General features: G+C 37.0%; 3 protein-coding genes, 1 long non-coding RNA gene and 5 other non-coding genes across 11 annotated transcripts; 7 read left to right on the forward strand and 2 right to left on the reverse strand.

Moving 5' to 3' along the window:
• Positions 1 to 46,840: 46,840 nt before the first annotated feature.
• LOC148861113 (uncharacterized) lies at positions 46,841 to 48,955 on the forward strand. Its single transcript, XM_088985008.1, has 5 exons — positions 46,841 to 46,867; positions 47,005 to 47,097; positions 47,171 to 47,275; positions 47,354 to 47,395; positions 48,701 to 48,955. Exons 1-5 carry the CDS (start codon positions 46,841 to 46,843, stop codon positions 48,953 to 48,955), a joined length of 522 nt encoding a protein of 173 aa, XP_088841134.1.
• An 11,225-nt stretch (positions 48,956 to 60,180) lies between these two features.
• Positions 60,181 to 60,287, reverse strand: LOC148861114 (small nucleolar RNA R71). Its single transcript, XR_016095163.1, has one exon. It is a non-coding gene; the product is annotated as a small nucleolar RNA R71 (small nucleolar RNA).
• A 17,148-nt stretch (positions 60,288 to 77,435) lies between these two features.
• LOC148861115 (uncharacterized) lies at positions 77,436 to 78,645 on the forward strand. Its single transcript, XR_016112280.1, has 2 exons — positions 77,436 to 77,846; positions 77,940 to 78,645. It is a non-coding gene; the product is annotated as an uncharacterized LOC148861115 (long non-coding RNA).
• A 7,272-nt stretch (positions 78,646 to 85,917) lies between these two features.
• Positions 85,918 to 96,899, forward strand: LOC148861116 (nuclear envelope-associated protein 2-like). 3 transcript variants are annotated; one of them, XM_088986274.1, is made up of 7 exons: positions 85,961 to 86,465; positions 87,082 to 87,493; positions 87,604 to 87,711; positions 89,154 to 89,615; positions 89,726 to 89,827; positions 93,382 to 93,542; positions 94,228 to 96,899. In XM_088986274.1, the coding sequence occupies exons 2-7, from the start codon at positions 87,305 to 87,307 to the stop codon at positions 94,352 to 94,354; spliced, it is 1,149 nt and encodes a 382-aa protein (XP_088842400.1). In that variant the 5' UTR covers positions 85,961 to 86,465; positions 87,082 to 87,304; the 3' UTR covers positions 94,355 to 96,899. The 3 variants fall into 3 exon arrangements, with proteins under 3 accessions (XP_088842403.1, XP_088842400.1, XP_088842401.1); XM_088986275.1 differs by having other exon boundaries at positions 94,106 to 94,282; XM_088986277.1 differs by lacking the exon at positions 94,228 to 96,899 and having other exon boundaries at positions 85,918 to 86,465; positions 93,382 to 93,793.
• On the reverse strand, positions 94,432 to 97,292 carry LOC148861117 (uncharacterized). Its single transcript, XM_088986273.1, has 4 exons — positions 97,027 to 97,292; positions 95,137 to 96,627; positions 94,927 to 95,017; positions 94,432 to 94,839 (listed from the first exon to the last, which is right to left on the reverse strand). The coding sequence occupies exons 1-4, from the start codon at positions 97,088 to 97,090 to the stop codon at positions 94,656 to 94,658; spliced, it is 1,830 nt and encodes a 609-aa protein (XP_088842399.1). The 5' UTR covers positions 97,091 to 97,292; the 3' UTR covers positions 94,432 to 94,655.
• Positions 97,293 to 124,792: 27,500 nt separating this feature from the next.
• TRNAT-AGU (transfer RNA threonine (anticodon AGU)) lies at positions 124,793 to 124,866 on the forward strand. The gene has a single exon. It is a non-coding gene; the product is annotated as a tRNA-Thr (tRNA).
• Positions 124,867 to 126,686: 1,820 nt separating this feature from the next.
• Positions 126,687 to 126,760, forward strand: TRNAT-AGU (transfer RNA threonine (anticodon AGU)). Its single transcript has one exon. It is a non-coding gene; the product is annotated as a tRNA-Thr (tRNA).
• An 11,272-nt stretch (positions 126,761 to 138,032) lies between these two features.
• On the forward strand, positions 138,033 to 138,106 carry TRNAT-AGU (transfer RNA threonine (anticodon AGU)). Its single transcript has one exon. It is a non-coding gene; the product is annotated as a tRNA-Thr (tRNA).
• Positions 138,107 to 140,555: 2,449 nt separating this feature from the next.
• On the forward strand, positions 140,556 to 140,630 carry TRNAT-AGU (transfer RNA threonine (anticodon AGU)). Its single transcript has one exon. It is a non-coding gene; the product is annotated as a tRNA-Thr (tRNA).
• The last annotated feature ends 3,549 nt before the right edge of the window (positions 140,631 to 144,179 follow it).

The raw sequence follows: 144,179 nt of genomic DNA on the forward strand, positions 1-144,179 counted from the left end.
TTACAATTTCAATTTTATTTTTTTTTTATTTTTATTTCTTTTCTCTTTTTTTCATCATTAATCTTCATCATTTTTTATTATTTTTATTGCTTTTGGATTTTCTTTATCTATGATTTTTCATTATTTAATTATTAATTATCTCTTTTTTTTTGTTTTTGGATTTCTAATTATTGATTAACTTGATCTAATTTTTTATTTTCTTTTTCTTTTACTTTTGAATTTATGGTTTTTATTTTTAATTTTTTAATTTTTATATTTTTTCTTGACTAAATTTTTAATTAATTTTGATTGATTTTTTGTTTTACTTATGTTATAATTAATTCTCCAGAAGATATATGGTTAATCTTTCACATTTAAATGATTTGGTTTCTTTTTCTTCATTTTTTTCTTTTTCATTATTTTTATATTTTTATTATTATTATATTTTCTTATTATTTTTTTATTTGTTATGAATTTGCACTATAGTTTTTTTTTTGTTTTGAATATTTTATTTTTCTTTTTTTATTTTTAATATATTTGTGCCATGATTAATTTTTCTTAATTATCCAAAAGAAATATACAAAAATTTTCATCCCTTATGAACAAACCCTTTATAAAACTTTATTTCATCCCTTATGAATAGACCCTTTATCTCCGAAGAGTTCAAATCGTGAATCTCTTCAAACCCGTTAATCAAAGATAACAATTAACTATTGGGCTCTTATTCAATTTGGATTCCTGTGAACATATAAACATAATAAAAGAAGAAGAAATCTAGACATATATCATCAACTAAAACAGGTCAAACTTCATACCAACACTAATCTTCAACACAGTAGATCAAAATTTGTAAAAAACTTGACTATGAAACAGAAAGAAAATAGAGGAAAAAGCGACTTAATCTTAGCAGATTTGAAGACAACACTGAAAATGGGTTCATGGCGGGGTTAGGGACATCTAATATATATTAAAGGAAGGCTTTCATGCTACAGCCCCATCATTCATACATGTAGCTTTTTCAAATTTAGACACATGGCATTTTCTGAGAAGTTGTTGCCCACTACCACCATTCAGGCAAGTTCTCTCTTAACTTTTTCCACACACGGTATAATGTCAACAAAGCCATCGTCGCCACCACTACAACCTTTGAAAGTGGTGGTCATCATTGACGGAAACCAACCGATATCACCCGATCCACCAGTGCACCAAAATTTTGTGTTGACATTGACCCAATCTACATGAACCAGAAGAGTGAATGAGTGTTGCAGACCAGAGGATGGTGGAAATGCTGCTAGTTTGGCATCTTACCAGCTCAAGCCAGAGATTCGGAGAGTCCATTATAGAGCCCTTGAAATTCAAAGAAGAAAAATAACACCGCCAACAAAACTTGGGTCAGAATATTCTAACCCCCTTCTCAACCTCCTCTATCAAGCTCCCTCTCATTGTTTACTTCCAAGGCGGTGGCTTCATCCTCCGTAGCACAACTTCCATAATATATCATGACTTCTGCTCAAACATGGCCATTCAATTTCTTGCCTTGATTATCTCCATCAAGCACTGCCTCGCTCCCAAAAGCCCCCTCCCAGCAGCTTGGGAGGATGCAATCGAAACATTGAACTGGGTTATGAAACACACCTCACATAGCATCATTGGAGGTTGAAATGCATTTCAGAATATAGAGCACACCTACAAAAATCAAAATTTTTCTATACCTGTCAAATCCATATTCACATTTTGTGTTCTTCAAACAAGAAAAAGAATATAGAGTGCCAACCTTTCTCACCTTCTTCAAGCTTGTGATACCAAACAGAGCCGGCGGCGAGCCTTAATGGAAGTCGTCAGATCAGAGCCGACGATGAACCTCAAGAAATCTCTGGTTGTTTTGTGCTCCGAGTTCAAAGTAGGTAATGGGTGAATGGGTGAATGAAAAAAATCGAGGTAGTTGGCAGTGGTAGGAGGCTTCTAACGAGGCTAGAGAATCATTGAGAGGAACTAGGTTGTCGATGCTTAATGAAAGCTGGGAAGAATTGTTCGAGTAGGGTTTTTTAGGGACTTATGGGGTTTGGAGATTTAAAGAAGAATTGACAACATCACCGCGGGATCGATGGACAAGAAGCTAGGAATTAGAGGAATCAACACTACCTAAGCTTAATGGAAGTTGTAGAGCCTCGACTTGGCACCAAGAAAAGCAGCTCTAGAAACTGACGTCGACAATCTCAACATTCCAATGCTACAACCAACACCCCTCGAAAGAAGTAATTATTGCTGAAGAGCCATCGATTTGGTTATTGGAGAATTCCGCTTATTTAGTGGCGGAGACGATTGGAGGAAGATATGGGGAAGAGAGAGAGAGGTCAGAGGAGGAAGGGGTTCTGGTCAAGAGGAAGGGGACGATGGCAACATTGGATTTTTCTTAAACATTACATGGTTACATGAGTACAATTTTGAAGAAATATTAACAGATGCTAACGGTAAAGGTAGAACTATTTAATTGTCAAAAACAATAAGGGAAGCATTAGGCAATAATCAAACAGGAAGGGTATACTTAGTCAATTAGCTAAACCATAAGGGTGGTTTAAGAAATTTACCCTAGATTAAATTGAAAACTTTAAGTTGTATTTATAGGTAGGGTTAGGGGCATCTTGATAATTCCAAAGAAATTCAAGGGATATTTTGGTAATTTTTGAAAAACTTGTTCAAATAGGGTCTAAGGGGCATTTTTTGGTCAAATATCAGAGGGATGAGATGGCCCTGACTATAGAGAGTGGTTTTGTGTATGTGGGCCAAAAAGATGGGCCAAAACAAAATCTTTTAGATAGGATAGGTAAATGAGGGTACTTTTAACTAAAATTTGGTAGGGTGAGGTTTTTCGACATTCTAAGTTGATTGGGGGGTCATATTGGGCCAAATAGACATGGATTGGACAGATCTAGAAAGGGTTTGATTCAGTCCATTTAGAATTTTGAAATGGAATCTAGGTACGATGGAGGAGTAAACAAAGGTGTTTTGGACTGAAATTTTATAGGCAGGTATTGGAGATGTCTGGGATCTGATGATGTCTGATTAGTCTTGGAGGATCAAGATTGTAGGAATTTGGGTCAATGAAATGATCTAAAATGGAATCTTGATTTGATAGAAGGGCTAATAGGGGAATTAATGAAATGATTTAAAATGAAATCTTTATTTTAATGAATTTCAATTTAATTAATTAAATTCTGCATTTCTGTAACTCTCAATTGTGTTCTCTTTCCCGGATTTAGGTAAATAACGATTTTTCCCTCGCTTCCCTATGGATACGACCCGTTCTGACCATTTACTGCGTTTGTAATTGTTTGAGAATCAGAAAAAAATTTATAAATATTAAAACTAGTTTTCCAAAGTGGTTAACGACACACTTCTGGACACACTAAGAATTCAAGCTGAACTCATCTTTGTCAATAGTGCAAAAGTCTCCAAGTAATCAATGCCATAAGTTTGAGTATACCCTTTTCTAACCAACCTCACATTGTACCTTTCTATACTTCTGTCAGCATTGTACTTCACTATATAAACCCATTTACATCCAACTATCTCCTTGCCATCAAGTAAATCTATAATCTCCCATGTCTAATTCTTAATAAATGTTTTCATTTCCTCCTGCATAGTTGTTTTCCACTCAGGTTTGAAGAGAGAGTCTCACTAACACTCCTAGGTATAAACACAGAGTCGAGGAGGGAAAGAAAGGCTCAGGAAGAAGGAGATAATTCGTTATAGGAAAGATAATGTGAAATGTAATGAGTGGTACACTTCCTCCTCCCTTTTTGGAGTGCAACAGGGAGATCTAGATCATCTACAATGGTGTTAGGAGCAAGGGTAGTGGTATCAATATGAACTTTCTCTCATACCTCAAACTACGTCAACACCATCTAATGGAACTATTGAACCAGAGAAGGTACATCATCAAAAGATCCCATCAAATATATCTAAGAGCATTGAGAATAATGATCCACAATAGAAGAAATATGATATGGCCCCTAGACATCAGTATGAATAATATCAAAAATAAAACAACATTTGTTATTGCTTGCTTTAAAAGAATATCTATAATGCTTTCAAAGTTGGAAACCCTCACACTCCAAGCTAGACAAACTGATAGACTTAAACAATTTTGGAAACAAAAAACACAAAGAAGCAAAAGACAAATGCCCTAACTGATTACTCCAAGTCATAATCTAACCAACTGACTCTAGTTCATTGTTCCCAATGACATGATGACTCTAATGACCGGGAAGTGCATCAAGAAGATAGATTCCATTCACCTCATGACCACACTTGATTCTAGATCCTAAAAAATACAATGACCAAGAGAAAAATTACAGAATAGTTCAAATTCTTTGTCTAGATACTAACAAATAAATGATTAGTGCTCAGTTTAGAAACATAAAGGACAGAGGGTAAAGTAATGGTATCGGTTATATTAGTAGATGCATTCCTAGCAATGAAAACATTTGATCCATCAGCTATGAATACTCTATCTCTTCCGGAGCAGAGGTAGTATGAAGAGTATGGTGAAAATATTGGTCATATGTTCTTAGGTTCTTGAGTCTATAATCCAAAGAGGCCCCCCTTACCTGTAGTGAAAGCATAATTTGTAGTAGCATGTGAACTACCTATATGTGCAAATGAAGTAGAAAAGCTACCTCTTAATCCACCTACACCTTCTGTCCACCTAATAATGAGTTGTAACTAGCTGTATAACTCTGATTCAGAAACTACCCATCTCTCCAATTCAGCCATCACTACAACTGCTACAACAAACTCAAGAGAAGCTATAGTAGGTGGTCCTAATAAATCACCAGTCACTGTCATATCACATTTCACTTCTTGTTTCTGATCTGGCTCAGTATAAGGTGTAGATAAAGCTTCCAACATGTATCTCTAGTATGTTTAGGTTTTTTATATTAATCACAAATCAGATCCTCTGTGTCCTCCTTCCTCGGTTCATTTCCACCCTTATCTCCACTCGGCTTAGGCTTTACTATACTAACAATAGCTAACTACCCAAGGCCTACATTCCTCATCATTACATTCCTCTTACTCTCTTCTCCTAACATAAAGGCATATGCTTAAGAGAAAGTTACACTCTCTCAGGAAAGAATATGTTGTTGTGCAATGTCATATTCAGGGTTAAGTCGTAGTAGAAACTCAAATACCCTATTCTTCTCTACCAGCTTCTAATAAGTTTTTGCATCTTTGCTACTTTCCCAAACCATAGTCTCCAAATGATATATCTCCTACCATAAGGTTTTGATGGCTGAAAAATAAATTGCAACAAACTTATCTCCGTGCCTAGTAGCAATTACCTGGATTCTCATTCTATGAATAAGTTTCTACTACTCCATACAAAATCTCCTTAGCCGTGTTATCCCATAGAGAGTTCTTATTTATATGGGGTAACATGGAATTGCATAGCTAATTCATCACCATGTTGTTTTCCTGTACCCCATTGGGAGTAGTTAGTCTCAGGTTTTTTTTCTTCACTGGTGACATACCCCAATTTTCCATGAGCTCCAATAGCCATCTTTTCAGATTGTGACCATCTTATGTAGTTTGTACCATCCAACTTGATTGTAGTGATGGTCCCAACCCCGAAGAGATCATCAACATCTCCTCTACATAGTCTCATTTCACCTGTAGATTTGTTTTCAAATCCACAACTCTCCATAACTCATAGAACAAATTAGGAAATCAATTTGAGATGAAAAAAGAGAGTTTTATCTCCTTTAGAGACCTCAAACACCTTCCTAGTATCCTATAAGCCCCTCCCTACAAACATTCCCTTCACCATAAGAACAAGAAAAGGAAGAGAAGAGGTTGTCGCTCCCTCCAAAGGCCTCCAAAAAGACTAGGACTTAAACCACCCTCTTCAGAAAACCCCAAGAAACCCTAAAACTAGAGTGCCACTTCCTAGGTCAAAATTGAAGAGTCCTACTAAATCATGGTTCTTCTCCTTTCTCCAGTTCTTCCTGATTTTGGTGCTAAACCCTAGACCAGCTATAAAGGATTGAAAATCCACCAAAAAAAAAATCCAAAAACTAGGCTTACATAAAGTTCTCGACCAACACTTTACCTCATCATGTAGTTGGTTGATATAGGGCTGATGATGGAACAACTCAAACAATCTCTAAAATTGCTCTGATACCAAGTAGAAAATTGCAAAAAAATCTGTTTTGATATAAAAACTGTGCAAGAGAGAAAGAAAGAAAAGAGAAGGTTTGTGTAGAGAAAAAAAGAGGTGAGACATTGAAGAGAATGGGAGAAGCAAAAAATTATGTCTGGCCGCCCTTTCATTATCTTATATGCTCATAAATAAAACTGAATATAAAGACAAGTATGCCCTTAGTAAGTCGGGTACTTGTAAAAACTAAGTAAACACTCTTAACTTAAACACAAACTAATGGCCCTTGGCCTAATAACTCTCTAACTATGCTTTGTAAATAAAAACAAATGTTATCGGCTCAAAACTCGATAGAATTCAATATCTAATTCTCTTGCTAGCTATTCTACTACTCTTAGCATGTGCTATAGGGTCTAAGGTATACACCTATTAGATTTTACCCATGAGATGACTACTTTTGAGTCTCCTTTAACATCAACCATTTTAAAACATAGCTGTTTAGCTAGTCTAAGAACTTGCAAAAGAGCCAACAGTTCAACCTTCAAAGAGTGTCCCTAACCAATTGGCCCTGAAAATATTGCCACAATCTTCATCTATGAGTTTCTCATGACCCCTCCTATTCCAGCCATACTTGGATTTCCGAGGGAACTCAGATTGGTATGCAAGTTTTTTTAGACATGAACCCCAACAAAAATCTTTTCCTTGTGGCCAAAATTTAGAGGAGGTAAAAAGGCTATGGTGGTGTGGAGCTACATCCAGTTTGCCATCAGTTAGGCCGGCCATTTGGAGAGAGAGAGGAACAGAATAGTATCTGAAGATAAGCATTGGAAGACTGAATCATTGAATAGATTGTGCTGGTCATTGGCAACTGTGTGGACGATTGGGTGCCTATTCTCCCTGAAGTTGTATGGTTCTACATCTCAGATCTAGGGGTTAATTTTTAGGATTTACTTCAGTTAGAAAATTTAATTTTGACAGTTTCTTTTGACTTGTTCTTTCTAGGTATTACCTTAATGCTTGAGTAGGTAAATTTTCTTTTTACTATGAAGAAAGGTAAAAATACGGTAAAAAGACCCAAATACTTGAATTAGTTAATTGAGCAGCCTGGACCACCTTTATTTTTATTTTTATTTTTATGAATAAGTGGCCTGGACCACTTAATGGACTAGAGAACGTAAGAAATAAAATTATTGGAGGAGTCAATTTCCAAAACTGTTCCTGCACCTCACTTCAAATAGTCATTGCAGCACATTTACTGTGTGGCATTGTAAACTACATTATAGGGCCCCAACAATCAAATACATTATCCTGCATTGCATTCCCATACTCTAATGTCTGTAGGCCTCATAAATCTTTAAAATCGTCAAAATCATAAAAGCATTCTTTAATTGTTGGAAGCTCAAAAGCTTAACCTAAACAGGCAAGGCTATATGTCCAATAATACCTTATGCACTTTTCTAAACAGTATGATGAGAGAGAAATGTCTTTTTATATTATATAATAGGACTAGTTGAGATGAAATGGTTCTCAAACTCTGAGATCATGGTTATCCTTGTAGAAGGACTTTGGGGAAGTTCCAAGATTTCTTCTTCTTATTTGAATCATTATTTATAAAATGCTTATGCTATAATACATGCTCTATTATTTTGATTATATTAACTCAATCTCTATACTCTACCTATTAAAAGAAAAGTAAATCTCCATTTTTTCTTTACTCAGTTTCTATCTTGTTCTTCAACGTAAACTTCATGCACTAAAAAATTAGTGTATGATAACAACCTTGATGGTACAATGCCATTGCTTCCTTGGACATATAGCCTATCATCTAACATTTTGCTCTATGCTTCTTTTGATGCTTATTGTGATTATATCTGCACAGTTGGAACTCTTGAAGTACTTCATATCTCACTTGTATTTGGTGCATAATTTAAATTTGCATTAGAGAATAAATTAGCATTTTCTTGTAGAGATAGTGGGCCGAATGGACCCTGATTTTGAACAAAATTAGCATTTTGATGCTTATTGATCAATCTCTTTAAGGTTTTTTCATTTCATGAGTTGATTCTAAATGGTTTGTTTGTGACTGATTTAGATATTGGCATTATAATCTGCTAGTAATCCCCAAAAGTATTTGTTCCTTGAGCTTGCCTCGTTACCTTGCCACAAAATGAATGTTTTTCTTTCTATTGTAATTGTTGTATATGACTTTCACCATTTTCTTCATTGGTGTTAATAGAAATCATAAGAAAAATGGTAGAAGATTACTTACATTTCCTTTCAATTTTAGACCTTCCCTTAACAAAACTTTCCTAGAAAGGCTATAATAGGTGTGAGGGATTCACTTAGAGCTGGGGTTACAATTGTAATAGAAGGGCTAAAGAAGGGTAAAGAATTGAATATCAAAGAGTTAATTGTAACAGGAGATTTCAAAATTGGTTATAGGCTGGTTGCAAAAGGAGGAAAATCCTGTGACTTATATGGAAGCTATACTGGACATAGACTACTTGAAGTGGGTAGATGCCATGAAAATTGAGATAGACTCGATGAAAACCAATGGAGTCTGGATTCTCGTAGACCCACCCCTGGGGGAAATCAATCGGTTGCAAGTGGATCTATGACAACTTTGTATTTTGATGCCTTATGGGCATCAATTCAGGGGTATTTTATACCTTAGACTAGCTAATCTGTACCATTTTTTTTTTATTAAATTCAATATTGTGACCTCTAAGGTTTCTTATGCAAATTCTGGGTAAAAACTAGGAAAATTACAAAGTTTCCTGCAGTTTTTGGGAAGCTGGTGCGAATTCGATCTGAGAGATGGGTTGTTTCTATGAAAAACTAAGCACAGGAGGGCGCCTCCTATTTGCTAAACCTAGAAAGGCGCCCCTCCTATTGTATTAGCATACTCCCCTCTTCTTATCAAACACTAAGGCGCCTCCCCACTCATTCTTTTCACCTCTAACAAACCATAGCCGCCCCTAACTGCTAAATCTTCACCTTTCACTCCTCCCTAACAACTAATCCCAACTATCCAAGCCTTAGTAGCCCCTCATACCCTTAGATCTCTCTCTAGACAACATCCTAGCCTTACACCTCACTCTTTAAACCTTAACCAATCACCTTGGGGCACCACATCGCACCAACCAATCACATTTCTCTAGCTCTAGGTGCCCAAATCTACTTCCTCCATTCTGGGCACCCAAATCTCAGCCCTACATAATATTGGGCACCCTCTCCTTCTCTTCTCAGCCTTAGGATCACCTTAGAACTATCCTAAACCTCCATTCTCAACCCTAGGGCACCCATATTTCTGTGAAAACTCAGATGCCGCCCCTCTCTTTCCCTCTAATCATAGTTTTGTCCACCATTCTCTATAAAAAGGACCCCAAGGGCCCTGGAGAAGGGGTTGGTCAATTCACCCAGTTCACACGGCTAAGGTTTCAAGAGGAGTTCAAGGGTTGTAGAAGGGAAAGATGCCTAGATCTAGCCAGGAGGGGTTCCTGCAAGCAGTCCAGCCAATCTGCAACTACCGCCACTAGATTTGACCATCCATCCCTTTCATTTTCTTTTCTGTTATTTTTATTTTGGCAATCTTTTAGATTTAATTTCTGTTTGTTTGTTTATGTTATTTTTTTGTTTGTTGGATTCTGCCCCCAGGCAAGATAGAAGGCTGTTCTTGAGAAGTTCAAGGGTAGAGGAAGAGGAGAATGCCCAGGCAAGAGGAGGAGTTCCTACTTGTAGTTCGCCTAGCCATTATTGCCACTTCTAGATCCAGATCCCAACCATTTTTCCATAGTTTTAGATTTACTTTTTACGCATATTTTTATTTTCCGTTCTTTAATTTTCATTTTTTATTTTATTTCTACAATTTACTTTTATCAAATTTAATTTTTGTCTTCATTTCTACAGATCTAAAATTTGGCCAGGTAAGACAGAAGGCCCAGCTCGAGGAGTTCGAGGGTTAAAGGTTAGATCTGGAGACTACTACCTCTGACTGAGTTATAGATTTTTTGTTTAGTTTTTTTTTTTACTTCTGCTATTTATTTATTTTTCTGCAATTTTTACTTTTAAAATTGTTGTAATTTTATTTTAATGGATACTAGATCAGTTAACTAAATTTTATGTTTCTGCAATTTCAAATCTCGTTATTTTTCCGGATTGAAGTACCTAACAAATTTTCCCTCGCTTCCCTATGGATACAACCTCTTTCTCATCACTAATTGTGTTTTGTAGTTATTTTGAGAATTGAAAATTTTATACATATTGAAACTGGTATTCCAAAGTGGTTAACGACACGCTTTTGGACACACCAAGTTTTTAGCGTCGTTGCTGGGGATGCAATGGAGAAAAAGAAATTATTTGCTTTGTTCGGATCTGTTTCATTATTATTATTATTTTTTGTTTGATTACTTGATCTGTAATCTCATTTTAATTCTTGTTTCTCTTTGATTTTGCAGGACGTAATAACAAAAGTTGGGGTACCGGAGCATTGTTAGACTACTGAAAAGAAGAGGGGGTGCCGAAGCATCGTCCCAATTTAATCCTGTCTTTTATTTTTATTTTTCAATTCTTTTTGGTAAAGTAGTGTTTTTGAATTCTTAGTTTTTTTTTTTTAATTTCTTGACAAATCCTTTTTTAGGATTATTTTTTGTTTCATTCTTAGTTTTATTTATTTCTAGTTTCAAACCTGAGTTTAAATTTCAAAATTTAAATTTCAAATTTTGAATTTCAAAAATAATAATTAATATTTTAAAATTTTTGCATTTGCATTCCAACATTTAGAGTTTGATATATTCTAGAGCATGCATCATATAGGATTATTTAATTGCTGAAATCATCTTGTTAGCTGTTAATGTGTTAAGGTTTTTCATTTTTTTAATTGCTCTCTTTGCTGAATTAATTTGTTTTATTATTTTATTGCTGAATTGCATATTAGAGACAATTGTTCATGCATTGTAATTAGTTGCATTTGTTTTGTTTATTATGTTTTTCCGTTAATCCATTTAAGGGAAATCCAATTTAAATATGATAAGGTGGGGAATTTCATTACCCTTCCTTGGCCCAAAACCCACCACCTTTTCACGTGCGGTTCACCCTAAATCTTAATTTAAAATTTGGATAGCAAGATCCTTTAGGAGGCCCCACACATTTGGTTTAAAGTGTGCTGATTTTTAGGGAAGCTTGTAATTACTTTCCATAACTGACGGTTAGTGTCCAAGGAAAGAGGTTAACCGGCTAAAGCTAAGCGGGTTTTGTGGTTACTTAATTAGGTCCTTGTGAGAGCAAGGGGAGCCTCCCACATCCCTACCTCGAACCTGGCTAACAAAAGAAAGTGGTGTGATTCCAAATGAACCTAAGATGATTCACATTGTTTGAACCACTAGTTTAGGAAACCTTAGTTCAGCCCGTAGGTCATGTGTTTGAATTGCTTGCATTTGAAAAAAAATTAAATCAAAATAAAATGAATTCAATGGCCAGAGTTTGTGAAATGAGAAATTGCTTCCAACCTAAGCCACATATAGATTGGAACCATGTGTCTCAACAACTGGAAAAGATTAATGGGATGGGCCAAAGACTTAATCAAGTCCTTTCATTTTGTCAACAAATTGGCCCATACCCAACCTTGTCATCCTACCCAACATGTTCTATATGTGCCAATCTGGCCAACCAAGTTGATGATTGTCCAACGGTGGCCTAGTTTCTACCGTTTATCCAAGACCGGGTTCAGGTAGCCCAGAGTTTCCCAAGGCCGAATAATGACCAGTTTTCAAATACTTACAACCCTAGGTGGAGAAATCACCCTAACTTTTCTTGGATGACACATTAACCTAACACACAGTCCCAGCAGTACCATCCATCTAACTCCATGGCCTAGCAATTTCAGAGGCCACAAGTGTAGAGCCAATTCCAACAGACTTACCCTAGGAACTAGCCGGTCCAACCTTATTAGGTTTACTCACAACCTCCTCGGACCAGTACAGTTGATGATAAATACATGTAGTTTCAGTAGCTAATTCTAACTCAGCAGTAGTCCATCGCTAGATTAGAAAACCAAATAGGACAACTAGCCGAAGCCAATGCAAGGAGAGAAGTAAGATAACTACCGAGTCAATCGGTTGCAAATCCTAGAAACCAGCCACTGAGATTTCCTCCACAGCAGATTTAACCACCTCCTAAGAACCCTCAGTTTGAAAATGCCAAGGCTATTACGACCTTAAGGAATGGGAGGATTTCAGAGGACCCATATAAGAAAAAGAAATTTGAAAACACTAGTAAAGAAGAAAATGAGCAAGAAGACCATAAGTTGGGGGGGAAGAAAAAGGAAAGGAAAATTTAGAAGAAGAACCTATAGTGAACTGACATTTAGTTCCCTTTCCAACCAGATTCATATCCGAGTTGTTGCAAAAGACGAAACAGACTCACAATGAGGAGATCAGAGAGTAATTCAAGCAAGTCCATATTAACACCCCTCTCCTCGATGCGATCCAACATGTCTCGACCTACACCAAGTTCTTAAAAGAGCTACGTACTCAAAAGAGGAAGCCACGATCCGCCCCACAAAAAGTGATGCTCTCGGCAGATGTTAGTGCGGTTCTCCTAAACCAACTCTCCCGAAAAATGAAAGACCTTGGTGCTCCTCTAATAAGTTGTATCATCTCTAGAATCACTTTCGATCGGGGCCCTATTAGATCTCGGGGCCAGTGTAAATCTGCTCCCCTCTATTATTTACGAAAGTTTTAGGATCAGCAAGTTAAAATCTACCCCAGTAATTTTGCAATTTGCTGATCTGTCAGTCAAGACTCCTCGAGGTTTTATTGAGGACGTCATTGTCAGAATAGAAGATTGTTACTTCCCAGTGGATTTTATCGTCTTAGACATGATCCCAACCAAGAAACTGAACCATAACCCAATAATCTTAGGACACCCGTTTCTAGCAACTGCCAATGCAAACATCAATTGTAACTCGGGAGAAATGGACATTTCATTTGGGAAGTAGAAAGACTGTACTTAGTGCCACTAAGTATCCAAACCTAGGGGAAGATGAGTTCAAGGTAGATTTAGTGGACGACCTTGTAGATACCCTGTCTACCCTTTGGTTAGCCCAATCTGAGCCTTGTCTGTGTAAAGAAGAAAGTGAGTCTAGAAGTGTAGTTGTGAGAAGTGAGTGAATGCGTCTGGCTGAAGACGCTAAACTTAGCGTTTGTTGAGAGGCAACCCAACGTAGTTTTCAGTTGCTTTTGTTTTTAGGATTAGAGTTTTTGTTTCTTTTCTTGATTCAAGACTAATTGGTAGACCTTGAACCCCTTGGGAAAACCCTCTTAATTTTTCCCTTTGGCCTAAGTCCCTTTGCATCATTCTACTCATGCCATTGGGGACAATGGCATTTAAGTTGGGGCGTGAGGAAAGAGAAAAAATTTTGAAAATTTGAGAGAAAAGTTTAAAAAAAAATTGAGAAGCTAAGACTTTAAAAATGCAAAACTAAAATTTTCACTAAAAATTTTAAAACTTTTTCCATTAAAAGAGATTCCCAAAAAGAAAAAGTTGAGGAAACTGGTAAAAGAATATTGAATTTTGTAAAGATTGGTAGCAAATGATAGGAGTTAAATTGGTCTTGTTTGAATGTTGTTGAAACCATTTAGAAATTGAAAATACTCTCATGTTTGCCCCTGTGAAGATATGAAGAGAAAGATTGAGAAATCAGATGAAAAAATTCTTCAAATTAATAAAGATAGTGAACTACCCTAAATAGTGCTGAATTTTACACATAACAAGAAAAAAGAGAATAAAAGGTCAATGGACACCCTAGACTTAGTAACCGAGTCTTTTCACCTAAGTTAAGTGTCGAAATTCGCATCAAACGAGAAAGGGAATGCCAAAGACACTTACCTAACATTTAGTAATCGGGTCTCTTCATCTATGTTAAGTGTCGAGATTTGTGTTAAACGGTGGAAGGTAGCAATAAAAATGTTTGTGCATATCAAGTTCAGGGGTAAAAATCAAATGTCAAAAATGATAAGAAGAATACCCGCCTGATTTTAAAAATCAATCTTAGCTTATTGAAATAGTATGCAAAAGGAAGGGTATATAAGATTTTTAAGCCAAGTTTCTGTAATGTTCAAAGGATGATTTTACCCCTTAAACCCAATATTGTTCTACACAAAGTTTAAGAAGTCTAGAATCAGGATACTTGGCTAATTTTGTCAAGGATGATCTTGCAATGGGAATGACCTGCATTGCTAAGGAACTAACAATGGTTAAGTTGAGGGTGTGATAACTCTGTATTTTGATGCCTTAAGGGCGTCATTTTAGGGGTATTTTAGACCTTAGATTAGCTAATTTGTATCATTTTTCCGGTTAAATTCAATGTTGTAACCTATAAGGGTCTTTGTGCAAATTTTGGCTAAAACCGGGAAATTTATAGAGTTTTCTATAGATTATGGGAAGCTAGTGAGAATTCCAACTGAGAGAGGTGGTGTTTTTGTGAAAAACCGAGCACAGGAGGGCGCATCCTATTTGCTAAACACAGAAAGGTGCCCCTCCTATTGTATTAGCATACTCCCTTCTCCTTACCAAACCCTAGGGCACCTCCCCACTCATTCTTTTCACCTCTAACAAATCCTAGCCACCCTAACTACTAAATCTTCACCTTCTACTACTCCCTAACATCTAATCCCAACCATCAAAGACTTAGTAGCCCCTCATACCCTTAGATCTCTTCCTAGACAGCATCGTAGCCTTACACCTCCCTCCTTAAACCTCAACCAATCAACTTAGGGCGCCACATCACACCAACCAATCACATTTCTCCATCTCTAGGCACCCAAATCTGTTCCTTCCATTTTGGGCACCCAAATCTCAGCCCTACATAATATTGGGTGATGTGTGGCTCATTGTGACACTAGCAAGTGCACTAGCCGTTCAAGTAATAAAGTAGTGAGTGAAGTATCGTTCCCACGAGGATTTAGGAAACAATTACCAATACTAAATTGAGCACTTCTTATCTGATCAACAAATGAATCAAAACTTTAATGAAAGCTAAAAAAGAATCCTAAATTAAAATCTATCTAAATCATTGGCCCAATTGCCTTCAATTCAGGTTAGAAGAGTAAGCAGTAAATGTCAATCTCAGAATTCAGCAATCTATCAATTTGGATCATTCAAATGAATCATGATTGAGCCTTGGTTTGGTGAAACCCCAAGGTCATGAACAGCCTCTCTCAAGCGCATGTTCATCCTATGCATGAGTGACGGTTCTTCTATCTCTAGCAAGAATCTAATCCCCATGCATGCATTTCGTCAAACACTTCTAAGGCATCAATTCAAATCTGAATTGATCACCAACTGAATTGTGCAAGTTATCTCTAACCTTGCACTCAATTCAGTTCTTGAATAGTAGATCTGAATTCCTAGAGTCTCTCTCAAGCACTCTAGGAATTCCAAGCTGTAGATTAATTCGCCCAATCTGAAAATTGCAGATCTGAATTCTCTTTCAAGCAATTCAGATCTTGCAATCTCAGATCTGAGAATTCAGATCTGAGTTTTGAAGGTTAGTTGGCCGAATTACTCTACAATCACACCCTTATTCAAGAAACTTCAAATACAATGCATGACCATTTGAATGAATCAAAAAGAATTAGATTGCTGAACTGAAATTTTACAAGCTGAAATACATCAAGGAAGAATGGAAACAAGGAGAAAGAAGAAAGAAAATGTAACTAAGAAACTGAATTCAAATCAAAAGAGAATGAAACTACAAATGATTTATTACAAAAGATCTTTGAATCACAAACCCTCAATTCGAACTCACCTTCTTCTTCTAGCTTGCTTGTCTTGAACTTCCTTCAGCCCTTCTTCTTCTTCTTCCTTGCGCCTAGCCTTCTTCTCTTCTCTTCTCTCAAGGTGGCCGAACCTCTAAGAGTGGGAGAGCCTTCCTCTCAAGCAATTGAACAACTTTCTCCCCTCCTAGAGGCCTCCTTATATAGTTTTTCAAGGGGGCTCTTGCCCCTTCTTGAAGCCTCTAGAATGGGGTGTATTACACCCCTCATGAACCTTCTAGAGTGCTCCCTCCTTCTCTTCAAGAAACATCTAGGAGTTGCCGCCCCTAGCTCCCTTTGGGCTGCTATTTGGGCTACAACTTAGCTTGCTTTTGAGCTCATGTGGGCTACACTCTAGGCTGTTATTTGGGCTAAAAATGGGCCTTCCTTGCTGGGCCGAATTCTCCTCATAGCTAGGCTTTATTTTCTTGGGTTTTCTCAAGGAATTCACTTACTCTTTTTGGGCCGAAGTGCTCTCTCTTGCTTCCACGACCGGGCTGGACTGAAATTGGTCTTTTTGAACCTTTTTTTCTTGCCTTTTTCCTTCCTTTTCTTGGATTGATTATCCCTGAACTTATTCTTAGCATTAAGCTAAATTAAGGCAAAAATTAATAAAACCGGCATAAAAATCCATGCTAAAGCCCTCAAAAATTATAGATAAATTGTAAGTTCATCATTGGGCACCCTCTCATTCTCTTCTAAGCCTTAGGATCACCTTAGAACAATACTAGCCCTCCATTTTCAACCCTAGGGTGCCCATATTTCTACAAAAACTCAACTGCTGCCCCTCTCTTTCTCTCTAATCCCAGTTTTGTCCACCCTTCTCTATAAAAAGGGCCCCAAGGGCCCTAGAGAAGGGGTTGTTCAATTCACCCAATTCACAAGGCTAAGGTTTCTTAAGGAGTTCAAGGATTGTAAAAGGAAAAGATGCTCAGATGTAGTCAGGAGGGGTTTCTACAAGTAGTCCATCCAATCTACATCTATCGCTACTAGATTTAACCAACCATCCCTTTCGTTTTCTTTATTTTATTTTCTTATATTTTTATTCTGGCAATCTTTTAGATTTAATTTATGTTTGTTTGTTTATGTTATTTTTTGTTTATTGGATTCTGCCCCCAAGTAAGATGGAAGGCTATTCTTGAGAAGTTCAAGGGTAGAGGAAGAGGATAACACCTAGGAAAGAGGAGGGATTCCTGCTTGCAGTCCGCCTAGCCATTACTGCCACCTTTGGGTCCGAATCCCAACCAGTTTCCCATAGTTTTAGATTTACTTTTTATGCATTTTTTTATTTTTCATTCTTTAATTTCTAGTTTTTCGTTTATTTCTGCAATATATTTTTATCAAATTTAATTTTTGTCTTCCTTTGTATAGATCTAAAAGTCGGCCAAGTAAGACAGAAGGCACAACTTGAGGAGTTCAAGAGTCAAATGATAGATCTAGAGACTGCTACCTCTGACCGAGTTGTAGATTTTTTATTTAGTATTTTTACTTATGTTATTCTTTTATTTTTCTACAATTTTTACTTTCAGCATTGTTAAAATTTTATTTAATGGATTCCAGTTAGTTAATTAAATTTTGTGTTTTTGCAATTTCAAATCTCATTATTTTGTCCAGATTGAAGTATGCAACAAATTTTCCCTCACTTCCCTATGGATGCGACTTCTTTTTCACCACTAACTGTGTTTCGTAGTTATTTTGAGAATTGAAAAATTTATAAATATTGAAACTGGTGTTCCAAAGTGGTTAACAACACGCTTCTGGACACACCACCCACAATTTCCTCTTCTCTCTTTTTGAAGCCAGCCAAAACCAGCTTAGAATCCCCTTAAATAACACCTTAGTAAGGTTAAGGCTCTTTGGGCCTCTTAGCTCCTTCCACAATAGAAAGGATTTCTACTCTAAATGAATCCTGAGCACTAATGGGAGCAAAGAAAAGAGCCACAAGTATTACTGTTGTTACTTCAGATATTAATAAAATTTACTACAACAATAAAAATCTAGTCACACAATATAGATCACTATGAGGGCCTAAAAGATAGTAAAGTCATTGAGGATATAGTTTTCAGGAAATTTAAAGCTTCAATGAGCCCTAGAAGAGACTGATTACATTCTGCTTTTGGAATGACAAGGCATGAATTGTTTTGTCCCTGATGAACTTTTCTATTGTAAACATCATACTGAAAACACCAACATTAGGTTCTTGTAACAAAATACCCAAAACTAATAAAAGTATCTTGATTTCCTTCTCTCCTATCCATCAAGAGAAGAACCACTTCCCTAGTGAAAAACCCCTAGAGTGGATGCACAGTCCCCATCAGGTCGGGGATGGAGATTGCCCTGGCGGGAGGACGGGGTAGAGATGGCAATTTTCATCTCTTCTGGACTAAATTTTATGGGGCCCAATTCCTTTATCAAGCATGGAGACAAAGAGCTTTTGGTAAGCTCTATATAACCTGCAACAAAAGAACTCTGTCATCCTACAAATACCATAGAACTAGAAAGTCTACAATGCTTAGCCCATTTATCAGAAGAAGAAATTGTCAAGAAGAGTTACTATGAAGATCCAAGCAGTTTTACCTCTTCTTTAACTAGAATTGTTCAATGGTGATGAGAATTCTGAAGATACATAATGATCAAGGAATGTTTTTCTTTCTACTATGACTTTCCTAGAAATTCTTGAATGAAATGAAGTGCAAAAGTACCCTATGGGTTGAAGCCATAATCTTTTGCTTGTGGAGGGGGTTGTATATTTGATTATTCTTGTGACCGTATTGATCATCCTTCAACTTGTTATTGTTCTTATGATGATGGTGATGATGACCATCACCCCATGCATTTGTTTCTTTTTCTTTTGTTGATTACTAACCTTACCAATGGATAACCCTTTACCATCCTTGTTTATTTCAGTTTACTCCCATCAAATGTATAAAAAGTAGATAAGCGACCAATCAAGACAAAGTGAAGAATACATTAGGGAGGCATCTAATTTTCTCAATTTTGCATTTGAGAGGTCATCTAAAGATGGGAAAATCTTGTGTCATTGTGTCAAATGCGTCAACCTACGTTGGCATAGTATGGCAAATGTTTCTAGTCACCTAATCTTTAATGACTTTCTCAAAGGTTATGTTCAATGGATTTTTCATGAAGAGAGTTCGAGTGCTTCTACTTCTACTAGTGACCTTACAAAGTAAGAGGGCAGGTTTCAACATGGCATACCTAGTTTATTACAAGATGTTTTTCAAATGATAAAGTGGATAAGGGTTGAGATGTCAATATGGAAGGAGAGAATGCACAAGAGATCATGGAAGAACAAGGTGCTCGACAACCTAGAGGGGGAGCACTACAGATAGGTTTTATGAATTATTGAAAGATGCTGAACAAAATCTCTACCCAAATTGCACAAAGTACACAAAGTTGTCATTCATTGTACATTTGTACCACATAAAATGTCTTCATGGGTAGAGTAACAAATCATTCTCTATGTTATTGGAGCTACTAAGAAATGCATTGCTAGATGGGTATACCTTACCAGAGTCATACTATGATACAAAGAAGCTCATCTCGAGGTTAGGTCTAGGATATGCAAAGATCCATGCTTGTCCTGGTGATTGCATGTTGTATTGAAAGGATAAGGCTAATGATGAATCATGTTCTGAGTGTGGGCACTCAAGATGGAAACCAACCATCGTAGGTGTAGAATCTAATTAACAGTCTACAATTAGAAAGAGAAAGAAGATACCTACAAAGACATAGGAAATCCATCACATGGATGCCCAAATCAAGAATTCGATCTCCTCTTGTACGAACAACCCATAAATCAAGAAAATCATATAGAACTATTCTAAACAATAATAAGATTTATATAAAATTAATTTCAAATTATTTGCCCATCAGTTTTGGGAACAAATTTCCCAAAACCCATATCTGCGCAAATTGGGTAGAACGCCTTCTCCTTATTTGCGCAGGTTCAGATTTGAAACAGAATGATTCAAGATTTGAACCATGACTCTGATACCACTGAAGAGATAGGAAATCCATCACATGGACACCCAAAGATTGCGGAATAAGGGGGTGAATTTCAAAAATATTTCTCTCTTTTCAACTGGGAATGTAGGTTCAATATAAGAAAGCAAAAAAGGGTGCAACGTGTTGTCCTTGACAAGAAAACATTGTTACAAGCACACCGATTTGTGCTTTTCAACTATGACACGATTACCCCATTTCGATAGTAAGTATAATTCATGATTTTTTTTCCTTTTTTATTGTTGCCTAGGGGTATAGATAATCTTTAGATTTACTTTCTTTGATGGCATTTTAAATGTAAACAACATGCTTCAGTCATTGAGAGACAAACTTGTGGACGTCACCCATCACAACATGAAATCGAGAAGATTCAAAGTCAATCTTTTCATGAGTGGTTTCGTGAGAGATTCTTGATGAAATTAGATGGTTAGCTCGTGGTCCAGCTAAAGTGGCAAGAAGATACTCTAGCTATATCATTAATGGTTTCAAGTTTCACACAAAACAACATGAGAGATTCTTGAAAAGCTAAAATAGTGGGGTTGTTGCGATTGTTATGACTATGAGTTATGCTAGTGCATGAGACAGGCAGCCTATTGAGGGTGAAATCAATTCCTATGGTGTATTAACAGACATTATCCAATTGGATTATTCTAGTAAATATAAGCTTATGCTATTTAAATGTGATAGGGTTTATATCAATAGAGGTTGCAAGAAGGATAGTTTTGGATTCACACTTGTGAATTTCGAACGTTTAAAACATATGAGAAATGATATCAGTGATGCCTTAAGGGCATCATTATAGGGCTATTTTTGGCCTTAGAATAGTCAAGATGTGCTCTTTCCCCAGTTAAATGCAATGTTGTGGCCTCCAAGGATCTTAGTCCAAATTGTGGGGAAAACTGAGAAGTTTTCATGGTTGAAATGCAGATTTGGGAAGCCGATGTGAAGTCCAACTAAGAGAGGGTGTGTTTTTGTGAAAAAATGAAAGCAGAAGAGCACCTCCTAGCTGCTAAACCTAGTCTGGCACCCCTCCTACTGTATTAGCATGCTCCCCACGCCTTAGCAAACCCTAGGGCATCTTTTAATCCATTTTTTTCACTCTTAACATACCCTAGCCGCCCCTAACTGCTAATTCCTCACCTTCCATCCCTTCTAATCTTCACCATCCATTCTAGGGCACTCTCTTTTTAGCATTATAACCTAGGAGCCACCTAACTTCTAATCTTCACAATTCAGCCTTTAGCCATTAAATCTCAGCCTTACATAATATTGGGTGCCTTCTCCTTTTCTTCTCAGCCTTAGGATCACCCTAAAACCATCCTAACCTTTCATTCTAAACCCTAGGGCACCCATATATTTGTTAAAACCCAACTGTCACCCCCTTTTTCTCTCTAATTCCAGTTATATCCACCATTTTCTATAAAAAGGACCCCAGGGCCCCTGGAGAAGGGGTTGGTCAATTCACCCAGTTAACAAGGCTAAGGTTTCTTGAGGAGTTCAAGGGTTGTAGAAGGGGAGGACGCCCAAATATTGTCAGGAGGGGTTCCTGCAAGCTATTCAACCATTCCGCAACTACCACCACTGGATCTAATCAACCATTCTTTGCTTTTCTTTATTTTCTTTTATGTTATTTTTATTTCTGCAATCTTTTAGATTTAATTCTTGTTTTTTTCTCTGTTTTGTAGATCTGAATTTGATTGGTTCAAGGCTAAGGTGTCTCGAGGGGTTCGAGGGTTGTAGAAAGGACGGACGCCCGGTTCTTGTCAGGAGGGTTTTCTGCAAGCTGTTTGGCCGATCTGCATCTACCGCCATTGGATCTGGATTCTGGATTGTTTTTCTTCTATTTCCTTTGTTGATTCCCATTTTTTATTAAATTATGATTTTTATTTATTGTCTTATTTAAATTCGAAACATTTAATTTTAACAATAATAGATTTTATTTTTGTAACTTCTACCATTCCCGATTGCATTCTCTTGTCCTGATCTAAGTATATATTAAATTTTCACTTGCTTCCCTATGGATACAACCCGTTCTCACCCATTTACTACGTTAGTATTTGTTTGAGAAATGGTAAAAATTATAAATGTTTAAACTGGTGTTCTAGAGTGTTTAATGACGCACTTCCGGACACACCAAGTTTTTGGCACCACTGCCGGGGAAGCAACGGAGAAAATTTTTTATTTACTTTGTCTGGATCTGTTTCATTATTTTTTTTCTTTTTCGTTTTATTACTTAATCCATTATCTTAATTTAATTCATGTTTTTCTTTGATTCTGCAGGATGAAATAGTGAAAGGTGGGGTACTGGAGCATTGCAGAACTGCGGGACAAAGAGAAGAGAAATTGGATTGCATTTCAAGTGTAGTCGTTCCATTTTACTTTTGATTTTTTTATTTTTATTTTTGAACTTCTTTCAGTTGAATAGTAATTTATAAATTTTTAATTACTTTTTCTATATCTGATTTATTTCTTAGTATTATTTCTCTTCCATTTTGTTTCTAGATATCTTTTTCTTTCTTTATTTTAATTTCATGTTTGAATTTCTATCTTATTAGGTTTGTGTTCTTTTATTTTAGAAAAAAAAAACAGAAAATAAAACTTAATTTATTTTATTTCATTTTATTTATTGCCACATAATTTTCTTTTGCTTATTTTATTTTTGGTTTAATTTTTAGAATAGCAATTTTCTTGTTAGAATTTATTTTGGTAGTTCTTAATCTTTTTAGCATAATTATTTCTTTTATTTTCTGTTTTTTATAATAATTTTTTGCCTTATTTAATTTCATTTTTATTAGTGCTTTAATTGAATAGTTAATTGTTAAAAAGGAAATTATTTAAAGTTTTGAATTTGAGTTTAAATTTCAAATTTGTATTTAAATTTAATTTTAATTCAAATCTGAATTTGAATTTCAAATTTCGAAATTTAAATTTAAAATTTTGAATTTCAATGAAAATTAATATATAACAAAAATAAATAAATAATAAATAATAAAATAATAAAAAAAAATTAATATTTTAAAAGTTCTGCATTTGCATTCCAACATTTAGGATTTGATATTTTAGAGCATGCATCATATAGGATTTTTCTTTTAATTTCTGAAATTATCATTGTTAGTTGTGAATGTGTTAGTTTTTCTTTTTATTATTTTAATTATTCCTTTTGCTTAATTAGTTTGCTTTATTATTTTATGTTATATTTCTGAATTGCATTTTAGAAATAATTAGTTGCATTCATTTTGTTTAACTGTTTTTGTTCCGTTAATCCATTTAAGGGCATCCAACTTAAATAAGATAAGGTGGGGATTTCATCGCCCTTCCTTAGCCTAAACATCACCACCCTTCACGTGAAATTCACCCTAACCCTAATTTCATATTTGGATATCAAGATCCTTTAGGAAAGCCTCACACTTGGTTCAAAGGTGTGCTGAATTTTAGGAAAGCATGTAATTACTTTCCATAACTGGCGGTTGGTGTCTAAGGAAAGAGGTTAAACGACTATGCCAAAGCAGGTTTTGTGGTTACTTAATTAGGTCCTTGCGAGAGAAAGGGGAGCCTCCCATATTCCCACCTATTACCTAGCTAACCAAAAGAAGTGGTGTAATTCCAAGTGAATCTAAAAGGATTCACATTGGTTGAACCACTAGTTTAGGAAACCCTAGGTTAGCCCTAGGTCGTGTGGTTGACCTGGCTAACCAAAAGAAGTGGTGTAATTCCAAGTGAATCTAAAAGGATTCACATTGGTTGAACCACTAGTTTAGGAAACCCTAGGTTAGCCCTAGGTCGTGTGGTTGATTTACTTAAAAATTCAAATTTGAATTTAAATTCTAGGAATTTAAATTTCAAAATTTGAATTTGAATTTAAATTTCAAATTTCAAAAAAAAGAGAAAATAAAAAAATAAAAAAAAACATGAAAAAAAGAAAAAAATTCAAATTTGAGTTTAAATTTCATAATTTAAATTTCAAAATCCAAATTTGAAATTAAAACTCAAATTTCAACAAAAAAAAGAGAGCTAAAATAAAATGAATTCAATGGCCAGAGTTTGTGGATTGAGAAACTACTTCCAACCTAAGCCACTAATAGATTGGAACCATGTGTCTCGACAACTGGACAATATCAATGGAATGGCCCAAAGACTTGACCAAGTCCTTGCATGTCATCAACAATTTAGCTCATTCCCAACCTTGTCATCCTACCCAACATGTTCCATTTATGCCAGCCCGGCCCATCATGTCAGTCAATGCCCTGTGGCGGGACCATATCAACTGATCATTCCAGAGCAAGTACATGCAGCTAATGGATTTCTCCTGCCCAATGCTAACCCATCTTTTAGTTCATATAACCCTAGGTGGGAAAATCAGCCCAATTTTGCTTATTGGGCCCAAGCCCAAGAAACCACCTTGCCAGATGTGCACTCTCAATGGTCTGAAGCCCATACTCACTGTGAGTATCATGATCACCTTGGGACCCAACCGGTTCAGCCTTATCAAACCGATTCATTTGATGATAGGTTTCTATAGCTCCAACATCAGATCTTAGCTCAACAACAGTCAATCCTAAAATTAGAGAGCCAAGTAATTCAGCTCATGGAAGTTAACCTATAGTGGGAAAATGATTCAATGCTTAGTCAACTGGTTGTAGACCCTAGAGATGAATCCTTAGGTCCTCCCTAATACCAAGATCTTACAACCCTTAATGTCCCATACTTAAAAAATGCTGAAGAAATCTCAGATCTTCAAAGGGTGGGAAAGTGTGAAGACCCGTATGAGTCTGGAAGTCCTTCTGCCTACCCGAGAACAAAATAGGAATTGTTGTATGACAGATGTAGAGAGAAACCTGAGAGAAACCAATCTGGTCACAGTAGATCACCTGATGGAAGAAGCTAATGCCTTAACAAAGCCTCCTCACCCATTTTAATCCTGGCTTACTATTGAACCTCTACCACAACTAAAGAATGAACCACCCATGCCTTCTCTTAAATCTCCCCCATGTTAGATAGTGTATGCCCTTAGCTCTAATCACATTGATGTACTTGATGACATTTATTGTAAATGAATAAAAGTACATTATTGATTCATGTATTTTGGTATGTTTCTGTGTAATACTCCTAAACTGGACACCTAGGAGACTTGTGTTAGTTTAGAATCTTCACAACTATTGGATATATCTGGGGAGATTTATCCTGTCAAGGCTAACACTAATGTGCCACCAAGTTGGTTGGGGTGGCTTGTCTTAACTACCAGGGTGATACCTGAGGTGCATGCAGTGTGTGTTTTCTTGAAACCCTGAACCGGACCAAAATTACAGTATTTCCCTAAACCTTGGAGATAGATGGGCAAAACTGGAATGTTCCACTTGACTCCTAGACTCGATTATGATACTACACTAGGTGTCAGATTGGGCTGTCTTTGATGTGCCAATCAGTGAGATCCTTAGAGGGGGTCAAAACTTGGGTATGTTGGGATAGTCCAGGAATTCATCTAAGTGGGTGATCATAGTGACAGGATCAGCCCCTTTGTCAAACAAAGTGAATGATCGATGATGCACTCTCTCTGATGGAAACCTAAACTACTAGCAATTGATTTCAACCATTGAAATTTGTTTTGAAAAATATATTGATATAGCGATATACATATATATATCATGGTTTCAAATTGTTTGCAAAAGGTTTTAATTCCCATGATCCATTTGAGTAGAGAGTGCAACAATGTCCATTGCAGCCAAGGGATAGGTTCTCTTGTCGGGCAATGATTGATCATTATGGGTTGAGTGGTTAAGTGTAAGACCATTGAGGGTAATACCTGATGGGCTAATCGTGCACCTCCCCACAGTCCTTGGGTTTTCAAAAGGTGGTTGGACACAAAGACCATTTAGTATAAATGTTGGGCCCATTAAGAGTCCATAGTGATGGACTCAGGGGTTCATTGTATCGTATAGTGAATTCGGCCAGGCCTTGTAACAAAGGCTATGCTAAACTCATGTGGTTAATGTGTAGATCAATGTTTGGGTCTCATGCCTTACAAAGAGAGCCAACTGGGCAGCATGTTAAGAGATTAAGTGAGCACTTAAACTTAATGGGCCTAAAGCCCAATTCGAACTAGGCTTAAGTTAGTTAATTAAAAGGAGGTAAGAAAAGATTTATAATCGGATTAGGGTTAGCTAAAGGATGAGGTAAGTTTGATCCATTCAAGAGTCCAAATCCAAATATCAGATTTGGATTAAGGAACTGTCTCCTAATTGGATTAGGAGGCTGATCCTGAGAAGGCTATAAATAAAGGGGGCGAATTCCTTAGTACAATACAACATAACAATCTGTAGAGTTCTTCCCTGTTCTTGCTGCCCCTACCCAATTCGATCTCCAATTGTGGAAGTGATCAAGAATTGTTCTTGATATTGCTTCTTGGCAGAAGAAGCAATCTAAAGTCATGCTCACCAGCCCTCTACTCTATTCTTGCTGAAGAATTTGGTTCTTGCTGAAGAACCGTCCTACTGATCTTGCTTTACTACACACTGTGTCATCTTCAGTGGAAGCGGGTTTTGGTTTTCTCCTTGGGCGTGAACACCTTCATTGAGAGTTACCGCTAGTTCATATAAGGTATATCCCTCTCCTCCTTTTTTTTTTGTTTCAGATCTGGTCCGATTTTGGTTTAAGATTGATCCTTGAAAATGCAGTTTTCTAAAATAGGGAATGCGATTCCCAGATGGAAGAGATAAATTTTTGAAATTTCGCCCAACCTTCCTGCAGGGTTCGACCATCCATATGATGGATCACTCATCCCTTCACCCCACAACTAGAACTAAAGCCCTTACCGAACTCACTTAAGTCTATGTTTTTAGGACCTAGCCAAACACTGCTGGTGATCATAACCGCAGACCTAACCCCTAGACAGGAAGAGAAACTGATCGAGGTATTAAAGAAGTATAGGGGTGCCATTGGTTGGTATGTAGCTGATCTGAAGGGGATTAGTCCATCCATTTGTATGCATCATATTTACATAGAGGAGGGTCCCAAACCTAGTAGGAAGATGCAAAGAAGTTTGAACCCAAATATGAGAGAGGTAGTCAAGCAAGAAATAGTTAAGTGGTTAGATGCGGTTATTATCTACCCGATCTCATATAGTAGTTGGGTAAGTCCTACGCAAGTGGTGCCTAGGAAAGATAGACTCACTGTGGTCACTAATGATCAAGGTGAAGTAATCTCTACCCAACTTACCACGGGATGGCGAGTGTGCATCGACTTTAGGAAACTCAATATAGTCACAAAAAATGACCACTTTCCTTTGCCCTTCATTGAAAAAATTCTGGAAAAACTTGCGGGATAAAAATATTTCTACTTCTTAGATGTGTATTCTGGGTATAACCAAGTAGCCATTTACCCTAAAGACCAAGAGAAAAATACTTTCACCTATCCATATGTCACATTTTCCTTCCGAAGAATTCCATTTGGATTATGCAATGCACCAACAACCTTCTAGAGGTGCATGATGGCAATTTTCTCGGAAATGGTTAGTGATTTTTTGGAAATATTTATGGATGATTTCTCTGTCTTCAAGGATTCCTTTAAAACTTTCTCGAGCACTTATGAAAAGTTATTTAACAATGCGCCGAGACAAACTTTGTACTTAGTTGGGAGAAGAGTCACTTCATGGTCCAAGAGGGGATTGTCTTAGGCCACATAGCTTCCAAACAAGGAATCAAGGTATATAAGGCAAAAGTTAACATAATCTCTAAACTCCCACCTCCAACCTCTGTTAAACAAATCCGCTCATTTCTCGGACATGCTAATTTCTATCATAGGTTAATTAAAGACTTCTCCCAGATTTCCAGATCATTATGCAACCTTCTAGCAAAAGATGTCTCACTCAGTTTTGATGAATCATGTCTTAAAGCTTTCGAGTACTTTAAAGGGGCACTGACCAAGGCTCCAACTCTACAACCTCCTAACTGGTCTTTGCCCTTTGAAATCATGTATCTGAGAGTAGAGGAGTTGAAACCTTTAGTCAGGGCGATCCAGTTGTGTCTGGTTGAATACGTTAAACTTAGCGCTGGTTGTGATGCAACACAACATAATTTTTAGTTTTTCTTCTTTTAGGATTTGAGCTTTTTCTTTTCTTGATTCGAAACCAGGTGGTAGACCTTGAACCCCTCAGGAAAACCTATTAATTGTTCCCTTTGGCCAAAGCCATTTTTACATAAGTCTAGTTATGCCATTAGGGACAATGGCATTTAAGTTGGGTGGTGAGGAAAGAGAGAGAAAATTAATATATATATATATATATATATATATATATATATATTGAAAAAAATTGAAAAGCTAAGCCTTTAAATATGTAGAATTAAAATTTCACTGAAATTTTTAAATTTTTCCATTAAAAGAGATTCCCAAATAGAAAAAGTTTAGGAAACTAATAAAAGAATATTGAATTTTGTAGAAATTGGTAGAAAGTGATAGGAGTCAAAATTTGTCCTATTTCAATATTGTTGAAACCGTTTAGAAATTGAAAAATACTCCCAAGTTTGTCCCTACCAAGATAAGAAGAGAAAGATGGAGAAATTAGACAAAAATTCTTCAAATTGTAAGAAATAGTGGACTACCCGGAACACAATATTGATAAAAAAATAAAGAAAAAGAAAAAGAGAATAAAAGGTCAATGGACACCCTAGACTTAGTAACCGTGTCTCTTCACCTAAGTCAAGTGTTAAGATTCATGCCAAACGAAAAAGGGAATAACAAAGACAATCACCTAACACTTAGTAACCATGTCTCTTCATCTAAGGCAAATGTCGAAATTCGCGTAAAACGGTGGAAGGTAACAAAAAATAAGTATGCATATCAATTTCAGGGGTAGAAATCCACTGTCAGTGGAAGAGTAAATAATATTTTTAAGCCAAGTTTCTGTAATATTCAAAGAAAGACAATTTTACCCCTTAAGCCCAATACTGATATATACAGAGTTTGAGAATGCTAGAATCAGGATGCTTGACTAATTCTGTCTGGAAGTTTCTTGAGATGGGAAAGATCTTTATGATCAGTGTAATTTTAAGGCTGCATGCTAAAAGACTAGCAATGTTTAAGTTGGAGGGTGTGATAACTCTGCATTTTTATGCCTTAAATGCATCAATTCAAAGGTATTTTCGGCCTTAGAATAGTCAAGATGTTCCATTTTCCCAGTTAAATGCAATGTTGTGGCCTCTAAGGGTCTCTGTCCAAATTGTGGGGAAAACTGGGAAGTTTTCATGGCTGAAATGCGGATTTTGGGAAGTTGGTGAGAAGTGCATTTGAGATAGGTTTATTTTTGTGAAAAACCGAAAGTAGAAGGGCGCCTCCTAGCTGCTAAACCCAGCCTGGCACCCCTCCTACTATGTTAGCATTGCTCCCCACGCCTTAGCAAACCCTAGGGCGCCTTTTAATCCATTCTTTTCACTCTTAACAAACCCTAGCCACCCCTAACTGCTAAGTCCTCACCTTCCATCCCTTCTAATCTCCACCATCCATTTTAGGGCACTCTCTTTTTAGCATTCTAACCTAGGAGCAACCTAACTTCTAATCTTCACCATTCAGCCTTTAGCCATTAAATCTCAGCCTTACATAATATTGGGCACCTTCTACTTTTCTTCTCAGCCTTGGGATCACCCTAGAACCATCTTAACCCTTTATTCTAAATCCTAGGGCACCCATATTTTTGTTAAAATCTAGTTGCCAACCCCCTCTTTCTCTCTAATTCCAGTTATACCCACCCTTCTATATAAAAAGGACCCTAGGAGCCCTGGAGAAGGGGTTGGTCAATTCACCCAGTTAACAAGGCTAAGGTTTCTTGAGGAGTTCAAGGGTTGTAGAAGAGGACACTCAAATCTTGTCAGGAGGGGTTCCTACAAGTTGTTCAATCATTCTGCAACTATATCCAATGGATCTGATCAACCATTCTTTTCTTTTCTTTATTTTCTTTCCTGTTATTTTTATTTCTGTAATCTTTTAGATTTAATTCTTGTTTGTTTCTCTGTTTTGCATATCTGAATTTATTCGGTTCAAGGCTAAGGTGTCTCGAGGGGTTCGAGGGTTGTAGAAAGGATGAACGCCCAATTCTTGTTAAGAGGGGTTTCTGCAAGCTGTCTGGCTGATCTACAGCTACCACCACCGGATCCGGATTTCGGATCATTTTTTTATGTATTTCTTTTATTTCCTTTGTTGATTCCCATACTTTATTAAATTCTGATTTTTATTTACTGTCTTGTTTAAATTAAAAACATTTAATTTCAGCAATAATAGATTTTATTTTTGTATTTTCTGCCATTCCCGGTTGCATTCTCTTGTCCGGATCTAAGTATTAATTATTTTTTCACTTGTTTCCCTATGGATACAACCAGTTCTCTCCCATTTACTACGTTAGTAATTGTTTGATAAATGATAAAAATTATAAATATTTAAACTAGTGTTCCAGAGTGTCTAACGACATGCTTCCAGACATACCAATAAAGTTCTGAAATCAGTGGACTGACACTTGTACCAAACCTCCAATATAAAATTAGAGTGTATCAATATGACCCAAGAAGACAACTCGAGACAAGGGATTTTCTTAGAAAATGGAAATTGAGTATCAGAGTTGAGTTGGAAGCCCATATTTATAATGAGGCTTCCATCACTCAATGGTACAAAAATGGATAAGGGGAAGACCCCTTCTTATCTGAGATTCTTTAAACCTCATAAACACTTTCTGACTTTTGGATCAAGGGACAAGTGTCCCACAAGGTAGGATTAGTTGCCCAGTTTTTTCAACTACCTTGCCAAAATTTCACCACACCAAGCAAGAGTCTTGCTAACATGGCTTTAGTTTGATTAAATGTAAATAGGCCTAGAAAGGGAGACTAGTCAAAGATATTTACCCATTGGTGTAGGGTATGCCACCATCTGTAGGATTTGTCCATACACCAAGGTTATTCTGAATCGAGGGCATCTGGCCACTCAGATCAACATCTTCCACTTGACCAAGTATGTCCAAGATCACAACTAGCACTTATGACCCATATTGTATTTATGCCTTTTGAAGTTTTTACCTATAATAGGCTTAGTAAAAGGGTCTACTAACATATCTCTAGAAGTGACATACTGAACCCAGATCTCTTTCCTTTGGTAGATATCAAATAAATACCTGTATTGAAGCTCTATATGTCTTCCCTTGGGGCCAATTTCCGCATTCTTTATGGTTTGAATGGAAGCTTCATTGTCATTGTAAATTAGAGCTGAGTTGTAGTTCAAGCCTTCCACCTTAAGTTCTTCTAGGAACCCTCTGATCCATACACCTTCAGAGGCTACATTACAGCATGCAATGAATTCCGCTTCCATTATAAATTTAGCAACATAACTTTGCTTTTTGTTGGTCCATGAAATTGCTGCTCCTCCTAAGAGAAAGACATAGCCAGTTGTTGATTTTCTATCATCAACATCTCCTGCAAAGTCAGCATCACTATACCCTACTAGTTCCAATTCACCCGAAGAGTAGGTTAGGTTAGTATTTTTAGTTCCTTAGAAATATCTAAAAATTCTTTTTATTGCATTCCAATGAGATAATCCTAGGTTACTTTGAAATCTGCTAACCAAGCTAACAACAAAACTTAAATCAAGTCAAGTACAAAGCTTGGCGTACATAAGGCTGCCTACAGCTTGAGCATAAGGCTTCTTAGACATTTCTTCCTTTTCTTGTTCATTTGATGGGTACATTTCTTTTGTTAGTTTTGTTCCCATAATTATTGGAGTGTCAACCGGTTTGAAGTCATCCATTCTAAATCTCTTAAGGATGGAGTCTATGTATCTTTCTTGTGATAGGGTCAAAATTCTTGTGTTCCTATCTCTCTCTATCTTTATTCCAAGAATAAAAGAAGCATCACCTAAACCTTTCATTTAAAATTGAGAGTTTAAGAAGCTCTTTGTCTTTTCTATTAGATACATGTCATTTCCAACAATCAAGATATCATCCACATATAAAGAGATAATAACACAATGGAACTCCCCCTATTTCGGACATAAACACAATGATCAAAAGTATTAGGAACAAAACCAAGTTTTGTGATTGCATTGTGAAAAGTATAATACGACATACGAGGAGATTGTTTTAATCCACACAAGGACCTTTTTAATTTGTATACCTTTTTCTTCTTGTCCCTTTATTACATATTCTTCTGGTTGTTGCATATAAATTTCTTCATTAAGTTCTCCATTTAAGAAGGCATTTTTTACATCCAATTGGAATAGTTCCCAATCAAAATAAGCTACTAAAGTAAGTAATATTCTAATAGAGGTGAATCTAACAACTAGAGAATATGTTTCTTCAAAGTCAACTCCCTCTTTTTGTGTGTAGCCTTTAGCTACCAATCTAGATTTGTACTTTTCTATTGAGTCATCTGATTTTAATTTCCTTTTAAGTATCCATTTACAACCTATAATTTTCCTACCCTTAGGTGATTCAACTAAATCCCACACCTGATTTTTAACCACTGAATCAAACTCTTAATCCATGGATGTTTTCCATTTTTCATGATCAGTAGAAGTCATTACTTCAGTAAAATTTAAAGGATCAGTTTCATAATCAATTATATAGTTAGTTTGGAAAGTATAAAAATCTTTGTATCTACTAGAGGGAACTCTTTCTCTTTGAATTCCAGTGAATGTACCAATTTTAGATGGTTCACTAGTATTAGGACTATCAACAGTCTTTTCTTTTTCTATTTCAAAGATGTCAACTAGTTTCTTTGGATCTTTGGGGTCAAATTTGTCTTCTAGGAATTCAGCATCTCTACTTTCAACTAGTTCAATTGATCCATCAGAATTGTGTCTCCCAAATCTATATCCCTTTGATGTTTTAGAGTATCCTATGAAAGTTGCTCTAATGATTTTGGGGTCTAACTTATTTCTAAGTTGATTTGGTACCCATACAAAAGCAAGGATCCCCAAATTTTCAAATTTGTAAGATCAGGTTTTCTTCCTGTTCAAAGTTCATAGGGCATTAGTTTATTATTTTTGTTGGGATACTCAAAAAGAGGGAATCGATTATGAGGATACCTTTTCACCTGTTACCATGCTTAAATCCATTAGGATCCTGCTAGCTATAGCAGCATACCATGACTACGAGATTTGGCAAATGGATGTCAAAACCGCGTTCCTGAATGGAGATCTTACAGAAGATTTTTAAATGCAGCAACTGCAAGGTTTTATAGCTACAGGTTAGGAACACATGGTATGTAAACTTATTCGATCCATATATTGACCTAAGCAATCTTCTAGGAGTTGGAACATCTGATTTGACTCTACCATCAAATAGTTTGACTTTGAGCAAAATCTAGATGAGCCCTATGTTTTCAAGAAGACAGTGGGAGATAAGTTACGTTCTTGGTTTTGTATGTGTTAGACAGTTGTATGCCCTTAGCTCCAATCAGATTGATGTACTTATGACATTTATTGTAAATGAATAAAGTACATATTTGATTCATTTTATAGTTGTGTGTTTCTATGTAATACCCTTAAACTGGACACTTAATGAGACTCATGTTAGTTTAGAATGTTCGTAGCCATTGGATAAGTCTAGGGAGATTTATCCTACTAAGCCTGACACTGATATGCCACCAAGTGTTGGGATGGCCTGTCTCAGCTGCCAAGGTGAGACCCGAGGTACATGTAGTGTAGGTTTACTTGAAACCCTAAACCAGACTAGATTTTTAGTATTTCCCTAGACCTTGGAGATTAGTGGGCAAAACTGGAAAATTGCACCTGACCCCTAGACTCGATTATGATACTGCACTAGGTGTCTGATTGGGTTGTCTTTGATATGCCAATTAGTGAGATCCTTAGAGGGGGTCAAAACATGGGTATGTTGGGACAATCCGAGAATTCATCTGAGTGGGTGATCATAGTGACAAGATCAGCCTCTTTGTCGGACAAAGGTAATGATCGGGGGTGCACTCTCTCTAATGGAAACCAAGACTACTGATAGCCAATTTCAATCGTTGAAATTTGTTTTGCAAAATATATTTTATATACAGATATAATATATATATATGTATATATATTTATTTATATATGTTACAGTTTCAAATTGTTTGCATAAGGTTTTAATTCTCGGGATCCATGGGAGAAGAGGGTGCAACACTGTTCCTTGCAGCTGAGGGAGAGGTCCTCTCTTGTCGGGTAGTGTTTGATCATTAAGGGCTGAGAGGTTAATGTAAGACCATTAAGGGTAATGCATGATTGGTTAATCTTGCATTTGCCCACAGTCCCTGGGTGTTACAAAGGTTGGGCCCATAGAGTCCATGTGATGGGCTCAAGGGGTTCACTGGGCTTTCTAGTGAATTTGACTAGGCCTTGTAACAAAGGTTGGGCCAAACCCTTGAACCCTTTTGGCTAATGTGTAGATCAATGCTTGGGTTCCACCCCATACAAAGAAGCCCAACTATGCAGCGGTTTGGAAGGCTAAGTGAGCACATACTCTTATTGGGCCTAAAGCCCATTTCGAACTGGGAAGATTTGATCAATTAAAGAAAGGGGAGAATCTGAGATTAGATTAGCATATAGGATAAGGTCTTACCCTATCCACTCAGAGAGTCCAAATCTGAATACAAATTTCGATTTGGAAACCTCCTGATAAGATTAGAAGAGGGCTTATCTAATCTACAGATGAGATAAGGGTCTATCCTTATCACTTAAGAGGAATTCAGATCCAAATATGATTTGGATCAGCAACTCCTAATGGGATTAGGAGTTGATCCCTTTAAGGTTATAAAAGGAGAAGGGGGCAGCAGCCTTAAGAAGATCACATTCTCAAATCCAGAGAGAGAACATAGCACCCAATGACACTGCGTTATTTTCTCCTTGCCTCCTCCTTCCTACCGCCCCCATAACTGCCAGTTCGATTTCTTCTTTCAAGTAGGAACGATCGAGATTGGATCTTGATATCAGCCTTTGGAGAAAGTCTGATCTGAAGTTGTGCTCATAGCCTCCAGTGAATTCTTGTGAAGGGTTCGGTTTGTTGGACGAACATTGCTGACTTTGCTCCATCCTACACTACGCCATCTTTAGAGGGAGCAATTTTTGGTTCCTTCCTTGGGCGTGAACACCTCCATTGGGAGATATTGCTTCTCTGTATCAGGTATATCCCTCTCCTGCTTCTGGTTTCAAATCTGGTTTGGTTTATGGTTCAAGATTGATCATTGAAAATGTAGATTTTCTAAAACAGGGAATGAGATTCCTAGATGAGGGGAGAGAAAATTTTTGAAATTTTGCCTAACCTACCTGTAGGGTTCGGCCATCCATATGATGGATCTCTAATCCCTTCAGTGGTATCAGAGCCATGGTTCAAGTCTTGAACCGAATTAATGCAGATCTGAACCTACGCGAATGGGCAGAAGGCATTCTACTCGATTTGCACGGATTAGGGTTTTTTCTGGAAAATTGTTTCCCAGATAGAGAGTGAATGGTATGAAATTAAATATTATAAATCTGAATTTTATTTAGAATTGTTCTTTAAAATTTTCTTGATTTATGGGTTGTTCATACTACTGGAGATCAAAATCTTGATTGGCGCAGAAAACTACGATTTTGCAGATTCTTGATTTATTTATTACATTTGGTCTATAAAATATATTTTTTATTTTTTAGACTGAATGTATAGAATTCGATCTGATATAATATTAATAAAAATTTTTGGGTTTCTATTTTATTATTCTTGGATCGAAGATGGCGGCGCAGGAAGGAGATATTGCAGATGGGAATATCACTTTCTGCGATTTGCAGTTTATGAAACTGCATCCTGTGATCTAACCTCTGTTTTGCAGGATGTGATGTGCAAACAACCCTCTTTGACTGATTCTTGATTTTCTTTGATCAGTATTTAATTTCTTATCATTTTCTTGGATTAAATCTTTAATTAAAGATCAAACCCTAGACCCATTCGAACCAAATTGGTCCAAACTGGTTGGACCGAATCTAGGATTCGATGGAGGCTGATCATCAGCCCTAATTTCCCACTAATGGGCCTAAGGACTAATAATTAATTAAGAATTTAATTCGGACCAACCTGTAAGGCCCAGTTTTTAATTGTTAAAACTGCTAAAAGCCCACTTTTGTAGGAAAGCTACATGGGCCGAACTGCTTAACCCCAATTCGACCCATATACCTAGATAGTGTTAATTGTTAATGTTATGGATTAAAATGGGCTTCAATTATGGGCTTTACAGATATTTAATTGATTGGATCAATTTATCCATGCATGTGATGTGTGGATGTGTGATGTGCAATGTTCATGGGCCATAAGTGCTTGGCCCATGCAGATACGACAGTGGCTCTTGCGCACACCATGACTGAATGCACATCATTGCCATGGTGTCCCTAAAGATCATTGGATGATCTCCCTCAGTGATGGGCCCCACACCTCCTGAAGAGGATATGTACGGAACCTAGTTGATTAGGGCCCATCGAAATCTGACTTTATGAAAGTCAGTGGGAGCCACTCTGGTTTGACCTAAATTAAGCTAGGGCATAATTCTTATTTCCTCCAGTAGTATGAGTGCATGTGATAGGGAGATTCATATAATGAACTCTCTACAGGCCTTCCATCACTAGCATGAAGATGGGTCCTTCAGTAATGAGGAAATGCACCAGAAAATGGGCTATCCATTTGCTATTGGATTTGTCTGAGTGTTTCATAAGATGATAGGGGCGTCATAGACCGATGTGGGAAGAGCTTCACCAGAAAATGGGAACTCTCTCACGGTACCTTGGCGTTCACGAATATGATGGGTGAGCATTCACTAGACAGAAAGGTTTAACCTAAAATGACTATGAACCTTGTCTGACAGAAGCCAAAGGGAAAGTTCATATGATGAGTGGATATAATCCTTCAGAGAAAGGTGGTGGGGTTTTGCAGCTGAAATAGTTGGCTCCATGCACCCTATGCAGTTTCCCACATTTCCAGAGACAAGTGTCGTCTTCGTCACTAAGAGAGGAGGGAAATCTCAGAGATGAACAAATGGGAATGGAACATAGATTAAAATCCATATCTATGTAATGAACATGAATCAAATTAGGTTGTGAACTGATGTTTGCTCTTTTATCAGAAAATGGCAAACGAACAATTTGCAAAGCTTCTTAACGACAATAAGCTTAAGGGCCCAAACTATGTCGACTGGTATCGTAACCTCATGCTGGTCTTAACCTCTGAGAAGTTGGATAAGGTGGCCAAGAATCCTGTCCTGTATCATCCAGAAGATAGGGCTTCTAAGGCTCGAAGAAGAGAATACCAAGAATGGGAGGAGAAAAACTCCCTGGCTCGCTACTATATCATTGCCTAATTGGATAACCCAATTCAGAGGCATTTGATCAGATCGAACTTACCAAGGACATATTGGACAGTCTCAAGACAATGTATGAAGAGCAGAACCGTTCTACTTGACAAAAGGTCTTGAAGCAGTTCATGACCGCGCAGATGTCCAAGGGCTAACAAGTTCACAACCATTGTCTTCAGATAATGGGTTTTATTAACGAACTGGAGGCTCTTGGATCTGAGTTGGATCTGGTTACCCAGATAGATGCTATTCTCAATTCTTTGCCTTTGTCCTTCAATCCATTCATCATGAGTTACAACATGAACAAGCTAAATGTCAGCTTGCAGGAACTCAGCAATATGTTGCAGGGGGCTAAAGAATTGATTAAGAAGGATGAGCCCATTGCCATGCTTGTTTAAGTAGGCAAATTGGGCAAGAAGAGGAGGGCAAAGAGAAAGCCCCAGAAGAAGGCCACCAAACCCAAGAAGCAAAGGAAAGACAAGGCATCAGATGCCTGTCACTATTGCAAGCAGACCATTCACTGGAAGAGGAATTGTCCTCAATACCTGGAATCCAAGAAAGGTAATTTCGAATCTTGTGTCATAGAAACCAATTTGTTGGTTGCTTCTGTGTCTGGGTGTATTAACTCCGGGGCTTCAACTCATGCGTATAACTCACTACAGAGGTTCAAGGTAAGCAGAAGGCTGAGTGAAGGAGAAGTAACGCTTTACATGGGGACTTCTACAAGTGTTGCAACTGAAGCCATAGGAACCGTAGAGTTAATTTTTAGAAAATGAATAATTGTACTTAAAAATTATCTTTATGTACAAAATTTAAGAAGAAATTTGATTTATGTCTCAAAACTATGTGCTGATAGTTATTCTGTCTTTTTTAGTAATACGATTACTATTAAAAGAAACTACAAATTCATCGCATACGGGGAACTAGAGAATGATCTCTATGTTTTACATCCTTCTCTGGAAACTAACATAGCAAAAACTACGTTGACTGACATCCCCAAGAAAAGAAACCGTGATACAGTAAATCCCACGTGTCTATGGCATTACCGACTTGGCCATCAGTGTTGGCCATATCACAAGGCAGGTAAAGGATAGTCCTTTGGATTTTCTAACTATAGAAGATCTTCCCACTTGTGAGCCTTGCCTTTTGGGAAAGATGACAAAATGGCCATTTAAGGTAAGCCTGAAAGATGTACAAGCACGCTTGACCTTATACATAGTGATGTATGTGGTCCCCGGAGTGTTAGGGCTCGTAACCAGTATGTGTATTTCATTACATTTACCGATGACTATTCTCGGTACGGTTACGTGTACCTAATGAGACATAAGTTTGAATCCTTTAAAAAGTTCAAAGAGTTCAGACAAGAGGTCGATAAACAGTTAGGAGAGAAATTAAGGCCCTTCGATTAGATCGAGGAGGCGAATATCTCTATGACAAATTCATGGACTACTTGAAGGTCAACAGGATAGTATCACAATTGGCTCCTCCTGCCACACCGCAGCTTAACGGTGTTTCAGAGAGGAGGAATAGGACCTTATTGGATATGGTCCAGTCACTTCTTGTACACTCAGAGTTACCCACATCCTTTTGGGGTTACACATTAGAGACTATGATATACATGCTGAATCGGGTTCCAACCAAGTCGGTTCCGAATACTCCATACCAACTTTGGACCGAAAAAAAACCAAGTGTCAGACACTTGAAATTCAAAACCAGTTGGAATCCAAAACCATTTGTTGCCTATTCATAGGCTACCCAAAAGGCTATGTGGGTTACCTATTCTATAACCCAAGTGAGCAGAAGCTGTTCTACAGCCAAAATATGCATAGTTCTTGGAGAATGATTATATCCTGGACTCACATCGTCAGGAAATAGTTCTTGATGAGGAGAGCTCAAGGTCAGTGGGAGGTATCCCACAGGTTCCAGGTATTGACCAACCTAAAAGATCTACCCGGGTGTCCAGGCCACCAGTCCGTTTTGGCTATGACCAGGATAGTTACCTAGTGGAAGCCTTGACTAATGAAGATGATCTTGTGACTTATGTGAAAGCTATGTTGGACATAAATTCCCTGAAGTAGGTAGATACCATGAGAGTTGAGATGGACTCAATGGAGACCAATGGAGTCTGGACTCTAATGGATCCGCCCCCTGGGATAAAAGCAATTGGTTAAAAATGGATTTATAAGAGGAAGAAGGGCCCCGATGGTAAGGTTGAAACCTACAAAGCTCATTTGGTGGTGAAAGGGTATACCCAGAAAGAGGGCATCGATTATGAGGAAACTTTTTCATCCGTGCCATGCTTAAATCCATTAGGATCCTGCTAGCTATAGCAGCATACCATGACTACGAGATTTGGCAAATGGATGTCAAAACTGTGTTCCTGAATGGATATCTTACTGAAAATATCTACATGCGGCAACTACAAAGTTTCATAACTATAGGTCAGGAACACATGGTATGTAAGCTAAATAGATCCATATATGGACTTAAGCAATCTTCTAGGAGTTGGAACATCCGGTTTGACTCTACCATCAAAAGGTTTGACGTTGAGCAAAATCCAGATGAGCCTTGTGTTTATAGGAAGTCCAATGGGGATAAGGTTACGTTCCTGGTTCTATATGTAGATGACATTCTACTCATTGAGAATGATGTAGGAATGTTGACTATAGTGAAAATATGGCTTTCACAGTAATTCTTCATGAAAGATCTTGGAGAAGCCTCCTTTATACTAGGTCTTCAATTCTATAGAGATAGATCGAAGCAGATAATAAGATTATCCCAATCTGCTTACATTGACAAAATCGTCAAGAGATACAGTATGGAGAACTTCAAGAAGGGAAATGTTCCTTTTAGGCATGGAGTCACTCTCTCCAAGAAGATGTCTCCCAAGACTTCTGAGGAGATTGAGGGCATAAAGGACGTTCCCTATGCCTCAGCCGTAGGGAGCATCAGGTATGCCATGTTGTGCAATCATCCTGACATTGCTCAGATAGTGAGTGTGGTAAGCAGATTCCAAGCCAACCCAGGGCAAGAGCACTGGACCGCTGTGAAAAATATAATTAAGTAACTTCGAAGGGCAAAAGAGTTTTGTCTGGTATTCAATGGTAGCTCTCTACAGATCTAGGGGTACACTAATGTCGATTTCTAGTCGGATCCAGACGATAGAAAGTCTACATCTAGGTATGTTTTCACGATAAGATCGTGTGCTATTTTGCCGAAAGTCAGCGAACAGGGGTCCTGAGTAGCAAAAATAACAGTCCACAACCCAGGCTGATCACATTGTCGTAAGTGATGCGGCCTTATGAATGAAGGTGTTCATTCTAGAATTTGGAATTCCACACATCACCCATTCCACTGTTGTGTGACAACATTGGATCTACGAGAGGTTGATGCAAAGAAGTAGCATCAACAGAGAATGTGACAGACCCATGGACTAAGCCACTGACACAAAAAGTGTTTGAGAAACACGTGGAAATTCTGGGACTCCGGCTTATACCAGATTCGTGCAAGTGGGAGCTGTTAGACAGTTGTATGCCCTTAGCTCCAATCAGGTTGATGTACTTATGACATTTATTGTAAATGAATAAAGTACATATTTGATTCATGTTATAGTGGTGTGCTTTTGTGTAATACCCTTAAACCGAACACTTAATGAGACTCGTGTTAGTTTAGAATGTTCACATCCATTGGATAAGTTTAGGGAGATTTATCCTACTAAGGCTGACACTAATGTGCCGCCAAGTGTTGGAGTGGCTTGTCTCAGTTGCCAGGGTGAGACCTGAGGTACTGAAGGGATAGGAAATCCATCACATGGACGCCCAAAGATTGCAGAATAAGGGGGCGAATTTCAATTTTTTTTTTCTCTCCCTTCAACTGGGAATCGAATTCCCCATTTAGAAAATCATATTTTCAATGATCATTCTTAAACCATAAACTGAACCAAAAGGAGTAGGGGGAGATAATACCTGATACAGAGAAATAATATCTCTCGATGGAGGTGTTCACGCCCAAGGAAGGATCCAAAATCTGCTCCCACTGAAAATGACGCAGTGTAGGGTGGAGCAAAATCAGCAGAAAGAACTTGATCCTTCTCAAGAATCACTTGGACGGCTTGTGAATACAACTCCCACCAATCTTTTCTCCAAAAGATTAGAATCAAGATCCAATCTTGATTTCTCCCAAGAACTGGAGATCGAACTGCTATAGGTAGCGGCTGCAGGAAGGAGGCAGCAAGAGAGTATTTGCAGGGAGCAGAATTCTCTCTTTTGTGATTTCAGCTCTGAAGACAAGACTATCTGTTGTTTGCTTGTGATTTGTTGATGTCTAAAGGCTGCTGCCCTCTCTTCCTTTTATAGACTTAAAGGGATCAGCTCCTAATCCCATTAGGAGTTGCTAACCCAAATCATATCTGGATTAGAAGTCCTTTTAAGATAAGGGATAACCCTTATCTTATCTGTAGATTAGATCAGCCATCTCCTAATCTAATTAAGAAGTTTCCATATCTAAATCTCATTTAGATCTTGGACTCTCTAAGTGGATAGGGTGTGGGCCCAATCCTATCAGTTGATCCATCTCAGAATTCACCCCTTAAGTGGCTAATCAAATTAGCCCAGTTCGAAATGGGCTTAAGGCCCATTTAAGGTTATGTATTCATTTAGCCTTCCAAACTGCTGCCTAGTTGGGCTTCCTTGTATGGCATGGGACCTAAACATTGATCTACACATCAGCCACATGGGTTCAGCCCAGCCTTTGTTACAAGGCCTGGCCGAATACACTGTTATGGACAGTGCACCCCTTGAAACCCATCTGATGGGCTCTATGGGCCCAACACTTACCATAAGTGGTCCCTAGGCCAAGCCACCTTGTAACACCCAGAGACTGTAGGCAGATGCAAGATTAGCCCATCAGGTATTATCCTCAATAGTCTTACACTTAACCTCTCAACCCATAATGATCATACACTGCCCAACAAGATTAGCCCATCAGGTTTCAAATTGTTTGCAAATGGTTTTAATTCTCAGGATCCATGGGAGAAGAGAGTGCAACACTATTCCTTGCAGACAAAGGAGAGGTCCTCTCTTGTCAAGCAGTGTTTAATCATTAAGGGCTGAGAGGTTAAGTGTAAGACCATTAAGGGTAATGTCTGATGGGCTAATCTTGCATCATCCCACAGTCCCTGGGTGTTACAAGGTGGCTTGGCCTAGGGACCACTTAGTGTAAGTGTTGGGCCCATAGAATCCATGTGATAGGCTCAAGGGATTCACTGGGCTTTCTAGTGAATTTGGCTAGGCCTTGTAACAAAGGCTGGGCCGAACCCTTGTGGCTAATGTGTAGATCAATGCTTGGGTCCCACACCATACAAGGAAGCTCAACTGGGCAACAATTTGGAAAGCTAAGTGAGCACATACTCTTATTGGGCCTAAAGCCCATTTCGAACTAGGCTGATTTGATCAGTTAAAGAAAGAGGAGAATCTGTTATTAGATTAGCATATAGGATAAGGTATTACCCTATCTACTCAGAGAGTCCAAGTCTGAATACAAATTCAAATCTGAAAACCTCCTGATAAGATTAGGAGAGGGCTGATCTAATCTACAAATGAGATAAGGATTTATCCTTATTACTTAAGGGGAATTCAGATCCAAATATGATTTGGATCAGCAACTCCTAATGGGATTAGGAGTTAATCCCTTTAAGGTTATAAAAGGAGAAGGGGGTGGCAGCCTTAAGAAGATCACATTCTCAAATCTAGAGAGAGAACATAGCACCAGTGAGACTGCGCTATTTTTTCCTTGCTGCCTCCTTCCTACTGCCGCCATAACTACCAATTCGATCTCCTCTTTCAAGCAAGAACGATCAAAATTGAATCTTGATATTAGCCTTTGGAGAAAGGCTGATCTGAAGTTGTGCTCATAGCCTCCAATGAATTCTTGTGAAGGGTTCAATTCGTTGGATGAACATTGTTGAATCTACTCCATCCTACACTACGCCATCTTCAATGGAAGTAGTTTTTGGTTCCTTCCTTGGGTGTGAAAACCTCCATTGGGAGATATTGCTTCTCCGTATCAGGTATATCCCTCTCCTGTTTCTGGTTTCAGATTTGGTTTGGTTTATTGTTCAACATTGATCCTTGAAAATGTAGATTTTCTAAAACAAGGAATGAGATTCCCAGATGAGGGGAGAGGAAATTTTTGAAATTTCGCCTAACCTACCTACAGGGTTTGGCCAACCATATGATGGATCTCTAATCCCTTCAATATGTAGATGACATTCTACTCATTGGGAATGATGTAGGAAAGTTAACTATGGTGAAAGTGTGGCTTTCACAGCAATTCTCCATGAAAGATCTTGGAGAAGCCTCCTATATATTGGGTCTTTGACGCTATAGAGAAGATCAAAGAGGATAATAGGATTATCCTAGTCTACTTACATTGACAAGATTGTCAAAAGATACAATATGGAGAACTCCAAGAAAGGAAATGTTCCTTTCAGACAAGGGATCACTCTCTCCAAGGGTATGTCTTCCAAGACTCCCGATGAGATTAAGGGCAAGAAAGAGATTCCCTATGCCTCATCCGTAGAGAGCATTGTGTATGCCATGCTATGCACTCATCCTGACATTTCTCAGGCAGTGAGTGTGGTAAGCAGATACCAATCTAACCCAGGCAGGAGCATTGGACCACTGTGAAAAATATACTAAAATACCTTCGAAGGACAAAAGAGTTTTGTTTGGTATTCGATGGTAGTTCACTACAGATCCAAGGGTATACTGATGCCAATTTTTAGTCGGATCCAGATGATAGAAAGTCTACATCTGGTTATATCTTCACGATAGGATCATGTCCTGTTAGTTGGAAAAGCAGTAAACAGGAGTCCATTACAGATTCCACAACCGAGGTCGAATACATTGACGCAAGTGAAGCTGCCAAGGAAGCCATTTGGATAAAGAAGTTCATTTAGGAATTAGGAGTAGTTCCATCCAACACATCACCCATTCCATTGTTGTGTGACAACACTAGAGCCATTGCTCAGGCTAAGGAGCCATGACCCACTTAAAGTCAAAGCACATCGAGAGGAAGTACTATGTACTACGGGAGATAGTTGGAAGAGGGGAAGTCCTGATTCAGAAGGTAGCACCAGCGGAAAATGTAGCAGACCCATTAACTAAGCCACTAACATAGAAAGTGTTTGAGAAACATGTGGAACGTATGAGACTCCGACTTATACCCAATTGGACCTAAGTGCAAGTGGGAGCTGTTAGACAGTGTATTCCCTTAGCTCCAATCACATTGATGTACTTGATGACATTTATTGTAAATGAATAAAAGTACATAATTGATTCATGTGTTTTGGTATGTTTCTGTGTAATACCCTTAAACTAGACACCTATGAGACTCGTGTTAGTTTAGATTCTTCATAACCATTAGATAGATTTGGGGAGATTTATCCTGCCAAGGCTGACACTAATGTGCCACCAAGTTGGTTGGGGTGGCTCGTCTCGGCTACCATGGTGAGAGGTGAGGTGCATGCAGTGTGGGTTTTCTTGAAACCTTGAATCGGACCAAAGTTCCAGTATTGCCCTGGACCTTGGAGATAGATGGGCAAAACTGAAATGTTACACCTGACCCCTAAACTCGATTATGATACTACACAAGGTGTCGGATTGGGCTAAGAGGTTAATTATGGGCTAAGAGGTTAAGTGATTGACCATTGAGGGTAATACCTGATGGGCTAATCTTGCATCTGCCCACAGTCCTTGGGTTTTCATAAAGTGGTTGGACCCAAGGACCATTTAGTGTAAATGTTAGGCCCATTAAGTGTCCATAGTGATGGACTCAGGGGTTCACTGTCTCCTACAGTGAATTCGGCCAGGCCTTGTAACAAAGGCTGGGCTGAATCCATGTGACTGATGTGTAGATCAATGTTTAGGTCCCACGCGATACAAAGAGAGCCAACTGGGCAACAGGTTAAGAGGTTAAGTGAGCACATAAATTTAATGGGCCTAAAGCCCAATTTGAACTAGGCTTAAGTTAATTAATCAAAAGGAGGTAAGATAGGATTTATAATCTGATTAGGATTAGCTGAAGGATAAGATAAGTCTTATCCATTCAAGAGTCCAAATCCAAATATCAGATTTTGATTAAGGAACTCTCTCCTAATTGGATTAGGAGGCTGATCCTGAGAAGGCTATAAATAAAGGGGGTGAATTCATAGTAAAATACAACACAACAATCTGCAGAGTTCTTGTCGCCCCTACCCAGTTCGATCTCCACTTGTGGGAGTGATCAAGAATTGTTCTTAATCTTGCTTCTTGGTAGAAGAAGCAATCTAAAGTCGTGCTCACTAGCCCTCTACTCCATTCTTGCTGAAGAATTCAGTTCTTGTTGAAGAGTTGTCCTGTTGATCATGCTTCACTACACACTGTGTCATCTTCAATGGAAGCGGGTTTTTGTTTTCTCCTTGGGCATGAACACTTTCATTGGGAGTTACTGCTATTTCGTATCAGGTATATCCCTCTCCTCCCTTTTTTGTTTTAGATCCGGTCCAGTTTTGGTTCAAGATTGATCATTGAAAATGCAGTTTTCTAAAATAGGGAATGAGATTCTCAGATGGGAGAGAGAAATTTTTGAAATTTCGCCCAACCTTCCTGTAGAGTTTGGCCATCCATATGATGGATCTCTCATCCCTTCAATTGAAGCCGCTAGAAGAAAGCTTGAAACATGAGGATTATTTATTTTTTTTTTTGGAAATCATTAACCCTTTTGCTGATTATGCTTGGTGAGAGATTAGCACCCAATGGGATGGAAGGCTGGGTCCAGCTCCATATTATAAGGGATGGCTAGAAGAAAGCTTGCTAATCCTCTTTTCTGTTGTTGAGAAATCTGCTAAAATTGGGATTGATAACTCTTCAAAAGAAGGCCCTAACAATTGATCCTATAGTAGACTTATGACCATCCAACTCTACCCCCCCCCCCCCATCCATGACAAGTTCATTCTGTGTAGTGGTGGTAGTAACTCAGCTTTTAAAGAGTAACTCATTGGTCCAGAATACATGGACAACTCAGCTTTTAACATAGATTTATGGAGATGGCTTTGCTAGCCTACTGCTCTTTTACGGTGTTTTTAATGAAATGCAGGTGATGCATTTTGGTTTAATACTTCTTGCTTTTTTTTGTTAATTATAATTATGGGTTTATTATGAATATATGGATAACAAATGTTGTTCAATGTGGGTTTTACAGGTACCAAGGTAAGAAGGGCCCAATTTACACCTATCAACTATATAAAATGGAAAGATATGCCCCAAACTTACAAAGATGATATGTGGACAACTCTAGATTATCTAAGTTAGTTATTTAAGTTTTGATCATGATGAAAAGTTTGAATTTGGTGTCATTGGTTATAGTCAAAGTTTCAATTTGTGCCTAGATGCACTGAGCAAATAAAAAAGCTACTCCTACAAACTATATCTGACAAGTGGAGGCAATGGAAGAATTAAATAAATTCAAAGGGGTATGATGAGAGTAAAACGGAAGAAGAAATGGCTTCTAATGTTCCAGATGATCGGGTAGATGGGAACGAATATCGTACACGGTTCATTATTGGTGCTCTGAGGAGATAAAGATAGAGTAATTTGTTATATTTATCATGAGTCAATTTAAGAATTAGTATTTAACTATTTTTTATTTTGTTATTCTTTTATAGAAAGTTAGCCAAATTAATAAAAGTAATCGAGCCAAGCTAGAAGACCTTCACCGCACTGGCACAAAAGGATTCCCTAGGCTCATTGAAGAGAAGGTTAGTTCTACATATTTGCAGTAATGATGATAAATTTTTTGTTCAGTATATGTATATTGTTTGATGTTGTTAGACAAAAGAGGCCCATGGGGTGGCACCTACTCGTGCACAAATTTATATAGAAAGTCGGACACGCAGTGATGGAAGCATTGTCAATGAAAAGGCAGCGGAGATTATTGTAAGTACTTTCTAGTTATGATTGGAGGATATTTGGTATTTATGTAATTCTGTCTTATGTTTTATTTTGTAATATCAGGTTATGTTGAGGGCCTATGTGACTAGTCCAACAAGCCAACTGGTAATATGGGTTGCCTGAGAAGCCATCCGATATGGGCTAATTTAAGCCATGTTGTTTCCTGATTGAGACAGGAAAGATATAGATAGTGCCATTGTGGGATGTACAGGGGTTATAGATTCCATCTAGGGATGATCATTGTCCAGTCCAGTTTGGGGTTTTATGGGGTAACAATGGCATTTAGTGCCGCCCAGGACTGAAAATATATGTCCGAGCCCGGGTCCAGACCAGCCTGGGCATCCTGGATTGCCCATATAACTTAATAAATTAAAATTACAGAATATATATGCAGGAAATATATATTACAGAAAAATATATAAAACTCTGGGCCACCGGGTCAGGCCTGCAAGAAAAATGGCTGTCTGGGCCTAGAAATTTCTAGGATGGAACAAGACAGGCCAGGCTATGCGAGACCACACCAAAATGATCAACAATGATCCGAGCCCCTAGATCTGCCTGCTTTCATCTTATTCCCATTTTATATATGAACTTTTAGCCCAACAGTCATAACCACTAAATCACTGAAGTGGGTTTCGATAATAGTTGAAGTAGGTGTGAAAGCAGAAGTCCCATAATCCGAGCCCCTAGATCCACACCAAAATCTTTCTGGTGTGGTCAAGCCAGAAGTTATCAAACAATAATGTTAGCCATTCTTTCTATGTTACAATTCTTCTTAACTCAGAAGGTTTATCTTAAACATTTGGCTAGCTAGTACTGGGGTTCTTCACAATGACCTGACTTGGAAATCCACTGCAGGAAAGAAAAATAAGTTACACTGGACTCAGCATTTCCCTTGGTTTATCAAAACGAACCATGTTAGAAAGAAAGAACAAATAATCAACCTAGTAAATAATGGGGCTTGCACATACCTGAGCAGCATTGGAAAAGGAATATAGTAAAGATTGGAAAAGGCATTGGTAGCACTGGAAATATCCCCCAACCATCGGATTGGAATTACTGCAGAGATAAAGCTGCAAATAATAATAATAATAATAATAATAATAATAATAATAAAAAGAAGATAGAAGCTAGTCCCTTCCCATCTAGTATCATGTATAGTTCAGATAGGAAAGATATGTTTTAGTCCCTATAAACTTAGGAGTTCTAGTTGCCACAAGCTTAGGAGATTCGATGGGTATAACCATGTATATTTTTGAGTTCTCAATGAAGAAGACAGAAAGAATCAGCCGGAAAAGCTCTAGTTTTACATGGTATTAGAGCCATGATGATTGCTAGTTGATCGAGTCAATTGCGCTTGCTCTCAGTCTTGGGTCTTATTCGATTCTCACCAATGGCTGAAAATTGCAGGAGAGTGAAGATATTGGTCATCAAAAGGAACCACTTGGGCACCAAAGGCTTGCCATTGTCCAAGAAGTTGTTGAGAACGGTTCCCTCTGCTTGATTGCTGAACGGCCAGTAGCCAGTGACGATCCCAACGCTGAAGAAGGTGACGATCACCACTGCTTGATTGCCCTTCACTGGAGGTGCCAGCAGGAGCGAGAGGTCCGCGTTCCAAGACCTCTGGAGATCAGTGGTGGCAGCAACGTTGTTCGGCGCCTGTAAAAGACAAACTTTGCACTCCAGATTCAATTCAACACTCTGTTTCTCGCAGAGTTCTTCAGTCCTCATCTCCTTCTACAGAAATTCTGTTCAGCCTAAACTGAACGGTTCTTCTTGTACGAGTAACAAAGAACTCGGGGATTCATTCTCGATCAGAACGTTTTGATTTCTTCTTCGGTGAGTCAACGTTCTACGGCAGGACCTCCGGAGATCGGTCCTTTGTCTTTTGTGGCGATTCTGCTACCAATTGCGGGCTTTCAGACACAATAGTCGGCATGGCTGAAATCAGAGAAAAAGAGCAGGGCGACGGTCAATTAACAAGGAACGCGATCTCACCCGACCTTCTATCAACCAATGACAATCTAGGTAGCATTACCTTCGCAGCCCATGCAAGGAAGAGGCAAAGCGAAGGTAGAGACATGAACGTGGTGTGTATTCACTGCAACAAGGCAGGCCACGATGCAGAATCTTGTTTCCAACTGATCGGCTACCCTGAATGGTGGGGTGATCGGCCAAAGAATAATGCTCGTGGAACAGGCCGAGGGCGTGGTGGACAGAAACAAGGAGCAGGGGCAGGTGGAAAAGGTCATGGCAGCCAAGTCAAGGCCAATACAGCTAAAGTCTCTACACAAGGCAATGCGTCTCAAGGAGAATCAATTGATGCAGCCAAGACTGGGTTAAATGGACTGAGTAGTGAGCAGTGGAACATGTTACTCAACCTTTTGAACACACAGAAAGAGGGGAGTCAACGACTAAGTGGTAAGCAAAAATTGTCAGAGTGGATAATAGACACAGGGGCCTCTCATCATATGACAGGAAGCCTCGCGTCGATGAGAGACATAAAGAATGCCATTCCATGCTCTGTTAGGCTACCAGATGGGAAAGCGACAATAGCAGAGAAAGAGGGCACAGTTGCACTGGACGATCATCTGAAACTGACTAGTGTTTTATATGTGCCTAGTTTGAATTGCAATTTACTTTCTGTATAGCAATTGATTAAGGAATCAAATTGTATTGTCCAGTTCACTAATAAATTTTGTGTGATACATGACCGCACTACGAGGATGCTGATTGGAGCGGCTGAGCAGCGAGAAGGACTCTATTATTTCCAGAGCATTACATAAGCAAGAGCAATGAAGACTACAAAGAGCAGGACATGTGATATTTGGCATCAAAGGTTAGGGCATCCTTCTTAAAGAATTGTTAAGTTGCTGCCTTTTATTAGTACTAAGAATAATTATGATAGTATTAAGGGTTGTGACGTATGCTTCCGAGCTAAACAATGTCGAGGAGAGTTTGTTTCTAGTAATAATAAAGCATCCGATATTTTTGAGTTAATTCATTGTGATTTGTGGGGTCCTTATAGAACCACAGCTTCTTGTGGTGCTCATTATTTCTTGACCATAGTAGACGACTTTTTTAGAGGCATTTGGATTATTCTTCTGGTTGATAAGACGGATGTGGGACGGGTTCTTCAAAATTTTTTTGCTATGCTTCAAAGGCAATTTAACAAACCTATAAAGGTGATCTGTACTGATAATGGGACTGAATTTGTCTGCTTGGCTAGTTATTTTGTTGAACATGGTATTATTCATCAAACCACTTGTGTCGGGACCTCTCAACAAAATGGGAGGGTTGAACGCAAGCACCGCCATATACTCAATTTTGCCCGAGCCTTGCGCTTTCAAGCTAGCTTGTCTATTGATTTTTGGAGGGGATGTGTCTTGACCGCATGTTATTTGATTAATCGGACACCGTCCATTCCGTTGAAGGGAAAGACTCCCTATGAAGTGTTATTTGGGCGACCTCCTTATGAAAATGTGCGAGTCTTTGGTTGCTTAGCATATGCGCACAATCATGGACATGCAGGGGATAAATTTGTCAATTGAAGCAGACGGTGTGTTTTTGTTGGGTATCCGTTTGGAAAGAAAGGATGGAGCTTGTATGATTTAGAGTCTGGCATGTTCTTTGCATTAAGAGATGTCACTTTTTTAGAGCATGAATTCTCATATGCACGCAAGGAGGATGTACAGCCAAACAAGGTACAAGGCCAATTTAATTGTGGAATAGGTGGGACGGATGAGGTGTCATCCACTTATTTACCTGGACAAGCAAATGACGAGATGGAGATTGACCAGCGAGGTGAACTTGCTAAAGAAGGAATCCATGTACAAGAAGGAACCCACGTAGACTTGAGTGCAAATGCTGGTGAACCCATGCATTCTTGTGATGCCACCACAAAAAATGCAAGTGAAGATAGTCCTGACGTAAGGGGGATGGTGATATTGAGCAACAGCAGCACTCTGAATTTCATTTGGGGCGTAGGAATCGATAGAAACAGTAGTCCACAAGGTCGAGAGATTATGTGCTTCACACCACACAGCGATTGAGTCCCTCTCCGCGTCCCTTTGCAAGCTCACTCGGCCAATCACATTCTGTAGGTAGTCCTTATCCCATAGATAACTATGTGAAATGTAACAATTTTTCTTCCCGACATCGTGCTTTCTTGGCAGCTATTACTGCAGGAGTTGAACCTACTTCTTTTGCTGAGGCCGTAAAGGATGAAAAATGGAGGGATGCAATGCAGAAAGAAATACAAGCACTTGAAAATAATCAGACATGGACTGTGGAGCTTTTGCCATCAGGAAAACGAGCCATAGGATGCAAATCAGTGTATCGAATTAAGTATAATGCTGATGGGACAGTGGAAAGATACAAGGCCCGTCTTGTGATTTTCGGGAACAAGCAGGTTGAGGGAATTGATTATAATGAAACTTTTGCCCCAGTTGCAAAAATGGTTACTGTCTGTATCTTCCTTGCAGTCGCAACAGCTAGAAATTGGGAGCTTCATCAAATGGACGCACATAACGCATTCTTGCATGGTGACCTTCATGAGGAAGTCTACATGCAAATGCCTCCTAGTTTTCAGTCAGATAAACCAGGTATGGCGTGTCGGTTGCGAAAATCTCTGTATGGCCTAAAACAAGTGCCGAGATGTTGGTTTGCTAAATTAGCCGCAGCCTTGAAGACATACGGATTTCAGCAATCATGTTCAAATTACTCCCTCTTCACCTTTCGTCAAGACAGGGTGCATGTGCTTGTCCTCGTGTATGTGGACAACATTATCGTGTCAGGTAATGATCATATGGAAATTCAAGTCTTCAAGAAATATTTGAGTGACTACTTTCAAATGAAAGACTTGGGACCATTGAAGTATTTTTTAGGCATTGAAGTTGCCCGAAACTCAACAGGAATTTTTCTGTCTCAACGTAAGTATGCTTTGGATATTATCTCTGAAGTTAGATTACTTGGTGCAAAACCTGCTCCTTTTTCTATGGAGCAGAATCACAATCTCGCATTGACAGATGGGCCTCTCTTATCTGATCCCAAGCGATACAGGCGCTTGGTGGGCAGGCTTATTTATCTCTCAGCAACTCGTCCATAGTTGTCTTATTGTGTGCATGTTCTGTCACAATTTATGCAGCAACCGCAAGAAAGATATTGGGAGGCTGCATTGCGGGTGGTGTGCTACTTGAAAGGAAATCCTGGTCAAGGAATTCTCTTGCGTTCATACTGTGACTTACAGTTATATGCATGGTGTGATTCAGACTGGGCGAGTTGTCCTTTGTCCCGACATTCTCTGTCTGGATGGTTTATTCTGCTTGGAAAATCGCCTATTTCCTGGAAAACTAAGAAACTGTGGCTCATTCTTCAGTGGAAGCAGAGTATCGTTTTATAGCCACTGCCATGTGTGAATTAAAATGGCTGAAAGGATTGTTATTGGCTCTTGGCGTTATGCATTCAAACCCAATGCGATTATATTGTGATAGTCAGGCAGCCTTGTATATTGCAGCAAACCCAGTGTTTCATGAGCGTATGAAACATATTGAAGTTGATTGCCATTTTGTGCGTGATGAGATTCAAAATGGTTGCATCCGTCCTGCTTATGTGTCGACTACTGTTCAGCTGACTAACATTTTTACAAAGGCACTGGGTCACAGAGAATTTGAATACTTTCTCCGCAAGTTGGGCATTCACAATCTGCATGCTCCAATTTGAGGGGGGGTGTTAGGATTATACGCTGAATTAGGACTCCGTTCAGTGTATATCTTCTTTGTATAATATCTTCTTATCCTTTCCTTATCATGTATAGTTCAGATAGGAAAGATATGTTTGAGTCCCTATAAACTTAGGAGTTCTAGTTGCCATAAGCTTAGGAGATTCAATGGGTATAACCATGTATATAACTATGTATATTTTTGAATTCTCAATGAAGAAGACAGAAAGAATCAGCCGGAAAAGCTCTGGTTTTACAGTGTCTTTATACAGTCAGATGCAGACTGCTATACAAGTATGAAAGGAAAAAAATAAAAAGATTCAGGAGAGCATTATGGACAGCTGCAGACTTGTCTAACAAATAGCCAAAGTTTACCCCCTTTGTTCATTAGAATAAATGCCAGAAATAATATCATGAGATCTTGAAAACAAAAATATTGATTACTGCTTGAAAGTCTTGATTCTTGAAGTGCTTTTTCAGGTCCACCTTTAAGGTACCTTAATCATGTAATGGTACCTTAATCATGCTAATTCTTCTTTCCACAACCTGTTCCCATTTGAAGCAAATGGGATGTTTAAATGCCTGTCACTGTTTCAATACGTGCATCTGGTGCTGCCAAGATTTTTGCAGTAAGTCAAAGATATGTATCCCATGTATTTGTGTAAGTGGTTGGGAAAAAAAATAACCTGTCAGCTGGAAGCAGTAGTCTTGATTAATTGGGTAAGATGAAGTAATTTAATCATCTTTTTATTGGGGAATGCTTTTAAGAAACCTGCCTTTAATGAATTAGGAAATTTGTTGCCATGAGTAGGAGTTCAATGTGCAGCCTTTATTCCAAATTTACAAAATTAAAAAAAAAAATTGCTACTACCTGTCAAGTTCCAACATTGGGCATTTGATGGGTGAAAAGTAATTGATGTACAATGGCAACAGTGTTCCTGGTGGTGGAGAGACTTCCGCCTTCTGCTTATAGTTGTTCTTGCATTCCAGACTTTGCAGTTGTTCCCTTGTGTTTTCTGTGACAGTTTGCAACAGACAAGGGGGTCTTGATATGGTTTTAGGCAACCTCTAGAACTTGCACCTTCACATTAACGCTGATGCACCATTACCTTGTCATATCTATATAGCTAGCAGCAGATTGTTGTATGAAGGAATTCTCTGTTGTATCTCATATTGGTTTTCTTCCAAATTGCTCATCAGATTGAATGCAGTCTTACCCATTTCACAGACTGTTGTTCCACTCTTCTCATGCTTCGTCCATCACAGTCAGTTGTGGACTTGCTAACTGCTATTGAATTCAGAGAGTTTAGAACGATCTGAAATTTCTGAATCAGGACATATAGTATAAAACTATAAATACATAATACAACTGGAACAAATAGCTCATAGGTGTCTGGACTCTGGACCATGTGTTCGAAAGAAGACAACAGATAAATTAATTGCAGAAGCAGAACTGTGTTATTCTGGCATCAAATTAAATAAAACTTACATGAATTGAGGAGATTTAGAGTTAACCAAGCAGTTAAACACTTACATGCTTTTCTGATTTCAAGTACAATCAGCAAATCAAATGTTGGCCGATTTACTTTGTTCTTCTCTGTAAGGGAGAGAAGGAATAGTTTTTAGACCCACTTTGGACAAGTCCAGGTACTCCTCCAAATGCCATCTTCAAATGCTGTTACATCAAAAGCATTTTTCTCAAGCACACCATAGTACCAATTGAAGTCATCTATTATCAGCAGCCTCCTCAGCTGCAAGTTCAGAAAGGATTCAAGTTATTTGTTCTAGGCCTTTAGCCATTTAATGCCTTCAACCTGTCAATTATAAAACCTTGAAATATACTTCCTGTTGATTCAAGTAATATGGGTAGCATCTCGTCATCACCTTGGGATCCGAAAGCTACTTCAAAGACCAACTTATGCTGGGTCAGAAAAGGCAGAACTCAATTGGTATACCACAAATCAACCCAAAGATCATAACCAACTTATGCTAGGCCAGAAGCAAATTCCTTCTTTTGGTCTAGATCACAAGGCTGTGAATATCCATTTCTGTTGACTCATGAACTAATGAGCTTTCCATAGGTATCCATCACCCATTCTATACATGAACCTGTCTCGATACTCAATGCCTTATTACCTGTCTTTCAAGTCTCAAAGAACCATGCTGTAGTCGCACATTTGGGATCCAGGAAAGTAACATCAGGGAAAAATTAAAATTTTCAAAAAAATAATCGGAAGAGCAATGTCACTTCACTAATAATTTTCAAAATTATAATATGAAACATTCAGCTAAGAAATATATGGTTATTAAACAAATCTGTACATTTCATTGCTAGTACAAGAAAAAATGAAGGGAACAAAAGGTATAGAGAAGTGGAGCTCAAGTAGGCAGTATGGCTGGCTAAGTTGTTGTGTATTAAGAGCCCAACAGACCATGCTATGCACCTTAATTAATGGCAGCACCTGGTTTTAATCTGGTATAATCTCAGCTTCAGTTGATTATGGAGGACATCCAAAATATACATGGATGTAAATTTTTTCTCTTGTTGATGACTATGAAGGACAAGATGGGTCTTGTAGAGAGCTCCACTGAAGTATGGCAAAGAAATTGAAGGTTTTACAAAAACTGGGAAGCTGTGTAGTAGATTGGCAGGATTACATTATCAGTTTAATTATTAGCATCCTTTTTTTACGTTTTTATTTTTTTTAAGTGCTTATTTTTATGTTGTTTTATTATTTATAAATCTTTCCACATTTTTTTGAAAGATCTCATATGGTTTGATATGCATCAAGGCTTAATCCTCGTTAGGCCAAACTCCATCACCTTTGCTATTGCCTTCTAATACATTGGTGGTTGGTGAAGGGTACTCAAATTCCACATTAGCAGTGAAAGGTGAAATTTCTATGACAAAGGGTAAGAAATCTTGGAGATCTTTTATCCAAACATCCTTGGTAAAGTTTGGGGCTTTTCTGGATATTTATATAGAATTGATTTTCAGTCATATCCTCCAGAGCAATTGATGTTGCCAATGCCTTTTCCAGAAAATCCATTTGAAATATTCTTAGTTTCTCAGGGATTTGCTGTCCATGTATATCTATGATGTTGGTAGAAGATACTCCACAAAAAGAAAAATGGAGTTCCTAATTGCATTAATGTGCTTCCAATTTTCTTCCACCCATACATCCATAAACACTTCGAACTGATGACTTCAATATTATTAGAAGTTATTACTTGTTAGTGGTCATCATATTAGCAGTAGATTTTCCCTGATTTGAGGCTGTGGATTAAGGTCATATGGCAACATACCAAGTTGTTTAGACAAGACTTCACTGATGATGATGATAATGAAGGCCGGGGTCATGATAACATCTTAATCTAGGATGCTTTTATTTTTTTTTAATTGACACGTAGATCAAGTGGCCATTATCTTTGGTCCATTGTGAAGGTCCTTTTGTCAACATGTAGAGAACATGAATCCTCCTTTTGTTGATTACATTCTCATAGTCCAGCTTTATAATCCTGAAATGGTAGGTCTCCAAATGTCTGACCTCACACAGGCCACATAACTGAGGATGGGAAGTGGAGCATATGATTCTTCATTCTTCTTATTAACTTTAGTTGAGGCTGGAAATTGATGCACTGAATGCCAAGATGGAAAGAACCTTGCTGAAATGGGCCCTATTAATAGTCTCTTTTGGATTTTTTATTTTAATAACTTTGTAAGTTGTCGGTTGATGATTTTGTTGTGTAATAACCTTATATTTTCATGATCACTGTTGTAATCGGTTGTGGAGGAAACCTCTCCCTCAATAGCCTTTGTTTTATCTTTTTTATCATTAATGAAATATTCACTTCTCAAAACAAAATTTGAAAACGGAAATCATTCCAACAATCCATTACTCTAAATGACCATTTATGCTCCACTTGTGCATAAAATTCAGGAAATTTTGAAAAAGTGCTTAAATGATGAAAGCACTTCACAGAGTTCGTAAATATTACAGCAAGGATTTTCTTCGAAGAATGATGTGTTTTCTCATGTTAAAGGACCTGATAAGAAAGGGCGTGTTCGTTGTATGGGAAAGATTCTAACTTCTAATGGTAGTGGAGTTTCATCATCTCAACAACACAATCAACATGATCAAGTTTTGCAGGAAAAAGTTCAAAACTTAGAGGGTTTGGGGAATGCTTTTATATCTATATTTCAGAGGCGATTTCCTAATGAGCAACTTAGTGATATCATGAGTCTTGTAAACAAAATCACAAATAGAGAAGTACGATATATGTATATTCAAATTTTTAAAGTGATATATAGAGTATTACTGTATTAATCAAATTTTCTCTAATTTAATAGGATCCAAATGCTGCTGCTACTTCAGATGTCTCACCAAATGGGCATCGAAACTCTTCAACTTCAAAACATCATCCTCATGGAAATCAAAGTAGTAATATTTATAAAAATTATTTTACTTTATTTGTTTTGTAGTATTTTATTTTACTTTAGGTGTTTCAAGAATAGTTGTTTGCTTTCACTATCTAAGGATTTATTCTACTCTTTTATTTGTTTTGTTTTACCTTTTTATTTCTACAGGTAGAGAAAAATCAACTTCATGAAGAGGAACTCCTACTAGATTGATGAGTGAAAGATTAAGCAAATATGTCAAAGCCATGAGTATGATTTTTACTGGCTCTAGCATACTGAAGCAAATAAGTTGGTGGTTTATCCAACTGTTGCTTGGACGATGTTAAAAATATAGTTTTTGATTTCAATGAAAATTTAGGCTTTTTTTAAGCTTTTGCATATTTAGTTTTTTTACGTAAAGTTGTTCTTTATATGTTGGTCATTTTGGTTTAACAGGAATCTAAAGAAAACATTTTTTGATGTACAGATGTTCTTTTTGTGTTGGACATCTTAGGCAAATAGGATTGATAAACCTATGTTTGTATATATTTTCATACCTCTAACTTGATGATTTTGATAATAATGTTTTTGAATTAGCATGGTATTGCATTAATTATGATGAAATCGTCTTGCAAGGTGATTTAGAGCCTAATTTTGGAAAAAAACCAATTTAATTGATCAAGATAATCATAGAGGAAGGACCATGCAGCAATAATGTTCCACGATATACCATGAAGAATAGAATCCACCGAAATCGGATTTGATATGCATGCACAAAATCAGAAATTTTCCTATTTTGATATAGTTATCATATTTTGGTAATAACTTCCTGTCTATAATTCGGATTGAGGTGATTCAAATGGCTAGTTAAAGATAAGAGAGAGGGCTACAACTCATTTATTGCACACCCTAATTCCGTATTCAACCAAGTGCAATTTGAGATACAAGTGTCAGGTCTAGCAGTTGATAGTGCAGAAATGATAGGAATTCAACTATGATAAAGACTAAGAAACCTAATTTGTGTTGAATTAGGAGTCTAGGGGGGCTGCATTATAAAAATGACCTAAAACGGACCATAGACCCAAGGAAAAGGGGCACATCCTTAGAAAGAATTCAGCAGAGAAGAGAAGAGGAAGCAGTCTCAACACATCAAAAGAGAAGAGGAAGCAATTTCAGCATGCCAGAGAAGGAGAGGAAGAATCTGAATTCAAGAGGGAGAAAGGCTTAGTTGCTGCACTTGTCTTCTACCTTCAAAGGCAAAAGTTTTCTTATTACTCTATTCATTCCTTGATGTGTTTTTGTTGTATTTCTTCTTTAATTTTTTTGAGTTTTTGAATTTAATTATGTCTAGCTAAATTCTCTTAGCTATGGTTTAGATGGATTTTGATCTTAAGATCATATAGTTACTTGGTTAATTCAATTCAAGACCTTTATTATTTGCATGAGGAATTTTTGTTGTTGTGTTTAATGCTTTAAAAGAATTGACCAATCTTTTAATGATTTGATGATTCATGCATGACTGACCAAATGATTGGTATGAATTAAATCCCTAGGCAATAAAAATCGCATGTTAGACTATTATATCAAAAGATGATTAGCTCATGTGTGGGAGTCAATGAAGCTTAGTGAGTCAAATCCCCTTCTACGATTAGAGGTTTCTAAAGAACTTAATGCTTATTTTTCCTTTTGGCAACCACTTAGAAATTTGATGATAGAATTAAATTAATAAAGGATTAATATGACTTGAGAAAGCTTATTAATCAATTTAGGAAAATCCACCATCACATGCAAATAACTTTAATATACCTTAGGGTAATTTCGGTCTTGAGTTGGATTAAATAGGTAATTATATAACTTTGATTTAATGAAATCTATATCCTATCTGCATTCATCCATTGATTTAGTTTTTATTAAGTTCTTAGATTTGCATTAATTCTTTTTGTTTGTATTCATTCAATTGATTCACGAGTTCAACTTAAGTTAGTTTAAAATTTGATTTGGTATTGTGATCTAGTTTTTGTGGGATTGACACTTTTCTCATCATTATACACACATTTGACTAAGGTATACTTGCCTGAATTAACTATACATAAATCATACAAGTTTTTGGCATCATTACTTGGGACTAATTTATTGCATATCAAAACTACCTAAATTAGCCTTAGATTGAATATCTATTTGTTTTATTTTAGGATTTAAAATTTTTGTTTCTATTTTAAATTTCTATTGGGTTCGACTTTATAAATCTTTTAGGAAATTTTTAATTTTTCTCCTTTTCTTTGTAGATTTCTAGTGCATGACACGCATTAGTGGTGGAGATTAATACCCCTTGACCAAGAAATCGAAAGGACTTTCAAAAAGCGAATGAGGGAGAGAAAGAACAAAATGGCTCAAGACCAAAATAATCCAAGGACATTGAGCTCATACGCTATACCTACTCTAAATGGTACTACATCAAGCATTACGAGGCCGAATGTGCAAGTAAACAATTTCGAGATCAAGTCTGCAATTATTCAGATGATCCAGATGAGTGTGCAATTTTCTGGCCCCAATAATGACCCTAACTCTCATATTACTAATTTTCTTGAAATATGTAATACTTTTAAGCATAATGGAGTTAGTGATGATGCCATTAGACTTAAGTTGTTTCCCTTCTCCTTAACGGATAAAGCAAAAGATTGGCTTAACTCTTTTCTTGTAGGTTCGATTACTACATGGGATGACTTAGCATAAAAGCTTTTATGTAAGTATTTTCCATCGGCTAAAATGACTAAATTAAGGAATGACATAACAACTTGTTCTCAATTTGATAATGAAGCCTTATATGAATCATGGGAGAGATTTAAAGAACTGCTTAAGAAGTGTCCTCACCATGGTTTACCTATTTGGATGCAAGTGCAAACTTTTTATAGTGGCATTAACTAATCTAATCGTTCAATGTTAGATGTAGTTGTAGGTGTTACCCTTATGAGGAAAAGAAGCATATGAACTTTTGGAGGGGATGGCGGCCAATAGATTTCAATGGGGCAATGAGAGAACAAATAAAAAAGGAGTTGGAATTTATAATGTTAATTTTATCACTACTTTATCGGCTCAACTTTTGCATTAAATAAGAAATTAGAAAATTTGGGGGTTTTAGCGATTAGTGTTTCTTCTGTTCCCTTTCCTTCGTGTGAGCTTTGTGGGCAAGGGGGACATGCTAGTGTAGACTATCAAATAAGAAATCCATTTTTTTCTTCTTTCGAATAAGCTAATTTTGTTTCTTATGGTGGCAATAGGTCCAATTTCAATCCCTACTCCAACACTTACAATCCAAGATAAAGAAGCCATCCAAATTTTTCTTGGAGTAATAACCAACAAAAAACACCTCCCAGCTTTCAATAGCAACACCAACAAAATCTACAAGAGAAGAATCCAAATTTGGAGGATATGATGGCAATATTTATCAATAGTACAAAAGCAAGAATTCAAGGGTTAGAAACTTAAATTGGATAACTTGCTCAAGCAATTTCAGCAATGCCACAAGGAGGATTGCCTAGCAATACCGAGAAGAATCCTAGGTAACAAGTAAAGGCCATCACTTTGCTAAGTGGAAAAGAATGAAAAGATGATGAGTAGGTAAAAGAGGAAGAAAGCTGAGACCTTGAAGCCAAAGAAGAAGATTGTGAGTCATCAAAGGAAAGAAAGGGAAGTTCTACTCTTAATTTAAAATCTTACAAACCCCCTCTTCCTTTCCCTAAAAGATTTCTTAAGGTTAACTTGGATAAGCAAATTGCTAAATTTTTAGAGGTGTTTCAAAAGTTGCATATTAACATTTCTCTTCTTGATGCTATTTCTCAGATGCCAAGTTATGCCAAATTCTTGAAGGAAATAATCTCAAACAAAAGAAAATTGGAGGAGTTTGAGATGGTAAAACTTAATGAGGATTGCTCGGCAATCCTACAAAATAAATTACCTCCAAAACTCAAGGATCCAGAGAGCTTCTCTATTCCATGCACCATTGGCGAAATTAATTTTGATAAGACTTTATGTGATCTTGGTATAAGCATTAATTTGATGCCCTTCTTTGTCTTCAGGAAGCTTGGGTTGAAGGAGCCAACGCCTACCATTGTTTCTCTTCAATTGACTGACAAAATTATCAAATATCCAAGGGGAGTAGTGGAAGATGTTTTGGTAAAAGTAGATAAATTTATTTTTCCTATTGACTTCATTGTTTTGGACAAGAAAGAAGATTATGATATGCCCATAATTTTAGGGAGACCTTTTCTAGCCACAGGAAGAGCTTTAATTGATATCCAACAAGGAAAACTTAGCCTTAGAATTAATGATGAGAAAGTTATTTTTAATGTATTTAAGGCTATGAAAGATTCTAATGATGAAAAAGAAGTCTTAATGATAGATTGCATTGATGATTTGGTAGATAGAAAATTTCATGCATTTAGGTTAGATGATCCCATAGAAAATTGCATTGCTAACTCTTTTGATGTAAATGAAAAAAATTTAGATGAGAAGCATAAGGAGGCTATAGGCTATTTTGGAAAAAAGCAAAAAGGATTTGTGACAAAAAGAGAAAAAATTTTGCCTTTGGATATTTCTTCATCTTCTTCAAAAGCCAAGTTATCAATTGAGAAGCCTCCTACTCTTGAACTTAAACCTCTTCCTTCACATTTAAAATATGTTTATTTGAAAAATTCATCTACTTTACCTATGAGTATTTCTTCTTACTTGACAAGTCTTGAAGAAGAAAAGTTGATAAGGGTGCTTAGGGAACACAAAAGGGCGATTGGATGGAGTATTGGCGACATACAAGGAATAAGTCCATTAGTTTGCATGCACAAAATCTTGATGGAAGAATGATTCAAGCCTATGGTGTAACACCAAAGGAGGTTAAATCCTAATATGAAAGAAGTAATAAAGAAAGAGGTGATAAAATGGCTTGATTCAGGTATTATCTTTTCTATCTCTGATTCTTCTTGGGTAAGTCCTATGCAAGTTGTATCTAAAAAAGGTGAGACCACTGTGGTAAAAAATGAAAATAATGAATTAATCCCTATAAGGACAGTAACAGATTAGAGGGTATGTATCGACTATAAGAAATTGAATGATGCTACTAGAAAAGATCACTTCCCCCTTCCTTTTATTGATCAAATGATTGAAAAAATTGTTGGTCAGGAATTTTATTGTTTTCTTGATGGTTATTCTAGTTATCACCAAATTCCCATTGCTCCCAAAGACCAAGAGAAAATTACTTTTACATGCCCTTATGGAACATTTGCATTTAGGAGAATGCCTTTTGGTTTGTGCAATGCCCATGCTACTTTTCAAAGATGCATGATGTCTCTATTTTCATATTTCATTGATGATTTTATGGAAATATTTATAGATGATTTCTCTATTTTTGGATCTTCATTCGACGCATGCTTGCATTGTCTGTCTTTGGTGCTTAAAAGATGTGAAAAATCTAACCTTGTTTTTGATTGAGAAAAATGTCATTTTATGGTTAGGGAAAGAATTCTTTTAGACCACAAAGTATATTCTAAAGGTATTGAAGTGGATAGAAATAAAATTGAATTAATTGAAAAACTTCCTCCTCCAAAATCATTGAAAGAAGTTAGAGGTTTCTTGAGACATGCAGGTTTTTATAAGAGGTTCATCAAGGACTTTTCTAAAATTGCTAGGCCTTTAACTAATCTTTTAGTGAAGGACATATATTTTGTGATTGCTAGTGCTTGCTTACATGCATTTAATTGTTTAAAAGAGAAATTGGTCCAAACCCCCATAATTTCGCCCCCATGTGGAATTTGCCTTTTAAGATCATGTGTGGTGCAAGTAATGATACTTTAAGTGTAGTTTTAGGACAAAGAATAGACAAAAAATTTCATACCATTTATTATGCAAGTAGAACCATGAATGATGCACAAAGAAATTATACAACAACTGAAAATGAACTACTTATTGTAATATTTGCTATTGAAAAATTTAGACCTTATTTGATATTGTCTAAAGTGATTGTTTATACTGACCATTATGCATTGAAATATATTCTTGTTAAAGAGGATGTAAAGGTTGTTAAGATGGATTTTATTGTTGCAAGAATTTGACTTAGAAATCAAAGACAAAAAAGGCATCGAAAACATGGTAGCTGATCACTTGTCTAGATTGGATGGAGAATATGTTGAAAGCATTGATGAACACCCTTTGCATGATGAATTTCCTGATGAGAAATTATGTTTTGTGCATGATAATAATGAACCATGGTATGTTGATTTTGCTAATTTTCTTGTAGGTGACAAGTTGCCCCCTGATATTTCTTTTCGTCAAATGAAGAAATTTTTATCTGATGTAAGGCTCTAACTTTGGGAGGAACCGTATCTATACAATATTTGTGCAGATGGCATGGTGAGAAGATGCACACCAAATGAAGATATGTGAAATATATTTGGTTTTTGTCATGACAAAGAAACAGGTGGACACCATGGACCATCCAAGACGATGGCGAAGGTTTTACAAAGTGATTTATTGGCCTACATTATTTAATAATGCTTATGCCTATGTAAATTCTTGTGATCGATGCCAACAGGCAAGTAATATATCAAGAAAAAATGAGATGCCCCTAAACAATATTCTTATTTATGATATTTTTTATGTTTGGGGCATTGATTTCATAGGTCCTTTTCCAAAATCTTTCAATAATGAGTATATACTTGTTGTGGATTATGTGAGTAAATGGGTGGAAGTAATTGCATGTCCCACTAATGATGCTAAGGTTGTAATCAAATTCTTGAAAAAGAAATATTTTTACTAGATTTGGTACACCGAGTGCTATCATTAGTGATGAAGGTAAATACTTTTGCAATAAACAGTTTGATAAACTATTAATTAAATATGATGTTACCCACAAGACTGCTACCCCTATCACCCCCAAACTAGTGGACAAGTAGAAATTTCAAATAGAGAATTGAAAGGTATTTTGGAAAAGACTATGAACTTATCTAGGAATGATTGGTCAATGAAATTGGATGATGCACTTTGGGCTTATAGGACAGCTTTCAAAACACCTATTGGGATGTCTCCTTATAAGTTGGTGTTTGGTAAGGCTTGTTACCTTCTTGTTGAATTAGAGCATAATGCATATTGGGCTATGAAATTGCTTCACTTTGATTTACAAGTTGCAGGTGAACAAAGAAAGATGCATTTGAGTGAACTTGAAGAATGGTGGTACCAAGCTTATGAGAATTCTAGAATTTATAAAGAAAGAACCAAGGCATAGAATGATACACATATTAAAAAAAAAAATCACAATTGAAGACAGGGTTCTTCTTTATAATTCTATATTGAAGCTTTTTCCCAGCAAACTAAGGTCGTGGCCCATACATAGTGACTAAAGTTTTTTCTCATTGTGCAATTGAAGTATCTAATGAAACTAAGGGGACCTTCAAAGTCAATGGGTAAAGATTGAAGCCTTACATTGATGGTGGACATAATCATTTCTTCAAGTCCACCATTCACTTGAAGGATCTATGAAAATGGAAACAGAGTCAAGCTAACGACTATAACTTAGAACTATATTTTTCATTTATGCACTTTAGGATTTCTAGTTGTTTCATGTTTCTTTATTTCCTTTTAAGTCTTGTTTTAATTTTTGCTTTCTCTTGTTACTGCTATTTTTTCTTCTCTTTTGATTAATGAAAGGTAAATTACAATTTTGAAGTCTATGGACAAGAAATCTCAACATGTGCAACCGAAACCAAGGCCAACTCAAAAGGATGTCTCTTTCCCTTCTTTGTGGTTGTTAAATTGATTAACATTAAGGACAATGTTAAATTTGAGTTTGGGGAGGAAGATTTCAATTTGTTTTGAATTTTTTTGTGAACTTAAGAGCATGGTATGATTGTGAATGAATGAAAGATCCATCATATGGGTCGAACCCTGCAGGTAGGTTGGGCAAAATTTCAAAAATTTCTCTCTCCCATGTGGGAATTACATTCCCTATTTTACAAAATTGCATTTTCAATGATCAATCTTGAACCCAAACCAAACCAAATTTGAAACCAAAAGGTAGGAGAGGGATATACCTAATACAGAGTAGTAGTAACCCCCAACGAAGTTGTTCACGCCCAAGGAGATTACCAAATACTACTCCCACTAAACATGACACAGCGTAGGGTGGAGTAGAATCAGCAGGATGGCGGCAATAACATGACTTCTTATTATCTTTTCTCCAATAGAAAATATCAAGAGCCCCTTCTTGATCGCTCCTACAGGTGGAGAACGAACTGGTGATGGCAGCAATAGCAGGAGAAGGCAAGAGCAGAAGATGGCGTCAGTCTAACTGTATGTTGTCTTCTCTTTTGAATCAGTAAACTGAAAGATGAACTAGAGGTTCACCCTTCTTCTCTATTTATAGCCTTAAATAAGGTTCGCCTAATCCTATTAGGAGTATCATAATCCAAATCTTGTATTTGGATCTGGACTCTCTTTAAGAGATAGGGATAATCCCTTATCTTATCTGCAAATAAAGATCAGCCATCCTAATCTAATTAGGAGTTTCCTCATCCAAATCTCTATTTGGATTTGGACTCTCTAAGTGGATAAGGACAATCCCTTATCCTATCTATTGATCTAAATCCTAGAACTGCTCCTCTTTAATTAATCTAATTAAGCCAGTTCGAATTGGGCTTTAGGCCCACTAAGTCTATGTGCTCACTTATCCTCCAAACTGCTGCCTAGTTGGATGTCCTTGTATGGCATGGGAACCAAACATTGATCTACACATCAGCCACATGGGTTCAGCCCAGCCTTTGTTACAAGGCTTGGCCGAATTCATAGTAGGAGACAGTGAACCCTTGAGTCCATCACCATGGGCTCTTAATGGGCCCAACATTTACACTAAATGGTCTTTGGGTCAAGCCACCTTATAAAAACCCAAAGACTATGGGTAGATGCAAGATTAGCCCATCAGGTATTACCCTCAATGGTCTTACACTTAACCCCTCAACCCATAATGATCAAACATTGCTCGACAAGAGAGGACTTCTCCCTCGGCTGCAAGGTACAGTGTTGCACTCTCTACTCACATGGATCCCGAGAATTAAAACTTTTTGCAAACATTTTAAAACCATAATATATATATATATATATATATATATATATATATATATATATATATATATATATATATATATATATATAATTTCAACGGTTGAAATCGACTACCGACAGTTTTGGTTTCCATCAGAGATAGTGCATCCCCGATCATTCACTTTGTCCGATAAAGGGGTTGATCTTGTCACTATGATCTCCCACTCAGATGAATTCTCGGGCTGTCCCAACATACCCAGGTTTTGACCCCCTCTAAGGATCTCACTGATTGGCATATCAAATACAGCCCAATCCGACACCTAGTGCAATATCATAATCGAGTCTAGGGGTCAGGTGTAACATTCCAGTTTTGCCCATCTATCTCCAAGGTCCAAGGCAATACTGGAATTCTGGTCCGGTTCCAGGGTTTCAAGAAAACCCACACTACATGTACCTCAAGTCTCACCCTAGCAGCAGAGACAAGCCACCCAAACCAACTTGGCGGCACATCAGTGTCAGACTTGGTAGGATAAATCTCCCCAGATCTATCCAACGGTTATGAAGATTCTAAACTAACATGAGTCTCATAAATGTCCAGTTTAAGGGTATTACACAAAAACACACCATAATAACATAAATCAAATATGTACTTTATTCATTTACATTAATTGTCATAACATAAATCATTCTAATTGGAGCTAAGGGCATACACTGTCTAACAGATTGCACCAAAATTTTTCGAAATATGCTTTAGCTTAAATTTGTGATTGCTGAATTTTTCTTGATGACTAAAAGCCTATGATAAATCTTGATTGAAATCGAATATGACTTAGAAAATGAAGATAAATGCTAATCCTGATGATTGATTGATTCTCATGTTAACTATATTGTATCGTGAAAGTTGAAATTCTTGAGCACATTATGCCATGATCTTGTGAATTGCGTGCAACTTGGTGAATGATTATGTGAGATATATTGAACATTATGATCATTATGTGATATTCTATAACTTGTTTGATTAGCCTTTGAGGCGAAATCCTAGACAACATATTACTTTAGAGATTATTCAAAATATCTTTGGATCATTTGAGCCTTTTAAAACCAACATTGATATATTTCAATCATTAGTTACCCTTTTGCACCTTTTCAAAATAATGGCATATGCAAAGCATATGATTAGCCACTATTCAAGTTCTTTTCTTTAACACTCATTGTACTTAACCTGTCGAACCTGAAAAACCATGATTTACCCTTCAAGAGAGCCTAGTTTTACAGAATGATGTTGATAAATGAAAGAAGGAAAAATGAAGATGAAAAAAAAGTGTTGAGAAAGAAAGAAAAAGGGCTTTAGAAATACATTATGAGCCTAAAATTATGTGTTGAAAAGTTTATTTACTACCCAAGAAAATCAAAATAAACAAGTTTGGGGGTTGTGATACATGTGAAAATAAAAAAAATAAAAAAAGAATGTGGGGATATATGGAGAATACATTTATATGTGCATATCCTTCTATACTCTCTTGCTTTGTATTTCCTTATCCTTTATTTATTAGCTCCTACCTAGGCCTCACATTACAAACTTAATAAAGACCTATTGATCTGAAGTTTTATGATTGTCTATATTAGTGGAGAAGGACTATGAAAAACAAGCCTATGGAATATCAAAAAATTTCAATGATCAAATTCAAGATCCATTGGTTTGCATAATTTGAGCTAAGAAGCGTGCATGAAACTCAAAAATAAAATTGGCAAAACACACACACACACACACACACTTCAATTTTCATGATGAGATTTTGTTAGCATAAGATCCATGATAATTCTTGGATGGTATTTTGAATGCTTTCTAAGTTATATACCTTCTACAATCTTTAAGGCATATACTTTGGAAAATAAAAAAAAAGTAAAGCATGATTAATTTATGAGCTTAAGTATGATTTTATTCATATTTTGATCGAGGATAATCAAAAGCTAAGTTTGGGGGTATTTGATAAGCCTATATTTGTACATATTTTCATACCTCTAACTTGATGATTTTGGTAATAATGTTTTTAAATTAGCATGGTATTGCACTAATTATGATGAAATTGTCTTGCAAGGGGAGCCCAATTGTGGAATTTTAAGGAGGAATTCAATTTAATTGATCAAGATAATCATAAAGGAAGGACCATGCAGCAATGATGTTTCATGACGTAACCATAAAAAATAGAATCTATTGAAATCGGATTTGATATGCATGCACAAAATCGATGGCTCAATAGGAACTGTTCCCAGCCCTAAAATTTTTTATATGGGGCAAGGGTTTGATGGATGATTGCAAGATGTAACTCGGCCCAACTCGTAAAACCTAGTATTGTTAAGTTAAAACTACATCAGCCCTAATTCAACTATATGGGTCGAACTGCTTTTTGCAGTTCTGCCCATGTACCTAGATAATATTATGGGCTCTAATGGGTTGACACTAATTTAACCTAACTATTTTACGGTTTTATAGATGATTAAATTGATTGGATCAATTGTGGTTTTATTTCATGCATATGATGTATGATGTGTGATGTGCCACGTACATGGGCCATAAGCACTTGGCCCATGTTAATTTGATAGTAGCTCTTTCGCACACCATGGCTGAATGCACATCATTGTCATGTTGTTCTTAAGATCATTGGATGATCTCCCTTCTTGATAGGCCCCACTTTAGCTTCCTCTCTGAGAAAAATCGTGTGGAGCCCATCTAAATCTGATTTTAAGAAAGCCAGTGGGAGTCACTTTGGTTTAACCTAAATAAGAACCAAGGCGTAATTATCCGCTCCCTCTAGCAAAATATAAATGCATATGATAGGGAGATTCATATGATCAACTCTTTAAAGGTCTTCCATCATTAGCATGAAGATGGATCCTTCAGTAATGAGGAGATGCACCATAAAATTGGGCTATCCATTTGTTGTTGGGTCTGTTGGATTATTTCATAAGATGATAGGGGTGTCATAGACCGATGTGGGAGGGGCCTATCCTTAAATGGAAGACTCTCTCATGGTACCTTGGCATTCACGAATATGATGGGTAAGTACTTAATGGATAGAAATGTTTAACCTAAAATAACAATGAACCTTGTCTGACAGAATCCAAAGGGAAAGCTCATAAGATGAGTGAATATGATCCTTCACAAAAACTGGTGGGGTTATGCAGTTGAAATATTTGGCTGCATGCACTGTATGTGATTTCCCACATTTCCAGAGACATACTTCACAATCTTCGTCATTGAGATAAGAGATAAATCTCAAAGATGAACAAATGAAAATGGAACATAGATTAAAAGCCATATCTATGTAGTAAACATGAATCAAGGTTGTGGACTAATAATCTGCCTTGCCTTTTATCAGAAATGGAAAACGGACAATTCGCCAAGTTGTTGGACGATAATAAGCTTAAAGGCCCAAACTATGCTGACTGATTCCATAACCTTATGTTGGATTAACGTCCGAGAAATTGGACAAGGTTGCTAAGAACCCTGCTCCAGATCGTCCGAGTGATAAGGCTTCTGAGGCATGTAGAAAAGAGTATCAAGAATGGGAAGAGAAGAACGCTCTTGCCCAATGCTACATCATAGCCACCCTCGACAATTCGATCAGATCGAAGTGTCCAAGGATATCCTAGATAGTCTGAGGACCATGTATGAAGAGTAGAATCGTTCTACTCGACAAAAGGTCTTAAAGTTGTTTATGATCGCTAAAATGATCAAGAGCCAGATGGTTCATGACCATTATTTTAAGATGATGGGTTACATTAATGAACTGGAGACACTCGGATCAAGACTAGATCATGTCACCAAAGTTGATTCCATCCTAAACTCTTTGCCTCCCTCCTTCAATCTGTTTATCATGAATTACAATATGAATAAGCTAAATGTTAGCCTTTAAGAACTTAGCAATATATTGTAGAGGGTTGAAGAACTGATAAAGAATGACAAACCAATAGCCATGCTTGTTGAAGGTGGCAATTTGAGTATGAAAAAGAGGAGGACAGGGAAAAAGCCTTAGAAAAAGTTTAGCAAGCCGAAAAGGAAAAAAAAAAAGACAAAACATCCGATGCATGTCACTTCTGAAAGCAAACCGACCATTGGAAGAGGAAGTGTCCTTAGTATCTAGAGACTAAAAGGCAAGGTAATTTTGAATATTTTATCATAGAAACTAATTTATTAGTCACTTCTGCTTCTTGGTGTATTGACTCTAGGGCTTCAACTCATGCATGTAATACAATGCAGGGGTTCAAGACAAGCAGAAGACTAAGTGATGGAGAAGTAACGCTTCACTTGAGGACTTTTGCAATAGTTGCAGCTACAACCATAGGAACTGTAGAATTAGTTTTCAGAAAATGAATAATTGCACTAAAAGATTGTCTTTATGCACCAACACTTAAAAGAAATTTGATTTTGTTTCAAAATTGTGCATTGATGGTTATTCTATTTTGTATAGTAATGTGATTACTATTAAACGGAATAACAAGCTCCTTGCACATGGAGAACTTGAGAATGGTCTCTATATTCTCCATCATTCTCTAGAAACAAACATAACCGAAACTACGTCAGAAATAATACCCAATAAGAGAACTCAGGATACAATTAATCCCACGTGCCTGTGGCATTACTGACTTGGCCACATTAATATAGATCGTAACACAATATTGGTAAAGGATGGTCATTTGGATTTTCTAACTATAGAAAATCTTCCAAACTGTGAACATTGCCTTTAGGGTAAGATGATGAAACAGTCATTTACAGGAAAGCCTGAAAGATCTACAAGCATGCTTGACCTCATACATACTGATGTATATGGTCCCATGAATGTTAGGACACGTAACCAACACATTTATTTTATAACATTCATCGATGGTTTTTCACAGTATGGTTACGTGTACCTAATGAAACAAAAGTTTGAGTCCATCAAAAAGTTCAGACAAAAGGTCAAAAACAATTGGGGAGACACATTAAGGCCCTTCAATCAAATCGATGAGGCAAATATCTCTCCGACGAATTCAATGACTACTTAAAGGAAAACGAGATGTATCACAACTGACTCCTCCTACTACACCACAATTAAACGGTGTATCGAAGAGGAGAAATCGAACTCTATTGGATATGGTCGTTTACTTCTCGTCTACTTAGAATTACCTATATCCTTTTAGGGTTACACATTAGAGACTATAATTTACATGCTGAACCGGGTTCTAACCAAATCCGTTCCTAAAACTCCATATGAGCTATGGACTGGTAAGAAACCAAGTATAAGACACTTGAAGATCTGGAGTTGTCCAACACAAGTTAAAAGAACTAGCGCTACCAAATTGGAATCCAAGACCAGTCATTACCTATTTGTGGGTTACCCTAAAGGCTCTGTAGGTTACTTATTCTATGATCCAAAAGGGAAAAAGGTGTTTTGCAATCAAAATGCCTACTTCCTAGAGGACGATTACGTCTTGGATAATCTTCATCAGGAAGTTGTCATTGATGATGAGAGCCCAGGGGTAGTGGGAGATGTCCCACAAGCTCCAGATAATAACCAACCTAAAAGGTTTACCCGGGTATCCAGGCCTCTAGTTCATCACGACTATGACCAAGAAAGTTACTTGCTGGAAGCCCCGACTAGTGAAGAGGATCCCATGGCTTATACGGAAGCTATGTTGGACAAAGATTTCTTAAAGTGGGTAGATGCCATGAGAGCTGAGATGGACTCAATGGAGACCAATGAAGTCTGGACTCTAATAGATTCACCCCTACAGTAAAAGCAATTGCTTGCAAATGGATCTATAAGAGGAAGAAGGGCCTCGATGGTAAAGTTGAGACCTACAAGGCTTGTCTTGTGGCAAAAGTGTACACTCAGAAAGAGGGAATCAACTATGAGGAAACCTTTTCGCCCGTGGCCATGCTCAAATCCATTAAGATCCTACTAGCTGTAGCAACATACCATGACTACGAGATTTGGCAAATAAATGTCAAAACTACATTCCTTAATGGAGATCTTACTAAAGATATCTACATGCAGTAACCGCAATGATTCATTGCTATAGGTCAGGAACACATGGTATGTAAACTTAATCGATTCATATATGAACTTAAGCAAGCTTCTAGGAGCTGGAACATTCGGTTTGATTCTACCATCAAACAGTTTGGCTTTGAGAAAAATTTGGATGAGCCTTGTGTTTATAGGAAGACAGTGGGAGATAAGGTTATGTTATTGGTTTTGTATGTAGATGACATCCTACTCATTGGAAATAATGTAGGGATGTTAACTACAGTGAAAATGTGGCTTTCACAGCAATTCTCCATGAAAGATCTTGGAGAGGCCTCCTACATCTTGGGTCTTTGACTCTATAGAGATAGATCGAAGAGGATAATAGGATTACCCCAGTCTACTTACATTGACAAGATTGTCAAAAGATATAGTATGGAGAACTCCAAGAAAGGAAATGTTCCTTCTAGGCACAGAGTCACTCTCTCCAATGGCATGTCTCCCAAGACACCCGGGGAGATTGAGGGCATGAGAGAGACTCCCTATGCTTCAGCCGTAGGGAGCATCATGTATGTCATGCTGTGCACTCGGCCTGACATTGCTCAAGCAGTGTGTGGTAAGTAGGTTTCAATCTAACACAAGTCAGGAGCATTGGACAGCTGTGAAACACATACTAAAATACCATCGAAGGACAAAAGAGTTTTGTCTAGTATTCGATGGTAATTCACTATAGATCCAGGGGTATACTGATGTTGATTTTCAGTCAGACCCAGATGATAAAAAGTCTACATCTGGTTACATGTTTACGATGGGGTCCTGTGCAGTTAGTTGGAAGAGTAGCAAATAGGGGTCCACATCAAATTCCATAATCGAGGCCGAGTACATTGTCGTAAGTGAAGCTGCCAAGGAAGCCATTTGGATGAAGAAGTTCATTCAAGAATTAGATGTAGTTCCATCCAGCACATTACCCATTCCACTGCTGTGTAACAGCATTGGAGTCATTGCTCAAGCTAAGGAGCCATGAGCCCACTTGAAGTCAAAGCACATCGAGAGGAAGTACCATGTACTACGGGAGATAGTTGGTAGAGGGACATCCTAATTTAGAATGTAGCATCAGTGAAAAATGTTGTAGATCCATTGGCTAAGCCATTGGCTAAGCCATTGACTCAGAAAGTGTTTGAGAAACATGTAGAAAGTATAGGACTTCAGCTTATACCCGATTGGACCTAAGTGCAAGTGGGAGCTGTTAGATAATGTATGCCCTTAGCTCTAATTAGATTGATGTACTTATTGTCATTTATTATAAATGAATAAAGTGCATAATTGATTCATATTGTTTTGGCGTGTTTCTGTGTAATACCCTTAAACTAGACACTTATAAGACTCGTGTTAGTTTAGAATTATCACAGTCCTTGGATAGATCTAGGGAGATTTATCCTGCCAAGGCTAACACTGATGTGCTGCCAAGTTGGTTGGGGTGGTTTATCTTAGCTGCCAGGGTGAGACCTAAGGTACAAGTAGTCTGGGTTTTCTTGAAACCTGATCCAGACAAAATTCCAGTATTGCCTTGGACCTTGGAGATAGATGGGCAAAACTAGAATGTTACATTTGACCCATAGACTCGATTATAGTATTACACTAGGTGTCGGATTAGGTTGTCTTTGATATACCAATCAGTGAGATCCTTTTCCGAGTCAAAACTTGGGTATGTTGGGGTAGTCCGAGAATTCACCTGAGTGGGTGATCATAGTGATAGGATCAACCCCTTTGTTGGACAAAGTGAATAATCAGGGATTGCACTCTCTCTTATGGAAACCTAAATTATCGGCAATGGATTTCAAATGTGTTTGAAATTTATTTTACAAATTATATTTATATAGAGATATACTTATATGTTATGGTTTCACAAAATGTTTGCAAAATGTTTTAATTCCTGGGATCCATGTGAGTAGAGAGTGCAGCACTGTACCTTGCAGCCGGGGGAGAGGTCTTCTCTTGTCGGGCAGCATATGATCATTAAGGGATAAGAGGTTAAGTGTAAGACCATTGAGGGTAAATGTTGGGCCCATTAAGAGCCCATGGTGATGGACTCTGGGGTTTAATGTGACCTATAGTGAATTCAGCTAGGCCTTGTAAAAAATGTTGGGTTGAACTCATGTGACTGATGTGTAGATCAATGCTAGGGTCCCATGGCCTACAAAGAGAACCAAACTAACCAACTTACAATGGGTTAAGTGAGCAATATGACTTAATGGGCCTAAAGCCCATTTCAAACTGAGCTTAAATGGTTTAATTAAAATGGGTCATTCTGGGTTTATAATCTGACTAGGATTAGCAGTTGCTTTCTGTAGTCTAAATCTAAATACAAGATTTAGATTAGGAAATTTCATTCCTAATCAGATTAAGAAGTTGATCCTGAAAGGATTATAAATAGGGGGCGAATTCCACTAAAAGAACACAATTTCTTTTTGTAGTCTTTTCTCCCCCTCAGCTCTTAGCGCCATCCCAATTCGATCTCCACCTCCTGGAGTGATCAAGAACTGTTCTTGATATTGTTTCTTGGTGAAAAAACAATTTCAAGTCGTGCTCACACTACCCTACTCGATTCTTGGTGAAGAATCCCATATTCTTGTTGATCTTGCCTCAACATATGCTATGTCATCTTCAGTGGAGGTGGACTTGGTATTCTCTTTGGGCATAAACACCTACATTGGGAGTTCCTTTTGATTCCATATCAGGTATATCCCTTTCCCTCCTTTTGGTTTCAAATATGGTCAAATTTTTTTTCAAGAACGAACATTAAAAATGAAGTTTTCTAAATCGGGGAATACGATTCCCGAATGGGAGACAAAGAAAACTTTTGAAATTTCACCCAACCCCTGCAAGGTTCAGCCATCCATATGATGGATCTTCAATCCCTTCAAAAACACCTATAAACAAGTATTGGGACCCTAAAGATACAATACAATACACCCGATATGGGGCGTATCGTATCAAAATTTTGATCCTTGATTGAACCCTAGAAATTTTCAAAACCTGAACCTATAAGCAAAGGAAGAACTTAAAATTTTGTCTAATCAACACATTTTCTTCTTCCACCTTTTCTTTTCTTCTTTCCTATAACAAAAATAGGGGTTCAGCCCCTATATTTTTTTGAATTTTCTTTACTTTGTTCTTTTTCTTCTCACAAAATGTTGATTTTCTAGACTTAAACATGAAATTTATACCTTTCTTATGAAAATTATGAATAATTATTAAGGAAAGATGGTTACGGAACCAAGGGAACTACCCTAGGATCTAGGGTTTTACTTAAAAAGAATCCATCGCCTAGGTGACTAGGCAACAAGGCGCCCCCCTATCGCCTAACCTCGCCTTGGTGCCTTGAAAGCTATGGTAAAGGACATATATGCCCTCTTTATGCCCATTGTATGTTTAGACAAGGGGGGCAGAAAACGTCCAATGAAAATTCTAGAAAGAAGGGGCATTCACTCTTTTATAGTTAGTATAGATTTGGGTCTAGTAGGACTTTTCATAGCCACAAATATTGAAAAGTGTTAAGAATTTTAAGCGTCTTAATTTATACTAAGTTAAGGATGTTAGGAAACAAATGCATGATATAATATTCCCTAGAAGTTTTGGGTAATGAATCAGTAGGAACTCCTATTGGTGGGTAGGTGGAGAAAAATGTCCTAGGATGATAGTGAGGATAAATGGTTTGGATTCCTGAAAATAACTTACTATTTATAGGGCAATAGATTATTAAAATGAATGGTCTATTAGAACTATCTTTGTAATTCATTTCCTAGAAAAGAAATACATTGTTCAAAAGATCCTAAAATTGGTTGGAAGTTGAAACCAAGATCTAAGAAAGCTAGTTGATGGGTATAATCATAAAAGTATCAAGCTTGAGGTTAAGGGATTGAAAACCTTGTATCATTTAGGATTTAGAGCTATTGCATTTAGGGTTGTATTAGAGTTATTATAAAATGGTTGATACTTGTTTTAGAATATGTGAAATAAATAGACTATTAACATGGATGTAACCTAAAGAAATATGTATAATTAATAATATAATTGAAGGTAGAAATAATAAAGAAGAGCAAATGGCAAAGAAATAACAGGGGCATATAAGAAACAAATAGAAAAAATGGGAATATTGGAGAATGAACCATTAGCATCAACTAAAAAAATATTAACTATTAATTTGTTCGGACATCAAAGCATTACAAAATGATGGTGGTCAGTTTTAATTTTATTACTTGTTAAACAAAAAAGAACACCTAGAGTTGGAGGATATTAATAGCCTATGCTAAGAAAACACAAAGTGAAATAACTCAACTAATAACTATATCTAATGAATACGACTAGCAACAATGTATTAGGCTCTATATCTATTCTCAAAAGATAAATTAGTATCCTACTTTTAAAATGGGTATGTAGAAGAAAATGGAAGAACTCATATTGAAGATTGTTAAAAAGGGTATGGTAGATAAGACTAAAAGTTAATTAATTAGTTGTACTTCTAGTAAGACTTAAGAGCCATGAACCTCAATGAGTACCATCTAATCAATTAAAGATTTGTCTTGATATGAGTAAGAGTTAAGAAAAGTGCCATGAGTTCAATCTGACACAATTGGATTGGATCGTGTGGTATTAATTTAAGTGTTAGTGTGCTGACATAGTAGAATCTTGGGTAAATTTATTAAACTACCCTTATGATTTATCTAATTGACTAAGTGTATTCTTACTGTTTGAAAATTGATTAACACTCTTTCTGACAATTGACTAACTCTACCCCTGTTGTTAACGTCCATACAATCTATGCACATGTGACCCCCACGTGACCTATACAATTTTTTAAAACCCAATATTGCCTTCCTACTTGAGCCCCCACTCTCTCTCTTCTAATACCTCCCCCTCCACCTCTATCTCTCTCTCATCTCTCTTTCCATTCTCAACCTCTCGTCTCTCTCTCCCTCCACCCCTCTGTTTTCGTTGGAAGAGGGCTCATTGCCGCCGCTGGTTCGCTATTGTGTGCAGCTATGTCTTCACTTTTCAGTATTCGAAGAGGGGTGCCGCTGATTCGCTGCTATGTGCAGCTGCCGGCCTTCATAGGGGTTGATGAAGTCAACCTTCAAATGAACTCGTCTGACCACCAACGATATTTCTTATATGTTTACGGCGGAACTGATGAAGCCTCCACTGCGACAGAAGAGAAGAAACCTGTCGTCTGTTCCAACGGTTGTGGTCGTGGTGTTCCAAGTCTCTGGTTGTGTCTAGTAGACTCGGTCGGGCAGATGATGGAAGAGCTCCAGCTCCAACTCCAATTCCAACTTCAACTTCGTCGCTTCTGTAAGTTTTCCTACTCTAAATTTTATGTGGACTACTTACCAAGTTACCATTTGAACGATATAGTAGTTGTAATAGTCGTAAAAATTCTCTCAGAAAAGTTAGAAGAAACTAGAGAGAGAGAGAACATACTGGAGCAACGTTTCCCGCTGCGCGTTCCATCCTCACAAAAGCAGAAGAGGTCCATTGTTGAATTGGAAGAGTAAGCACAATAGCCACCAGATTCCTCACACGCAACTCAATCTCCAATGTCTCCCCAATCTAACTCAAACCCCCTTCGCAAGGCCCCGGAAAACCCATTTGTCATACTGAAAACATTCTTAATCGCTTCCTCCATAACCGTGGTAACCACTTTTGCCGCGCAGTCCCTATGCCAATCCTTGTCCAAGGGAAGCTTTGGAATACCAATGATGTTACTACTACGGTACACCATTTCTTTTAGGTAAGCTAATTGGTGTTAGCTTAAAGGAGAGTTTTGGAATATTTCATGTGTAATATGTATGAGGAATGGAGGTACCTTAGGAAGAAATTACAGTTTGATGGCCGCGCAGTCTCTCTATCCGGACCATGTGGGTTTTCTCCAAACCAAATGATAGTATCCATTAGGCATTTAGTAGGTTTTTTAGGTAGGTGAGTTCCATGCAAGTTTAGGTAAAATCTCTTGTTAGAAGTGTATTTGAATGGTTTTTATTTGTAGATAGTCCATTTTTCATATTTTGTTCAATTCTCTACATCCTATCATGTATGCCTTTATATTTGTTTGCTATATTATATGATTCATACTAATCATTTTCTTTCTAAAGATGTCTAAACCCTTCCAAAATACTAAGCCTCTATAACTTCAAAAAATTTGAGTGTTCTGCAATACTTTCACAAGTATCAGATATACTTGTTTGCATTCTCAGTACCATTCATAAAAAAAGCCTTTGTAACTTCAAAAAAAAATCCTTGCATTTTAATTGAGCTAAATTTTGGTTGGATACAGCTAGTTTTATACAGGTTATTACCATGGCTTTGGTAGTACTGATAAAATGGGTATATTCAGTTATACCCACCAATATATTCAGTTATACCAAGTTACTACCATGTTACAATAGAGGCTTTCATTGCCATGAGTTCAAGCTAAAGCTAGTTTTATGCTCTTGTCCAAGTCACAATATATTCAATTCCTAATATATAATATAGTGCAAAACATCAAATGATTGCTCTTCAGATCGATTGTTCAATCCATGTTTCCTTGATCGAACAGAGGTTTTATAGATAACAATGACATTTAAAAGAACCACAGCATGATGTAAAGCATCCATAACAAGAAAGTGAGGAGTAGTTGATCGAACTAGACAACGAAGATGCACCTGGTAGTCATAGTTCAAAATGAAACTAGTGATGGATGAGGTCTATTGCAAATGAAATAGAGGTTGACCTTGCTCCTTCCTACTGTACAAAAAAAAAGAAAAGAAAAAAGAAAACATACTATGAGAAAACCATAGATAACAAATGGGAAAGGAGAAAATTGCTCATTCTAAACATTCGATGATTGACCAAATCGATCTTCAGCAATTGAGAACATAATAGTTTCACCTCTGGCAGCTAAGAATGTATAATGGAAAGGGACCTTGCAAATGGAAATATGTCATTAGGGTATAGTTTATAGGGGATATACAAATGTTATGGTGCATTTCAATGCACCATATCATTTCAAATTTAAATCATGTTAGCTGCCACATTGGTGCCACGTCATGTTATTGTTGGCAGCAATGGTTATGAAAACAAGAAAATATGAGATTCAACATTCTCTCAGACCGTGCCTTACTGATTTCCAAGGCATGGTTGTTTTCTTTGCGTATTCTAAAAAACGAAACCGAATAAGAGTGTTTCTTGGCGCACTGTTTTTTCCGTCGTTTTCTATGGCAATGGCATCAATGCCAAACACCGCCTAAGGTGCCATTTGGCAAGTCTTTTTAAGATGTATGAAAACTCTATAAATTATCCCAAGATGTATGAAAACAATCTATGCAGTGTAGATTATTCCACATTACATCTATAGAACGTCCCTATGGTGTAAACAGTTTCTGTCCACATAGTTTTGAACCCAAAACTTTACCTCTATGATTTTTTGACCCAAAACCTTATCTGTTTGAACCCTATCAAAAAAGAAAAAAAAAATGGTTGTCATAACTGCATCTTTTAACACCGCTTGAGACAGAGAAAATAATCATCGCTGGAGAAGGAATGAACGAAAATATCTGATCGGTAACGACTCTATTTTCATACCTATTTTCATATGAACAGGTGGTTTGTCAACCTCTGAAAACCCAAGAAAGTATCTCTACTTCTTGGTATTGAGATGCATAGCTTTGTTGCCGATTTGGTGGTTCACCCACCTCTAGAAATCCTAGCTTTGCCATCAGCTACTGGTAAACACATGCCTCACTACCGATTTGTCACTATCTACTGAAAACCCTATTCTATTATCTATTTTCAATTGAAAATCCTATTTTCTATTGATCTTGTGGTTTGAAACATCCTCTACACGTTACTTGGGAACAACACGCTCGGCACATAAGAAGGGAGAGGCATTGCTTTCGATGTTTTTTGTAAGCAAATACATTTTCACTGCATGAAATCAGAAGTCAAAGCTGATTATACGTAGAAGGGATGGTTGACCTTGCCATAGAACTCTTTCTATCATATGCATACTAAGGGAATTAAGCCCAATCCATTCACTTTTACTAGTGTTCTTGCAGCTTCCATAACTAAGTGCATGGAAGTTCATAGCTAGGTCATAAAATTTGGTTTTGAGTCAACAACATTTGTGGGTAATTCTTTGATATATATGTGTTCTAAGTTAGGACTAATCGAAGATGCTAGTGTAGTGCTTGAGGATATGAAGAACCATGATGCAATTTCTTGGAATGGTATGATTACAGGTGTAATCACCATGGGCTCTAGTTCGTTGGTCCAGTCTTTGAAGGTTCAGAGAGGACAGTAGGGAAGATGGAAGGTGAGGGAGAATAATGGTTATAGAGGATGGTGGGAGAAGAGCAGAGAAGGGAGTGTGAGAGAGGGAGAGATAGAGTGAGAGAGAAAGAGATCTCCTCTGAGAAACCCTTGGTAGTGTCTGACCTGGGGGAGAGTTGCTCTCCCTTTATATAAATAAGATCCTTAGGCTATTAGGAGATCCTAAAGGAGGTCTTCCCCTATTAGGAAAGGAGATATTTATCCTCATGTCAGCTATCAAGTGAATTCCACTAAAGTTTTGCCACGTGTCTAACAAGATTCTCTAGGGATAGAGTTTCCTTTCCCTAAGGATTCTCACATAGAACGTGTCGAATACACCCCTTTATGGGTTTTCTTGTAGACACATGTCGAGACTTTTGATCGGTTAGTGTGTTTGGATGTCTTTGTAAGCAATCTTTGAAGCTTTTTGTCGTGGCTTACCACGTTTGTGTAGAGCGTGAGCTGCTTACAAACATATATTGTCAACTTTGGTTTCATTTATCATTCATCATGTCATGAGCTGCCACTCTATGCTCATCACAGGATGTTGGTAGTGTACTAAGTTTGTCACAAAGTTGTAATATCATTCTGGACCCATCGCAAGTGCGTGAGCCTTACATTACCTTAATAAAGTGTCGTTGTGCCATTACAGAAGTGTCATAGTTGGGATTTCTCCGTATGTTTTTCTTTTAACATCTTCATCGTAGTCCTGATGATAGTAAATTACATGTACTTACAATAGGATTTATGTTGAATGGGTTTGAAATAGAAGCACTAGAATTCTTTTATAAGATGAGACTTATAGGTGTGAAGCTGACCTGATGTAACCATTTTCGGTCACGTATCATTTTTTTGGCTAAGTACCTCGTTATTTGACCTGCTCCCAGGAGGGGATGGTGGAGCTCCCTGGTGTAGCGCAACCCGATTGCCCTCTGCATGAGGTGATCTCCTCTCCTTTGTAGGCGGCGGGAGCTGAGGGACCTACGAGAACTGAATCAGAGGACCCGGGGGTATTTTCCCGATGGGGACTCTCTGATGCCTAAGTTAGCATTCTGATTGTAGGGAGCTTGGAGAGAAATGAGAGAGCTAGAGAGCAGGGATTACCTCCATTTTTTCATTCTCTCCCCCTTGCCTTTGGGGGTTGGAGTCCTTATATAGTGGTGTCTTGTCAAATCAGGCATAACAGCCTCTGTCAAGTCAGGCGTAACTGCCTCTGTCTCTCTACCGCAGTCGTTACTGCCAGAGCTGAGGTGGCGGGTGCAGGCGACTGCTGCAGAGTATGGCTCTGCTAGTCAAGGGACAGTTCTCAAGACTAGCAGGCACGGTGCCGCCTAGCGAAAGTCGTGGCCGCATGTCTTCGGATCTGTCAGGTACAGTTGTCAGGCAGGAGATCTTCCTGCGATACGCTGAGCTGCCCCTAAGTGCCGAGCTGCCCCTAAGTGGAGAGCTCTTCGTAAGACGCCAGGCTGCCTGCAGAGTGGCTAGCTACCTGTGGCGATCTGCCTATGCCGAGCTGCTTATGGCGAGCTGCCTATGGCAAGTTGCTTATGGCAAGTTGCTTATGACGAATGGCCTATGGCGAGCTGCCTATGGCAAGTTGCTTATGGCGACCTGTCTGTGCGACTTGCCTGTGGTGACCTGCCTATGGCGACTTGCCTATGGCGACCTACCTATGGCGAGCTGCCTATGGCAAGTTGCCAAGAGGCCATACTTAGTTGGCATGAGGTGCCACATGTCACAATTCCACTAGAGGGCCAAATCTGCCATCATCAAACTCCATTGTCGAGTTCTGAAGAATGGGTTTGGATTTGATCTTGACATTACAAAATCACTTATGATTGCTTATAGTAAGTGTGGTGAAATGAATGGTGCATTACATTTATTCTCTACAATGTACGGTGTTCACAATGTGGTATCATGGACAACCATGATTTGTGGGTATTTGGAAAATGGAGATACCAAGAAAGCAACGGATCTCTTTTGCAAAATGAGCAAGGAAGGTGTTAAAGTGGTGATTTTTCATAGCTTGGTGTCATAACTATGAACAGAAACGAACATGGTGCCATAGCATGTTGAGTGAATTTGGAAATCAAAACAAGCATAATTGAAGAAAAAACAAAAAACGAATATGCAGTTTAGGGAGCTTTTCTTCAAATACAGGTAAATGAAATCTTTTACAACTTCCTTGTAATACTTTTAAACAACATAAAGAGAGCAAAAAAGATTCTCAAAGAATAGAAATCTTATATTTAAGGAAGTTGGGCAATTAAGGGCATTTCAATCATTAAAATATGCTTAATTAAGCTAACTCACCATGTAGGGGCAATTTGGTCAATAAAATTAAATTTATGCTGACATGTAGGGGTGGATTTGAGTCGAGCCAAGCCAAATACTTGGCTATTCGAGCTCCGCTCGCTGAAACTGTGTTAGGCTCGAGCTCGATTCAAGCTAAAGACTTGAGCTCGAGCTCAATTATTTATTATTACACATAAAAAATAAAAAGTCTACATATAAAAATGTTTTTATTTTACATACAAAAAATAAGAATTATAAAAATTATTTACTATTATACATAAAAAATAAAAATATTATATATAAAATATATTTACTATTATACATAAAAAATGTATAAAATATGTTATATATAAAATATTATTATAATAAATATATATATAATAATATATAAAAATATTATTATATGTCAATTTTTTCCATTGAAAATCACTGGGAAGTTTTACATTGATAAAATCGATATAAAATTTTACCTTCTTCTCCATCCAAGTAAAAACTTGTTTAATTTCCTCTATTCTTCCCATCGGATATGTCACGTTGTGTCTATCTTCCCTATTGTCGGTGACAAAGGTAAGAAAAATATCCAATTCCGATTTAGTGCGCTCTCTCTCTCTCTCTCTCTCTTTGTCCACCTTTCTTTCTCTTTCTCCTTCTCTCTCTCTCTCTCTCTCTCTCTCTCTCTCTTCTTTGCGGAAATAGACACAAACATGGAGAGATTGAGCTCAGGTGATCTTATTTATTCATCCTACGAGGAAACCATTTCAATTCACAAAACGGTGGATCTCACTTCATAGCTTTAATGATGGATTTCATTTCACATCTTCCGCCATGCCCAATATGAGCCTCTTTTGTTGGTTACCAAACAAAGTGGATGCAAAGAGTTTGGCTTCAGTCAGAGCAAAGCTCGTTCAAGCAGCCTTTACTGCTTTGCATTGAGAATATTTCCCTACTTGTATACTTTATTTCATGAGGAGATCTTCCCAATGCAAAATTGCAAAAGACTATTATAATAATGTGAGCATAGATTTGCCTTGATAGAAGCCAATCTCAGATAGAAATGGGTCAATAATCTAGTCCCCATTTGCATTCACCTAAACCCTGCATGATTGATTTCCACAGTACATATTTACATTTATGCCTTAAACAACCACAGCTTTATAAGTACAATTGTACATATTCTCTCACTTTTATTATAAAATTTACACTACCTTTCCAGTTTTCCATACGACCCTACCTCTCAATTCTCTCGCATAAAGTGGATATTATATAATTATTTTAGTACTTCTCCCAAGTAGACAACATTTATCTCATATAGAGTGTAATCTTTACTTTTAATTTTACTATACAAAACAAGTTAAAAAAAGAAGAAACCAAAATTTGCACCTAGACAATTGAGCATGATTATAAACTCATTCACCCTAAGTTAATATATAAAACCTAAACCTTTGATTGGGGTAAGGAAAAATGAATCATTGACGCATGGAGCTATCTTTTCTTAATTCTCAGTAATATATTAGTTATTTCATCTATAAAAAAAAACTTGACGCATGGAGCTGATTAATGCTTTTTTGTTATTGCGACACCATGAATTAGAGAGCAAGATGGAGGCTATAAAAAACGAGGTGATTCATGTTTGGCATCGGTGTCGTTGTTCCAAAAAATGGTGACATATTTGTGTCAAATTAAAAAAAAATCGGTGTTCTAGAAAATAATAATATGTTTAGAATAGGTTTTTTTTTTTTAAAAAAATAATGTTCTAAACCACACATTGAAAATCGAGAAGGTGTGGTATAGGGAAATGCCAAATTTGACATTTTCCCAATTTGGGGTTCGTTAGTACCAATAAAAATATGATGTGGCAATAACGTTTCCTTTAATGAGTATTATTGCTGAAAACAGATATAAAACACTGATACCAAACAGAGGAAATGCTGTTGCTCTAAAAAACGTTCTACCTAACAACAATGTTCTCAAAAAAAAATACCGTTTTCTTTTAACCCACACATATACAACACCGTTTCCGTTTTCTCATAAAACGGTGCTGTATATATACTCTATGTTTCATGATAAGTCTGGTCTGTCTCCATGCCAAACGTATATACTGCACCGTTTCCATGATACCATGATTCCAACGTGAATCATCGGGACACTGTCTTGTTCTTGTCTCTATCCACTCACTACTGTCAAGATGTCACGTCCCGATTCCCGAACTGAATTGAAAATGACCCGACGACATTTCCGCAGCCTTTCCTCCTCGCCTCCTTGTCTCATTCGCTTGTTTTTCTGCGCGTTTCTCTCATAAATTGCCACCTGTTACTCTTATCAATATAATAATGTTTTACGTGGGTGCTGAGCTGGCCCCCAAAATCCTATTTGTTTTTTTGTCCCTATTTGTCCCTCCTTTTGTTATTCTTATTTGGCTTCTATTGACGCGCCACGGAGGCAGTACTACTGCTACTACTACCAGTGAGCGGTGATTCCTTTCCGGTTTACCCTTTCCTCTGCCGATTAATCGTTCAATTCACCTTTGACAGGTAGATGAGGCTCACCTACACATTTGTCATTACTAAGAAACCGGTGGGTGTTATAGTAAATTACATACCTCAGATAATAAATCTATGGTATTTAATATTTATCGACGACGGATGTCAGGCCACGTGAACGGCTGGTAGAGATCGAGTCCAAATTTGGATTTGCCGCGCTTTGGGTCAAACCGAGCCAAAAAGATTCGACTCGACGCCTATTCATTGTTCCGAACCTTAGCTTCGGTACATCCGAATCACGTCTTTATTCACACCCCCAATTTCCAAACCCGTTTTTTAATTGCTTAATCTGCTCCGTTTGCGTCGCAACTACTCTCAGTAATAAATTGTCTGCTGAGAAGGAAACTCTGCATCTGATGTGGACGAACGCAAGAATCACAGTTTTTCTGTTCTAGGTTATCGGATCTCGGACGACTGATTGATTGACGAAGTAATTTCTGGTTTCGAGTATTTTTGGATCTATAACGACCATACCATCTATATTGGAGTTGCGAAAGAAAAAACTGTCGAGCTGATTTTCTGTGCATCTCCAACGATAAAGAAGTTTGCATTTCTCTTATTTGCTCGAGAAATAAAGCTGGTTAGGCGTTTGAGTTCAACTTCTTCTCTCAATGAAGATTCGGAGGGACTTAAGCTCTGCTCAGGGGATGCATTGAAGACGGTCAGAAAAACGCAGTTTAAAGGGACTCAATCTAGAGGAATTTGGAGCTTCTTCTGATTAGTATTCGGACCTCACACCTGAAGTTGGAGAGAAAAGAAAAGAGGCGTTTTTATTGTTTAAGCCAAGGTACGTCCTTGAGCAGTACAAGTAATTTGATTTTAGTCTTTCCTGTTTGAAGGCCGCAGAGTTCTAGTTGACGATTCGGTAACTCAAATCAGGATCATCTTAATATTTCATTGGCAAATTGATTACTTTTAGGAATTTTTTTTTCTTGAAAATTAAGTTCTCTGTCTATATATTTCATTTTTTCCTCCGTAGACCGGTGTTTTAATTGTACGTTTTTTCCGGCGTAAATATCCAAGTTTCATGCATTCTCGCCGCTTTGGACCTGTCTTTTTCGTGGTAAAAGACGTCTTTCTCTTGACCTCGCTTAATGCAAAAGATTTTCTTCTCAGATAAATAAAATAACAACGAAGTTGTGGTTGAAATCTGCTCGAGACATCCTTTGACAACACCGTTTTGTGATTCAACTAACGAGAAAATCAAATTATTTCTGTTATTCTTTTGGATTTACGTTGTTCTAAGCTATAAGTTTTATTGGTTTACTCTCTTAAAACACGATTTTGGTTCTTAGCCAGAAAAAAAAAGGAAAGAAAAATAGAAAATATTAACGAACAAAAAAGAAGTATCGCTCTGCTTCTCAAAATTTACGGTTTATTTGGTCTTTTCAAAATAAATGCAGTACACGGTTTCGACGTTGATGCGAATGCTTTTCAACGCACTAGGCCAGTAAAGATCGATGGTTAGGTTTTAAACAAAGTGGGAACACGATTGGAGTATCCGCCCAGCGCGTGTATGTTGGGAGGGTACCTAAGCTTAAGGTCGAGGACAGAGTTGCAGTAGCGGAAGGAAACTCTTTAACTTAGTAATCCAGATTAGTTATTTTGAGGGTTTCTCATGGTGATATGATGTCGGAGACATTGGACAAGCCCTCGTTGCCTGCACGAGACTTGGATCCTCTGTTGAAGGATCTCGACGAGAAGAAGCAGAGTTTCAGGAGGAACGTTGTTTCTTTGGCTGCTGAGTTGAAGGATGTTCGGAGTCGGCTTGCTTCACAAGAAGAGTCTTTCGCACGAGAAACCCTGTCGAGACGGGTACATGAGCTGAATCCACTTCCCTTGTTTTTTAGTTTAATTTCCATCTTTTTTTGGGACCCAGTTTGCGTTTCAATACGTGTGTATTCAGTGGGATTAGGGTTTCGCAGGTGGCAGAAACAAAGGCGAGGAGAATGGAGGAGGAGATATTTCGGTTGCAGAAAAGCTTGGAAGAGAGGGATGGACAGCTTCAGGAATCGACCTCTACAGCACAGCAGGTGTGACTGATTGAAGTTTTTGGTTTTATCTATTTAATTTCTTTTTTCATTCGTAGGAATCTGTTTTTTCCTGTAAAAGTATTGGTATTTATTAATCGGTTTTGATATCTTATCCATGTTTGATCTCGTTTGCTGAAGGTTTTTTGCGCCACTTCATTGTTCCTTTTTGGAACATAGTGCCTAGTTATTCAACCCACGAAAGCCTTTTCTCATCTTTTTGTTTGGTTTTGCTTTTGTTCTTTTCTAGCTATGACTTCTTAGGAAAAGTGCTAAATTATTGTTGCTTTTCTATTTGGTTTCCTTTGGTTTAAATAATATACCAGCAGAAGAAATTTCTGTTAACAAAACTAGAATTGTCGAAAGAACAATATGTTAACTAATCAATTCTTGTTTTATTGCTTGAAAGCGTCTACTTTTATCTGTTCAAATTCTGATTGCGATTTTTAAGAAATACGATTGTCATTGCTTCCCTTTTGTTGCTGAAATTGCAGCAGCAGTTGGAACAAATATGAAGAAGAGTGAAACCAGAGATGGTACATTTTAGACATAAAATGTTAATAGAACAAAAGTAAAAATTATAAGGGTTTAAAGCAAACCAAAGGGAGGGGGGGGGGGAGAGTTGGCAACGAAAATTTTAATATAAAAAATCATGAATCCCAAGGCAATTCCTTAGATTCCATAGGAACCATCTTTCACTTGTAATTATCTAAGGTAGTTTTTTACTAAAAAAATATCTAAGGTAGTTAAGGTTTTGAAGCTTTCAAAATGTTCAAGACAGTACACACTAGGTGTATTGATTGAAACCCTAGCAGATAGCCAGATAGGAAAATAATAAGAAGAAACTAATATAAACTCCTACTCCCACAAAATAAATAGTTTAGCTTAACAATGCTTATTTAATGTAAAAAATAAAAGAACATCAAAATATTTCATAGTACCATGTACAAAATAGCTAGGCATTTAAGCATTATGTTATTAGTGTGGTAACAGGAGGTTGCTGCTACTATGATGTTGAGGTGCTTTAGTGTCATTATCTCAGCATGCCAGCTTCCGTGTTCAACTGTTCATCCTTATTTTAGAGAGTTTCACTAGATCGATAATGCAATTTTAAAATATCATGCTATCATTCCCAGTATTTTAAGGTGGTCATGTATATAACTTTGCTCTCTGCTTGCTATATTTGTGGACAAAACTAGGCTTTTTGAGAGATTGTGTGTTGGTGGTTCTCCTTTTTGTTTTGCACAAAACTCTGGAAGCTTGCAATCTATTCTAATGGCACATTATTATTTATAAAGGCTCCTATTAGTCCAAATATTTGGAAAGAATTTGGTCTTTGTGAATGGAGTGTCTTTCCATAAAGGATAACAATTGTAATTATTGGTTTCATTTTATTGTGCATTAAATATGCTGCATCCTAATGGCATTATTCTTATGAAGTGCAGTACCTCAAGGAGTTGGATGATCTAAGATTGCATCTATCAGCCACTCAAGCAACTGCAGATGCAAGTGCTGCATCAGCTCAATCAGCCCAGTTACAGTGTTTGGCCTTATTAAAAGAATTAGATGTCAAAAATAGTTCACTGAAAGAACACAAGGGCCGTGTCAATAGGCTAGGAGAACAGCTAGATCTTCTGCAAAAGGAACTTCATGCACGGGAGGCTTCTCAGAAGCAGCTGAAGGATGAAGTTTTGAGAATTGAGGAGGAGATTATGCAAGCAATCACCAAAGCTGGAGCTAACAAGGATTCTGAACTGAGAAAAATCCTAGATGAGGTTTCTCCAAAGAACTTTGTGAAGATTAATAAACATTTGAATGCAAAAGATCAAGAGATAGCAAAGCTGCAAGATGAAATCAGAATTATGTCTGCACATTGGAAATTAAAAACCAAGGAGCTTGAGTCGCAGGTATATCCCTTATCAAGATGAGCAGTATGGTTACCTGTACATGCCTAAAGTGTTATTTCATTTTCTAGAGGAATTACTCATTTATTAGTTTTTACATGATTATGGGACAGTTAGAGAAACATCGAAGAGCTGATCAAGAATTGAAGAAAAGGGTATTGAAGTTAGAGTTCTGTCTTCAGGAAGCACGCTCTCAGACAAGGAAGCTCCAAAGGGTATTAACATGTCCTTACTCCTGTTATCTTATTCTTATTTTTTTGGTGATAGCTTTCTTTGAACTACAATCTGTTTGAGTGCAAATCCAAGGTGGGTGCAAAACTTGTACATGGTTTAGATTTGCAGGCGCTTGTTTGTAGCTAGGATATGTACCTTGGGTAAAATTAGCAATTTTAGCCTTTTCCATATTTATTCGAAATGCAAATTTTGCAATCCAAAAATCCATCAACTGAGGAACATTTTAATTTTTAAGATATGTGCCTTGCTTGAATCCAGGTGTAGCTCCTTTCAAGAGGAGCATGCCAAGGTTGAGTTACATGGAAAGTTGGCAACCCGGACACATCCCTTTATAAATTTGCATTTTTTAGTTACTTTTTGTGTGCATTGTTTTATGTTTTCAAACCTTAGTTTATTAACTTTCAAATGAACTTTTATTGGTGTATGTGCACTAATAACAATCCACTAACTTTTAAAAAAACAAAAACAAAGACCTTTTCAATACTTGAAGCTCTTGTTGTGAATAGAATCTCAGGTAGCAAAAGTTCCAATAAAGAAACAACAAGAATACAACTGAATGACTGATCTTTGATCCCTAATCCTAAAATAGAATGAACTGCAACCAAATTACCGAAACCTCAAAACCAGCATATTTTTATATATGGGCATAAAATTTGGGGCCAATGGCTCTTCACCTCCGTGAATGCCCCAATCTTGAATCTCCTAGGATTAGGAAAGCATGCTAACTACTTGAAATGTTGTAACTAGGTGATGGACAAACATGTTGAGAATTTAGATGGTCAAATTGTTGAGTGCTTGAAGCATTTTGGTATTATCCATATTTGTTTGCTTTGAATTTTAATTGGTTCTATATATTGTTTTTATTTTAATTTGAGTTAGTAGGTCTTTGCCAAGGTGCAGCACTTAGCCCTTATTTATTTGCACTGCTTATAGATGAATTGACTAAGCATGTTTAGGATGAAGAAGTCCCATGGTGCTTCTTGTTTGGTGATGATATTGTTTTAATTGATAAAACTAATGAGGATTAAATGCAAAATTAAGTTTATGGATGAATGCCTTAGAAACAAGAAGTTTTAAAATAAGTAGGAGCAGCACAAAATACTTGTTGCTGATGATATTGTTTTAATTAATAAATCTAATGAGGATTAAATGCAAAATTAAGTTTATGGATGAATGCCTTAGAAACAAGAAGTTTTAAAATAAGTAGGAGCAGCACAAAATATATGCAATGTAAATTTAATAATAATAAGGCATCCTTAGGATAGGAGACCGAGAAATAACTCAATATGTTCCCATAAAATGGACGAAATGGAAGGGTGCACCTGGAGCTTTCTGTGATAGGTAAATACCATTTAGATTAAAAGTAAAGTTCTAACAACAATTGAATGGCCAGCAATATGGATCAAAGTATTGAGCAGTCAAGAAACATGTCCACAAAATAATTGCGGCAGGAATGCATATGTTGAGATGGATGAGTGAAAAAACTAGAAATGGTAGGGTCAGAAATGAACTAATGAAGTCAATTTTAGGAACCTAGGAGTAGTTCCAATAAGTGATAAAATGACAAAAGGTAGACTTGATGGTTTAGTCACATGCATAGATGACCACCTACAACACTTACAAGAAAAAGCGAGTAGTTACCAATTGAAGGGGCTAGGATCAGACCAAAAGGGACAGGGACTGTTGGAGTAGTAAGAAATGATCTAAGCATTCACAATTTAACAGTGGATAATAACATTAAACAAAATGGAATGGCAAAACAGGATCCATATAGCCAATCCCTTATAGTTGGGTTAAAGCTTATAGGATGATGAGGTTTTCTTGAGAACTTTTTTTTTTTTTTTAATTCAGATTTTCATATTTTAATGTACTAAATACCTTTTTTCAAAATTTTTGAGAATATTTCAAAACTTGTGCCTTGGGCTCTACAGGACCCTCGCAATTTTTTGGTGCCTCTGTTGTTTAGAACACTTTTTGTACAACCCTCATTCCACTTGAAATCTCTCTCATATTAGTGGCAACCACATTATTTTACTTTTATTTTACTCTTCCCAAGAAACAAAGGCAAAGTAAAACCTGAAGCAAAGAACCATCATTTGCAATCCCCAATTGCTCTTCCATGCATTTACACCTGTTCAAGTGAAATTTCCCTACTGAATTTTTTTTTTTTTTGATCAGCAAAGGTGATTTTATTAAGAAAAATGAGATGAGAATTAATACAGAAATTGAGTAGCCTCGGCTACCCCATTAGACTTTAATATTTCCACCTAAGATTTTGTTTTACAGCCTTACAACTGAGCCCAAAAACAATGTTCCCTATTAGCCCCTTGCTTTGCTAGTTGGTCCGCAAACCCATTTGCTGCTTTTGGAGTCCACTGAAATAATAACTGTATGTCCTTGGTAATGTGATTAGGTTTCTTGATCTCATTTCTTAACACCCATGGAGTCTTTCCATTCTGCTATAGCCAGCTTATAGTTACTTTGGAATCGCCTTCTACAACCAGCTTTCTCACACCTATTTCTATGGCTTTTTGTATTCCAAAGACCACTGCTTTTACTTCAGCTGTAATGGAGTCTCCCCATCCAATAGGGCCCGAATACAGCCCCACTACTTTCCCCACCAATTCCAGCCACACCAGGGTTGCCAAAGCTACTCCCATCAAAGTTTAATTCGAGGAATCCAGATTCAGGAGGATCCCAATTTCTTAAAACCTTCTTTTTTGCTGATGATGAGGATGCTACAGTCCTCCAGTTCCTAATTATATCATCCGCAGTAATGTCTGAAAATAATCCCATAGATTTTACCCATGAGATCACTTTTATCATATCCCTTCTATTAGTAATTCCTTACACCTTTTCTTTCCTTAAAAAATTCTCAGATTTCTTTCCTCCCATAACATCCAAAGCACTACTGCCCGTGTGCATCTCCACAGAGTTCTTCCTCTTCTTTTTGGCTACCTGAAAGTGGAGGCGCCAAACAGTCTTTCCAAACTCACTGGGGTATCCCACCTGCATCCAAAGAGAGAAAAGAACCATTCCCAAATGCAGCTAGCAACAGGACAGGAAACAATATATGATGAGCAGTTTCACCATTTGATTCACACAAGCAGCACCAATTGGGTGAAAGGCACCATCCAGGCCTCTTCCTCTGCATCAAAAACCCCTTCCCTATGGTACCATTACTTTTATTCCACCCTTGCCCTAATTTCTCTACTTTGTTTGTCTGTAGTCTTCTAATTCTTAATGCTTCTATTAATTATGTGAGAAATAAGATGGTAATTCTTCTATTGCAGAATGAGCCCAAAGAAAATTGCGTCCAAACAGTGCCATGTTCGGTGTCACTCTACACCGCACTTCCCTCTAGTTTTACCATTTTAAACTTTTTAATTTTTTATTAGTCTCTTATTTGTACGTTTGAAATAGGGAAGGTTATTCTGATAGGGTTGAAATAGAGGATGTTGATTTTCAGATTTGGCATGCTGGATGTTTTAGTACCTTATTTGGACAATTATCTCAGATTAATTCTCTTTGGCAGATGGGAGAGAGGAGAGACAAGGCTCTGAAAGAACTCGGGGATCAGTTGGCTACAAAACAGGGAGAGAATGCAGTAAACGGCAAACAAAATTTCTGGGAGAGCTCTGGCTTCAAGATTGTAGTTTCCATGTCAATGTTGATCCTGGTGGTTTTTGCAAAACGGTAAAATTAATTATTTACTTTAGTAGCTATATAGTGTAAAGGAATTTAGAGATACAGTTTTACAAATATTAAATTTTACTGAGACAAGATAAGGTATTTGGCGAAGTGTTATGTTTTGTATAGTCTGCAGTGGCTGTCACATACCTTTAGCAGAAACCAAATTTCAATGTTTGCATGTAGTAGTTGTCTATCCAACTAGTGAAAATGAAGATGTAATTTTTTGCTCCAGTTTTTTGGTGGGGCTTCTAAAAGGTGTCCATTGAATATCTTCTATGGTTGATATTCCTGGAGGACACGTTCACAATAATCTTCTATACACCAAATAAATTAGGTTAATTTTAAGTCGCATCTCTCGGATGTAGTCTTATAGATAATCCAGAACAATCTATATTGGGTAGGTTTCATGTTTATTTGTCACGTGAATAATTTCATTTACTTTTAATGGAAAACTAAATTGGAGTTAATAGAAAAAATGAATACGAGCTAGTTTCCTGAAAGCTGTAACTGACTTTATTGACTCTTAACAAGTGGAAATTTTAGATGCTGTGGCCTCTTTCTCTCAGATATAATGGAAAACTGTAATGGCACCATAGCAGCATTTCACTGCAGTTGGCATCCCAATGTTGCGTTGGTATTTTGATCTATGGATTTCTGTTGGATGCTCATTGTGCCTTCTTATACTCAGAAGTCAGAACTATGCGTTTTCCCATCCTGAAGATTGCTTGTTGAGCATCGTGGAAGATGGAATGGTGAACCAACTGCTCCAATGGTGCAAACTGCCAAGACAGGTCACAGGGCGATCTTTCATGTAATTGATCAAAATTGTACTCCATGCGGGTGCAAAAAACCACGGATACTAGTACTGGAAAGGAAAGAGAGCTTAAGATTCTTTGATGCTACGCATCTCTTGCTTGAAAATTGCATTACTGGAATATACAAGCATGGTATTTCAACAAGTCTACGATTATTTACGACACTAAGCACTAGGTACTAAAAGAACTGTATCCAGTTTCTATTGTCCAATGCAAAAGCTGTACAATAAACCTAAGTTGCCTAGTTTATGATCCTTGGAACCCTGAAGGCCTGGCCTGCTGTTGCAATTAAGGAGAGTATTTACATTCTCATCGTTAGTGTCACAAAGATGATGGGCATTACCAATATGATATATCCAACTTGTGGCTGCAAAGTCGCTGAGATGGACACCGATGTGCTGCTTCCGGGAGGTGGTTGGGTTCCAAAAATTGTTGTAGGTGTAGCAGGGTTGCTCGTGCCAAACACTGGTGCTGGTGAATTAGAGCTGGAAATTGATAATTTGGGGAGATGAATTACTAACCAAAAGAAAGATTGAACTGATTCTAATCACAACAGTTTCAGAGTAGTTTACCTTGTTGCTGGTGGAGATAATAATGATGATGATGATGATGATGATGATGATGTGGGTGTGGATGTTGATGGGTAGACACAAGAACCAATGCCTGCTTGTCAGAACATGTATATGATGATATCAGTATTCATTCTGGGCAGCAAATATTTGCCATCTTTTCACCCACTTGCATGTAATAGATAGGAAACAGGGGTCAAATTGTGCTCTTACTCGGATTGGTGTTAACAATCACAGCAGTTCCTCCGAAGTCGCAACTGGACGGCACTGGATTCTTCTGGAAGTAACTGTTAAATGCATAAGAAGCATGGTTTTGTAGAGTGTTTGGATTGTAGCAGCTTTCTGTAGGTTGGATTACCGAACAGTCTGCTCCTCCAATGCCACACGCATAGTCCAGTGCATTTTGTAGCGCATTCTGCAATATCCCACTCTTGGCTATGCACCAACTTTGCCCTGGAATAATTGGTGCACCTGTTGTGGCTGGAGCCGCTGGGTTTGTGGTGGGTGTGGTTACAGGCGTTGTGACAGGAATGCTGCCGGGCGGTGATACTGGATAAGTAGTCACTGGGTTGGTTATTATCGGTGTTGTGGGACTGGGAGTTGTTATAGGGGTCGTAACTGGATTTGTTATTGGCACCGTTGCAGGTGGATTTACAGGGTTTACGGATGGAACAGTGACCGGTGTGGAGGGAACTGTCACTGGAGTGGTTGCAGGATTTGTTGGCGTTATGGTAACTGGGTTTGTAACTGGGTTTGTAGAAGGCACTGTAACAATCGTCGGTGTGGGATTTGTGGGGAGAGTGGCCGCTGGTGAGCTGATCACATCATGTTCATATAGGGTTGTTCTTGTTGAGATGGGTTTTTGTTTCATGTCGTGGAGTTTGTGGGAGGAGGCAAGCATCTGTTCCTCTTCGTTATTGAGTTTCTTCTCGGATTTTACCATCGGAGAGATCTGTGCAAATAGCCCAGACACGCTACCTTTGGCCTCAGTATTACTTTCTATATTTCTCATTATCTTACTGGAAAATTCAGAGACGTCTACTGCATTAGAAACGACGGAACTACTAACAGTCACAACCAAGGGAACGCCACTGTAATAAAGAGCAGTAGAGACATTGATAACCCTCTCAATCACCAGTTGGGTAATCCGTTCTCCCATGTTCAACTCTCTATTAATTACAGTCTCTATGACCATAAAGGACTTGGATTTTCTAAGAAAATTGACAATCTCATGTAGATCTCCTGACTCCTGTTTTTTGTTGATGTTCTCTAAGAATGACAACGACAAGGAAACTGAGACCTTTACTTGACTCTCGAGGGCAAAGCTAGTGAGTACTGAATGGATGGAGGTCAAGGTGGGAAACAGCAAAGGCAACTGAATCTGAGCTATTGAGTTATTACTGCTGGTGCCTAGTATGATGCTAGTGATGTTTACGTGCGGGAGAAAGGTCAGGAGGTTGGTTCTGAGCCACGACAGAGTTGAAGATTTGGATTTTCTCAGATGTTCAACCTGAGTTTCATTTAAGTAGATATCAACGGGTACACCTGTGTCGGACAGTTCATCCAGAACACTGTGATCTGCCGCAAAAATTCTCTTCATATCAGATGGGAAGACCTTGTTTTCTTTGAGGAAGGATAATATTTCTTTAGGTGATGAAGTTGCACCTTCTCTCCTTGCATCGTAGGAGAAACCCACCAGAGTTTCTGAAGATTATTAAAACATGCAAATAAAATTCGAAAAGATACCTTTAGAGCAAATAGTGTAGTGAAAAAACACAAAAGAAAGTAATGAATCAATTCCCATTTCCCCCAAAAATTAAAAAAAGATTAGAGGGTATTTATGCGATTTCTCATATAAGAGAATCAGTCTGAAGAACTATTTTGAATCTAGCACCCGGGTTTGATCTTCCTTCATTATGGCTCAAGTGGAGGAAAAAGACGTCTCTATTATAAGCTTGGTCGTTTCAGATTTCTCAGCTTGGAACAATCATACACAGAATTAAATGGTCATGAAGATGATTCCGCGTTTGAACAAAACAAAAAGAAGAATGCCCTAATTCATTTCTTTTTCCCTTGGGAGTTGCAAGTATGAAGTGCACTTACTCGAAAAACAGACGTTGAGGACAGAGAGGAGGAAGAGGAAGCTCGTAGAAACTCCAGCAGCCATTAATATTAGAGGTGGTTCTGAGTTCTGGAGGAGACCCAACTGGATATTTTATGTGATTTATGCAAAAATTGTGTTCGGAGGGCATTGCACTAAGCATTGCAATGAGAGAGAAAGAGAGCAGGGGTAAAGTGTTATACTGGATAAAGCTATGAGCATAGAAAAAGGAGCTGCGGGAAATAAAAAAGAAAAAAAAGAAAAAAAAAAAGGTAAAGGAAAGCTGAATTTGTTGAAATTGTCGACGACAAAAGAGGTTACTTTGTCACGAAGGATGAGGCTGAGCCGCTGAGCTTTCTGTTCTGGTTCACCCACTACTAGAATCAAGACTATCGCTTTTCTTTTCTTTTTTTGGATTGTTATAATTCAAAATGAGAGGATTTAAAATAAAAAAGAAAAAAATTGAGGGTCCCCGTTGAAACCCAGTTAGCAAGTACACGTGGATTAAAAAATTTGATCATACGGTCCAAACAAACAGTTCTTTGCAATTAAAAAAAGTAAAAAATCAATTAAAATAAAAAAGGGTTAAAATGATTATCAGGTTGAGCGGATCAATAGTTTGATTGCCTGGATTAGCAGAATGCTGATCAAATCAACAGTTTTGGCATCGATATGGTGCCATGTAAGCATCACATCAAAGAAACTGGTGTTTCAAACAACGCCTTATTGTTTGGCATCGTTTTTCAAGAAAAAAAAATGTTATTCCAAGCCATGTCTTGAAAATCAAGAAAGTGGTATGGAGTAACGTTAAATTCAATGTTTTCTGAGAAAATGACAAATTAATGCCAACGGTGCAATGATGTGGCATCATTTAGGATGTTGGATAATATGGATCAATGCTGAAAATGTTGCTTTTAGCATTGGTGTCAAACAAAACCAGTGTTGTTTTCTCAGAAAATGCCTATATGACAGCACCGGTTCCAAACAAAAAATAAACACTATAACTCTACATGCTTAACACTGATTTTATGAGAAAATAGGGTGATGTTTTTCAAGGGTTAATTGTAATTGGTTGCTTGGATGTTATTCAAGTTAAATGTTCTAACCGTCTATATCACTCTTGGGTCAATAGTGATTCAAAAACCATGATATGATGTAACCACCCATTGCTTGAGGAAGAGCATCCATCTCTGAATCCTCACCCGTATTTCTTTTGGCGGGTTGTATTGTTCATTTTCATGTTTTGAAAAGAAGAGTTCTATAATATCCTCTATAACATGTTTGGAATAATGTTAAACAAAAATTTTTTTGAAGGCTTAAAACATAGTTCATTCATTCAAGAAATTGATGCAATTACAAAGAATTGCCAACAAGGCCAATCAGAACTCAGATACAATTTCTCAAGAAGAATAAAATATATAAATGGATGAAAGAGAACATAAAAAATTTCTACAATCAAACAATGGTGAATTAAAATCACCAACAGAAATAGATAAGCACAACTCCATTCCACCACAAATGGCGAGAGAAATGACAAGAGAGGTTCCCAAAAGATATTGCAAAGAGCTGGTAATAGTATAGTTGGGGTAAATCCGCAAAACATGGTAGAGCCCCAAATATTACAACCACTACCAGAGATTGTAACTGCCTTTCACAATTGCATCTGTCGAAAAATGGCAAATGGAACTGATCATTAATTGCATCTACCGGTATCGAATGCCCAATACAGGATCCAAGAGAAAGAAACCCCCTTGTCAAAATACCTGCAAAAAGAAGGAAAAAAAAGCACAAAAGAGGCAAATAATGGAGAGAACCAAATGGGAAAGGTGAGGGAAATAGATGGAAGAACAATGGGAAATAAAACAGTGGGAAGAATGAAGAGAACCAGATGGGAAAGGTGAGGGAAATAGATGGAAGGAAGAACAACGGGAAATAGAACAATGGGAAGAATGGAGAGAACGGGATGGGAGGAAGAATGAAGAATGAAAGTAGGGGAAGAGGGAAGAAAAGGAACAACATAAAGAGAAAAAGAAACAAGAAAAAAAAAAGAGAGGATAATAGAAAGGGGGATTCCCCAAAGGGAACCACCCCAATAGAAGATTGATAAAACCTCGAGAAACTCTTGAGAGAGGGAATAGTTTCGTGATCTACAGAACGGTTTCACGAATTACAGAGAGGGAATGAGTTCGGAGATGTTCCTAATACACAGTGCGGAGATGCGCTGTGGGACATTGTGGGAACGTCTTTCACACACACCAAAAGTTAGGATTGTTAAACAGAAAATTGGAACAATAAAAGATTCAGCTATTTGAATATATGCTGTAAGAATAAGCAACAAAGTTATAATATCGATTTGAGTCCGCGCTTTTTAACATCCATCAATATTTTTATATGAAATGCAGCGATTTAGTATTATATAAACTGTATGCATGCACTTAGACTTGGCAATCGGGTTGGGTGGGTCGGGTTCAGGTTGAGTCAAGGTATTTCGGGTTGATTTTGGGTTGGGTTGTCAAATGCTAGATCCTAATCCTAAATGTTCAGGTTAGAGTTGGCCCATGGGTCAATTCGGGTCATCCCAAAAAAAAATTGAAGTTTATAAAAATAAAGAAAAATTACATGAAAAATGTCAAAATTAAAAGAATTAACCTTAAAATTCTAAATATAAAATAAAAACTTGAACATTTAACAATTTAAAGAGTAAACAATAAAAAGTAAGACTAAATAGAAAAAATTAAAGAATGGAAACTTCTAATAATACATAAATAATCCCAATTAAACTTAACAATTGGATCAGCGGGTTGACCCATGACCCAACCCAATTTTTTTTTAGTTGGGTCGGACCGGGTCTTTTTCACATTCGGATTGTTAAATATAAGACCCTAACCCTATTTTTTTCGGGTTGAGTTGGGTCAGATTCGTGGATTGGATCAACTTTTTGCCAGGTCTACATGCATTTACATAAAATTGCTATTACAAAATATCAAAAACTAAACTGATTTGCTCATCAGGGTTTCTGTGGGCGTGCAGCTCTTTTCTCCCTTCAAAACATTAATGAAGTAATAATGTAATCCACCTCAGGATAACAGATCCATCATGGTGATACAATCTATTGAAAAAAGATTAAAAGAAAAAAAGAAAGAACCAGTCAAATCGAAAGCGTCATCATCTGTTAATAAGGCCTCATCCCCAAAATTAAAGCAACGCAAGGATTCAAAATAAAGACGGCCATGTCCCATGTGGGTTGATAAAGAACTAATTATTTAATTAACAACTTGAAATACATCTCTTTCCAATTCAAAAGTCGCTCTGAACAACTTGAAAGCGATCTGTTCCTTCCGCCTTTAGGAATGATTGGGTGATGATCTAATCGGCCACTAAATATATAATGCAAAATGCTTCCAAAAAGGCTTCCACAGTCCTCCAGTTTCCTCCTTCATCAACTCTCTAGTTTGAGATTTAAAATTCCAGTTCACAGATACTATTTGTTTTTTTAATGGAGATGATTCCTGAAAAGAATGGTAGAATCTATCGTATGAATATCAAAACTGTTGCGGAATGGGTGGACGAATTTCAAAAATTTTCTACATACATTTCAACTAGGAATCATATTCCCTGATTTTAGAATCAAGATTCAAGGATCTTACTTGAATTAGAATCGAACCAGATCTTAACCAAAAGAGAAGGGAGTGATTATACCTGATCCTGAGAAATAATATCTCCCAAAGTTGGTGTTCACGCTCAATGAAGACACCAAGATCTGCTCCTGCTGAAGATGACACAGCAACTGTGGAACAGAACCAGCAGAGTGCGTCCTACACACTGAATCCTTCACAAGAATCCTTTGGAAGACAATGAGCACCAAACTGAATCAGCCTTTCAGCAAAGACTGATATCAAGAACTCTTTCTTGATCTTTCTCTGACAGAGAAATCAAACTGCAGTAGGAGGTGGCGGCTGCAGAAGGAGAAAGCTAGAGAAGATAATGGCGAACTGCTTTTTTCTTCTCTAGGGTTTCTGAGATCCTATCTCAAAACTGCGGAGTGTTCTGTGTAAATCCCTAAGGTTCGAATTCTTGTAATTCAAAATTAGAGTATCCTCCAATTGCTTAATGATTAAGAAAAACTCCTAATCATATCAGGAGTTGCCCTTATCCAAATTTGTATTTGGATTAGAACTCTTCTTAATCTTATTTGCAGATTAGATAAACTTTAGGGCTCATCCTAATCTCAGATCTGCCATTTGTTAATGACTGATCAAATCAGCCCAGTTCAAAATGGGCTTTAGGCCTAATAAGAATCAAGTGCTCAAAAGTCTTCCAAACTGTTGCCCAGTTGGGCTTCTCAGTATGGCGTGGGACCCAAGCATTGATCTACACACCAACTACATAGGTTCGGCCCAGCCTCTATTACAATGCCTAGCCGAATTCACTAGTGAGACCAGTGAACCCCCTGAACCCATCACATGGACCCTATGGGCCCAATACTTACACTAAGTGGTCCTTGGGCCAAGCCATCTTATAAAAACCCAGGGACTGTGGGAGGTGCAAGATTAACCCATCAGGTATCATACCAAATGGCCTTACACTTAACCTCTTAACCCATAATGATCAAGCACTACCCGACAAGAGAGGACCTCTCCCTCGACTGTAAGGAGCAGTGTTGCACTCTCTACTTACATGGATCCCGGGAATTAAAACCATTTGCAAATATTTTGAAACCATACTTAGGTATATATCATATATATAAATTTTGCAAAACAAAATTCCAACGATTGAAATCAACTGTCGGTAGTTTGGTTTCAATCAGAGAGAGTGCATCCCCAATCATTACCTTTGTCCGACAAAGGGGCCGATCCCGTCACTATGATCACCCACTTAGATGAATTCTCAGACTATCCCAACATACCCAGGTTTTGACCCTCGCTAAGGATCTCACTGATTGGCATATCAAAGACAGCCCAATCCGACACCTAGTGCAGTACCATAATCGGGTCTAGGGGTCAGGTGTAACTTTCTAATTTTGCCCATCAATCTCCAAGGTCCAGGGCAAAGTTGGAAATCTGGTCCAGTTCAAGGGTTCAAGTAATTTTACACTGCGTGTGCCTTGGGTCTCACCTTGGCGGCTGAGACAAGCCACCCCAATAATTGGCAGCACACCAATGTCAGCCTTGATAGGATAAATCTCCCCAGACTTATCCAATGGCTATGAATATTTAAAACCAACACAAGTCTCATTAAGTGTCCATTTTTAGGGTCTTACATAGAAGTATACCACACATCATGAATCAAACATGTACTTCATTTATTTACATTAAATATCAAAAGTACATCAGAATTGATTGAAGCTAAGGGCATACAAAAAACTATCCAACAGCTCCCACTTTCACTTAGGTCCAATCTGGTACGAGCTAGAGTCCTATACTTTCCATGTGTTTCTCAAACACCTTCTGTGTGAGTGGCTTAGTTAGGGCGTCCCCTCTACCAGCGATCTCCCGCAGTACATGGTACTTCCTCTCGATGTTCTTTGACTTCGAGTGGGCCCGAGGCTCCTTAGGCTGGGCGATCGCTCCATTGTTGTCACACAACAACGGGATGGGTGATGTACTGGACGGAACCACTCCTAATTCGTGAACGAACTTCATCCACACAGCTTCCTTGGCAGCTTCACTTGCGGCAATGTACTTGGCTTCGGTTGTGGAGTTTGCCGTGGACCCCTGTTTGCTGCTTTTCCAACAAACAACACACGATCCTATCGTGAAAATATACCCAGATGTAGACTTTCTATCATCTGGATCCGACTGAAAATCGGCATCAGTATACCCCAAAATTTGCAATGAACTACCATCGAATACTAGACAAAACTCTTTTGTCCTTCGAAGGTACTTGAGTATGTTCTTCACAGTAGTCCAATGCTCCTGCCCTGGGTTGGCTTGGAACTTGCTTATGACACTCACCGCCTAAGCAATGTCAGGGCGAATGCACAACATGGCATACATGATGCTCCCTACGGCTGAGGCATAGGGAACGTCTTTCATGCCCTCAATCTCCTCAGAAGTCTTGGGAGACATCTTCTTGGAGAGAGTGACTCCATGCCTGAAAGGAATGTTTCATTTCTTGGAGTTCTCCATGCTATACCTTTTGACAATTTTGTCAATGTAAGCAGCTTGGGATAATCTAATTATCTGCTTCGATCTATCTCTATAGAGTCGAAGACCTAGTATATAGGAAACATCTCCAAGATCTTTCATGGAGAACTGCTACGAAAGCCACACCTTGACCGAAGTCAACATTCCTTCATCATTCCCAATGAGTAGGATATCGTCCACATATAACACCAAAAAGGTGACCTTATCCCCACTAGACTTCCTATAAACACAGGGCTCATCCGGATTCTGCTCAAAGTCAAACAATTTGACGACACAGTTAAAACGGATGTTCCAACTCCTAGAAGCTTGCTTAGGTCCATATATGGATCTATTAAGTTCACATACCATGTGTTCCTGACCAGCAACAATGAAGCTTTGTGCATGTAGATATCTTCACTAAGATCTCATTTAGGAATGCGGTTTTGACATCCATTTGCCAAATCTCGTAGTCATGGTATGCTGCTACAGCTAGCAGGATCCTAATGGATTTAAGCATGGCCACGGGCGAAAAGGTTTTCTCATAGTCGATGCCTTCTTTCTGAGTATACCCTTTCGCCACCAAACGAGCTTTGTAGGTCTCAATCCTGCCATTGGGGCCCTTCTTCCTCTTATAGATCCATTTGCAACCAATTTCTTTTACCCCGGAGGGCAGATTTACTAGAGTCCAGACTCCATTGGCCTCCATCGAGTCCATCTCAGCTCTCATGGCCTCCACCCACTTTTGGGAATCTATGTCCAACATAGCTTCTGCATAAGTCACGGGATCCTCCTCACTAGTCAAGGCTTCCACTAGGTAACTATCCTGGTCATAACCATAACGGAATGGTGGCCTGGCTACCCGGGTGGATCTTCTAGGTTAGTCACTACCTGGAACCTGCAGGACATCTCCCACTGATCCTGAGCTCTCCTCATCAAGAACTATTTCCTGACGATGAGTGTCCAAGATATAATCCGCCTCTAGGAATAGTGCATTTCGACTGCAGAACACTTTTTGCTCACTTGGGTCATAGAAAAGATAACCCACTAAATCCTTTGGGTAGCTTACAAATAGGCAATGGCTGGTCTTGGATTCCAACTTGTCCGCACTCGTTCTTTTAATGTGCGCAGGACAACCCCAAATCTTCAAGTGTCTAACACTTGGTTTCTTTCCGGTCCATAGTTCGTATGGAGTTTTCGGAACCGATTTGGTTGGAACCCGATTCAACATGTAAATTGCGGTCTCCAACGCATATCCCCAAAAGGATGTGAGTAATTCTGAGCGTGTGAGAAGTGACCAGACCATGTCTAACAATGTCCTATTCCTCCTCTTTGAAACACCATTAAGCTGGGGTGTTGCAGGAGGAGCCAACTATGAGATAATCCCATTGGCCTTCAAGTAGTCCCTGAATTCGTCAGAGAGATACTTGCCACCTCGATCTGATCGAAGGGCCTAAATTTCTCTCCCTAACTGTTTCTCGACTTCTTGTCTGAACTCTTTGAACTTTTCAAAGGATTCAAACTTCTGTCTCATCAGGTACGCGTAAGCATATCGTGAAAAATCATCGGTAAAGGTGATGAAATACACGTGTTGGTTGCGGGTCCTAACACTCAGGGGACCACATACATCACTATGTATAAGGTCAAGTGTGCCTGTACATCTTTCAGGCTTACCGTTAAATGGCCGCTTTGTCATCTTGCATCTAAGGCAAGGCTCACAAGTGAGAAGGTTTTCTACGATCAGAAAACCCAAAGGACCATCCTTTACCAATCTTGTGATTCAGTCAACACCGATATGGCCAATTCGGTAATGCCACAGGCACATAGGACTAACCATGTCACGAGTCATTTTCTTGGGGGTTTCGACTGACGTAGTTTCAGTTAGGTTAGTTTCTAGAGAAGGATGTAGAACATAGAGACCGCTCTCCAGTTCCCCGCATGCGATGAATTTGTTGTTCCTTTTGATAGTAATCATATTACTAAAAGAGACAGTATATCCATCCACACACAGTTTAGAAATAGAAATCAAATTTCTTCTTAGATTTTGTTCCTTTCAGTACAAGAATCCCTTCTCTAAAATTTAATTCTACGATTCCTATCGCCGTAGCTGCAACACTTGCAGAAGTCCCCAAGTAAAGTGCCACCTCTCCTTCACTCAGCCTTCTGCTTACTTTGAAACCCTGCAGTGAATTACACGCATGAGTTCAAGCCCCAGAGTCAACACACCAGGACACAGAAGTTACTAATAAATTAGTTTTCGTGACACAAATTTCGAAAGTACCTTTCTTAGATTCCAGGTAGGCAGGACAATTCCTCTTCCAGTGGCCAGCCTGTTTACAGAAGTGACAGGCACCGGATTCCTTGTCTTTCTTTTGTTTCTTAGATGTGGTGGCCTTCTTTTGTGGCTTTCTCTTTGCCTTCCTCTTCTTGCTAGACTTTCCAGCTTCAACAAGCATGGCTATCGGCTCATCCTTCGTTATTAATTCCTCAGCTCTTTGCAACATATTGTTGAGCTCTTGGACGCTGACATTTAGCTTGTTCATATTGTAATTCATAATGAACGGGTTGAAGGACGGAGGCAGAGAGTTGAGAATAGCATCGATCTATGTGACCAAATCTAGCCCGGAACCAAGGGCCTCCAGCTCATTTATGTAGCCCATCATCCAAAGACAATGGCCATGCACTTGCTGCTCCTTCGTCATCTACGTGGTCATGAACTGTTTTAGGACCTTTTGTCGAGTATAACGATTATGCTCTTCGTAAATAGTCTTCAGGCTATCCAATATGTCTTTAGCAAGTTCAATCTGATCGAACTGCCTCTATATTGGATTGTCCAAAGAGGCTATGATATAGTAGCGGGCCAGGAAATTTTTATCCTCCCATTCTTGGTATTCTCTCCTTCGGGCCTCAGAAGCCCTATCCCCCAAATGATCCGGAGTAGGAATTTTAGCCACCTTATTCAGTTTTTCTGAAGCCAAGACCAGCATAAGGTTTCTGTACCAGTCGGCATAATTGGGTCCCTTAAGCTTGTTGTCATCAAGCAACTTAGCAAATTGTCCGTTTGCCATTTTTTGGTAAAATAGCAAAACGTTAGTCCACAACCTTTAGTTTGACTCATTTTCCATTTCCATTTGTTCATCTCTAAGATTTCCCTCCTATCATAGTGACGGAGACGGCAAAATGTCTCTGGAAATGTGAAAAATCACATTGGGTGCATGGAGACAACTGTTTCAATTGCATAACCCCACCACCCTTTTGTGACGGATCACATCCACTCATCGTATGAGTTTCCCTTTGGCCTCTGTCAAACAAGGTTCATAGCCATTTCCAGGTAAACCTTTCTGTCCAGTGAGTGCTCACCCATCATATTCAGGTTACGCCAAGGTATAGTGAGAGAGTTTCCATTTTCTGGTGAAGCCCCTCCCAGATCGGTCTATGACGCCCCTATCATCTTATGAAACACTCTGACAGACCCAACAACAAATGGATAGCCTAATTTTATGGTGCATTTCCTCATTAGTGAATGACCCATCATCGTGCGAATGATGGAAGGCCTTTAGAGAGTCCATCATATGGATCTTCTTATCACATGCACTCATATTACTGGAGGGAACAAAATTACGCCCTAGTTCTATTTTAGGTCAAACCAAACTGGCTCCCACTGACTTTCATAAAGTCAGATTTCTGGTGGGCCTAAATCGGCTAGGGTTTCCGCATGCGCCCCTTTTCAGGGTTGTGGGGCTCACCATGTAAGGAGGGGGTCATCCAATGACCTTAGGAGACACCATGGCAATGATGTGCATTCAGCCATGGTGTGTGCAAGAGCCACTAAAGAAACATCATGGGCCAAGTGCTTATGGCCCATGGTCGCAGCACATCAAACATCCACACATCACATGATATGGAAGAACTGATCCAATCAATCACTAGCTGTAAAGCCCATTATCTAGCCCAACAAAAACACAATATTAACAATTAATATCATCTAGGTATATGGGCTGAATAGCAGTTAGCAGTTCGACCCATATAGCTTTTCTCACAAAAGTGGGCTTTTGCAGTTTTAACTCTTTAAAACCGGGCTTTACAGGTTGGGCCTAATTAATCCATGCAATTGAACATCAGATTTGGGCCTGAAAGTGTGAGAAAATTGGACTGAAAATAGTCTCCTTTCAAACCTTAGATTTAGTCCAAACAGATTTGGTCCAATATGGTCCGGAACTGATTTTCAATTCAAGAATTAATTCAGGAAAGATCTGAAATTAATATTTCTGATTTTAGACAATCATAAATCAGACATGGACTGTTCGCACCACCTGCAAAACAGAGGTGAGTCACTAGGGTTGTAGTTTCACAAACTGCAAAACACAGAATGCGATCCCTCCATCTGCAAATCTCCAGCGTCGCCGTTTTCTTCAATCAAGAAAATAAAATAAAATTTAAATCCTATTTCTATTAATTAATTACATCCTTGATTGAATCCTATACATTCAGTCTAGAAAAATAAAAAAAAATTATTTTATAGACCGAATTGAATAGAAATTACAAAAAAAAGAATGCGCAGACAATCTATGCCAAAACTGCACTTCGATCTCCAGGTATGAATAGTCCATTAAATCAAGAAATAAATAAAGAACAATTCTAGATAAATTTCAGATTTAAACAAAATTAATTTCAGATCAATCGCCCTCAACAAGAAACAATTTCTTGAAACAAAACAACAATATGCATGATACCCGAATAGAACAGCTTCTACCAAATTGCGTAGGTTCAGATCTGATTTCTTAGTTCAAGATTCGAACTTGGCTCTGGTACCACTGAAAGGGACGGTAGAATCCATTGTATGGATGCCAAAACTATTGCAGAATGGGTGGGTGAATTTCAAAAATTTTCTACCTACCTTTCAATTGGGAATCGCATTCCCTGATTTTAGAATCAAGATTCAAGGACCCTATTTGAACTAGAATCGAACCAGATCTGAACCAAAAGAGAAGGGAGTGATTATACCTGATCTAGAGAAATAATATCTCCCAAAGTTGGTGTTCACGCCCAAAGAAGACACCAAGATCTGCTCCTGCTGAAGATGACACAGCAACTGTGGAACAGAACCAGCAGAGTGCGTCCTACACACTGAATCCTTCACAAGAATCCTTTGGAAGACAATGAGCACCAAATTGAATCAGCCTTTCAGCAAAGACTTTCTTGATCTTTCTCTGACAGAGAAATCAAACTGCAGTAGGAGGTGGCGGCTGCAGAAGGAGAAAGCTAGAGAAGATAATGGCGAACTGCTTTTTTCTTCTCTAGGGTTTCTGAGATCCTATCTCAAAACTGCAAAGTGTTCTGTGTAAATCCCTAAGGTTCGAATTCTTGTAATTCAAAATTAGAGTTTCCTCCAGTTGCTTAATGATTAAGAAAAACTCCTAATCATATCAGGAGTTGCCCTTATCCAAATTTGTATTTGGATTAGAACTCTTCTTAATCTTATTTGCAGATTAGATAAACTTTAGGGCTCATCCTAATCTCAGATCTGCCATTTGTTAATGACTGATCAAATCAGCCCAGTTCAAAATGGGCTTTAGGCCTAATAAGAATCAAGTGCTCAAAAGTCTTCCAAACTGCTGCCTAGTGGGCTTCTCTATATGGCGTGGGACCCAAGCATTGATCTATGCACCAGCCACATGGGTTCGGCCCAGCCTCAGTTATAAGGCCTATCTGAATTCACTGGTGAGCCCAGTGAATCCCCTGAGCCCATCACATGAACCCTATGGGCCCAACACTTACACTAAGTGGTCCCTGGGCCAAGCCATCTTATAAAAACCCAGGGACTGTGGGCCGGTGCAAGATTAGCCCATCAGGTATCATACCAATTGGCCTTACACTTAACCTCTCAACCCATAATGATCAAGCACTGCCCGACAAGAGAGGACCACTCCCTCGGCTGCAAGGAGTAGTGTTGCACTCTCTACTTACATGGATCCCGGGAATTAAAACCATTTGCAAATTTTTTGAAACCATACTTAGGTATATATCATATATATAAATTTTTCAAAACAAAATTCCAACGATTGAAATCAATTGCCGGCAGTTTGGTTTCTATTAGAGAGAGTGCATCCCTGATCATTACCTTTGTCCGACAAAGGGGCTGATCCTGTCACTATGATCACCCACTCAGATGAATTCTTAAACTATCCCAACATACCCAGGTTTTGACTCCCGCTAAGGATCTCACTGATTGGCATATCAAAGACAGCCCAATCTGACACCTAGTGCAGTACCATAATCGGGTCTAGGGGTCAGGTGTAACTTTCTAGTTTTGCCCATCAATCCCCAAGGTATAGGGCAAATCTGGAAATCTGGTCCGATTCAAGGGTTCAAGTAATTCTACACTATGTGTGCCTTGGGTCCCACCCTGGCGGCTGAGATAAGCCACCTCAACAGTTGGTAGGACACCAGTGTTAGCCTTGGCAGGATAAATCTCCCCAGACTTATCCAACGGCTGTGAACATTTAAAACCAACACAAGTCTCATTAAGTGTCTAGTTTTAGGGTCTTACACAGAAGTATACCACACAACATGAATCAAACATGTACTTCATTTATTTACATTAAATATTAAAAGTACATCAGAATTGATTGAAGCTAAGGGCATACAAAAACTATCCAACTGTTCCATTGTAGATGATCACTCAATTACAAACCACAAAGAAACCATCATTTCCTCCTAGATGGGGTTTTCAGTTTTTCAGACACCCCCATAAACAAATGATTGAATTGGATAGGACCAATAAGCATTTATAACAGATAAATACTTGGGCATTAACTTCTTTTAACATAGCCTAATAGTAAAGCATTAATTGGCTTCTTTTCTTATTCCCAGTTTGAGATGGTCAGACATGAAATCATGGGGTGACAGGGGGAGGAAAATAACTTCCTTCCCTTGCAGCCCTTGCAGTAAGCAAGCTAAAGTGGAGGAAACCAGGTATTTGCAAATAGAGAGATCACTGCATTAGTTATGAAGTTTGGATCTGCTGACCACAATACGTACATTGTTGGCCAACTTCACACATTAAGATCTCTTGTACTTTATGTCATTGATATTCCCGGCTGTATGAATGTGACCAGAAATGTGTTGTTTCAGCAAACCCAAGTTCTCAGCTATGATTTCTTTTGCCTAGCAGGAGTTTAGCTTGGCACAAGTATTTTGTTTCCATGGGTCCACTCTTCATTTTCAATGGGTTAATGAGAACCAAGATACCCATATTCTTCTTTTAGATTTATGTAGAGTTCATGGAAATTTTATTTTCTGTGGGTATCAGATAAGTGATAGCCATCTCCCAGGTAGATAAAATAACTTTCCCACCTAGGGGGGGGGGGGGAGAAGTTGCCAATACTTGAATAGGACATAATTATCACTTTTAATAATGATTTTTTATGGTGAAAATGGTCATTTTATTATTTACTCGAGAAATAAAATAACATGGGTAGATGCAATTACTTGGGTAAGCATTTCCCAAAAAACACTTACCCAAGTAAGTGCATTTACCCAGATAATTAACTTCCCATAAAGTGGAGCCTTAATTGTAGCTCATTGTGGCATAGAATGAGCAACAATCCTGAGATTGAATGAAATCTGCCCTAACTAAACAAACAAGGCTTTAATCTCAAGTAGTTAAAATGACTAGCAAAGTAGGTCTAACATATAGATAGACCTAGGTCTTGTTGGTTTCCTCTTAACTCTTACCTCTTAAGAGGAATATTAATACTTTAAGAGGAAAATGGTTGTTCATTTCCCCTTATCTCTTATTTCTTAAATAGGAATCCTCCATTCTTTTGTTTTTCAATGATCACATGAAACAAAAAACACTTATCCTTTCTTATTATTATTAATTAATTCACAGTTATTAAATATTAATTTTTAATTAATTATTATAATAATTAGTATTAGTAAGAAATTAATTATTAGTTAAATATTAATTATTATTATTATTAACTATTAATTTATAATAATTATTACAATTAATTATTAATAATTAATAACTCATATTTAATTAATTAATAATTAATAGTTATTATTAATTCTTTGGGGTTAAAATGGACATTTGAAAATTTTTAGAATTCAGAACAAAATTCCTTGCATTCAAAGTTGAGAGGAAAGAAAAGTTCACCAATTCCAATATACCTCTTAATGTAATTATTGCACTTTCAGATGTCAAACGTCAAAGCAAATGAACAGGCTCCTAGTGTTAATATTCTTAATGTAATTATTGCAACTAACTTGTTGAGAAAGTGCTAGTTTCTCCACTCTACTACTAAGAAGTTTCTCAAATTGGATTTGGTACTCCTGTATAGACCTAACTTGTCTTAACTTAGTGAGATCACCAAAGAAATCATCATAGTAAGTTGGACCATACCTTGCATGTAATCCCTCCTTCAACAGGCCCCACGTCAATTCCTCTTCCTCTTGCTTCAGTAGTCAATACCACAATTGGACATCTCCTTCTAGATGGTAGGTAGCAAGTTGAACTTTCTCATGCTCTTTGGTTCCTTGCAACATGAAGAATTGCTCAACTCGGCAGATCCAACACGTTGAGTGCTCGTTCCCGTCGTACCTTGGGAAATCCAACTTAGCCAATTGAGGGGTGAAGGTGGTGTTTGTAGAGGTTGTGTAAACCCCCGTGTCTACTGCCCTTCCCTGATGTAACTCGATTGTTAGAACTCTCTCCAGGTTCTTGACTTGGGTTGAGAGTCAGTTGCTCTAGGCATTGGTTCATGTTGGCAAGCATCTCATGCATCTCCTTCCTCAACTGTTCTTGTCCCGAAGGCTAGAGACTCCATGGTACTCTCCAACTGGTTAATCCTAGATTCTTCCATATTTGGCTTTGGTACCAGATTGTCACGGCCTTGATAGAATTCAGCCGATTGAAGACAAGCTTTCCAACCCTGCTTCTTCTTGGAGCGACCTATTATGGATGGGGAACAAAAGAAAGAAAGGGTCAAAATTGAGAAGACAGGTTATACTTGAGAGGGATAACCAGACCTCATCCTTGTTCGAAGAAAAGTTATGAGAACAATAATCCACTGCTTAATTTTCAGAATCCACAATTTTAAATAGCGAAAGAAGCATGAAAAATATAGGACTCCAACAACCTAGACACTAGGGTTGTTCATAACAAGACCCAAACCGACCAAGCCAACCAACCCGGTCTGATCCAACCCGAGTTGGTCGGTTTTTCTTCATCACCGGTTGGTTTCGGGTTACAAAAAACATAAACCAATGGTTCGGTTCGGTTTCGATTTTCACACATGAAAACCATGAAAAGCTGGACTGGAGTGTTCTATGACCACCAAAATCTCAGAACAAGAGGGGATGAACAACATCAAGTGAACTTAAAAGTGAACTTAATTGGTGATTTTGAATACAGATCTTTTGTTACGACCCAACCAAGGATAAGTATAGTAATCAAACTGTGTTGAAAGATGCATGTGGGTTAGGGATGTGAAAATTGTATGAATGCTTATAGTAACTAGCATATGGATCTTAGCACTACCTCTTGTATCCTCTTGAAGAAAACTCAGCTAAAAAGGTCTACCGGATCGTAGCCATTGTCCAGTCATTATTACTCAAGTCCTTTTGAGTTGGCTAAATGTGTCATATCTCATAGGCTGTTTTATAGTATGTCATAATCATTCAAGTAGAAATAATGGCACATCTGAAGGGATGGGAGATCTATCATATGGATGGCTGAACCCTGTAGGAAGGTTGGGTGAAATTTCAAAAATTTCTTTACTCCCATATGGGAATCGTATTTCTGATTTAAAAAACTACATTTTCAAGGTTTGTTCTTGTAACCAAACCAGACCAAATCTGAAACCAAGATTAGGGAGAGTTATACCTAATATTGGAATCCATGCAAAATTGCTCTTCCCAACATAGGTGTTCACGTCCAAAGAGTGTACCAAATCATCCCTCCACTGAAAATGGCACAGCTTAGGATGAGGTAGGATCAACAAGTAGTTCTTCACCAAGAACCTTTGATTCTTCAGTAAGAATCGAATGGGGTAGTGAGCACAGCTTCAAAATTGTTTCTTCTAGCAAGAAACAATGTCAATATCAAATCTTGATCAGTTCCAAGAAATGGAGGTCGAACAGGGTAGGGCAGCAAGAGTAGGGAGAGAAAGAACTGAAGGCAGAAACAATCAAACTGAGTTATCTTCTGTGTTGTGTCTTTTTCAGATCTGCCCTGATCTTTATTTATAGCCTCAAAGAGATGATCTCCTAATATGATTAGGAGTTTCTTGATCCAAATCTTTATTTGGATCAGAACTCTTTAAGTGTTAAGGATAATCCCTTATTTTAATTGTAAATTAAGATCAGCTTTTCTTAATCAAATTAGGAATTCTCTAATCCAAATCTCTATTTGGGTATGGACTCTTTATGTGGATAAGAGTTATCCTCTTATTCTTATCTATTGATCCATACCCAAATTCACCCATATTTAATTAATCCAATTAACCCAGTTTGAAATGGGATTCAGGCTCATTAAGCTTTCAGGCTCACTTCCTTTTAATGCTGGCTAGCTTGGCTCTCTTTGTATGGCGTGGGACTCTATCATTGATCTACACATCAGGCACATGGGTTCAGCCTAGCCTCTATTACAAGGCCTGGCCGAATTCACTATTGAATATAGTGAACCCCTGAGTCCATCATCATGGGCTCTTGATGGGCCCAACATTTACACTAAATGGTCCTTGGGTCCAGCCATCTTATGAAGGCCCAAGGACTGTTGGTAGATGCAAGATTAGCCCATTAGGTATAACCCTCAATGGTCTTACACTTAACCTCTCAGCCCTTAATGATCAAACACTGCCCGACAATAGAGGACCTCTCCTTCGGCTACAAGGTACAGTGCTGCACTCTCTACTCACATGGATCTCGGGAACTAAAACCTTTTGCAAACAATTTGTGAAAACATAATATATAAGTATATCTCTATATAAATATATTTTGTAAACCAAATTTCAAACACATTTGAAATCCATTGTCAACAATTTAGGTTTCCATCAGAGAGAGTGCATTTCCCTGATCATTCACTTTGTTTGACAAAGGGGCTGATCCTGTCACTATGATCACCCACTCAAATGAATTCTCGGACTATCCCAACATACCTAGGTTTTGACCCCCTCTAAGGATCTCACTGATTGACTCATCAAAGACAGCCTAGTCCGACACCTAGTGCAGTACCATAGTCAAGTCTAGGGGTTAGGTGTAACATTCCAATTTTGTCCATCTGTCTCCAAGGTCCAGGGCAACAATGAAATTTGGTTTAGTTTAGGGTTTCAAGTAAACCCACACTACATGTACCTCAGGTCTCACCCTAACATCTAAGACAAGCGACCCCAACCAACTTGGCGGCACATCAGTTTAAGGGTATTACACAGAAACATACCACAATAACATGAATCAAATATGTATTTTATTCATTTACAGTAAATGTCATAATGTACATCATGTTGATTGGAGCTAAGGGCATACACTATCTAACAACATCAACATTTTAAAGAACTTGATCCATCGGTGAAGTAGAAGCATAAGTGATTTGGTCCAATCTTATTTGAGGATGCCCTATCCTTAATCCCTCCCCCTTTTGTATAAGCCTTCTGATGCATTATTTATAAAGACAAAGAACATGCATGTATCTAACTTCTAAATTTGAATAGAAAGCCAATGCATCAAAGAAATAATTTACAAACAACTATCTAAAAGTGCACTTTTGGAGATAAAGCAAGCCAGATATAGTTCCCAAAACATAACTTTATATTTTGCTGGTTCAAGGTACCAAACAGTTAGGAGAAATCCATAAGAGATAGAGAGAAAGATAGAGTGTTTCACTTGTTGACATTGGCATTGTTGGTTAAGTGTAATCGGGTGGGGAGAAGGGAGAGAAAGAGAGAGAGAGAGAGTGATTTTTGTAAAAATGCTTTTATTAAAGTGGTTTTCTAAAAAGTGTTTTTGTAAAAGTACTTTCTTAAAAGTGATTTTATGTTGGCTTCAGTTTTGATCGATTTCAAATAGGACAAAGGTGTGGCCTCATGATCAGATTATTAGAAATTTGACTTAGATTCAATTCAGACCAATAAGAATATTTGACCAATTTATTTTGAATTGACCCAATCTAATAATTATAATCGACCATACAAAACCAGTCAATTAACACCCCTTCTCTCGGTAATAAACCGCCTACTTAGAACGAAAGATCTAAATCAGTTGTGGATGAACACACAAATCACAATTTTTATTTTCTTCTAGGTTTTTGAATCTCGTAAAACTAATCGATTGACCAAGTAATTTCTGGTTTTGAGTATTCTTGGATCTATAATGACCATACCATCCATATTGGAGTTGTTAAAGAAAACACTCTGAAGCTGATTTTCTGGTGCATCTCAAAAGACAAAAAAGTTTGCATTTCTCTTGTATGCTTGAGAAATCAAGTTGGTTAAGTGTTTGACTTTAACTTCTCTCATGCCAATCAGCAATGAAGATCGAAGGGACTTAAGCCCTGTTTAGGGGATGCATTGAAGACAGTCGGAATAATGTGACTTAAAGAGTTAAAGAAAGAACAAGAACATTTCTAAATAACGTAAGAATTTGTATTTCTTGTATATGTTAACCAAGATGTTTGGGTACAATATATACACACAAAAGAATGAAATAGTAATGGAAAGCAAGAAGAGAATAGGCAGTTGCCTATGTATAATGTTTCTTAAATAGTTTTCTTCTTAATTCAGCTATTTCTAAACTTGAGTGGGAGCCTCCTTTGGCAACTTTCACTTTTGTAGAGTTATCATTTATATCTCTTTCCTTTCTATTGGAAACTTGCATTATTGTAGAGTCACCATCTTTAAAGCTTTCCTTTGTTACACTTGCCAACCAATAGCTTTCCTTAATACACCCCTCAAGCGAAACTGGGTTGTAATCACATGAAGCTTGGACTATAGGATGTCAAACGGAACTAGAGAAAGGGATTTGGTAAACGCATTAGCCAATTGATTATCAATAGGGATATATCGGACCACCATATTTTTGCGAAGAATATGATTGTGCAGAAAATGAAAATCCACTTCAATGTGCTTCGTACGAACATGAAAAATGAGTGTGCAGCCAGATATGTAGCACCAATGTTATCACAGTAGAGAACAAGTGGAGAGCACTAATGAACGCCCAAATCGCGTAAAAGAGACTGAAGCCATGACACTTCAATTGTGGTATTAACTAAGGAATGAAACTCGGCTTCCATGTTGAAACTGGCAATGGCGAGCTATTTCTTAGCACTCTAGAAGATCAAATGAGAACCAAGGAAAATACCATAACTGCAAGTAGACCGGTAGTCATCAGGGCAGCCTGCCCTATCAGCATCTAAAAATTTGACTAAAGATCCAGGAGAACTAGCAGCAAAGAAGAGCCCAAAATCAATGGTACCTTTGAGATAGCGTAGAATACGTTTCACAGTCATCTAGATATAGTGATGTCATTGATGTCCCTAAAGACTCGAACTAGCTCAACATCGACATCCGATAAGGAAGCAACCAGTGGCATCACTGAAGACCTCCTCTACCCGATGCATCGGACAAAAGATACAACTTTGGACATCTCCTTGTCCATCCTCTTATGAGCCTTGATGTAAGACCGATATTGGAATCTTTTCTCCTTCTAACAGCCACCTGCACTGCCAAGTGTTGCTGCTTGAGAACCATGAGAGCGGCTTGGAAGATGCTATAGGCAAGGAAATCTTCAAGGAGCTTGTCAACCCAACCAAGTCACCGGTAGAGTGAGTCCTGAGTGTGAGGGAGCTGGAGGAGATCGTCAAGAGAGTCATGGACGCTATGGAGGAGATTCAAGTTGTGGGAGAGGGGATGGGGATTGGATGATACCCATGTTCTGTGATCATTGATGGCATCCTTGAGCTAGGAGATGAGGGGGTGTTGTGATCTACAGGGGAAACTGGTGGATCTGTTGTGGTAGCATTTCTCCCTTGGGATGGTCGACTAATATTGGGACCTAAGAAGGAAAGAGTACGACGGAATCTACTCACCATATCTTCCTTCTTCTTCTTCTTCTTCTTCTTCTTCTTCTTCTTATTATTATTATTATTATTATTATTATTATTATTATTATTATTATTATGATTATGATGATGATGATGATGATGATGATGATGGATGCATATTTTTCTTCTGAGTTGCATTTGTTTGGCCCATTAGGGTGGTTAGAGAGGGAGAAGGGAGAGATAGTGAGGAGAGACAAAATGATGAATAGGCGGCATTGCAGGTCTAATATTACTAGATGTTTGATAAGGAAAATTAGATGACACTTGAAGGGCATTTTTGTCTTATTGAATGCCACTTAACGGTTGGTTAACATCAGGTAGTAGATTGTCCGAAAATGAAAGTTCGGGTACTAGATTTCCGTGTTTTAAAGTTCGGGTACTAAATTTACACTCGACCTAAAGTACAGGGTACCTATCAGAAATTTTCCCTATTTGAAAGTGTGCTGACAATGCCGAGTGCATACAAATAGGAAAAGCAATCTGATTGGAATGCTTGGGGATTAATTGATAATTACAACATAGCTATACTATTTAAAAAGGCACCCTCAATGTGATAGGTATAAGAACTGCTTGCTTACTCATTAGTATAGCTATATTGCAATTGAGGGTTCCCTAGTCTAGGGTAGGGTCTCTCTCTCCACCCACTATTCATTCTTATGGGACTCAAGTAAAAAGTATATGGGGTCACTCTTCAAGGGCCACGCCAATGTTATTTCTTGAGAAAGTTAATTAAGCTCAGTTCAGAAACAGTACAAAATATAAATATGTAGAGTGCAAAACCTTATATTTTGTATTATTTTGTTTGTATTTGTACTCTTTCCAACTTGAGCCTTAGGCTGTGTTTAGTTACAATTCAAATGCAAATATGTACACTGCATATTTACCATTTTTTCGGTTCATGAATGCAAATGAGGCTCACATTTTAAACAATTTTTGCACTCATCTTCTTTGTTTGAAATCAGTGCAAAGTGTAGACCCATCAGTAAATGCTCAAACTATCTTAAGCTCTAATGCCTTAACTTCACTCAAAAAGTTATTTATCAAAAACACAAAATTGTATCCAAAAAATAGGTACAGTAATGCTTTCTGCTCAGAGTACAAAAGTGTTAGAAAATACATTTTTGATCTGTTAATTATTACTTTTTTACATATCAAACAAACACTTGCAAATGCGAACTGGGTTACATAAATACCGCGGTTCGACGTTTATATCGCTAACAAATGGAATGTTAAGAGTGGAATCTTTTATTTAACAATTCTAATAAAACTCTTTTGAGTTTTGCCTTTCTTTATCATTTCCCTCTAATGCGAATATTAATTAGACCTATTCATAGGTGGGGTTTGGATTTAACTTTTGTCAAAATTTAAATGGATCCATTCCAAAGACAAGCCTGACCCATAAACAGGTCTAATAACAATCCTAATAAGTAATAGCTAATTTTTTAACCAGAACTAAAAAAATATATATAACAAGAAAGAACGTCGGGAACCAGCTTTTAGGGATCATATTAGTAAAAGAAAGCATCTTGTCTTAAACTCTCCTTATTAATATATATTTTTATTAACATTCTTAATATTTAATTCCTTATTATTGACAATTAGCTAGGGTCCTAGACTTCTAGGCTTTTTACTTTTCCATACGACGCAGATGAATGTTGTATCTGATTTTACTTAATTCCAAGGGTTGCAAATGGATTACAATCTAGAACCAAATTTGATTCAGTATTATTTTGATCAAAATGGCCATTTATTAATCGTACTTAGGTTCAAAAAGTTCAGAAATACAGTGAGATCGAGCATGGTGATTGGAGAACCAGTAATTGTAATTTTGGAGACCTCATTACAATTATGACCTAAGTTTCTACTTTTTTTATGATAGTCTGAGTACCTCATTTCTGTATTTTTTTTTCTTGGGTTGAAGACTTCATTACAGATATTGCATAAAATATTTACCTGAAAAACACAAAGCTTTTGATGGAAATATTAGCTATGTTTTGGTCCATTTAAGTTTCAAAGGGGCCACATTGAATTGTGGGTTTTCACTATTCATCTTCATCATATTGGACAGATAGCAGGTTCTAGGGCTAAAGATCGATTCTGGGTCATATGCTCCATGATCCAACATTTTGTCCTTAAATTAAATTTATAGATTAATATAGGTATCTCACATTGTGGCTTATTGGCCTCCTTTGGTAACAATCACAATTTTTATAAAGGGATTTGTAAAGAAGTGATTGCTTCCATAGCTCAGTTGGTTAGAGCACCCGTTTAGTAAGCGAGAGGTCCTAAGTTAAAATCTCAATGAAAGCATTAATATATTTTTGATTTATTTCCATTTTACTTCAATATACTGATTAATTTCATTGCAAGTAACAAGTTAATTTTATAAAAAGAATTTCGTAATAGTATTTTGGTACAAATGCTTTTATTAAAGTGGTTTTGTAAAATTACTTTTACAAAAATGCTTTCTTAATAGTATTTTTGTAAAAATGCTTTTGTAAAACTGCTTTTGTAATAGTAATTTCATAATACTTTTGTAAGTGTTTTCGTAGAAGTACTTTCATAAAAGTGATTTTAGGTTGGCTTTAGTTTTGATTGGTTTCAAATTGAACAAAAGTCTAGCCTCATGATCTGATTATTAGAAATTTGACTTAGATCTAATTCAAACCAATAAAAATATTGGACCAATTAATTTTGGATTGACCCAATCCAATAATTATACTCAATTGTACAAAACCGGTCAATTGACAGCCCTTCTCTCGATATAAATCATCTGCTTGAGAACGAAAGCTCTGAATCTGCTGTGGACGAACGCAAGAATCATAATTTAGTTTTTCTTCTAGGTTTTCGAATCTCAGACAATTGATCGATTGACCATATAATTTCTGGTTTTGAGTATATTTGGATTTATAATGACCATACCATCTATATTGGAGTTGTTAAACAAAAAACTCTGAAGCTGATTTTTTGTGCATCTCTAATAACAAAGAAGTTTAGATATCTCTTGTATGCTTGAGAAATCAAGTTGGTTAAGTGTTTGATTTTAACTTCTCTCATGCTGATCAACAATGAAGATTCGAAGGGACTTAAGCCCTGTTTAGGGGATGCATTGAATATCATCAGAATAATGCAACTTAAAGAATTAAAGAAATTACAAGAGACGTTCTAAATAATGTAAGAATTTGTATTTCTTGTATATGTCAACCAAGATGTTTTGGGTACAATATATATACACAAAAGAATGAAATAGTAATGGAAAGAAAGAAAAGAATAGACAGTTGCCTATGTATAATGTTTGTTAAATGGTTATCTTCCTAATTTAGCTATTTCTAAACTTGAGAGAGAGCCTCCTTTGGCAACTTGCACTTTTGTAGAATTTCCATTTATATCTCTTTCCTTTCTATTGGAAACATGCATTATTGTAGAATCACCATTTTTAAAGATTTCCTTTGTTACACTTGCCAACCAAAAGCTTTCCTTATTATGCCCCTCAAGTGAAACAAGGCTGGAATCACATGAAGCTTGGACTGAAGGAAGTCAAACTGAACTAGAGAAAGGGATTTGGTAAACATATCATCCAATTGATTATCAGTAGGGATATATCGGACCACCATATTTTTGCACATAATATGATCGCGCAGAAAATGAAAATTCACTTCAATGTGTTTCGTATGAGCAAAAAAAACAATGGGATCGAGCATGGTGACTGGTGAACTAGTAACTGTAATTTTAGGGACCTCATTACAATTATGACCTTAGTTTCTGCTCTTTTGATTATAGTTTTAAGACCTCATTTCAATTTTTTTTTTTGGTGGAAGACCTCATTATAGATAATGCATAAGATATTTACCAAAAAAACACAGCTTTTGATGGAAATATTAGCCGTGTTTTTGTCCATTTAATTTTCAAAGGGGCTGCATTGAATTGTGGGTATTCACTTTTCATCTTCATAATATTGGACAGATAGCAGGTTTTAGGGCTAAAGATTGGTTCTGGGCCTTATGCTCCATGATCCAATATTTTGTCCTTAAATTAAATTTAAAGAGTAATACAGGTAGCAGACATTGTGGCCTATTGGCCTCCTTTGGAAACGACAAAAGATTTTATAAAGGGATCTATAAACAAGTGATTGCTTCCATAGCTCAGTTGATTAGAGGACCCGTTTAGTAAGCGGGAGGTCCTGAGTTTGAATCTCAATGAAAGCATTAATATATTTTTTATTTATTTTCATTTGACTTCCATATACTGATTAATTTCATTGTAAATAACAAGTTAATTTTATAAAAGTGTTTTCTTAATAGTATTTTGGTAAAAATGCTTTTATTAATGTGGTTTTGTAAAAGTACTTTTATAAAAATGCTTTCGTAATAGTATTTTTGTAAAAATGCTTTTGTAAAACTGCTTTTGTAATATTGTTTTCATAAAAATACTTTCTTAAAAGTACTTCTTGTAAATTTAATTTTGTAAGTGTTTTCATAGAAGTACTTTCGTAAAAATGATTTTAGGTTGGCTTTAGTTTTGATTGGTTTCAAATTGGGCAAAAGTTTGGCCTCATGATCTGATTATTAGAAATTTGACTTAGATCCAATTCAGACCAATAAAAATATTGGACCAATTAATTTTGGATTAACCCAATCCAATAATTATACTCGACTGTACAAAACTGGTCAATTGACAACCCTTCTCTCGATAATAAATCATCTGCTTGAGAATGAAAGCTCTGAATCTGCTGTGGACGAATGCAAGATTCATAATTTAGTTTTTCTTCTAGGTTTTCAAATCTCGCAAGAATCATAATTTAGTTTTTCTTCTATGTTTTTGAATCTCAGACAACAGATCGATTGACCATGTAATTTCTGGTTTTGAGTATTTTTGGATTTATAATGACCATACCATCCACATTGGAGTTGTTAAACAAAAAACTCTGAAGCTGATTTTTTGGTGCATCTCTAACGACAAAGAAGTTTAGATATCTCTTTTATGTTGGAGAAATCAAGTTGGTTAAGTGTTTGATTTTAACTTCTCTCATGCTGATCAACAATGAAGATTCGAAGGGACTTAAGCCCTGTTTAGGGGATGCATTGAATACTGTCAGAATAACGCAACTTAAAGAATTAAAGAAATTACAAGAGCCATTCTAAATAATGTAAGAATTTGTATTTCTTGTATATATCAACCAAGATGTTTTGGGTACAATATATATACACAAAGGAATGAAATAGTAATGGAAAGAAAGAAAAGAATAGGCAGTTGCCTATGTATAATGTTTGTTAAATGGTTATCTTCCTAATTCAGCTATTTCTAAACTTGAGAGAGAGCCTCCTTTGGCAACTTGCACTTTTGTAGAATTTCCAATTATATCTCTTTCCATTCTATTGGAAACATGCATTATTGTAGAGTCACCAAATTTAAAGATTTCCTTTGTTACACTTGCCAACCAAAAACTTTCCTTATTATGCCTCTCAAGTGAAACAAGGTTAATATCACATGAAGCTTGGGCTGTAGGAAGTCAAACTGAACTAGAGAAAGGGATTTGGTAAACATATCAGCCAATTGATTATCAGTAGGGATATATTGGACCACCATATTTTTGCAAAGAATTTGATCGCACAGAAAATGAAAATTCATTTCAATATGCTTTGTATGAGCAGAAAAAAACAATGGGATCGAGCATGGTGATTGGTGAACTAGTAACTGTAATTTTAGGGACCTCATTACAATTATGACCTCAGTTTCTGCTCTTTTGATGATAGTTTGAGGACTTCATTTCAGTGTTTTTTTTTTGGGTGGAAGACCTCATTATAGATATTGCATAAGATATTTACCAGTAAAACACAGCTTTTGATGGAAATATTAGCCGTGTTTTTGTCCATTTAATTTTCAAAAGGGCCGCATTGAATTGTGGGTATTCACTTTTCATCTTCATAATATTGGACAGATAGCAGGTTTTAGGGCTAAAGATTGGTTCTGGGCCTTATGCTCCATAATCCAATATTTTGTCCTTAAATTAAATTAATAGAGTAATACAGGTAACAGACATTGTGGCCTATTGGCCTCCTTTGGCAACGACCAAAGATTTTATATAGGGATTTGTGAACAAGTAATTGCACAGCTCAGTTGGTTAGAGCACCTGTTTAGTAAGCGGGAGGTCCTGAGTTCGAATCTCAATGAAAGCATTAATATATTTTTTATTTATTTTTATTTTACTTCCATATACTGATTAATTTCATTGCAAGTAACAAGTTAATTTTATAAAAGTGTTTTCGTAATAGTATTTTGGTAAAAATGCTTTTATTAATGTGATTTTGTCAAAGAACTTTTATAAAAATGCTTTCACAATAATATTTTTGTAAAAATGCTTTTGTAAAATTGCTTTTGTAATATTGTTTTCATAAAAATACTTTCTAAAAGTACTTCTAAAATTAATTTTTTAAGTGTTTTCGTAGAAGTACTTTCGTAAAAGTGATTTTAGGTTGGCTTTAGTTTTGATTGGTTTGAAATTGGAAAAAAGTTTGGCCTCAAGATCTGATTATTAGAAAGTTGACTTAGATCCAATTCAAACCAATAAAAATATTGGACCAATTAATTTTGGATTGACCCAATCCAATAATTATACTCGACTATACAAAACCGATCAATTGACAGCCCTCCTCTCGATGATAAATCATCTGCTTAAGAACGAAAGCTCGGAATCTGCTGTGGACGAACGCAAGAATCATAATTTAGTTTTTCTTCTAGGTTTTTGAATCTCGGACAACTGATCGATTGAGCAGGTAATTTCTGGTTTTTAGTATTTTTGGATTTATAATGACCATACCATCCATATTGGAGTTGTTAAACAAAAAACTCTGAAGCTGATTTTTTGGTGCATCTCTAACGACAAAGAAGTTTAGATATCTCTTGTACGCTTGAGAAATCAAGTTGGTTAAGTGTTTGACTTTAACTTCTCTCATGCCGATCAGCAATGAAGATTCGAAGGGACTTAAGCCCTGTTAAGGAGATGCATTGAATATCGTTAGAATAATGCAACTTAAAGAATTAAAGAAATAACAAGAGGAATTCTAAATAATGTAAGAATTTATATTTCTTGTATATGTCAGCCAAGATGTTTTGGGTACGACATATATACACAAAAGAATGAAATAATAATGGAAAGAAAGAAGAGAATAGGCAGTTGCTTATGTATAAGGTTTGTTAAATGCTTATCTTCCTAATTCAGCTATTTCTAAACTTGAGTGAGGTCAAACTGAACTAGAGAAAGGGATTTGGTAAACACATCAGCCAATTGATTATTAGTAGGGATATATCGGACCACCATATTTTTGCGAAGAATATGATCGCACAGAAAATGAAAATTCACTTCAATGTGCATCATATGAGCAAAAATAAACAATGGGATCAAGCATGGTGATTGGTGAACTAGTAAGTGTAATTTTAGGGACCTCATTAAATTTATAGAGTAATACAAGTGGCAGACATTGTGGCCTATTAGCCTCCTTTGGCAACGACCAAAGATTTTATAAAGGGATTTGTAAACATGTGATTGCTTCCATAGCTCAGTTGGTTAGAGCACCTGTTTAGTAAGCGGGAGGTCCTGAGTTCGAATCTCAATGAAAGCATTAATATATTTTTTATTTATTTTCATTTTACTTCCATATACTAATTAATTTCATTGCAAGTAACAATTTAATTTTATAAAAGTGTTTTCATAATAGTATTTTGGTAAAAATGCTTTAACTAATGTGGTTTTGTAAAAGTACTTTTATAAAAATGCTTTCGTAATAGTATTCATGTAAAAATGCTTTTGTAAAACTGCTTTTGTATTATTGTTTTCATAAAAATACTTTCTTAAAAGTACTTCTTTTAAAATTAATTTTATAAAAGTGTTTTCATAGATGTACTTTCAAAAAAGTGATTTTATGTTGGCTTCACTTTTGATTGCTTTTAAATTGGATAGAGGTTTGGCCACATGATTAGATTATTAGAAATCTGACTTAGATCCAATTCAAACCAATAAGAATATTGGACCAATTTATTTTGGATTGACCCAATCCAATAATTATAATTGATTGTACAAAACTAGTCAACTGACAACCCTTTTCTTGATAATAAATCATTTGCTTGAGAACAAAAGCTCAGAATTTGCTATGGACGAACGCAAGAATCATAATTTAGTTTTTCTTCTAGATATTCGAATCTCGGACAACTGATCGATTGACCATGTAATTTCTGGTTTAGAGTATTTTTTGATCTATAATGACCATACCATCCATATTGGAGTTATTAAACAAAAAACTTTGAAGCTGATTTTCTAGTGCATCTCTAATGACAAAGAAGTTTACATATCTCTTGTATGCTTGAGAAATCAAGTTTGTTAAGTATTTGATTTTAACTTCTCCCATGCCGATCATCAATGAAGATTTGAAGGGACTTAAGCCCTGTTAAGGGGATGCATTGAATATCGTTAGAATAACACAACTTAAAGAATTAAAGAAATAACAAGAGGAATTCTAAATAATGTAAGAATTTTTATTTCTTGTATATGTCAGCCAAGATGTTTTGGGTACAACATATATACAAAAAAGAATGAAATAGTAATGGAAAGAAAGAAGAGGCAATTGCCTATGTATAATGTTTGTTAAATGGTTATCTTCCTAATTCAGCTATTTCTAAACTTGAGTGAGAGCCTCTTTTGGCAACTTGCACTTTTATAGAGTTTCCATTTATATCTCTTTCCTTTCTATTGGAAGCATGCATTATTGTTGAGTCATCATTTTTAAAGCTTTCCTTTGTTACACTTGCCAACCAAAAACTTTCCATATTATGCCCCTCAAGTGAAACAGGGCTGGAATTTGGTAAACACATCATCTAATTGATTATCAGTAGGGATATATCAGACCACCATATTTTAGAGAAGAATATGATCGTGCAGAAAAAGAAAATTCAATTCATTGTGCTTCGTATGAGCAAAAAAAAAAATGGGATCGAGCATGGTGATTGGTGAACTAGTAACTGTAATTTTAGGGACCTCATTACAATTATGACCTCAGTTTCTGCTGTTTTGACGATAGTTTGAGGACCTCATTTCAGTTTTTTTTTTTTTTTGGGGGGGGGGGGGGGTGGAAGAACTCATTATAGATATTGCATAAGATATTTACCAGTAAAACATAGCTTTTGATGGAAATATTAGTCGTGTTTTTGTCCATTTAATTTTCAAAGGGGCCACAATGAATTGTGGGTATTCACTTTTCATCTTCATAATATTGGACAGATAGCAGGTTCTAGGGCCAAAGATTGGTTATGGGCCTTACGCTCCATGATCCAATATTTTGTCCTTAAATTAAATTTATAGAGTAATACAGGTGATAGACATTGTGGCCTATTGGCCTCCTTTGGCAACGACCAAAGATTTTATAAAGGGATCTGTAAACAAGTGATTGCTTCCATAGCTTAGTTGGTTAGAGCACCCGTTTAGTAAGCGGGAGGTCTTGAGTTCGAATCTCAATGAAAGCATTAATATATTTTTTATTTATTTTCATTTTACTTCCATATAATGATTAATTTCATTGCAAGTAACAAGTTAATTTTAAAAAAGTACTTTCGTAATAGTATTTTGGTAAAAATGCTTTTATTAATGTGGTTTTGTAAAAGAACTTTTATAAAATGCTTTCTTAATAGTTATTGTAAAAATTCTTTTGTAAAACTATTTTTGTAATATTGTTTTCATAAAAATACTTTCTTAAAAGTACTTCTTGTAAAATTAATTTTTTAAAAGTGTTTTCGTAGATGTACTTCCGTAAAAGTGATTTTAGGTTGGCTTTAGTTTTGATTGGTTTCAAATTGGACAAAAGTTTGGCCACATGATCTGATTATTAGAAATTTGACTTAGATCCAATTCAGATCAATAAAAATATTGGACCACTTAATTTTGGATTGACCCAATCCAATAATTATACTCGATTGTACAAAACCGGTCAACTGATAGCCCTCCTCTCGATAATAAATCATCTACTTAAGAACGAAAGCTCTGAATCTGCTGTGGACGAATGCAAGAATCATAATTTAGTTTTTCTTCTAGGTTTTTGAATCTCGGACAACTGATCGATTGAGCTTGTAATTTTTGGTTTTTAGTATTTTTGGATTTATAATGACCATACCATCCATATTGGAGTTGTTAAACAAAAAACTCTGAAGCTGATTTTTTGGTGCATCTCTAACGACAAAGAAGTTTAGATATCTCTTGTACGCTTGAAAAATCAAGTTGGTTAAGTGTTTAATTTTAACTTATCTCATGCCGATCAACAATGAAGATTCGAAGGGACTTGAGCCCTGTTAAGGGGATGCATTGAATATCGTTAGAATAACACAACTTAAAGAACTAAAGAAATAACAAGAGGAACTCTAAATAATGTAAGAATTTTTATTTCTTGTATATGTCAACCAAGATGTTTTGGGTACAACATATATAAACAAAAGAATGAAATAGTAATGGAAAGAAAGAAGAGAATAGGGAGTTGCCTATATATAATGTTTGTTAAATGGTTATCTTCCTAATTCAGCTATTTCTAAACTTGAGTGAGAGCCTCTTTTGGCAACTTGCACTTTTGTAGAGTTTCCATTTATCTCTTTCCTTTCTGTTGGAAACATGCATTTTTGTAGAGTCACCATCTTTAAAGTTTTCCTTTGTTACACTTTCCAATCAATAGCTTTTCCTTATTATGCCCATCAAGTGAAATTGGGCTAGAATCACATGAAACTTGGACTGTAGGAAGTCAAACTGAATTGGAGAAAGGAATTTGGTAAACACATCAGCCAATTGATTTTCAGTAGGGATATATTGGACCACCATAATTTCGCAAAAAATATGGTCGCGCAGAAAATGAAAATCCACTTCAATGTGCTTTGTATGAGCATAAAAAACTGTGTCTGTAGCCAGATATGTCACACCAATGTTATCACAGTAGAGAACATGTGCATAGCCAGTTTTTAACCAAAACTACTCTAATTCTATTTTCTTTTTTTTTTTTTTTGGGTGGAAGACCTCATTATAGATATTGCATTAGATATTAACCACAAAAATATAAAGCTTTTGATGGAAATATTAGTCGGGTGTTGGTCCATTTAATTTTCAAAGGGCCCCCATTGTATTGTAGGTTTTCACTTTTCATCTTCAAAATATTGGACAAATAGCAGGTTCTAAGGCTAAAGATCGGCTCTGGCCTTATGCTCCATGATCCAATATTTTTTCCTCAAAATAAGTTTATACAGTAATACAGGTAGGAGACATTGTGGCCTGTTGGCCTCCTTTGGTAACGATCAAAGATTTTATAAAGGGACTTGTAAACAAGGGATTGCTTCTATAGCTCAATTGTTTAGACTAGACATTTAGTATGCGGGAGGTCTTAAGTTCGAATTTTAATGAAAGCATTAATATATTTTTGAAATCAGTAAACGGGTGCATAGATACTGCGGTTCAACGTTTATATCGCAAACAAACGGAGCCTTAAGAGTGGGACCTTTTATTAAACAACTCTAAGATTACTCTTTTGAGTTTTGCCTTTCTTTATCATTTCCCTCTAATGCAAATATTAATTACAACTATTCATAGGTGGGGTTTGGATTTAACATTTGTCAAAATTTAAAAGGATCCATTCCAAAGCCTGAAGCCTGACCCGTAAATTGGTATAATACCAATCCTAATAAGTAATAGCTGATTTTTTAAACAAAAAAAAAAAAAAACAAGAAAGAACACCATGAACCAGCTTTTAGGATCATATTGTTAAAAGAAAGCACCTCATCTTAAACTCTCCTAATTAATATATATTTTTATAAACATTCTGTATATTTAATTCCTTATTATTGACAACTAGCTAGGGTCCCAAACAATTAGGCTTTTTACTTTTCCACATGACGCAAATCAACATTGTATCTCATTTTAGTTAATTCGAAGTGTTGCAAATGGATTGCAACCTAGATACAAAATTGATTCATTTTTATTTGGATCGAAATGGGCTTTTATTAATCGTACGTATGTTCAAAAAGTTCAAAAATACAGTGGGATCGAGCTTGGTGATTGGAGAACCAGTAATTGTAATTTTGTGGACGTCATTACAATTATGACTTTAGTTTCTATTCTTCTAACAACAATATGAGGACCTCATTTCAATTTTTTTTGGGTGGAAGACCTCATTACAGATATTGCATAAGATATTAATCACAAAAGCACAAAGATTTTGAGGGAAATATTAGTCATGTTTTGGTCCATTTAATTTTCAACGGTCCCCCATTGATTTGTGGGTTTCACTTTTCATCTTCATAATATTTGACAGATAGCAGGTTCAAGGGCAAAAGATTGGTTCTGGGCCTTATGCCCCATGATCCTATATTTTGTCCTTAAAATAAGTTTGTACAGTAATACAGGTAGCAAACATTGTGGTCGACTAGCCTCCTTTGGTAACGAGCAAAGATTTTATAAAGGGATTTGTAAACAAGGGATTGCTTCCATAGCTCAGTTGGTTAGAGCACCCGTTTAGTAAGCGTGAGGTCTTAAGTTCGAATTTCAATTGAAGCATTAATATATTTTTAAATCAGTAAGCGGGTGCATAAATACCACGGTTTGACATTTATATCGCAAACAAATGGAGCCTTAAGAGTGGAACCTTTTATTAAACAACTCTAAGATTACCCTTTTGAGCTATGCCTTTCTTTATCATTTCCCTCTAATGCAAATATTAATTACAACTATTCATAGGCGGGGTTTGGATTTAACATTTGTCAAAATTTAAATGGATCCATTCCAAATCCTGAAGCCTGACCCATAAACAAGTCTAATACCGATCTAAATAAATAATAGCTGATTTTTTAACCAAAATAAAAAAAAATAACAAGAAAGAACATCATGAACTAGCTTTTAGGGATCATATTGTTAGAAGAAAGCACCTCATCTTAAACTCTCCTAATTAATATTTATTTTTATAAACATTCTTAATACTTAATTCCTTATTATTGGCAATTAGCTAGGGTCCCAAACTTCTAGGATTTTTACTTTTCCACATGACGCAGATCAATATTGTATATGATTTTAGTTAATTCCAAGTGTTGCAAATGGATTGCAACCTAGATCCAAATTTGATTCATTTTTATTTGGTTTGAAATGTGCTTTTATTAATTGTACCCAGGTTAAGAAAGTTCAAAAATACATTGGAATCGAGCTTAGTGATTGGAGAACCAGTAACTGTAATTTGGGGGACCTCATTACAATTATGGCCTCAGTTTCTACTCTTCTAGCAACAGTTTGAGGACTTCATTTCTATTTTCTTTTTTTTTTTTGGGTGGAATACCTCATTACAGATATTGCATAAGATATTAACAACAAAAACACAAAGCTTTTGATAGAAATATTAGTCGTGTTTTGGTTCATTTAATTTTCAAAGGGCCCCCATTGAATTAAGGATTTTCACTTTTCATCTTCATAATATTGGATAGATAGCATGTTCTAAGGATAAAGATTGGTTTTGGGCCTTATGCTCCAAGATTCAATATTTTGTCCTTAAAATAAATTTATACAATAATAAAGGTAGCAGACATTGTGGCCTATTGGCCTCCTTTGGTTACGATCAAAGATTTTATAAAGGGATTTGTAAACAAGGGATTGCTTCCATTGCTCAGTTGTTTAGAGCACCTGTTTAATAAGCGAGAGGTCTTAAGTTCGAATCTCAATGGAAGCATTAATATATTTTTGGAATCAGTAAGCAGGTGCATAAATACCGTGGTTTGACGTTTATATCGCAAACAAATAGAGTTTTAAGAGTGGAATATTTTATTTAACAACTTTAAGAATACTCTTTTGAGTTTTGCCTTTCTTTATCATTTCCCTCTAATGCAAATATTAATTACAACTATTCATTGGCGAGATTTGGATTTAACATTTATCAAAATTTAAATGGATCGATTCCAAAGCCTGAAGCCTGACCTATAAATAGGTCTAACACCAATCCTAATAAGTAATAGCTGATTTTTTAACCAGAATAAAAAAAATAACAAGAAAGAACATCGTGAACCAGCTTTTAGGGATTATATTGTTAAAAGAAAGCACCTCGTCTTAAACTCTCATAATTAATATATATTTTTATAAACATTCTTAATATTTAATTCCTTATTATTGACAATTAGCTAGTGTCCCAAACTTCTAGGCATTTTACTTTTCCATATGACGCAGACCAATATTGTATCTAATTTTAGTTAATTCCAAGTGTTGCAAATGGATTGCATCCTAGATCCAAATTTGATTCATTTTTTATTTGGACCGAAATGAGCTTTTATTAATTGTACTTAGGTTCAGAAAGTTCAGAAAGTGGGATCGAGCTTGGTGATTGTAGAATCAGTAACTGTAATTTTGGGGACCTCATTACAATTATGACCTCAGTTTCTACTCTTCTAATGACAGTTTGAGGATCTCATTTCTATTTTCTGTTTTTTTTTTGGTGGAAAACCTCAATACAGATATTGCATAAGATATTAACCACAAAAATACAAAGATTTTGATGGAAATATTAGTCGTGTTTTGGTCCATTTAATTTTCAAAGGGCCCCCATTGTGTTGTGGGTTTTCACTTTAATATTCATAAAATTGGACAGATAGCAGGGTCTAGGGCTAAAGATCGGTTCTGGGTCTTATGCTCTATGATCCAATATTTTGTCCTTAATATAAATTTATATAGTAATACAGGTAGCAGACATTGTGGCCTATTGGCCTGATTTGGTAACGATCAAAGATTTTATAAAGGGATTTGTAAACAAGAGATTGCTTCCATAGCTCAATTAGTTAGAGCACCCATTTAATAAGCGGGAGGTCTTAAGTTTGAATCTCAATGGAAGCATTAATATATTTCTTATTTATTTCCATTTACTAACATATACCTAATTAATTTCATTGCAAGTAACAAGTTACTTTTATAAAAGTGTTTTCGTAATAGTATTTTCTTAAAATTTTTTTTATTAAATTGGTTTTGTAAAGTACTTTTATAAAAATTATTTTCTAGTAGTATTTTGTAAAAATGCTTTTACTAAAGTGCTTTTGTAAAACTGCTTTTATAATAGTGTTTTCATAAAAATACTTTCTTAAAAAAACTTTCGTAAAATTAATTTTATAAAAGTATTTTCGTAAAAGTACTTTCATAAAAGTGATTTTATGTTGGCTTTAAATTTGATTGGTTTCAAATTGGACAAAGGTTTGGCCTCATAATCAGATTACTAGAAATTTGACTTAGATCCAATTCAGACCAATAAGAATATTGGACCAATTTATTTTGGATCGACCTAATCCAATAATTATATTCGACCGTACAAAACCGGTTAATTGACACCACTTCTCTCAGTAATAAAATGTCTGCTTGAGAACGAAAGCTCAGAATCTGTTGTGGACAAGCGCAAGGATCACAATTATTTTTTTTCTAGGTTTTCGAATCTTGGACAACTGATCGATTGATCAAATAATTTCTGGTTTTGATTATTTTTGGATCTATAATGACCATACCACCCATATTGGAGTTGTTAAAGAAAAAACTCTGAAGCAAATTTTCTGGTGCATCTCTATCGACAAGCCGATCAGCATTGAAGATTCGAAGTTACTTAAGCCAAGTTTAAGGGATGCATTGAACACAGTCAGAATAATGCAACTTAAAGACTTAAAGAAAGAACAAGAGCAAATCTAAATAATGTAAGAATATGTATTTCTTGTATATTTCAACAAAGATGTTTTGGGTACATTATACATACAAAAAAGAATGAAATTGTAATGGAAAGAAAGAAGAGAATAGGCATTTGCCTATGTATAATATTTCTTAAATGGTTTTCTTCCTAATTCAGTTATTTCTAAACTTGAGTGAGTGCCTCCTTTGGCAACTTCCACTTTTGTAGAGTTACCATGTATATCTCTTTCCTTTTGATCGAAAACTTGTATTATTGTAGAGTCACCATCTTTTAACCTTTCCTTTGTTACACTTTCCACCCAATACCGGGTGCGCAGCCAAATATGTAGCACCAATGTTATCACAGTAGAGAACAGGTGGAGAGGCCCGATGAATACCCAAATCTCGTAAGAGAGACTGAAGCCATGACACTTCAGTTGCGGTATTAGCTAAGGAATGAAACTTGGCTTCCATGCTGGAATATGCAATGGTAGGTTGTTTCTTAGCCCTCCAGGAGATCATATGAGAACCAAGGAATATACCATAGCCTCCATTAGACCAGTGGTCATCAAGGAAGCCTTCCTAATCAACATCAAAAAATGTGACTAAAGATCCAGGAGAATTGACCGCAAAGAAGAGCCCAAAATCAATGGTACCTTTGAGATAGCGTAGAATACGTTTCACTGTCATCCAGATATAGTGATGTCATTGACGTCCCTAAAGACTCCAGCTTACTCAACATCGACGTTCAATAAGGAAGCAGTCAGTGGCATCACTGAAGACCTCCACCTCCTCCCGATGCATCAGATGAAAGATACAAGTTTGAACATCAATATGTCGATCCTCTTTTGAACCTTGATGTAAGACGTGATATTGGAATTATCTCTCCTTCTAACATCCACCTACACTGCAAAGTGCTGCTCCTTGAAAGCCATGAGAGCTGCTTGGAAGATGCTATAAGCGTCAACGAAGTGGAGGAAATCTTCGAGGAGCTTGTCGACTCAATCAAGTCCCCAGCAGAGTGAATCCTAAGTCGAGGGAGCTAGAGGAAATCGTTGAGTGAGTCATGGATGCTCTAGAGGTGATTCAAGTTGTGGGAGAGGGGATGGGGATTGGATGATACCTAGGTTCTAAGATCAGTGATGGCATCCTTGAGCTGGGAGATGAGAGGGTGGTGTGATCTGCAAGGGAAACTGGTGGATCTATTGGGGTAGGATTTCCCCCGTGGAGATGGCGGATAGGATTGGGACCTGAGAAGGAAAGAGTATGATGGAATCTACTAATTAAATCTTCATTCTTCTTCTTCTTCTTGCGACGATGGATGCGTATTTTTCTTTTGAGTTGGATTTGTTTGGCCCATCATGGAATTTAAAAAGGGAGAGGGGAGAGAGAGTGAGGAGAGATGAGACGATGAATAGGTAGCACTACCGGTTTGATTTTACCGAATGGTTGATGAAGAAAATTATATGACACTTGAAGGGCATTTTTGTCTTCTTGAATGCCACTTAATAGCTAGTAAACGTCGGGTACTAGATTGTCACAAAATGAAAGTTCAGGTACTAGATTGTCGTGTTTGGGTACTAAATTGAGACTCGGTGTAAAATACAGGTACCTATCAAGAATTTTCCCTATTGGAAAGTGTGCTGAAAATGCCGAGTGCATACAAATAGGAAAAGCAATCTGATAGGTATGCTTGAGGATTAATTGATAAGTATAAGAATTGCTTGCTTACTCATTAGTAAAGCTATATTGCAATCATATATATGATATGTTGAGGGTTCCCTAGTCTAGGACAGGGTCTCTCTCTCCACCCACTATTTATTCTTATTGGACTCAACTAATAAGTATATGGGGTCGGCTCTTCAAGGGCCATGCCAATGTTATTTCCTAAGAAAGTTAATTAGGCTCAGTTTGGAAGGAGTACAAAATATAAAAATGTAGAGTGCAAAACCTTATACTAGGTATTGTTTTGTTTATATTTGTGCTCTTTCCAACTTGAGCCTTAGGCTGCATTTGGTTCAATGCATATGCAAATAGTACACTACATATATACCCTTTTTTCGGTTCATGAATGCAAATACGATTCACATTTTAAACCATTTTTGCAGTCATTTTCTTTGTTTGAAATCAGTGCAAAGTGTGGTCCCATCATTAAAAGCTCTAACTACCATAGGCTCTAATGCCTTAACTTTTCTCAACAAGTTAATTATCGAAGAACACAAAATTCTATCCAAAAAATAAGTACAATAATGCTCCCTTCTCAGAGTACAAAAGTGTCAGAAAATACTTGTTTGATCTGTTAATCATTACCTTTTTACAAATCAAACAAACATTCGCAAACGTGAACCGAGGTACGAAAATACCATGGTTCGACGTTTATATCGCAAATAAACAGAGACTTAAGAGTGGAATCTTTTATTTAACAACTCTAAGAATTCTCTTTTGAGTTTTGCCTTTCTTTATCATTTCCCTATAATGCAAATATTAATTACAACTATTCATAGACGGGGTTTCGATTTAACATTTGTCAAAATTTAAATGGATCCATTCCAAAGCCTGAAGCTTGACCCATAAACTGGTTGAATACCAATCCTAATAAGTAATAGCTGATTTTTTAACCAGAATAAAAAAAAATAACAAGAAAGAACACTGTGAACCAACTTTTAGGGATCATATTGTTAAAAGAAAGCACCTCATCTTAAACTCTCCTAAATAATATATATTTTTATAAATGTTCTTAATATTTAAGTCCGTATTATTGACAATTAAATAGGGTCCCAAACTTCTAGGCTTTTTACTTTTCCATATGACGTAGATCAGTATTGTATCTGATTTTACTTAATTCCAAGTGTTGCAAATGGATTGCAACCTAGATCCAAATTTGGTTCATTTTTATTTGGATCAAAATGAGATTTCTTAATCATACGTAGGTTTAGAAAGTTCAGAAATATAGTGGAATCGAGCTTGGTGATTGGAGAACTAGTAACTGTAATTTTGGGGACCACATTACAATTATGACCTCAATTACTACTCTTCTAATGATAGTTTGAGGACCTCATTAGTCGGGTTTTGGTCCGTTTAATTTTCAAAGGGCCCCCATTGAATTGTGGGTTTTCACTTTTCATCTTGATAATATAGGACAAATAGTAGTTTCTAGGGCAAAAGATCAGTTCTGGGCCTTATGCTCCAGGATCCAATATTTTGTCCTTAAAATAAAGTTATATAGTAATACAGGTAACAAACATTATGGCCAATTAACGGCAAGTTAACATCAGCTTGTCGATAAAGAAAACTATATGACACTTGAAGTTTATTTTTGTCTTTTTGAATGCCACTTAACGGCAAATTAACATCGGGTACTAGATTATCGTAAAATGAAAGTTCGCATACTAGATTGTCGCGTTTGAAAGTTTGGGTACTAAATTGAGACTCGGCCTAAAATACAGGGTACCTATCGGGAATTTTCCCTATTTGAAAGTGTACTAACAATGCCGAGTGCATGCAAATAGGAAAAGCAATTTGATTGGGATGCTTGAGGATTAATAGATAATTAAAACATAGCTATACTATTTGAAAAGCCACACTCAATGCGATAAGTATAAGAATTGCTTCCTTACTCATTAGTATAGCTATATTGCAATCATAGATATGATATCTTGAGGGTTCCCTAGTCTAGGGCAGGGTCTCTCTCTATCAACTATTTATTCTTATTGGACTCAACTAATAAGTATGTGGGGTCAGCTCTTCAAGGGCCATGCCAATGTTAATTCCTAAGAAAGTTAATTAAGCTCAGTTTGGAAGGAGTGCAAAATATAAAAATGTAGAGTGCAAAACCTTATACTGTGTATTATTTTGTTTATATTTGTGCTCATTCCAACTTGAGCCTTTGGCTGCATTTGGTTACAATGCAAATGCAAATATCTACACTACATATTTACCGTTTTTTCGGTTCATGAATGCAAATACGGTTCACATTTTAAACCATTTTTATAGTCATCTTCTTTGTTTGAAATCAGTGCAAAGTGTGGTCCCATCATTAAAAGCTCTAATTATCATATGCTCTAATGCCTTAACTTTGCTCAAAAAGAAATTATCAAAGAACACAAAATTGTATCCAAAAAATAGATATTGTAATGCTCTCTTCTCAGAGTACAAAAGTGTCAGAAAATACATGTTTGATCTGTTCATCATTACTTTTTTACATATCAAACAAACGTTCGCAAACATGAACCGGCATACATAAATACCATGGTTCGATGTTTTTATCACAAACAAATAGAGCCTTAAGAGTGGAATCTTTTTTTTCACAACTCTAAATGGATCCATTCCAAAGCTTAAAGCCTGAACCGTAAACTGGTCGAATACCAATCCTAATAAGTAATAGCTGATTTTTTAACCAGAATAAAAAACAATAACAAGAAAGAACACTGTGAACCAACTTTTAGGGATCATATTGTTAAAATAAAGCACCTCATCTTAAACTCTCCTAATTAAAATATATTTTTATAAACATTCTTAATATTTAATTCCTTATTGTTGACAATTGGCTAGGGTCCCAAACTTCTAGGCTTATTACTTTTCCATATGATGCAGATGAATATTGTATATGATTTTAGTTAATAAAAAGTGTTGCAAATGGATTGCAACCTAGATTCAAATTTGACAATTGAGTTTGTTGATTGGAGAGCCAGTAACTATAATTTTGGGGAACTCATTACAATTATAACCTCAGTTTCTACTCTTCTAACGACAGTTTGAGGATCTCATTACTGTTTTCTTTTTTTTTTTTTTACGGTGGAATACTTCATTACAGATATTGCATAAGATATTAACCAGATAAACTCAAAACTTTGGATGGAAATATTAGTCGTGTTTTGGTCCCCCATTGAATTGTGGGTTTTCACTTTTCATCTTCATAATATTAGACAAATAGCAGGTTCTAGGGCTAAAGATCGGTTCAGGGCCTTATGCTCCATGATCCAATATTTTGTCCTTAAAATAAATTTATACAGTAATACAGGTAACAGACATTATGGCCAATTGGCAGCCTTTGGTAAAGATAAAATATTTTAGAAAGGGATTTCTAAACAAGGGATTGCTTTCATAGCTCGGTTGGTTAGAGCACTTGTTTAGTAAGCTGGAGGTCTTGAGTTCGAATCTCAATGGAAGCATTAATATATTTTTGATTTATTTCCTTTTACAACCATATACCTGATTAATTTCATTGCAAGTAACAAGTTACTTTTATAAAAGTGTTTTCGTAATAGTATTTTTGCAAAAATGCTTTTATTAAAGTGGTTTTGTAAAAGTACTTTTATAAAAATGCTTTTCCAATAGTACTTTTGTGAAAATGCTTTTATTAAAGTGCTTTTGTAAAACTACTTTTATAATAGTGTTTTCATAAAATTACTTTCTTAAAAGTTCTTCTCGTAAAATTAATTATATAAAAGTGTTTTCGTAAAAGTACTTTCACAAAAGTGATATAATGCTGGCTTCAGTTTTGATTGGTTTCAAATTGGACAAAGGTTTGGCCTCATGATCAAATTATTAGAAATTTGACTTAGGTCCAATTCAGACCAATAAGAATATTGGACCCATTTATTTTGGATTGACTCAATCCAATAATTATAATCGACCATACAAAATCGGTCAATTAACACCCCTTCTCTCGGTAATAAAATGTCTGTTGAGAACGAAAGCTCAGAATCTACTGTGGATGAGCGGAAGAATCACAATTTTTTTTCTTCTAGGTTTTCAAATCTCGGACAACTGATCGATTGACCAAGTAATTTCTGGTTTTGAGTATTTTTTAATCTATAATGACCATACCAACCATATTGAGTTGTTAAAGAAAAAACACTGAAGCTGATTTTCTATTGCATCTCTAACGACAAAGAAGTATGCATTTCTCTTGATTGCTTGAGAAATCAAATTGGTTATGTGTTTAAGTTTATCTTCTCCCAGTTTAGGGGATGCATTGAAGATAGTTGGAATAATGCAACTTAAAGACTTAAAGAAAGAACAAGACCAATTATAAATAATGTAAGAATATGCATTTCTCTTATATGTCAACCAAGATGTTTTGGGTACATTATATATACACAAAAGAATGAAATTGTAAAGGAAAGCAAGAAGAGAATAGGTAGTTAACTATGTATAATGTTTCTTAAATGCTTTTCTTCCTAATTCAACTATTTCTAAACTTGAGTGAGAGCCTCCTTTGCCAACTTGCACTTTCGTAGAGTTACCGTGTATATCTCTTTACTTTCTATAGGAAATTTGCTTTATTGTAGAGTCACCATCTTTTAAGCTTTCCTTTGTTACACTTTCCAACCAATTTCTTTCCTTAATGTGCCCCCTTAAGCAAAACTAGGCTGGAATCACATGAAGCTTGGACTGTAGGAAGTCATACCAAACTGCAGAAAGGGATTTTCTAAACGCATAAGCCAATTGATTATCAGTAGGGATATATCGGACCACCATATTTTTGCGAACAAAATGATCATGTGGAAAATGAAAATCCACTTTACGAGCATCAAAAACTGAGTGTGCAGCCAGTTATGTAGCACCAATGTTATCACAGGAGGGAACAGGTAAAGAGGATTGATGAACACCCAAATCTCGTAAGAGAAACTGAAGCAATGGCACTTCAATTATGGTTTTAGATGAGGAACGAAACTGGACTTCCATGCTGGAACAGGCAATGGTGGGCTATTTCTTGGCACTCCAAGAGATCATGTGAGAAGTAAGGAAAATACCATAACTGCTAATAGACCAATAGTCATCAGTGCAGCCTACCCCATCAGCATCTGAAAATTTGACTAAAGATCCAGGAGAATTAGCAGCAAAGAAGGGCCCAAAATCAATGGTACCTTTGAGATAACATAGAATGTGTTTCACAGTCGTTTAGATATAGTGACGTCATTGACGTCCCTAAAGACTCCAGCTAGCTCAACATCAACATCCGATAAGGAAGCAGCCAGTGGCATCACCGAAGACCTCCTCCTCCTCTCGATGCATCAAACGAAAGATACAAGTTTGGACATCTCCTTGTCCATCATCTTATGAACCTTCCTGTAAGATGCAATATTGGAATTATCTCTCCTTCTAACACCTACCTGCACTACGAAGTGCTGCTCCTTGAAAGCCATGAGAGCTGCTTGGAAGATGCTATAAGTGTCAACTAAGCAGAGGAAATCTTCAACGAGCTTGTCGACTCAATCAGGTCACCGGAAGAGTGAATCCTGAGTCGAGGGAGCTAGAGAAAATCGCTGAGTGAGTCATGGACGCTCCAGAGGTGAGTCAAGCCGTGGGAGAGGGGATGGGGATTGAATTAGACCCAAGTTCTGAGATCATTGATGGAAATATTAGTCGTGTATTGGTCCGTTTAATTTTCAAAGGGCCACCATTGAATTGTGGGTTTTCACTTTTCTTCTTCATAATATTGGACAAATAGCAGGTTCTAGGGCTAAAGATCGGTTCTGGGCCTTATGCTCCATGATCCAATAGTTTGTCCTTAAAATAAATTTATACAATAATATAGGTAACAGATATTATGGCCAATTAGCCGCCATTGGTAATGATCAAAGATTTTATAAAGGGATTTCTAAACAAGGGATTGCTTTCATAAGCTCAGTTGGTTAGAGCACCCGTTTAGTAAGCGGGAGGTCTTGAGTTCGAATCTCAATGGAAGCATTAATATATTTTTGATTTATTTCCTTTTACTTCCATTTACCTGATTAATTTCATTGCAAGTAACAAATTACTTTTATAAAAGTGTTTTCGTAATAGTATTTTTGCAAAAATGCTTTTATTAAAGTGGTTTTGTAAAAGTACTTTTATAAAAATACTTTTCTAATAGTGTTTTTGTAAAAATGCTTTTATTAAAGTGCTTTTGTAAAACTGCTTTTATAATAGTGTTTTTATAAAAATACTTTCTTAAAAGTTCTTCTCGTAAAATTAGTTTTATAAAAGTGTTTTCCTAAAAGTACTTTCAAAAACGTGATTTAATGTGGCTTCAGTTTTGATTGGTTTCAAATTGGACAAAGGTTTGGCCTCATGATCAGATTATTAGAAATTTGACTTAGATCCAATTCAGACCAATAAGAATATTGGACCAATTTATTTGGATTGACATAATCCAATAATTATAATCGACCTTACAAAACCGGTCAATTGACACCCCTTCTCTCGATAAAAAAAAAGTTTGCTTGAGAATGAAAGCTTAGAATCTACTGTGGATGAGCACAAGAATCACATTTTTTTCCTTCTAGGTTTTCAAATCTCAGACAACTGATCAATTGACCAAGTAATTTCTGGTTTTCAGTATTTTTTAATCTATAATGACCATACCACCCATATTGGAGTTGTTAAAGAAAAAACATTGAAGCATATTTTTTTGTGCATCTTTAATGACCAAGAAGTTTGCATTTCTCTTGTTTGCTAGAGAAATCAAATTGGTTAAGTGTTTGAGTTTATCTTCTATCATGCCAATCAGCAGTGAAGATTCGAAGGGACTTAAGGCCTGTTTAGGGGATGCATTGAAGACAGTCGAAATAACGCAACTTAAAGACTTAAAGAAAGAAAAAGAGCAATTATAAATAATGTAAGAATTTGTATTTCTTATATATGTCAACCAAGATGTTTTGGGTACATTATATATGCACAAAAGAATGAAATTGTAATGGAAAGCAAGAAGAGAATAGGCAGTTAACCATGTATAATGTTTCTTAAATGCTTTTCTTCCTAATTCAGCTATTTCTAAACTTGAGTGAGAGCCTCCTTTGGCAACTTGCACTTCTGTAGAGTTACCATGTATATCTCTTTCCTTACTATTGGATACTTGTATTATTGTAGAGTCACCATCTTTTAAGCATTCCTTTGTTACACTTTCCAACCAATAGCTTTCCTTAATACGCCCCTAAAGCAAAACAGGGATGGAATCACATGAAGCTTGGACTGTTGGAAGTCAAACAAAACTGCGGAAAGGGATTTGCTAAATACATCAGCCAATTGATTATCAGTAGGGATATATTTGACCACCATTCTTTTTGCGAAGAATATGATCGTGCGGAAAATGAAAATCCACTTCAATGTGCTTTTTACGAGCATCAAAAACCAAGTGCACAGCCAATTATGTAGCACCAATGTTATCACAAAAGAGAATAGGTGGAGAGGACTGATGAATGCCTAAATCTCGTAAGAGAGACAGAAGCCATGGCACTTCAATTGTGGTTTTAGCTGAGGAACAAAACTAGACTTCCATACTGGAACTGGCATTGGTGGGCTATTTCTTAGCGCTCCAAGAGATCAAGTGAGAACCAAGGAAAATACCATAACTGCCAGTAGGCCAATAGTCATCAGTGCAGCCTACCCCATCAGCATCTAAAAATTTGACTAAAGATCCAAGAGAATTAGCAGCAAAGAAGGGCCCAAAATCAATGGTACCTTTGAGATAACGTAGAATACGTTTCACAATCATCTAGATATAGTGACGTCATTGACGTCCCTAAAGACTCTAGCTAGCTCAACATCGACATCCGATAAGGAAGCAGCCAGTGGCATCACCAAAGACCTCCTCCTCCCGATGCATCAGATGAAAGATACAAGTTTGGACATCTCCTTGTCCATCCTCTTATGAATCTTGATGTAAGACGCAATATTGGAATTATCTCTCCTTCTAACATCCACCAACGCTGCAAAGTGTTGCTCCTTGAAAGCCATGAGAGCTGCTTGGAAGATGTTATAAGCATCAACGAAGCAGAGGAAATCTTTGAGGAGCTTGTCGACTCAATCAGGCCACCGGTAGAGTGAATCCTGAGTCAATGGAGCTAGAGGAAATTGTCGAGTGAGTCATGGATGCTTCAAAGGTGATTCAAGCCGTGAGAGAGAGGATGGGTATTTGATGATACCCAGGTTCCGAAATCATTGGTGGTGTCATTGAGGAGGGAGATGAGAGGATGGTGTGCTCTGCAGGGGAAACTGGTGGATCTGTTGTGGTAGGATTTCTCCCGTGGCGATAGCTAGATAGGGTTGGGACCTAAGAAGGAAACGTTATGATGGAATCTACTAACCATATCTTCCTCTTATTCTTCTTCTTCTTCTTCTTCTTCTTCTTCTTCTTCTTCTTCTTCATCTGCTTCCTCTTATTCTTCTTCTTCTTCTTCTTCTTGTTACGATGGGTGCTTATTTTTCTTTTGAGTTTCATTTGTTTGGTCCATCATTGAGTTTAAAAAGGGAGAGGGGAGAGAGAGAGTGAGGAGAGATGAGATGAATAGGTGGCACTACCGGTCTGATTTTACCAGATGGTTGATAAAGAAAATTAGATGACACTAGAAGGGCATTTTTGTCTTTTTGAATGCCACTTAACGGCTGGTTAACGTCGGGTACTAGATTGTCATAAAATGAAAGTTCGCATACAAAATTGTCATGTTTTAAAGTTTGGGTACTAAATTGATACTCAGCCTAAAATACAGGGTACCTATCGGGAATTTTCCCTATTTGAAAGTGTGTTGACAATGCCGAGTGCATACAATTAGGAAAAGCAATTTGATTGGGATGCTTGAGGATTAATTGATAATTAAAACATAGCTATACTATTTGAAAAGCCACACTCATTGTGATAAGTATAAGAATTGCTTGCTTACTCATTAGTATAGGTATATTGCAATCATAGATATGATATGTTGAGGGTTCCCTAGTCTACGGTAGGGTCTCTCCCTCCACCAATTATTTATTCTTATTGGACTCAACTAATAAGTATGTGGGGCCGGCACTTCAAGGGCCATGCCAATGTTATTTCCTAAGAAAGTTGATTAAGCTCAATTTGGAAGCAGTACAAAATATAAAAATGTAGAGTGCAAAACCTTATATTGTGTATTGTTTTGTTTATATTTGTGCTCTTTCCAACTTGAGCCTTAGGCTACATTTGGTTACAATGCAAATGCAAATATGTACACTACATATATACCCTTTTTTCGATTCATGAATGCAAATACGGTTCACATTTTAAACCGTTTTTGCAGTCATCTTCTTTGTTTGAAATGAGTGAAAAGAGTGGTCCCATCATTAAAAGCTCTAACTACCATAGGCTCTAATGCCTTAACTTTGCTCAACAAGTTAATTATCGAAGAACACAAAATTCTATCCAAAAAATAGGTACAATAATGTTCCTTTCTCAGAGTACAAAAGTGTCAGAAAATACTTGTTTGATCTGTTAATCATTACCTTTTTACAAATCAAACA

The sequence above is a fragment of the Nelumbo lutea genome, chromosome 4, assembly GCF_056320005.1.
Source record: "Nelumbo lutea isolate HS-2025 chromosome 4, American lotus-T2T, whole genome shotgun sequence".
NCBI lineage: Eukaryota > Viridiplantae > Streptophyta > Magnoliopsida > Proteales > Nelumbonaceae > Nelumbo > Nelumbo lutea.

What these genes read in the sequence shown, in the direction of transcription:
- LOC148861117 (XM_088986273.1), bottom strand. Translation starts at nt 97,090, where the DNA reads ATGGCTGCTGGAGTTTCTACGAGCTTCCTCTTCCTCCTCTCTGTCCTC. An exon ending in GATTGTTAACACCAATCCGA is followed by an intron (nt 95,018 to 95,136) that starts GTAAGAGCACAA and finishes TCTGACAAGCAG; the next exon opens with GCATTGGTTCTTGTGTCTAC. An exon ending in TTATCTCCACCAGCAACAAG is followed by an intron (nt 94,840 to 94,926) that starts GTAAACTACTCT and finishes ATCAATTTCCAG; the next exon opens with CTCTAATTCACCAGCACCAG.
- LOC148861116 (XM_088986274.1), top strand. Translation starts at nt 87,305, where the DNA reads ATGATGTCGGAGACATTGGACAAGCCCTCGTTGCCTGCACGAGACTTG. An exon ending in CCAAGGAGCTTGAGTCGCAG is followed by an intron (nt 89,616 to 89,725) that starts GTATATCCCTTA and finishes ATTATGGGACAG; the next exon opens with TTAGAGAAACATCGAAGAGC. An exon ending in CTGGTGGTTTTTGCAAAACG is followed by an intron (nt 93,543 to 94,227) that starts GTAAAATTAATT and finishes TCTTATACTCAG; the next exon opens with AAGTCAGAACTATGCGTTTT.
- LOC148861113 (XM_088985008.1), top strand. Translation starts at nt 46,841, where the DNA reads ATGGCTTCTAATGTTCCAGATGATCGG. An exon ending in CTAATGTTCCAGATGATCGG is followed by an intron (nt 46,868 to 47,004) that starts GTAGATGGGAAC and finishes ATTCTTTTATAG; the next exon opens with AAAGTTAGCCAAATTAATAA. An exon ending in CTAGTCCAACAAGCCAACTG is followed by an intron (nt 47,396 to 48,700) that starts GTAATATGGGTT and finishes TGAAAATTGCAG; the next exon opens with GAGAGTGAAGATATTGGTCA.